Source organism: Calypte anna, chromosome 25 (assembly GCF_003957555.1).
Source record: "Calypte anna isolate BGI_N300 chromosome 25, bCalAnn1_v1.p, whole genome shotgun sequence".
NCBI classification, from domain to species: domain Eukaryota; kingdom Metazoa; phylum Chordata; class Aves; order Apodiformes; family Trochilidae; genus Calypte; species Calypte anna.
Genome location: NC_044270.1, coordinates 916,179 through 1,039,327, shown reverse-complemented (window position 1 = coordinate 1,039,327; position 123,149 = coordinate 916,179). Strand labels below are relative to the sequence as shown.

General features: G+C 45.1%; 20 protein-coding genes across 20 annotated transcripts; 9 read left to right on the top strand and 11 right to left on the bottom strand.

Moving 5' to 3' along the window:
- Nucleotides 1–42,242: 42,242 nt before the first annotated feature.
- Nucleotides 42,243–42,572, bottom strand: LOC103534336 (scale keratin). The gene has a single exon (XM_008500280.1). It carries the CDS (start codon nucleotides 42,570–42,572, stop codon nucleotides 42,243–42,245), a length of 330 nt encoding a protein of 109 aa, XP_008498502.1.
- A 2,715-nt stretch (nucleotides 42,573–45,287) lies between these two features.
- LOC103534337 (feather keratin 4) lies at nucleotides 45,288–45,620 on the top strand. Its single transcript, XM_008500281.1, has one exon. The coding sequence runs from the start codon at nucleotides 45,288–45,290 to the stop codon at nucleotides 45,618–45,620; it is 333 nt and encodes a 110-aa protein (XP_008498503.1).
- Nucleotides 45,621–51,046: 5,426 nt separating this feature from the next.
- On the top strand, nucleotides 51,047–51,403 carry LOC103534327 (feather keratin 4-like). The gene has a single exon (XM_008500272.1). The coding sequence runs from the start codon at nucleotides 51,047–51,049 to the stop codon at nucleotides 51,401–51,403; it is 357 nt and encodes a 118-aa protein (XP_008498494.1).
- Nucleotides 51,404–55,465: 4,062 nt separating this feature from the next.
- Nucleotides 55,466–56,049, bottom strand: LOC103534328 (scale keratin). Its single transcript, XM_008500273.2, has one exon. The coding sequence runs from the start codon at nucleotides 56,044–56,046 to the stop codon at nucleotides 55,651–55,653; it is 396 nt and encodes a 131-aa protein (XP_008498495.2). The 5' UTR covers nucleotides 56,047–56,049; the 3' UTR covers nucleotides 55,466–55,650.
- A 6,605-nt stretch (nucleotides 56,050–62,654) lies between these two features.
- Nucleotides 62,655–63,104, bottom strand: LOC103534329 (scale keratin). Its single transcript, XM_008500274.2, has one exon. The coding sequence runs from the start codon at nucleotides 63,102–63,104 to the stop codon at nucleotides 62,655–62,657; it is 450 nt and encodes a 149-aa protein (XP_008498496.2).
- A 4,931-nt stretch (nucleotides 63,105–68,035) lies between these two features.
- Nucleotides 68,036–68,476, top strand: LOC103534330 (scale keratin-like). The gene has a single exon (XM_008500275.2). The coding sequence runs from the start codon at nucleotides 68,036–68,038 to the stop codon at nucleotides 68,474–68,476; it is 441 nt and encodes a 146-aa protein (XP_008498497.2).
- Nucleotides 68,477–70,490: 2,014 nt separating this feature from the next.
- On the bottom strand, nucleotides 70,491–70,982 carry LOC115599669 (scale keratin-like). The gene has a single exon (XM_030465154.1). The coding sequence runs from the start codon at nucleotides 70,980–70,982 to the stop codon at nucleotides 70,491–70,493; it is 492 nt and encodes a 163-aa protein (XP_030321014.1).
- A 4,674-nt stretch (nucleotides 70,983–75,656) lies between these two features.
- Nucleotides 75,657–76,109, top strand: LOC103534331 (scale keratin). The gene has a single exon (XM_008500276.1). The coding sequence runs from the start codon at nucleotides 75,657–75,659 to the stop codon at nucleotides 76,107–76,109; it is 453 nt and encodes a 150-aa protein (XP_008498498.1).
- Nucleotides 76,110–79,799: 3,690 nt separating this feature from the next.
- Nucleotides 79,800–80,630, bottom strand: LOC115599670 (scale keratin-like). The gene is made up of 2 exons (XM_030465158.1): nucleotides 80,563–80,630; nucleotides 79,800–80,184 (listed from the first exon to the last, which is right to left on the bottom strand). The coding sequence occupies exon 2, from the start codon at nucleotides 80,163–80,165 to the stop codon at nucleotides 79,800–79,802; it is 366 nt and encodes a 121-aa protein (XP_030321018.1). The 5' UTR covers nucleotides 80,166–80,184; nucleotides 80,563–80,630.
- A 1,079-nt stretch (nucleotides 80,631–81,709) lies between these two features.
- Nucleotides 81,710–82,079, top strand: LOC115599637 (scale keratin-like). Its single transcript, XM_030464957.1, is given in 3 exon segments — nucleotides 81,710–81,755; nucleotides 81,758–81,958; nucleotides 81,961–82,079. Coding segments are annotated over 3 exon segments (360 nt in total). The 5' UTR covers nucleotides 81,710–81,715.
- Nucleotides 82,080–84,293: 2,214 nt separating this feature from the next.
- LOC115599652 (scale keratin-like) lies at nucleotides 84,294–84,665 on the bottom strand. The gene has a single exon (XM_030465050.1). The coding sequence runs from the start codon at nucleotides 84,657–84,659 to the stop codon at nucleotides 84,294–84,296; it is 366 nt and encodes a 121-aa protein (XP_030320910.1). The 5' UTR covers nucleotides 84,660–84,665.
- A 272-nt stretch (nucleotides 84,666–84,937) lies between these two features.
- On the top strand, nucleotides 84,938–86,583 carry LOC115599636 (scale keratin-like). The gene is given in 4 exon segments (XM_030464956.1): nucleotides 84,938–84,964; nucleotides 85,616–85,818; nucleotides 86,200–86,312; nucleotides 86,315–86,583. Coding segments are annotated over 4 exon segments (612 nt in total).
- Nucleotides 86,584–88,778: 2,195 nt separating this feature from the next.
- Nucleotides 88,779–89,150, bottom strand: LOC115599653 (scale keratin-like). The gene has a single exon (XM_030465051.1). The coding sequence runs from the start codon at nucleotides 89,142–89,144 to the stop codon at nucleotides 88,779–88,781; it is 366 nt and encodes a 121-aa protein (XP_030320911.1). The 5' UTR covers nucleotides 89,145–89,150.
- A 1,090-nt stretch (nucleotides 89,151–90,240) lies between these two features.
- On the top strand, nucleotides 90,241–91,071 carry LOC115599651 (scale keratin-like). The gene is given in 3 exon segments (XM_030465049.1): nucleotides 90,241–90,308; nucleotides 90,686–90,842; nucleotides 90,844–91,071. Coding segments are annotated over 2 exon segments (366 nt in total). The 5' UTR covers nucleotides 90,241–90,308; nucleotides 90,686–90,704.
- Nucleotides 91,072–95,273: 4,202 nt separating this feature from the next.
- On the top strand, nucleotides 95,274–95,641 carry LOC103536398 (scale keratin). Its single transcript, XM_008502556.2, is given in 2 exon segments — nucleotides 95,274–95,481; nucleotides 95,484–95,641. Coding segments are annotated over 2 exon segments (363 nt in total). The 5' UTR covers nucleotides 95,274–95,276.
- A 1,180-nt stretch (nucleotides 95,642–96,821) lies between these two features.
- On the bottom strand, nucleotides 96,822–97,775 carry LOC115599635 (scale keratin-like). The gene is made up of 3 exons (XM_030464955.1): nucleotides 97,538–97,775; nucleotides 97,079–97,384; nucleotides 96,822–96,997 (listed from the first exon to the last, which is right to left on the bottom strand). Exons 1-3 carry the CDS (start codon nucleotides 97,773–97,775, stop codon nucleotides 96,822–96,824), a joined length of 720 nt encoding a protein of 239 aa, XP_030320815.1.
- A 3,333-nt stretch (nucleotides 97,776–101,108) lies between these two features.
- Nucleotides 101,109–102,061, top strand: LOC103536413 (scale keratin). Its single transcript, XM_030464954.1, has 3 exons — nucleotides 101,109–101,323; nucleotides 101,680–101,804; nucleotides 101,886–102,061. The coding sequence occupies exons 1-3, from the start codon at nucleotides 101,109–101,111 to the stop codon at nucleotides 102,059–102,061; spliced, it is 516 nt and encodes a 171-aa protein (XP_030320814.1).
- Nucleotides 102,062–110,235: 8,174 nt separating this feature from the next.
- Nucleotides 110,236–110,586, bottom strand: LOC103536414 (feather keratin 4). The gene has a single exon (XM_008502577.2). It carries the CDS (start codon nucleotides 110,584–110,586, stop codon nucleotides 110,236–110,238), a length of 351 nt encoding a protein of 116 aa, XP_008500799.2.
- A 6,031-nt stretch (nucleotides 110,587–116,617) lies between these two features.
- LOC103536415 (feather beta keratin) lies at nucleotides 116,618–116,953 on the bottom strand. The gene has a single exon (XM_008502579.1). It carries the CDS (start codon nucleotides 116,951–116,953, stop codon nucleotides 116,618–116,620), a length of 336 nt encoding a protein of 111 aa, XP_008500801.1.
- Nucleotides 116,954–122,082: 5,129 nt separating this feature from the next.
- LOC103536416 (feather keratin 4) lies at nucleotides 122,083–122,448 on the bottom strand. Its single transcript, XM_008502580.2, has one exon. The coding sequence runs from the start codon at nucleotides 122,431–122,433 to the stop codon at nucleotides 122,083–122,085; it is 351 nt and encodes a 116-aa protein (XP_008500802.1). The 5' UTR covers nucleotides 122,434–122,448.
- Nucleotides 122,449–123,149: the final 701 nt, after the last annotated feature.

Below are 123,149 nucleotides of genomic sequence, written 5' to 3'. Positions count from 1 at the left end.
AAAGAAATGTTACAAGAGTAGAATTGTTACTGAACTCAGGAATGGCTGATTCTGTAGCCCAGAGGCAGGCAGAGCATTCGTGTTGATAATAAAAGGCACTTCAGGTTACAAGCTCTGCAGCAAAGTCCCACTTGCAACTTCTGAAGAAGTTCACTCCCTTCTGAAGAAGTTCACTCCCTCCTGAAGAAGTTCATTAATCACTCTCTGAGGAAGGACACAGTATAAGGCTAACAAAAATTTAAGGTGAGAAACCACCACCTGAAATTGCTATTGATAGAAGATGAGGTGTAACAAGGAATAAAGAGGTGTGGGCCCAGGGTTTCAGAGCTCCATTATTCATTAAATTATGGCCACTTATTGCAAAATTATTGCTGAGCCACTTGAATCCTCACAAGTCTATGGGACCAGATGGGATCCACCCCAAGGTGACAAGGGAGGTGGCAGAAGAGCTTTCCAAGCCACTCTCCATCATTTACCAACAGTCCTGGATCACTGGGAAGGTCCCAGATGATGGGAAGTTGGTGAATGTCACACCAATCCACAAAAAAAGGAGGAAAGGAGGACCCAGGAAACTCCAGGCCTGCCAGCCTGACCTCCTTTTATGATCAGGTGACCCACCTGGTGGATGAGGGGCAGGCTGTGGATGGAGACAGACTGGAGAGTTGGGTTGATTCCAATGGGATGAGGTTCAACATTCCAAGAGTTGTGTCCTGGACTTCAGCCACAAAACCCCCCTGGGGAGCTCCAGACTGGGCACAGAGTGGCAGAAAGGGACCTGGGAGTCTGGATTGACAGAAGCTGAACAGGAGCCAGCAGTGTGCCCAGGTGGCCAAGAAGGACAATGGCATCCTGGGCTGGCTCAGGAACAGCGTGGCCAGCAGGTCCAGGGAAGGGATTCTGCCCCTGTGCTCAGCTTGAATCCTGGATCCAGTTCTGGGCCCCTCAGTTCAGGAAGGAGATTGAGGTGCTGGAGCAGGTCCAGAGAAGAGAAATGAGGATGATGAAGGGATTCCAGCACAAGCCCTGTGAGGAAGGGCTGAGGGAGCTGGGGGTGTTGAGGCTGGAGAAGAGGAGGCTCAGGGGAGACCTCATCACTCTCTACAACTCCCTGGAAGAAGGTTGGAGCCAGGGGGGAGTCGGGCTCTTCTCCCAAGTAGCTCTCAGTAAGACAAGAGGACATGGGCTTAAGCTCTGCCAAGGGGAGGTTGAGGTTGGATATTGGGGAAAAATTCTTTCCAGAGAGGTTGATCAGGCATTGGAATGGGCTGCTCAGGGAGGGGGTGGATTCTCTGTCCTGGAGGTTTTTAAGAAGAGATTGAATGTAGCACTCTGTCTCAGTGGATCAAGGGTTGGACTTGATGATCTCAGAGGTCCTTTCCAACCTGGATGATTCTGTGATTCTGTGAAAAAGATGCTCTTCTAAGCCTTGCCATTGTTTTCATTTCAGCTCAGAATTAGTGATCCATCCACAGCCCTACTTTGACTGACAGGTGTCAAACATCCAGCAATTGCCTTTTGTCTCAAACTAAATGGACAAAAATCTTTTTAGCATCGTTTAACTGAAGGAGGAGTTAATCTCTCTTTACTTCTCCTTAATGTCTTTAAAAAGAGTGGCTTCCTGATATGTCAAGCCCACAGTTTATTTGTAAGCCTTAGATTTTGGGATAATACCTCCCAAATGGGAGAGTCCAACCCCACCTGTATCTATTGACCCAAATACAGCACCATGACAGAATCAGGCCTCACTCAGTGCCATAGTCTAGTGACTGTGGTGGTAGTTGATCAAGGGTTGGACTCGATGATCTCTGAGGTCCCTTCCAACCCAGCCTATTCTATGATTCTATGATTCTATGAAATTATTCTTGAGCACTGGCCAGGACAGGGCCCAACAGAAAGTCTTTAAAAACACAGATAAATGGCACTGAAGTGACACGTGACATCTCCTTCGAACCCTGAGCTTTCTGAGTGTTTCTACCCAAATATGTATCAAAATTCCCTTTGGGATGCTACCCTTAGAGCCTTGCCATGTGGTTGCCAGTGGGACCACAAGGGTATACCCAAGATTATCAGGTCTTTTTATTCCAAGGTGGATGTCCAACTTAGAAGTGAGGTTGAACTTCAAAGTTAACTCAAGTTGATTAACACTGGGGTAAGGCCAGTCCTGAGAGCAGACTTTGAGGGCTGATGTTTCTGAGGGTCTCTTCTTGGTAAATCATTATAAAAAATAGTAGCTGAGGGTCAAAGAGTTTCCATTGTAAATCCAGTGTAGTCAGCAGAATGAGATTGCATAAGAATTTGGCTGTAAAATTTCAACACAATAGGAAGCCCAACTTTATTTTATGAGATTTATATTGTATAGGTCTATGGATAATTTATTAATTTGAAACTAAGAAAATAATTACAGGCATCAGAGGAGTCATCCGGAAAAGAAAACTCATGGTTTGGTATGTGCTGGAGATTTTATGTGATGCTTCACATCCCCTGAGTTGCCTGCAAAAAGGTATAAAAGCAGAAGCATCTCAGGAGTATCCCAAAAACTTCTCCTGACATCTCCTGTCTTGCTGCTCTAGGTGAGTTTGATCTGAATTCTTGGGTTTGTATCTATGATGTCTCTGTAGTGGTAGTTTTTAGATGAGGACTCTTTCCTGTGTCTATTTTCTGGTTTTAGCAATGAGATAAAATGTCACAGTGAAATCTTACTTTTCAGAGGACACTCACTGTGGTAACTTATAGACAGTGGTAAGAATCAATTTTGCATTTAAAGATAGAATTCTAAGAGTTATTTTATTTTTTTTTTCTTATGCCTTTCAAAACTTGAGACACAGATGTAAAGCTAAACCCTACCAAACTAAGTCCCAGGCATCCTCCCCAGGGGCAAGAGGGGAGGGGAAAAAAGGGAGCAGAGAACAAGAGGATTTGAGGGAGGGATAGGAAGCACAAACAAGGGTCTGACCTCATTGCTATCAAATATGGGGGTGGGCACCCAGCAGGATCTGACTGATGCTTTACTGACCACACGTTTTCTTTCCCAGCTTCACCTCAAACCTTGAAAACAACATGAGCTCCCAGAGTTTGTCCCCCTGTGAAGTGACGTGCCCAGAGCCATGTGTCTGCAGCAGAAACCTTGGGCCCTGTGTGATATCCTGTGGGGACTCCACAGCCGTGGTGTACCCCCCACCAGTTGCCCTCACATTCCCAGGTCCAGTTCTCAGCAGCTGCCCCCAGAACAGCTACGTGGGATCATCACTTCCTGAGCCCCTTGGTGCTTCGCCCTCCGGCTCTGGCATGGGGGGTCCTTCTGGGGGCATGTCAGGGATGGGAGGTTCTTCTCGTTTGGGGGGCATGTCAGGAATGGGAGGTTCCTTTGGGTCTGGGGGTATGTCAGGGATGGGAGGTTCCCATGGGTCTGGGGGCATGTCAGGGATGGGAGGTTCTTATGGGTCTAGGGGCATGTCGGGGATGGGGGGTTGTTCTGGAGGCTCCTCAGGGATGGGAGGTTCTTATGGGTCTAGGGGCATGTCAGGGATGGGGGGTTGTTCTGGAGGCTCCTCAGGGATGGGAGACAGTTCCAACAAGAAGTCCAGCAGCAGAAGCTCTGGCTCCCGCCGTGGAAACTGTGGCTCATATTAAGGCAACCCAAACACCTACAGACCAGGCGATGACTTAGGAGACAAAAAGGCAAGATCCAGATCCCCAGCTGGGACTGACTCTCAGAGATGGTGAAAGCCCATTGCATCAACGGGAGCCACCCTTGCTGGGTACCTCTGAAACCTTGGCCCACACCTCTTGCATTTTTCACTTTGTCTATTATTAATGACAGCGTCTGTTAATCACCTTACAATGCTAGATCCTTATTTTCATTGTGCCAGTTTAAGGGGGGAAAATATAGTTTGAAAGGCCTGACACAGGGGTTGTCACTAGAACTGTGACAGAATAACAACTGGTGGAAAATGGACTATTTCAATGCTGTATCTTTGCCTGGAACTGAGAAAGTCTATGCTTTGTCTTGTGTGCCACCTCATTCTACAGTGTATCTCCATTCTTCTTGGTATTAAAATCCTCCTGCATCATCAAATTTTGTTCAGTTGTTCTTTATCCGCAAGATTTTTTTGGTGCTGTCCTTTCCACTAGCTCCTTAAAGCTTCCTAGAGCTTGTTACATAGCCCACAAGCAACAATTATGTGTTTTTATGGTAATATTATAGTAATTGCTTAGGTAATAAAGGTGTTGTGAAAGGGTGGTTGAAGGAAACATTTGAAACTGAAACACACAGAACAGTTCAGCATTGCTTCTCTGGAGGGCACAGAGGTTTCTGAAGCTGATGTCTCAATTTTCTGTGGTGGAATAAGAGCAGAGAGCAAACAGAATTCTCCTGCCACAGACAACCCTCGGATGAAGCATTTTATATCAGGGCAGCTGTTTCATATCATGTTAAATGAGGGATGAGATTTAAAATGCCACATGTAAAAGACCTTTTCAGAAGAGATCAGGCTGCTTAATATTATCTCTCCCTACTCTATGTGGAAAAGGGGGAAAAAATGTGTAAGACATGAAACATAAAATCATAGAATTTTCAGGGTTGGAAGGGACCTTTAAGATCATCCAGGTCCAACATCCCTGCCATGGGCAGGGACACCTCCCACTAGCTCAGGTTGCTCAGAGCCCTGTCCAGCCTGGCCTTAAAAACTTCCAGGGATGGATGGGGCTTCCACCACCTCTCTGGGCAACCTGTGCCAGTGTCTCACCACCCTCATGGGGAAGAACTTCTTCCTAACATCTCATCTAAACACATCCATACATAAATACAGACATACGCCGGGGTTCTGGGGTAGAGCTGGGGGAAGCAAGAGAGAAGGAAAAAAGGAGGTGAGTGGTTGGGGAACCCACGGATGCTTCCTGGGGTCCCCTCTGTGGGGACCGGCACCAGGGGGGAGGAGGTGGCAGCCACGACTTTTGGGTGTGTGGCACCAGCAGCCAAAGTCACTGAGTCAGAGAATTTTCAGGGTTGGAAGGGACATTTAAGATCATCCAGGTCCAGTCCTGGATGACACCTCCCACCAGCTCAGGTTGCTCAGAGCCTCGTCCAGCCTGGCCTTAAAAACTTCCAGGGATGGATGAGGCTTCCACCACCTCTCTGGGCAACCTGTGCCAGTGTCTCACCACCCTCATGGGGAAGAACTTCTTAATAACATCTAGTTTAAATCTCCCCTCCTCTATTTTGAATCCATTCCCCCATGTTCTATCACTCCCTGACGTGCTAACAAGTCCCTCGCCAGCTTTCTTGTGGCCCTTCTCTGGACACTCTTCAGCACCTCCATGTCTTTCTTGTAGAATGGACTCCTGAACAGGACAGAGGACTCCAAGTGTGGTCATGGTCAGCTGAAGACTGGAAATTCATAATTTTTTTTTTTTTTTTAGATTCTTAGATTTAGATGATTTGTTTTTAATTTTAGATAGCCCAGCTCTTCTCTTCTGAAAGAATCTGCTTATTCATCCATTCTGTCCCAATGTTTAATTTAAAAACACTTCATAGGAATTGTCATGGTTCCCTGGATTTGTGTGAAGCTTAGGCAACTTAAATTAAGAGTGCCCAAAGAATGCAAACCATTATAAAATGCATTTATATGGGGACTGTGAATGATACCTAAAGAAAATCGGCAACCTAACTTGATTTCTGAGATCTGTCACCATGAACTTTTAATGTTAAATGCCTCCAGACATTTAGGGATCTCTTTTGACTCTGGCCTCATCAAAGGGCTGGATTTATATGACAGCATAATGTGCTTTCACATCACAGAGATGTGCAAGAGAGACTTTCATAAGGGATGGGTGACATGGGACAAGAACTAACACCTCATGTTGTTGTTTTCTGTAGCTATTACTGGGAGGAGTGGTGCAAAGAGACCTGTGGGTGAGTCTCCAAGGAAAGGCTATGGAATGTTAAAGATGTGTTAAAAACTGTCTCTACTCCATTTAATGTAACTCGGAAAACACCTGTGGGAGATCAGGAATCAGAGAAAGATTTTTTTAATTTTTTTTTTTAATACTTCATGTTGAAGTACAGAATTTCTCATGTTTGGAAAGTCAAGAAGGATGAACTGAACCACGGGGAATATTAGCAGAGCCAGAACACAGAATATCCCCTTCATACATTCCAAATATGACTTGGAAAATCTACCTTTTGTTAAAACGAAGGTGAAAATGTCCATAACAGAAACTGTAACCAACAGCTTTTGTGGACATAATAAAAGCATAATTTGGAGGATAATCCCACTGTTAAACCATTGCTTAAATTTCCCAGGATTATAGAAGTTAAGTAATTTTAATCTGATTTATCTAATGATTGCAGACAATAACCTCATCAGCTCTGATTAAAACATTAATATGACTGAGGAAACTGTCTTGATTTTAACATAATGAGATAATTTTATTGCAATCATTAAGTAGATCTGCAGCTAGGAGGTAAGATTATCACACATCGTCAGGAAGCAGAGTTCTCCTTCACCAGCACTGATCCTAAAGAGGATTACAGCCTGCATTTTCCACTGCTCCAAATTCCTGCTGTCAGCTAAAGGGGCCTGAAAGTCTCTTGAGGACATAGGACAGGAAGTTTTCAGCTCTCAGCTGGCTTCATTGCAATGGGTTTCAAAAGAACATGGATTACAGGTAAAGAGGAGGAAAAAGGAAACACGAAGCAAAGATACTGATGCAACAGAGTTTTAATGTCAGGGAAGCAAAGGGTACATTTGGTGAAATTGGGAATGCAGAGCACAAAGGATGTTTCCTGGGGATTTGGGAAGTGATGCAGCTCCACAGGTGCCAGCAAAGTCCAGTCACTTGGCCATCACCGGGTTGCAGCTTCCACTTTTGAGGCCGGCACAGCCCAGGGTGGCTGGAGCAGGTGTTGTCTCTTCAGAAAAAACAGCTTCCTTCCCCAGACCTCCGGCAACCCCCAGAGCTGCCCCCAAAGCTCATGCCACTGCCCCCACCAAAGGACCTACCCCCTCCAAAGGAGCCCCCACCAAAGGATCTTCCCCCTCCACAGGAGCCCCCAATGCCTCCACCAGAGGAACTGGAGCCGAAGGATCTCCTGCCTCCAAAGGAGCCTCCAAAAGACCTGCTGCCCCCAGAGCTACCCCCTCCATAGGATCCCCCTATTCCCATGGTACTTCCCCCACCATATGAGCCTCCCATTCCCATGGAAGCACCTCCACCATATGAGCCTCCCATTCCCATGGAACTGCCGCCTCCATAGGAGCCTCCAATTCCCATGGAACTGCCCCCACCAAATGAACCCATTGATCCACCAGAGCCCATTGATCCTGAGGACCCTCCAATCGGGGATGGGAACGCTGAGCCCACAAAGCTCTCCTGAGGGCAGGTGGTGAGGATGGGGCCTGGGAAAGTGATGACCACGGGTGGTGGATAGACCACAGCACGGGAGTCCCCACAGGAGGTGACACAGGGCTCATTGCAGGCATCCACACATGGCTCTGGGCAGGTCACCTCGCAGGGTGGTAAGCATCTGCTGCTCAACATCTGTCCTCCCGAAGACATTTTTTAGTTGGAGATAAATCTGCAGAGGGAGATAAAGCATAAGTGAAATGCCCAAATGCCAGGAGAGAAAAGCTTGCTCTGATGTCTTTCACAACCATGAAAAAAGGGTGGAAGAAGAGTATTTAGGAAGATTCAGGTGAATCGCTTCTCTCTTACAAGTTTTGTTGAACATGTGTGCACCTGCACCTGACTCTTCCTAAATCAATTTCTGCTGCTCTGGACATGGTGGTAATTGTGAAGAGCAAAACCAAACTCCAGGTGTCTTTAGGAGTACCTCAACTTCAAGATTTTGATGGATTCAAGATTTTGCTGACTAACTGACAGCACTGAATTGATCCAAGTGCCTGTGAAAACAGTCTTATAATTCATCATTTGTACCTAAAAAAGGTACATTTAAATTGCTAGAAAAATGGAAGTATGACAGAAGGGAAAGCATCACGCTTTCTGCAAAGACCAAGTCCTTGAAAATAGTGCCCTAATGGTTCATAGAGAGAATGAAAGAGATTCAACTCACCAGGTCTGAAGTGATGAAGAGCTGTTGCTGATGAAAGTGAGGTGTTCAGATCACTCTTATATACCTCTCCAGACCCCCAGCGGGATGTGAGCCATGCTTTGTGCAAGAGCTTCCTACGTGTTGCCAAACTAGGTTGTGCTGCATGGATTATTTATTTAATTGTTCTAATTGTTCTCTTAAGTGATGCGATAACTTTATTCTTAATTCTCAGTCACGTTACAAGCATTGCACACCTTGTGTGCAACTTTACACTCCAACCCTGACAAAGTCACCTAGCAGCTGATGTTGTCCCTTGGCCTCACTAGAGATAAAACTGGAAGGAGTGTAGATGCATGTGAGAGTTCTATCAAGCTGATAAACAGATTTTGTACAATATTACTTTTTTTGTTTTGTTTTGTTCTTCAAAATCTGGATTTCAAATAGTTGGGTGGTTAACAGAAGTTCAACTGCTTGCCAGTGTTGTAACAGAAGCAGGGCCCAGAGTTCCTCATGTAAATTGATATTTCTCAACACAGCCATTGGAAAACACGGCATTGGTATAAACTCAGGAGTTAACAAAGAAGTGCTGACTAGCAAACCTGTCAAATCAAGGGCTGCTCACTGATGCCTGACAAAACTCGTTCACACTCTGATGCAAGATCTCAGCTGTATAAGCTTCCTGCGCTCTATTTTCTAATGGAGCATGAAAACACCAGAAATATATAAACATTAATCAGAAACGTAATAATGATGTAAATATTAATCAAAGGATGATAAGTGGAACAGACTGGTTAGATTCCAGTGGGCTGTTTTCCTCCCTCACCTATGACTGAGAATCAAAATCCAGAATTACTTTAGTTTTTGCTTAGATTTAGAAAGAAAACATTCAAGTGGGGTGTTTGGTCTTGCTGGCATTAATCCACATTGCTTTTGTCTGTTATACCCACACAAAAGTACTGATGGCATATAATGTTCTCACTATGTTTCTGGTTATTGATAAAGGAAATTTTACTTCCTATTTAATTTTGTTTCCTATTTATGCACTTGTGTACCTGTCCCCTTATATATGAGACTGTTAAGTACTAGTCCAGTAGTGCTGCTGTGGCTTTCTTGAATAAAATAGTCCTTGTCTACCTTAAGATACTTGATTTTAGGTTAAATGGATTTTATATACTCTTCATGCACTCTTTCCATATCCAAAAGGAATGTCTCTTTTTCTCCACTGAATCCTGCTGGACAACACCACCATGTCTTGCTTTAAATTTGTTTCTGAACAAAAGCAGAAGGTTGATAACAAAATTATCCTATGTTCTAACATGGGGCTTCCTTGCAGTTACTTGGATGGAAGAAGCTGATTAAGCACTTCTGTAAGCAGTCACTTGTGTGCATGTTAAACAAGCAGAAAATACGACCCCTTCCTACCTAAGGAGATATTAAGATTAAATTTGCAGTTTTCCTGACTCTTTTTTTTTTTTATTAGAATAAAATCTTCTACAAAACAGAAAACATTTTTCCTGACGAAGCCAAACTGAAAGATTAAATACCTTGCTAAGCAAAGGGGCCTCAATCCTCTACCACTGTCATTCAAATGAGGTCAGGAGATGGCACTAGTCATAAAATGAATAGAAAAACTATTTAAGGATTAAAATAAGACAAAGGGTGTGTTGAGCATCTTATGATGTGGAGCTGATTTACTAATCATTATTGTTACCAAAACAATTATTACAATTAGAAGTAGCTTATACAGCAAAATGTTTTGCTGGCTAACTATTATGCCCCAAGTCCAAAAGTATTGCACATCCCAGCGGCAGGCTAAAAAAGTGTATAAAAGCACCACATTTCCTCCAGGTTCACCACCAACTTCTCCTCATTTTGATTTCCTCTGTGAGCCTGGTAAGTACTCTTTATTTCAGCTCCTTTACATTAACTAGAATGATGCTATCGGTGCTTGACTTGGGCTTGATTTCTATGTCAGTACTTAGGGATGGTCAGCAATATAAGATTTGCTTTATTTCTTGAGTAGGAAAGGGTTTTTTGGTAGTCATTCATCAGGAACCATTTGTAGATGCAGGCCTTAAAATGTGAAGCTGTGTTCTTCCATACCACAAAGGGAAAGTGTAAGTTAAATCCTCTTGATAAACAGGATACAAATTAACAACTTACTGCTTGGCATTTATTAAAATTTGTGTGCACACACACACATATAAATGGCAAGAACCACTGTTGATTTCTGTTTATAAATTACAGGGACTGTCAAACCTGTTTCCAAAAGAGCCCAGTAGCTGAAATGCATAAATTAGAGATTTGTCCTTAACAGAATTAGAGGTCAGGGGTGAAAAACAGTAAGTTATGCTCTCAGAAAAAAGGTTAAAGATGCTTCTGGAAAGTTTATTCCTTCCTGGCAGCTACAATGGAATAAGAAGCTATTAAGAAGAGAAGCTATGTTTGTGTCTGTAGCATTTAGTTTTAACCACATTTCACCACATTAAAGAATGATATTTCAGACTGGAGCCAAGTTAGATATCTCCAAAAAATAACTCTCCTATTTAGAATAAAATAATTCCTTCTGTTCCAAAGGACACACAGCTTGTGTAACCTCAGTGGTTGTGTAAAGGAGCTCATCTGTGCCTACATTTTATTTTATTCCTTAACCTGTGCTGCAGGTTTAGCTCCATCTCAAAAGATGTCTGCAGGACAGCTCGTGAGCAGCAGATGCTTACCACCCTGCGAGGTGACCTGCCCAGAGCCATGCGTGGATGCCTGCAATGAGCCCTGTGTCACCTCCTGTGGGGACTCCCGTGCTGTGGTCTACCCACCACCCGTGGTCATCACCTTCCCAGGCCCCATCCTCACCACCTGCCCTCAGGAGAGCTTTGTGGGCTCAACGCTCCCATCCCCCCTTGGAGGGTCCTCAGGGCCAATGGGCTCTGGTGGATCAAGGGGCTCCTTTGGTGGGGGTGCTTCCATGGGAATGGGAGGCTCATTTGGTGGCGGTGCTTCCATGGGAATGGGAGGCTCATTTGGTGGGGGAAGTACCATGGGAATGGGAGGCTCATATGGAGGGGGTAGCTCTGGGAGCAGAGGCTCCTTTGGAGGCAGGAGATCCTTCGGCTCCAGTTCCTCTGGTGGAGGCATGGGGGGCTCCTGTGGAGGGGGCAGGTCCAATGGTGGGGGCTCCTGTGGAGGAGGTCAAGCTTTTGGTGGGGGCAGTGGCATGAGCTTTGGGGGTTGCCGGAGGTCTGGGGAAGGAAGCTGTTTTTTCTGAAGAGACAACACCTGCTCCAGTCACCCTGGGCTGTGCCGGCATCATAGAGGAAGCTGCAACCTGGTGATGGCCAAGTGACTGGACTTTGCTGGCATCTGTGGAGCTGCATCACTTCCCAAATCCCCAGGAAACATCCTTTGTGCTCTGCATTCCCAATTTCACCAAATGTACCCTTTGCTTCCCTGACATTAAAGCTATGCTTCATTCAAACTCAACCCTCAATGTTTTCCTTTCCTTGTTATGTGTTTTTAGGAAATCTTTTATGTGATTCAGCAATATCCTTTTAGAACTCTCTGAGTGTCCTCGAGGAGAAGCAGGTCCCTTAATTACAGCATGGCATTTTGTTTTATGGGGGGGAAAATTGTCACACCAAATCCTTTAGGATTTGCTAGTAGCGTCACCTGGCGTAGAACCAATCAGGTAAATCAGCTGATGCCTTCCTAGAAATATGACCTAGTGGCAGAGAAGCTTCTCTTGAAGCAGAATAATGCAACACCAGTTTCAATTAATACAAGAGAATATTTTTTTTCACACAAAGGGCTCTGTTTGGGATTTTTTTCTTAAAGAAACACTGAATATAGATATTTCTGTGCACACCTTTCCTTCAGCTCTCTTTTGACTTAGTGCTCCCTGCTCCTCTTAAGTGGTATGAAGACACTTTCCCTGTAGCAACGTGACTCATCCCTAGGGATCTGGTTGGACTACTCTGCTGACTAACCTGAGGCACATGAATGTGAACAAGACCTAAATGTGAAGAAAAGACAAAATAACCAGAGGCATAAATATAATAAACAGGACTTTTTTCTGCTGTCTCTTCCATGCCTCTGAGGGTCTGGAAAGGCAATGGAGAGAAAAACAAGGAAAGTCATCACAGATTTTACCTGAGTGAATGCACCAGAGGCAAGAACGTGACTCACAGATCTCTACCCAGATTTTAAGATCATGGAAAGAAAGTCTTTTGATGCCAAAGTAGCTACATTAGCCAACTCAAAGCTAGGTCTACTAGCTTTAGACACAATTCTAATGTCAATATATACATAATCATCCAGTTTCTTACATAATTGTACAGCCTCAATTGTTGTTTTTTCATTGTTTTTTTTTTTCTTAATCAGAAATCTTCCGACACCCCTTTTTCTCCTGGTTTCTTACTTTTATTTTTGCTATTCTATCAATAGGAATTAGATCATAAAAGTGACAGACTTAGGTACTGGGTGCTGGTGTCATATTGTACCTCAATTCACAAAAGATTTTTTATGTTCTTATGCCTGTTGGTTTCTTGGGCAGGAAGGATCTTCTGGACAATACAACCAGAATATACCACCACCCAGTACTTTCTCTTAGTTCCATAATTTCTCTTAAAACTATCATACACCATTTGACTAAATACCACTTTTGGTACAGTCAGTAAGAATCACTCATCTCTACTAAATTATTCCACTGGTTAATTATAGCTGTATTTAAATGCTTAGATCTTCTTCTTTCTCTAATTATAGTGTTGCCTAATTAGAGAAATTTTTCCCCTTGGAGTTACTTGCATTTGTTTAAGCCTCCTCTTGGTCTTATTTCATAGAAATTATCCAGCACTTTTGATCCATTTATTTTATAGAGGTTCCTAAGGTGGGATATAAAATAGCAAAGCATTAGTTGAAGGAGAAAGGCAACAAAATCCCGTTTTATTCAGTGGAAAACCACACAATGAAGTAATCAGCTTATATTACAACAAAGAAGACTGAGATTAGTCTTAAGGGAAAGAAGAAAATGCTAATTGCAGAAGTCAGGTACTGACAGATTTGCAAGTGAATGGAATCGCAGCACTGGAACATATTTTAAAAAACACTTTTTTTTTTTTTTTTTTAAAGACAAATCTTTTCCAGGAAGTATTCATGGAAGATTATGAGCTGGGTAACCTCACCAGTTCTCTTCCACGATGATTTACTATGATTAATTTTTTCCTAAATTTTTCTATTTTTCTTTGAGCCCTGGGCCTTGCTCAGCATTGGATGTGAAGAGTGTTCACCTTCTCCAGCAATTCACAGTAATTTTTTTACAATTCTTTCCTCATAATTGGTTTTACACATGTAAATAAATAAACATCTGGAAGAGAATAAATGTGCATGGATGTGAAGGTTGGGCTTGCTCCAAAGCTCCCTCTGGAGCTGCTGTGGGTAAGTGAGCTCAGGCTGGGAGGGTGAGAGCAGCTCTTCCCACAGCCCTGTTCTTGCCATGGGGCTTTCTGGGCAATGCCTCTGAGTCAGAAACATGGCAAAGGACAATGGAGCTGAAGCTGGAAGCTCCTATTAGACAGCCAAATCCAGGGCAAAAACTAGGGGAGGATACAAGCAGGAGGAGTCATGGCAAACCTTGCCTGGCACTGCTGGAAGGAGTTGGGATGGATGCCAAGCACCCCACAGTTTTCCAAAGCTGCCAGAGGTTGATGCGTTGGGCTGTGCCTGTAAGAACAGCACCTGACAGATACCATCCAAATCCTCTCTCAGTGATGTCTCATCTTCCATGCATTGCTCTAGAAAAGCAGGGAAACGTTAGGTGTGTAGCTCTGGCTGGGTAGCAGTTCTGGTTGTCACCATGATCTGGGGACCTGCCAGCTCTAACAAAGTGGACATGAACACAGTGAGCAGCTTCTGATTTCATTTCCCCTCCCTTTTTTCCATACATACACAGTATTTTCCATACCTTGGGTATACACACAGTTTGTGGATGTCCCCTCCCTGGAAGGGCCTTGGGGCACCCTGGTCTACTGGGAGTTTTTCATGCCCATGGCAGGGGATTGGAACCAGATTATTTTTATGTCCCTTCCCCCCCAATGATTTTTGCTTATTATTTTTGCAGCTTTTGCACTACCCCAGCAGTTTTCTCATGGAAGCAGAGTGATTTTGGAGGATCCTCTAGGTGAGAACACTTACTGGAAATGTTGTGAGGAAATGCTTTCAGATACACCCACTAATGTTTTATACATGCAAAGTATTGTGGTGTTACGATGTTAATAACAGGCTGCCAGTATGAAACACCACAGTACTGAATCATAGCGTCACTTTAAAATAAATATGTCAGGGCCACCCCTGTGATTTTCTGAATCAGACAATGATAAACACCTTGGGAATTTGGATCCCTTTGTTTTTGGTGGAGTTTGTTTGTTTGTTTGTTTGTTTTTGTTTTGTTTTGTTTTAAAAGCCTACACTATGCATTTGGTATCTTAATCACACTATTTAAAGAAAGTTGGCCCAAAAGTTCACCTTTCCGAATCAGGGCATATTTTCTGATTTAAGTAGTATTATATAATCTGAAGGGGGCTGGGTCTGTGCTTCAAGTAGGCCGTGAAACAAGTCTTTTCACCACAGCAGGTCAGGTTGGGCACAAGCCAGTACAACTGGGCACAGCTCTCAGTCCTCTTTATCATAGAATCATAGAATGTTTTGGTTGGAAGGAAGACCTTAAGATCTTAAAAGTCTTAAAAGAAGACCTTAAAGATCAACTAACCAACCTTTGTATGGGCAGGAACACCTCCCACAAGACCAAACGCCCTCCTTAGCATTTATTCTTAAATAAATTGGTTGCTCCTTTTTCCTTGGCCCACCTGGGTGTTATCTGGGGAATAACCATCTTTATTTGCTTTGCCAGAGCATTGCTCACTCCCCCAGAGTTTCCTCTTCACACTTAGAAGCATTTTTCTCATGGAGAGAACAAAACCATCAGAAAAGGTACTGAGGTTAGAGTGATTTATTCCAAACCAGGCCAAACAATTCCCAACTCCCTCTCACCATCTCACTTCAACCAAATGAGCTTTCTCCCTTCGTGTTTCTTCCCAGGCTTGACCAGGAATTGTATTTCAGAGGAGGAGACCTTCTCATCTGTGGCTGTGGCTGCCATACCAAGCTTTTGCATTGGGTTATACTCTTGCTTTGGAAGAGATTTCAGCACCAAACGAGGAGCCAGACCCCCATGGGCCATGCTAAGCTCTGACACTGCAGTCATGCAGTGACTACTGGTTCTGTAAACACATCCTAACGAGCTTTCAACTAGCAAGCACACTTCCTACTAATGCCAGGTTAGGCTCTTATGCATTCTTGGAGGTCAGGATGTTAAGCAAGGAAAACAAATTCCTGTCTTCTAAGGAGCTGCTTGGGTGAGTCTTGCAGAGCCTCGGACCAGCTGCAGCACCGTGGGAGCCGGAGCCCCATCCTGTCGACTGTAGGCACGCTCTCAGGGATGCAAGAATAGGTTTGGTGCTTAAAAAGTGGGAAATTAAAGGAATCCAGGAATGGGACTGTGACGGTCACCTGCTGGTGAGAATAGGATAATCAACACAAACAGTAAGCAAAACAATTACTGTAATTACACATCAAATTTTGTTTGGGGAGTAATGGAACCTAATGTACAAATATGACGTTACTTTCTTGCATCAGCCTGGTGGTCCAGGAAGGTATATAAAACCATTCATGATTCAGAAGACTTCCAGCAGGTTCTCTTGTCTTCTCCTCGGTGAACTGAGTAAGTCGGTTTCTGATAATTTCTTTTGTCTAAAAAACAAACAAACAAAAAAACCATTTTTGGAAATCTTTATATTTACTTCAAGGATGATTTTTTCCCTTAATATTCTGCAATTCTGTACAATATTCAGTATTTTATTTTAACAAAAGAGTTGTTTGCTAAGTATTCATTCAGAGGCACTAGTGGCTTGAGATTTTAAATACACCTTTTAAATCTAGATAATATTGATTACTTATCCTTTACTTTTTTGTAAATCTAATACATGTAGCCTTTGAATAGCCTTAAAATATTTTAGCCAGCAGTATACATCTGGCAGTGTTGTTCTGACCTTGTGGTTTCTGATTTTTATTGCATTTTGGACAGAAGTATCATGTGTAAATATTGATATAGCCTATATGTATTTATAGTGAGATTGTGGCATAGTTTCAGTCACCTTTCAGACCAGATGCCAGATGCTAGGACACAGCCCTGGTCCTGGTCTGACTTTGGAGGGTCTCTACCTAGGACCTTCTTGGAAATTCACTGTCAGTCTGAATGGCAGAGGCTTTAGTAAAGCATTTGTCAGTGCAGCCAGACAGAAGAAATGGGAACCCAGAAAATGTCTGCTTAACATGTATACTCCTTGGGAAGTTGCTTTGGGTGTTTTTGTTCTGGTTATGCAAAGCAGTGGTCTTATACAAAGCATTCAACAGGCTCTGTAAGAATATATTATCCAGTAAAATGTTTTTTTGCTGTAGACATAGGTGTTCAGGTCTGGTTTTCAGCTTTCCATTTGCTCTGCTTTGCTTTCTGCTGAGCGATTTGCAGGTCAAGTCAGGAACATAGAATTTATAGAAGTAGCAGCATGAAAGGACTGGAACCACTGAATATAGTGTCTGGATTGGAGTTAAAGGTCAGGAGAAGTTTAGGGTATTTTGGGTATTTTGACATTTTTCATTTAAAAGAAAAAACCAAAAAAACCCCAAAAACTTGTTTGAATCAAACTGAGACTCATCCAAGCTTTTCTAATCTGCAGCTCTGTGAGACAAAAATAAGTAATTGCCTTGTCTGAAATAAAAATATTCAATTTAAACTAAAAAAACCACTTTAGCTAGCTCCTTGCTGCCTGGAACTTGGATAAGTGTGAAATGACTTCCTGAAACCTAATTTTTAAGACATTATTCAGACAACGCTTTGATTTATTTCAAAAGGAAGAAAGGAGGTGCATCCTCCAGTTCAAGCTTGTGAACAGTTGTGCTACATCTGAAATTCAAATTCAGAAGACCTGCTTTCAGGCTTTTGCTGTGCTTCAGCTTTTTCCTTGTGATCTTGCAAAAGGCTCTCATTTGCTTAATTTTCCAAGTGAGCTTGATACTAAATCTTCTGTATTAAAGGCACCTCTTACAAACTAACTGCACTAAAACAGTACCTGATATCCTTATGGGATTGACTTCCTCATGTGCAACATAGGGATTAAATACCTGTTGCTGAGTTTTGTCTGCTTAGCCCATATAATATGTAAATTTGGGACAGTAAAACCTCTCCCGTGTTTTCCATTTGGGCAATGCCTAATGCTGAATCACCTGATTTTACTGAATTCCACCTTTAGAGTCCAAAATACATAGAAGAAAGCAGATGTTGTTTAAGGAGCAACCTCAAAGAGGTTGTGTGATGTCTGCAGGAAGGAATCAGTCTCTGAAAGGCCACAAAGGCAAAGGAAAGTAAAACCAGATGGGTCTCAACCTGTCCACCAACTTGTGTCTCTACAGAGCTCCCAACAGCTTAGCTCAAACCTTGATCATGTCCTTCATTCAGCTTTATATTTGCTCCTTCCTTACCTTGCAGGTCTCCAGCAAAGCTAAAAGATGTCCTGTGAGAAAACCGTGTGCACTGAGCAATGCTCTGTGCCCTGCAACTCAAAATGCCCTGAGCCCCGTGCAGCTGCCTGCAACGAGCCCTGCATCATCGCCTGCCCGGACTCCCGAGTGATCATATTCCCACCTCCAGTGGTCGTCACCTTCCCAGGACCCATCCTCACCACCTACCCACAGGAAACTGTTGTGGGCTCCACGGAGTCAGCTGAGCTGTCGGGTGCCTTGGAGTCAGGGGTTCCCATCAGTTCAGGCCAGAAAGGCGTCGAGTGTTTGGAGCCCTGCATCATCCCCCAGCTTGGCACCAAGTGTGAGCCCCCGTGTGTTACCAAGTGTGCTCCACAGTGTGCACCCCCCTGTGCTCCGTGCCCTGCCCCCTGTGCTGCTCCCTGTGCCACCAAGTGTGCTGCGCAGTGCGCTCCCTCGTGCCCTGCCCCGTGTCCTCCTCCGTGTGCTACCCCGTGTGTTACCAAGTGTGTCCCAGAGTGCTCCTACACCTATTCCACCCGCTGGAAGCATCCTTGCCAGAGAGGCTTCTGTAAGAAGGTCTAATCAGTGGTAAAACAAAGAATAGTCACAGGAAAAGAAGCAAAGAAATGAAAGAACAAGGGATGTGATTGACAGGCATGGCAACCGGAGAGGAAAACACCACTGGAAACCAGGACCCTACATTTAATTCTGATATAGAGCTTTAGCTTAGATTAGTGCTTTCTTTATTCTTGTGGCTTCGCATCTTCTGTCTGCACTTAACTTTCTCTACCCAGTTTGACAGGGATGGTGGTTTTAAAACAAAACATTTGTAGGGATTTGAATGTTGGGTTCAGAGGAGTGAGGAAAGTGAATGGCTCAATGAAATGTGTCACACTGGAATAGGTAGCTGGTTTTAGCTTTTCTTGTCTCTAGAAATATCCTCTTTCTAGTCTGCATTATGCTTTCTGCAAATGTTTAACTCCACTTTGCATTTACATTAAAATGCTGCTGCATCCAACCATTGGCCTTCTGAATCTCCTTTTTCCTCTGCTACTCATTTGCAATGCTCTCTGGGTGACACTCAGTCTTGGCTAGAAGAACAGAAGTGGTCCTGGAGAGTCTTCCAAGATCACTTAAGACTTGCTGACCAGGTAAAATGAAGGATTTTGTTCTGCTCTACAGGCCCCTGTGTGAAAATAGGATGTCAGTGTTATAGCCCAGGTTGCAGCTTGGGAGCCAGAGAGCAGAAGCATAGAGAAACATGGTTCTGTGTTTTCTAAGTAGACACCTCTAGGTTACTGCAAAATGTGTCCTGATCTATCTCATAACCAGTCCTACCTGGAGCCCTACAAGACAAACTGAGCCAGATTAATGATATTCTTCACATTTCTGCATCAAAACTTTTCCAGCTTGTTTTTGCAAAGAACTTTTTTCACATGTAAGCGTTAACAGTCATGTGTGGACCTGATGCACCAGTTTCTTACTTACTCCTGGATGTCCTGGTCAAAGGCCCAGACACCTATGTCTGCCCAGCTGGTGCCAGCAGAGGATCCCTCTAGGCAGACGCCGTTTAGGACACCAGGTGTGTCCTGCTCAAGCCAAGCAATTTCAGATGTTGTTTTTATACTAAAGATTATGTTAATTTCATTCTTCCATAATGGCCACGTACATGTGTTTGCTTATTTAAGCCATGGTCTTTTGGTGCCTTGGAAATACCATGTCATTCTTGTAATTATACCCACCCAGAAATATCCCAAGACTTCCACAGAACAAAGGGAGTTGCTTCACGAACCCACACTGATGTATTACACATGTAAAGCGGAATGTTAATATAATGTTAATAGTATATGACTTGGGTGACATTCCCCAAGACTCTGTAATAACTGATTTGGAAAAAAAGGTCATGGTCTCCCACACGTTTAACTTCATATATTCTCAGGGTTTTCTTTTTCTAGTAAAGTGATTATTTTCACTATAAAGTTGCTTTTCTTTTGTTGTATGATGATGACTTTCAAGTCAACGACCAAGACATTCAAGAGAGGGTCTCATGACTACCTTTAGACTTTGGTAGTTCCCAAAGTGCAAGTTCACTCACCAGGTGACCACATTTTAAACGAGCTGGGTTTTTTAAAACGTTAAAAAAACAACCACCAACCCCCAAAAACCCTTAACAAACAAACACATAAAAAATATCCCTATGATTTTATCAGAAAAACCACTCAATAACAGCCCTGTCAAGCCCCAAGCTATTAGGGTAGAAAAATTTAATGCTGCTTATTCACAGCTAGCAACATTGTCCCCCACAAACCCAGAGAGTCATTGAGGTTAACAAGAATAAACCAGCTCTGGATAAACCATGGCTGGTAAGGTCTGAGGACACAATTAATAAATATCTCCAGCAGAGGGCTTGGGGGTTCATCTTAATTCTCAGCCCCGTTTTCAGCCTGGGGGGTTATGCCCCGGGGCAGGCTGCTCTCTCCTGGGGGAACAGGAGGATGCTGAGGGACCTGCAGGTCCCAGCTAGGATGCAAGTCTGGTCACCCAGTACCATGCTGGGGCTGCTGCCCTCCTGTGGAAAGACTCTTCAGCTCTCCTCGAGCTGACTCAGCCCATGATGCAAAGGCAACTAAGCAGGGACTGCAAAACCTACTTAAAAATCTAGGTATGTGCTCCAGGCAAGAGTCATCATGAACCAGGCATGGAAGTGTCCTGTGCTGGTGTCCAGAGTCCTTGTTGCCAATGCATACCCAGGACAGCTGCTGATATGCCCCAACCTCTTATGTCTGCTTATGAAGATCACCCCTGTGATAAAACCTGCACCAGATCCTTCCCTTAATAACTTTTTTTGTTTACACCATAAGACAGCTCCAAGTCTGTTGCCAATCACTTTCCCAGTTGTTTTTGGTTTTTTGTCACTTTTTCCATAGCTAATGTTTTATGGAAATAAGGTAGTTATTATGTCACTTTTTATAGAAAATGTAATTGCTGCCCTAAAGCTAAATTACTTGCTTCAATGGGAAGCTTGGATTAAACTGAGCTGTCGCTATCTTTTGAAACATCTAACATAAATTATACTATTGCCTAAACACCACAGCTAAGTGTTCATGTTTGGCTGCCCTGCTAGGAATGAAATAACAGACAGTTCTGCCCTGGCATCAAGAGAACAAGCAGGCAAGGAAAAAAAAGTATTGGGAGAAGAACTGCTTCACATTTGCAGTGGAGGGAGGGACACTTGGGAAGTGGCAAGCTTTCAAAACAGCTTATTGAATGTGAAACCTTCAGAAATTCTTGGTTCTGTGTAGAATCCCACAAAATCCCATGAGGTGAGTGTAGAATCCTTCACCTTTCTGTCACTCCTCTTCAGGGTTACCTGCACCTGTGATTATTCCTTAGAACAGTTCTGATGAAACACAAGGCAAAGGCAACTGTGAAGGTATTCAGTGGCACGTATCAGCAATTGTGCCATCTGGAGCAAGCACCATTTTCAAAGTAGCAAGAGGTGTTTCTCCACGAAGTGTTCACAGTGCTGAATCCCTCAGTAAGATTTCATCTTTGCACGTGAATCAGCCCTGAAAATCTTTGAGGCTCTTTAGTTTCCAAAACTTGAGTCACTAAAACATGGTAATGAACCAAAAGATATTCTTTTGCCAAGATAAAGCAGAAGAGGTAGATCCTCCCATGACTCAAGTTGCTGTCCCCTGCCTGTAACAATTCTCTGCCAGCCTACGATAGCCAATAACCAGGCTCTAAAGTGACATAAGCCATGGACGTGTACCAAACAAGAAAGCTAGAGAGACCAAAATGGAAAATAATAATTCAAACGTGCAAATCTGTAGTTGAACACCATCCATGATTGTAATTACATGCACACCAAAGCTGGTTTGAGAACATGGTGCAATTCATGTGGAGAAGACATGACGGTTACAAAGTTCACCATGATGGTGGCTGCACTTCATTGGAGAAGGTTAAGAGAGGGCTCTGTGCCCTGGAATTACTCATCAGTCCTTGCCATAAAGAATATTTGTGTTTCTGCCCTTCTGCTCGTGTTTTTCTTTGTTGACCAGTTTGCTGCCTGTGTGTCAAAATAATCTCTAGGTTATGGTGAGTCACTAAGGAGATCCCAGGAGCAACAGCCTGGGAAAGCCTTGGGCTTGCTCAGAACAGGTATGTCAGGAGACTTAACTATGATGGTTCTCTGACTGCAGTGATTTACTACCCGTCTGATAATTGCTGGAGTAAGACGCCCCAATGTTGACTAATCACTTCTCTCTAAAATATAATACTGGTGAAATTTCTCCAAGGAGGTTATGGCTGAAAGCCCTAGAACTGATGGGCATGTTGTTAGTTAAATCAAAACTGTTGGACTTAGTTTTATGGGCTTTTTTTTCAACTCCATGGGCCAAACCCCCACCTAGACCTGTAGCTGAGAGCATGGCCATGGCCAAGAGTCAGCGTTGGGGTGGAAGATGCTGCATTGAATGGAGCTTTTGCATGGAGGATGCTCTGACTTTGCCTTTGTCCAGCACTTGTGGAAGTGTTGTGTCAGGGTGTTTGCTGCTCTGACACTGCAGTGTTCCTAAAGCTGGGTTGGGAAGCCCATTTATCTTCCTGGGAATGAGTTGAGGAATGGAAAAGAACTGCAAGACTGTCAGAGCCTGAAGGCTCCCCATAAGGAGAGTTTGGGATCCATCCCCATAGTGAGTCCATTTGGTTCTTACTGATAGGGGTTTGGAAGATAAAAAATGTGATCATACAGTTCATCTATTCTGGCTTTTGGGCTTTCTTTGGAAGCTTTTGATTCCACTCACAGTTGCAGGGTTCTCCCAGGGTCCTGAGCCAGGGGCTGTGCACCAGTGTACCCATCCTGCACTTCCCAGGTCAGGGAGGGGGACCCAGCTTGATCTGATCTAGAATGACAATGTGCATGTTCCCCAGTATAAAGCAAACTTCAGTTTCCTCTTGCAGCTGTTAGCAAACCTTCATCACAGCAACTCATCCCTAGAATTGTATTTTCATGCTACAAATTATTCACTAATTACTGCTGAGTCCTAAATATTAGAGACCAAAAGGCTGATTGGAGGAAGTGGGACTGTTAAAGGTGTCAGGAAAATCACTGCTAGTGCTTTTAAAGTCAGCTTTAAAAGGATTAGCATGAGCATTGTTTCTTAACAGCTGTTCTTGCACCTATAAAATGTTAACTATTAAATATCACTGCTAGCTGCATAAATTTGGGTCCTACAGTTTTGCATGCTGTTATTTTCTGCTTATACAGCAAGCCCCTCAGGAAAGGCAAATGCCTCGTGACCTGCATCTGTGCAGCATCCACTGCTTCAGGGTGTCAAATATAACTGGAGCATCCAACACTTCCTAAAATGTACAGGCTTTGTAATGAGTTAACAAGCCCATAAGTGTTAATCTGAATTTTCTGCTGATTCCCCACAAGGGGTCAAGTGTGTCAGAGAGATGTCAGAAATTCACTCACTCCTGTCCATTATTTTTACTGATTTATCATTAGAGTTCCTTGCTGTTTGTTTCAGAGACCCAACTTTCCATCCCCCCTAGAAAGTCTTTCTATGTGAAGTGAGACAAAATGAAGAAGGAATTAACTTTAGGAACATAATTTAGAGTTATGCCAGCCATATAGGCACCTGTAGTCTACAAAGGGAGTTTAGGGATCTCCAAAATCTGGGTGCTTTTCTGAGTTTTTGAAGGAATGTCCCACTCTCTCCACTGGCTCCAATGGTCAATTTCTAACAAGCTTGGCAGGTTTTAGGTCAACATGTCACAGGCCTATACAAGCTTCTGCCTTCACAAAGATCTCTTCGCCTGTTGTGATAGGTGATTTGGATCCTTCTCTTTTAACTTCTTAGTTGGTCACCATAGGAATGAGCCCAGGGCAGTAGCTGGTCCTCTTAGATGCTTGTAATTGGTGATGTTAACATACTCCTGGCACAGCTCATGCTGCTTCACTATCCTGATCTATTTTGAGGCTGCCTGAAAGCAGCATCCATCCCCACGACGTAAAGATGAAGGGTGATAACAAGCACATAGTTATCTTGGTTTGCAAAAATGACAGATGCTTACAGAGACTTTGGTCGTGATAACCATGGTTATAAAGGGCTTGGCAGAGACCTTCCATTCTCCAAAAGAATGGAAACTCTCTTGTCTTTTAAAATCTCCTGACCTTAGACCATCACCATGGTGGCTGTGAGCTGCACTGCTGACCTTGAGGAGTGGGATACGAGAGCTGAGTTGGAATTTTACCTTTTGATTTCATGAGATGAAACAGAAATCCTCGTGTCTAGGCTGGGCAGCAGAAACATGCCTGGCTGCAATTCATTCCTCTCTCATGCTTGTTTACACCCTTGGCAATTTAAGCTGTATCCTTTAATGTATAGATTATGCTTTAATTACATGGGATGGTTATGAGAAATCTCTAGACAACACTTATCTGGGTTGTTCTGATTTTTTCCACAGACTAAAGGACTTCAAAGCACCGGCATGTGATTAACGTGCTGTAGATTTAGATTTCTACTGTAATAAAACTAATGATATGTTGCTGCAGTTCTAGGTCTTGCTAATGAGTAATAGTTTCACTTTAAAACGTGATCTTATCATTCCTCTTAAGTAGACACTTTGTAGCTCTGCAGGTCAAGGTTATTTTCTTTGTCTTAAATTGCTGAACCCTCTGGTCTTTACATGGTGTAAGTTTGCTCTAAGGATTGGAAAGATCCCCAAGATCGTTACTCTACAAAAAATTCTGGGCTTGTGTTGTTTAAAAAAAAGATGGAAAATCAGTTTTGTAGTGTGTTAAATTGAGCTCTCCTAATCGAACATATATAATAGAAATCATACAAATCAGTGATAACTTTGCTAGCTATTTCATTGCATAAAGAAGTTGTCATTCTGCATAGAAGAGGGGAGAGTTCAGAGATTTATTTAATCTCTAGCTCTGCTCCCAGCTAGGGGATCTGGATTTCTTCAACACATCGAACAAGGAACGCCAGCCAAATTTTTCCAAACCCTAGTAGGAATTTTGCACATTTTCTTTAAAAATAAAACGTTTTTTATTGTCTGCTCCAACTAGTGAGACTGAAAAACCCCAAGCCAGTTGGCAGCCGGGGGTCTGACCCGGTGTGGGGCTCAGCACTAACAACAAATCCTAAGGAAGATAATTACAGCAGTTGAAGGAACCATCTAAGCAATATCTGATTTGCAAGTAAATGAGGTAATCACCAACAAATAGGTCTTCTAGCCTCCAGGCAGATGGAAGAATTGTATAAAAGCACTTGCAGCTCAAGGCTGTTTACCTGCTTCTCCTTAACTTTCTTCAAAGGATCAAGTAAGTCTGATTTTCCTTATTCTTTTGACTGCTGCATCTTCAGTTGTCTCTTTGGTGTTAAGCCTTGTTGCTCTCAGAACTGCTATTAAAAAGCGGCTGTTGTGGGTTTTGACAGATGAGGATTTGGGGAGGAAATGTGGGACTTAGAGACCCACATGGGGTTTAGACTCTTCCAGTTGAGTACGTGGGTCTCCTCAGCTTTCTGGAGTAGAAATACTATAGAAATACTTTTATTCTGGAGCTTATTTTCTAGCATGGTTATTTCAGCAGCTTCTTGTCTAATCAATTGTTCATTCTTTCATATGCAGCTACCAAACTTTAATATTTTATCCCATTTATTTTTTTCATTTATTTATTTTTTTTCATCCCATTTATCCTTTTTCAGGATAGGGCACGATTTTATCCTAGAAAAAAGAATTCCACAATTGAGTGCACCAGCACTGATTGTTTTGTGCAGAGAATAAAAGAAGCAAGAATATCTGTGAGAAAACAGTAGGCTGAGCCCTACTGGATCTCAAACCACAGCACTCCCCTTCTTTATAGAAGCGTTTTCACTCCACACCCTACCTGATGCCATTTACCATTGTGTGTCCTGTAGTAGCCACCTTGCCTGCAAATATTTCTGTGAAAGAAGTTTCTTGGTCTGTATTAAATCTATCCCTTGAGGCTAGAAGGTGCCCTCAGGGATGAAAGAACTCACCTAATAAACATAGAACATCCCGTCACAGAGCTCCTGAGGGCAAACTCCTGCTTCTGCATCAGCTCCACCAAAATATCACACAGCTGACTTTAGTGTTTCTACCGAGCTCTGAAGCAGCCAGAGATCCTAACAGTATTTGGGAACAGAAAGAATCAGGTCTAGCTTTTAACTGGGATGAAACTTTGTGGGTTTTTTTGGTTGAGTGTTACAGAAAACAACCTAATCCTAAATCTAGCAATCTAATCCTAGATCTAATCCAAGCACCCGGCTACCCTCCACGTTACTGTGACACTCCTGTCATATGTGAGTGACAGCCTTCACTGTAAGGACCTGTGCACCCGTTGCAAGAGATCATAGAACGGTTTGGGTTGAAAGGGACCTTCAAAGCTCATCTAGTTCCAACCCTCTGCCATGGGTGGGGACACTTTCCACTAGATCAGGTTTCCCCAAGCCCCATCCAGCCTTGCATGGAACTCTTCCAGGGAGGGGAGCTGGTGTTACTCTTATCTCCTCCCTGTCTTTCAGACTTACCCACTTGCCAGGACGATGTCTTACAGCGGAGATTTGTGCGTACCCTACGGCAACCCCTGCGAGGTGACCTGCCCCCAGCCCTTTGCCAATGCCTCCAATGAGCTGTGTGTGACATCCTGTGATGAATCCAGAGCTGTCATCTACCCACCACCTGTTGTCCTGACTTTCCCAGGACCAATTCTCAGCTCTTGCCCCCAGGAAAGCATCGTGGGCAGCTGTGGAGCATTCGGCGTTGGCCGCCCGTATGGTTCTGGGGGCTACGGAAATGGTTTTGGCTTAAGGGGCTCCATTCTTTTTGGAGGGTCAAATGGTCACTGGGGTGGATGCAATTCCAGTAGGTCTTACAATCTGGGATACTCCTCACTGGGGAGGGGGAATTGGAGCCCGTACTCCTACCGTCACTACAGCACCTACAGCAGAGGAAGGTGTGGGCCATGCTAAGTACTTCTTGGAAGTTCACTGTGTGGAGGAATCATGATGTGAAGAATATGGGAGGAAAAAAATGGATGGGAAACTGAGTCCCAGTGGAGCTGAGAGCTCAAGGCTCTGACTGAAGACAGCAGGAGCTCTGAGCTCTCAGCAGCACCCAGAAAAACAGGCTTATAGCTAGAGCTGTGCAAACTGTATAACTACTCATACGTGCAGACTTGGGGGGGTTAGGGGGTGGGGAGAGGAAAGAAAAAAAGAATCCTTGTTAAGGAAGAAGGAAAAAATCCATCAGAAAAACAATTTGTCCTAAAATTTCAACTTGAAAATTTAAAAGCTAGGACTAAAACTAATTATTCTCAGAGAAACATCGAAGCTAGATGGTTCAAAATGGTTTTAACTGCTTGTTTTAAAACAAATCTTTTTTTTTCCCCATTTAGATTACTTTAACTGAATTTAACTGATTTTTTTCCTTGCCCTAAAGCTTCATCTTGGAGCTATTTAATAGGAAAAATAAAGATTAGAAAAAACCAGCTCAACCTATAAGCATATTTTTCATTTTTCAGTTCAGGCTTTTGGCATCTTCTGTTTACTTTCTCACCTCTTCACTTACAGTGCTGTTTCTGGATGTACAAAAAAGATCTGTGCATTTCAAGAATTGAAATGTCCTCAATACCCTTGAAGTTAAACAATGTTCAGTTTAATGTGCTGTAGGAATTTGTACATGGATTTGTGGCCTTCCACAGCACAAAAGTAATGGAAACCTCATTTGCTTTAGTACATCTGCTTTAAAATCTGCTTTTATATTGTAAAGGGATGAAATTAAGACATATAACTCAAATTATACAGATGTAACAAGGAAATTCTTGTACCAAATGCATGGCTTAATATCAAATTTTGTGATATAAGGTGTCCTGTCTTTTTTTCCCTGTGTTATTGTGTCTGTTAGCTCTGCTTTTGGTGCCCATTAAAAGCCATATTGCACAGCTGACCTGGTCTTCATACCACCTCAGTTTTCCACTTACCTATTTAATTTAAAGTCTTCTTTCTGGGCCTCGTTATTCCCTCTTCCAGATGAATCAATAGGTTTCCATCAGTCACCAAAAGGCAGTTTCTTCCAGTCACAAGTGCACAGTTACTTTAGAAATAGGATTTTTTCCCCTCTTTTTAGTTTTGGCAAATAGGGAATGCTCTTAATAGCCAGAGAAAATCATAGAAGATCCAGACCCACAGCCTAACATCCACCACTGCTTCTGCACTGTGTGGCTCCAGCTCCATGCAGAAGCTGAAGCCAGGGCTTTACCAGGATAGGATGCTGGCATTTGCAATCAGCAGAAGGCTTTAAGCAGCAAATTCTCTTTTTTCAAAAGCAGTATTTCAAAAGCAGAAGGTACCAAAGGCAACTCCTTTCTCTTTGGAGGCTACTGGGAAGATGAAGATAACTTCTGATCCAATAACCTCACCCCTTTTGCCACTAATGCCTAAAAAAAGATTTGAGAGGTGCCCACTTGTGGGTCAGTGAGCAATGTACACAATATCCAGAACACCTTATCCTTTGCTGTTGATTAACACCTATAGGACGTGGTCCTCAAGTGAGGAATTACTCGAGCACCATTTTCCAAATGTTTTAAGCTGAGGAGAAAAGGAAAACCAAAGGGCAAATGTTGTGATGCAAGATAATCTTTAATTGAAACAGGGTAAGGGCTTCATTGCAGCAGAACATAAAGATCCAGGGAACATAGAATACATTTGCAGGGTTTGCTGGGGATGGATGTGGTTGTCATCTTTGGGGGCTGCAGTCTGTAAGATGATCTTCTGTCTTTGTTGCATTTGCAGGATTTGATAGTCAAGCTGAATTTTCATTTGGCTGGATTTATTTATTTTTCAGGCCCAGACTATGTTAAACAGGGGAGATCTCAGAAATGAACCAGAGCTTCGAGAAGTTTTTCCACTGGACCTCAAAAGCCATAAAGCATCAGTCCGTATAAAAGGCCAGAAAAAACAGCATCAAATTTGCACCAAGGTTTTAGTCTTCCCAAAACCACTTGAATTTAAACTAAGGTCTTCTATTCTCAAGCAAAGAGCCTCCCAAACACTGAGTTAGGATCCAATTAACAGATACCTAACCCAGCAGGAAGGGAAACTCAGTGTGTGGGATTGTTTCTCAGGGTATCTGAGCACACCCAGCTCTTGAGGACCCCCTCTCATCCCATACTGCCTGTCTGGAAGCCACATCCTTTTGCTCACTCACCAACTGGGACTTTGCTTGGGTCCCTGCTGGGTTCTGCTGCCTGGGGAACTCCTGTGGGGTTTAGCAGAACGCACGGCTGTCCGTGGTTCACCTGTGGGAAGGGAAGTTTTGCTGCCCCACTGGAAGCCACGTTCCTCTGCTCACTCAAAATTTGCAGGGTCGCTCTTGTTCCCTCTGGACCCTGCCACATGAAGAAACCCTGGAGGACCTAGCAGAAGAACCTACCCCACCACTGGAGGGGTAGGAGGACCTACCACCACCACCCAGGTGGGAGCCAGACCCAAAGGAGCCTCTGGCAGAGCTCCCATTGGCAGAGGAGCTGCCCATCTCCATTGGGGCTGAGCTGCCCACGATGCTCTCCTGAGGGCAGGTGCTGAGGATGGGGCCTGGGAAGGTGATGACCACGGGGGGTGGGTAGATCACAGCACGGGAGTCCCCACAGCAGGTGACACAGGGCTGGTTACAAGCGCTGACACATGGCTGGGGGCAGCAGGGTGAGCATCTGTCCACGTTGCTCATCTGTCCACAGGAAGACATCTTTCTGGCTGGAGGGAAGTCTGAAACACATGGGTTAGGGAGGACAAGTCCAGGGCATTTGCAAAGAGAGGCTTCATTTAATTAATCCACACATTATTCAGCAAGTTACTCTTCTAGAACTAAGGCTAAAGTGTGGTTGCATTTCATATGCAGAAACAACAGAGGTTAGATAACCTGTGGGAAGTCAGCAAAACTTCATTCAAGACAGGTGAGGATTAACAGAGAGATATTTTTTTCAAATTGTTCCTGAAACTATTGTCTTCATTTGCAAAATGCTCCCAGACATAGATACAATCATTAAACATTCTTTTTCTAAAAAATTCAAGGAGCTCTTGAAACTCCATGCTCTCCATATCAAACCCATATCCACCAAAGCTGCCAATCTGAGTCTTTTTTTTTCATGAAAATAACGTGACTCCAATAATAGTCAAAAAGATATTAAATCCCAAGAAATAAATACATAAAAACTCATCCTAAGGTGGCTTTGAAACTCATAGTACAGATTCAAATGAATTCAGACTTACTCTGTTCACCAGCAAGAAGTCAAGAAGGGTGGTTTGAAGAGATCCGAGCTGCAGGCACTTTTAAATGGTTCCTTAGCTCAGCTGCAGGGTCTGAGCCATACTTTGGGCATGTGGTCCTTCCTAGTTACAAAACTTTCCTGCATTTCTCATGCCAGCGGGTGGAGGAATCTTTGCATACTGTTTGCTGTTAAGCAATTATTAGTTAAATGATATGTCATCTGTATTACAGCCTACGGAAATCTTTCATCTCGGAATCGGGGCAGTATTCACCCTTCGTTTCTTTCTGCTCACTGCAGAAATTCATTTCCTTCTTCCACTTGCCCAAGTTTTGGAGGACATAACTGAGATCAGTAAAAGAGAAGACTGAAGATTTGACAAAACAGCCTTTTTAAAGCAAAAATTATGACTGATTTTGTCATGTGTGGTGGAAAGATTTTCAGATATTTTTGTTGCAAAAGCAGATGAAATGTTGAGAGCTTTATAATAGCTTAGGCTAGCTAGATACCACCCCACTCTCTTTTATCCCCTTTTTCTTTTACATTAATAGGCGAAAAATATCTATAGACTACAAAAGCACCCTTGGGTTCTTCAGTTATGGTGATCATCCTTTTCATGGCTACAGAGAAGAAGCTCTGGGGTATAAGGGCCTTTCTGATGGTAAAAGCAAGTTTCTACAGCCTACACGGAAAGGGCTGTGGAAGAAGTATGAGACTTAGACTTTGCAGAAGTCTTCTTTTCCCACTCCATTCTTGGTGGATATTATTATGTATTGCCCTAGTTAAAATCATTTTTAAAAGGTTAAAAAGGACAAGGAAACCCTTGATTAAAAATGCTGGTAGAGAATTAGGCTCATACAAAATTTACTCCAAAGTGTACCAGAGAAAAACATTTATTACTGGGAAAAGGTACCCAGACTATCAAAAGGAAAGGTCAAATGCTACCTACATTTAAGTTTGATGGTCTTAAGGGATGTACAGGTCAAAAATACTGCTTACAGTGTTTAGTTACTGGAGAGTAGAATTAGATTTTCCACTAGGATTTTCTCCTGACAGCAATATTCATTTTAAGGAACCATGTCCTCTCCTACTGGGAGCTGTGATCTGTTGTGGGTTTATCAGGCAGGATGGAAATGCTCCCTTGGTTTTTATTATAAACAGAGACATCACCCTGCTCTTGCTCCTGAAGCTACAGCCCGGGAAAGAGAAAATAGCAAGTCTAGACTCAGGTCAAGATAAAGATGTCCCAGTTCAGACACAGTGGTCTGGAGCAGATTTGAAGTATAACCTTTGAAAAGAATTTGAGGAGAGGTTTTTTAGATGCCCTTACTCTTCTGAGACCATTGGGGACAGGACACCAGAGCAGGAGATTCTCTCCAGCAGGGATAGTCATTCCTCCTTTCACCATACCTACAACTAATTGGTTTCATTTATTGACTCCTCACAGCAGTGACTGGCTGAGCTCTCTGTTTTCATTGTATCTGGGTGCTGACATAATTTACATAAGCTAAGAGATAATAGAACGATAATTATAAATAATAACACTAACAAGTACAAGACATGCCCAAGATCTCCTCCCAGAGGCTCACTTAATTGCTAAGAGATATTTGTTAAATTATTTGGCCTCTGTCTTAATCATTTCTTCTAGAGATACTCATTTTACGTGGGTGTTACACAGGCTGGCACAGAGCAGTCTTTTACCTGCTGGGAAAAATTCTTAATATAGCACAAAACTGCTAGAGGGAAAGGTTAATTTGGAGGCAGAAGAAATCAGATGAAAAATTGGGTTGTGATGTGTACCCAATGGATGCAGTGACCATGAGCTCAGTTTACACAAAATGAGTTTCCAAACCCCCAGGATATGGCAGATGTGAAAGGCAGTGCTGGGGGGTCCTCACACTGGACTCTTCAAGTCTTGCAACACATTCTCCTTGGTCATGTGAAAAACCTCTGCAATTAAATCCTTAAAAAGCCAGATGGATGATAGTTAAGGTTGCTGATGCAACACTAATGGGCTTATGGCTCAGCTAAGGTCTTGTCAGTGTTAGCTTAATGGTTGGACTCAATGATCTTGAAGATCTCTCCTAACCAAGGTAGTTCTGTGAGTTAGGGCATCCTCTCAAATGGGGTGGTAAAGGTGAATCTGGGCATCTACAGTTACATTTCTGTCTTTACAAAGTGGATACTACCCTATGGAAAGGACTCTGAAAATCAACCTCATGCAGGTTTTTAAGACACTACATGCCCATAATGTCCTGACGTCTGTCTGAGGAACATCCAAGGCCAAGTCACACAGGGCTCCTGCTGCCAGAGGGAGAACAGTAGAGTGGCAGAGCAGTGGGGCATGGGAAATAAAAACCTGTGTTTTAGGGTTTCTAGCACGTCTTGCAGGCTCAGCATCTTTAGGAGGCCATGTATAGACTAGGGAGAGGTCTCCTGAGTGACGAGTTGCCCTTCTAAATGGAAAGCGATGACCAGATGGTTCCTGACACTTCTGAATCATTATCTTCATCATCATTATCCATTAGTCTTCTTCCTCCTCAGGCTCTGGAAATGCTCTTGATCTATAGAGCCCTTTTTAATCACTTCCCTGGAAGTCACACTTGCTTTGTGTTCATGCCGGTTTAGTTGCTGCCCATTTTAATACTCTCATCCTTATTTCTCAATCTTAATCTTTTCCTTTTATGTCTGAAGAGAATGCGAAATCCCTGAGGTTTTTTTAGTGCTTTATAGTCAGCCACTCATTTGTACAACACCCAAATGAATTGAGTAATTTTTATTGTTGATTTCTTGATGGGATTATTAAAAGACTAAGCCTAAACAGTACACTCAGCCACACTTGTTGATTCAGTGGGACAGCTGGGAGGAGCACTCAGCACATTAAGTTCTTCTCTTTTATCTCCCACTCTATGATACCAAGTCAAAGACCACAGTTTGGAGAACTGTAAAATACAAAATAGGAGACTCCTATTTTGTCAGCTCCAAGACACTGACAAACTAAATACATATCTCTAAGACATACTGGGAGGAAAAATTCCTGTCTACACAACACCAAATAAAAGCTCAGAATTTACAGGAAATTAAGGCTGTACAATCAGTAACTTGGAACACAACTGGCAGACATTCTGGCATGTCTCTGTCCAGAAAAATAAGGGAAAAGGTGGCTAGCACAGGCTGCTGATATTTACTCATATTGTTTCTACACTTCTGCTTCCAAACACAGCAGGTAATGCACATTGATGTATGAAATAAAAGATATTCCCTTAGTCAAGGCTGATCATCATGACTCTGTTTCTACCTAGTTCTCAGCCCAGTCACATTAGAAATGGATATTAATTTCTGTGACTCATATGTAAAATTAAGACCTGTCATTACACAGGATACAACCTAATACCTTGTTTTGCAGGCTCAATTCTGGGCATCACAAAAACATTTCCCATTATGGCAATTTGTAGCTAACAGTCATGACTTTGAATTTAAGGTCCAGCACATGCTGGTCATGTGCTATGATTTGAAGTCCAGAATTTGAATTTATAAAAGAAGGATTTACAGTTACTGCTTCCAAAACTCACATTTTCTTTCTCTGTAAATAAAGTGCTAGGATAATCAAAAAAGTTAAGCTGAAATAGTAATATAATAATAATACAAGTATCAAACAGACTACTATGGCTTTGGAAAAAGGCCTGAGACCTTGATCTCCAGCTCTGACTTAGTATTTATAACAATATGAAAAACAAGCAATCACCAATATATGGCCACCACATATAAAGATATTGGTTAACTTATAAGACAGCAACATGAAAAAGTAATTTTCAGAGTCATAGAAGAGCAAATCTTGATCTCCCTTGGCCTCTAATAAAGTCAACAGAGTTATAATAAAGATGCAAATTGTCCCCTCTATTTGGCATTCAAGAAGTCGGAAGTCTATGATGTAGATGTGAAACCATCTGAGGTGGAGTTTCTTAGGAGAAACAATAGGCAAAATAATTGCTCTGATTGAGTGACATATGTCAGAAAGGGTATTTGTAGGACAATGAGTACAAAGGAGCACATGAATGGGTCACTTCCTCCAGGGCCAGCTGAGAAACTGTATAAAAGCATCTGCAGCCCAGGAACTTGAAAGCACTTCTCAATTCTCACTTCTCTTCTGCTCTTGGACCAAGTAAGTCATCTTCTTTGTGGGGCAGGGGAGTGTTTGAGCTCACATGTCAATTTATGTCAATGTTTGAGCTCACATGTCAGGTTCATTTACGTCTAAGAAATTCAGATAAGGAATGCATGAGGTAGGATTTCAAGATGTGAAACAGAGTAATAGAAAATGGAGTAAATAGTGTAAAATGAATTTTGTCTTCCTCAACTTTAATTTTAAGCAGCTGTGATTGCCCTCTGAATGTGTTCCCTGACTGTTGGTGGTTTGAATAAATGCAAATGCCCTCGACCTGTCCTCCCTGACCTGTGCTTTCCAACCTGATGTGTTTCAGACTTCCCTCCAGCCAGAAAGATGACTTCCTGTGGACAGACGAGCAACGCGGACAGATGCTCACCCTGCTGCCCCCCACCGTGTGTCAGTGCCTGTAACCAGCCCTGTGTCACCTGCTGTGGGGACTCCCGTGCTGTGATCTACCCACCCCCCGTGGTCATCACCTTCCCAGGCCCCATCCTCAGCACCTGCCCTCAGGAGAGCATCGTGGGCAGCTCAGCCCCAATGGGGATGGGCAGCTCCTCTGCCAATGGGAGCTCTGCCAGAGGCTCCTTTGGGTCTGGCTCCCACCAGGGTGGTGGTGGTAGGTCCTCCTACCCCTCCAGTGGTGGGGTAGGTTCTTCTGCTAGGTCCTCCAGGGTTTCTTCATGTGGCAGGGTCCAGAGGGAACAAGAGCGACCCTGCAAATTTTGAGTGAGCAGAGGAGCGTGGCTTCCAGTGGGGCAGCAAAACTCCTCAGAAGCCAGCCGTGCTCATCCACCCTAAGAAACAAGCCCGGACACTTCATTTCCCACTTCTGCCAGATCTTTGCTTGCAATGTTCTGGCTCTGTGAAGAATCCCTTTTTATTTTGTTGTTGTGTAAATTTAACTTATTTCCTCTGTGTTGTTCTCTGTAGTATTGCAGTGATGTGTTGAATCCCATTTCTCTGTTCCAATAAAATCCTTTCTGCAGCATAAATATCATGTTTTCAGCTTTTATTTGTATGGCCTCTGAAACTGTAGCCTAAAATAATGCTAAAATAATCCCTGAGGGCTTCTCTCTTAATTAAAGCTTTAGAAGGAATTCTAAGACCTTGATGTAGATCCTAAATGTTTCACAGCCAGACAGTGACACAAATGCTGTTTTTTCCTGTGTTTGACAGCCTTGGAATCAAAAAAGAAAACCTGGTGTGGGCACATACATGACAATCACAACCTCAACACCCAATTTCCAGTGTTCTGATGGGTGAAAATCCATCTGTACTTGTGAGCATGGTGAACCTCAATATCTCACAAGCCACTGAGACACATGTGGAGCCCTTGCCCAGCCCTCTTGGGAACAACTATGCCCAAGCCACCATACCATTTCTCTTAACATCTCCCAGGAAGACACTTGAAAGGAAAGGAAATGAGGGTCAGGTACAGCTACTGAAATAAGCACAGGGGGTCCTGCAAGGCAGGGGCACACTTGAGGATTCACTGGACAGCAGAATCATTAGTCACTCCTTGCCACAAGCCCACTGAAGCTTTTCCCCCTGAACAGAGAAATAAAAACATCCTGAGCAATAAGCTTGATGAGCATCACTACCTTCTTCCTCTCCCAAAATGACAGTCAAAACCTCTGAGGGTCTGACTTGTGTGGTCTTGAAAAGGCTCAGTTTTCCACACACTGAAGTACCCAAACTCCCAGCATGGCTGTGCTGACTTAACCCCATTGCTTCCCTGCTCATCAAGACAAAAGTTGCAAGCTGGAGTGGGCTGCAGCTTTGTTTTAAGGGCTCAGCACACGACACAGCCTTGGAGACCCAACCAGCAGTGCTGAGTGTAATGCACTGCACAGCCCATGGAGGCAGTGACAGAATTCCAGCACCTTCTCAACCAGAGGATTGTCAGACCTGTTGTTCCCTCTACATCCTACCCCATGTAGGTGTTTGTCCAGCTCCTAATACTCCTGGACTACACAGGGCCAAAAACACACCTAGGGAGGTATCCCAGGCCACACATCACCCACAGGTGATGGGTGGCAAAATACAAGCCAGGGGGACACAGATCTGTGTCTTTTGGACACCAGCCATGGAGTGCATCCCACTGGGAAGAGCTCCGAGCTTTGAGCCTGGAGTCGCCAGGACCTCACCCTGCACAGAGCTGGCTGTGGGGCGAGGGCAGGTGTGGCTTCCCCCAGCCCCAGACTCCACAGATAGGAATGTGGCATTTGCACAACATCCTCACAGCCTTGGTGGTTGTTACAGGAAAGGCAATTGGGACATCCCGACAAAGCCTTTGGGTTTCCATCAGTTTTCGGAAGGAAAATACAGCTCTGTCTTTTCCTGCTGTCTTGAACAGAATTTTGGTGGGTTTTATATTCAGCAGCAGGTCCTGCCCTCCCAAGAAGAAAATCTGTCTAAATACAGAAATAAAAAAAACCAAAAAAACAACCATGGGAGGAAAACCAGCCTGTCATGTACAGAAGGATCACAAAGGGCGAGGAGATGCTACTGATGCAGCCAAGCACTGCATGCACCAGGCCCCACTCACAGGAGATGATTTGTTACCATTAAGCCCACAAAGGTCAATTAAAAGAGAAATTCTTTCAAGATGAAGGCTGAAGTAAGAAAAGAGCAAAGAAGGCCATTTGAAATCCCAGCAATCTGTGCCTCCATCACTCTCTTGCCTACGGCTAATTCTGTTTTGTTGGGTTTTTTTCTTGTTCTTCTCTATTGGTTTTTCCAGCCTGGATTTCCTTCAAACAGGTGGATGGAATCAGTGAAAGAGATAAATACATTGTGACTAAGAAAAATAAACAGAGAATATGTGATATATGTGCAGGGATATGTTTTTCTCCTGCCAGGCCATAAAAACACAGCTCAGCAGAGGGCAAGGGCAGGACTGTGGCTACTGACTCCCTGCCTACATTTACTCAGTGCTGCTGAGCCACTCTGGAGGTGGAAATATTTCCTGCTATGTAATCTTTAGCCATCCATGAAACTTCCGGAGTAATACTGCTTAGATGCACATTTTGATACAGTTTTCCTTGTTCATCTCCCAGCATCAGCTCAAAGTCTGTCAGTGGAGCTGCTCCAGGTCTATAGCACGGGTCAGAAATCTCAACTCATATTTTCTTTTTCCCCCAGACCAATGGTTACAAACTGCCTGTGCCCACCTAATACCCCAATTTGCCACTGATTCTTCTGTCCCCTGTACCAGTTTTCAATTAAAGATTAAATAAAAATTCCATAGTGTTTTTTTGGTTTCTCAGAATGACTGAGATCCTTCTTCAAACCATTGATTTTGTCACTCTGAGACACTTTGAAGAAATTCTGATTCCCTCTCAGAGATTACTCTGTGCCACTGGCACAGAAAACAAGAGTGCCTGTGGCCAAGAACACAGATATTGTCCAGTTCTGAAAAATATTGAGTCATGGAGTGAAGATATGCATGGGGGAGAGAAGTAGATAAAAAATTGGAGTTGAAGGGCTTTAGGGAAGCATTGCTGAAATCATCAGAGAGGGCACAGTTTAAAGTGAGACCAGCTGAAGTCAGTGGACTCACTATCATTGGGAGCAGATAAGGGTCTGATACCTAAGTCTGGGAATAAGCTTGTCCTAGAGTACACAGAGCTAAAAAAGAAATATGAAGGAGGGGATTAAACAGCAGTGCTTAGCAAAATCTGAGCAAAGCCTCACTTCAGACCATAAATTACCCTTTGCTCTAGCTGTTGGAGTGTCAAAATCTGTACAAGAAGTGTACACAGGTCTGGAGTGCAATTCAAAGTCAGCAGTGTTTCTACTGTACATTACCTAAGGGTTCATTTTATTTTCTGCTCTAACAGGGAATTGCACAGATTTGTTGGCTTGGCTGTGCCAGCATCTCAGACCTGGCTGAGCATCAGGGACTTGAAGCAGGCAAAATAAGCAGACTTCCACCCAGGAACTTCAAGGTTAATATTTACAGCCTGTCTCCACTTCCCAAGTGTATTTGCAAATAGAAAAGACATAAAACACAACACAGCTGTCAACCAGATGGTTTTGTCTTAACAGAACTCTCTCTCATTACTGCAAAAGGGTAAAGCCTGGGGATTGTTTCAAAGAAACTGAAATCTGATTAATCTGAACCTGACCAAAAAGTCTATAGAGGGGTGGCAGAGTAAAGCACAAAGAGAAGCTGGGAATTGCCTAATAACTGCAAAGGGTGAGCAAATGATTATATGTTGTGAGGCATTACGTGTAATCGTTTCTGTTTTGAATCTAATCAAACTTCATGTGTAAAGGATGTCTCAGACCCTCCAGGCAAGTTGAACAGCAGTATAAAAGCCCACACTGCTCCCATCTCCCCAAACAGCTCCTCCTGACTTCTCCTCTGAGACTCAAGTAAGTTTTTAATTCTTTGTGCCTTTTCTTTTTTAAATGCTAACTGTACCAGAATCCTACTGAAATGTCTGCCACAGCACTGCTGAAACTTGCTTCTCTGTAAAAGCAGCTTCACTGACCCTGCAGAGAGCTGGGACTGGCATTATTTGGCTTCTGGAGAGAACTCTGCAGTCCTTGCTAAATGCTTCAAGGATGTGTGACTTTTAGTTCCTCAAGCTAGTAGAGAAATGAGCTGAAGCTTTATCTTGGTTTTAGGTGATGGTGAAGCTCAGTTTTAAAGCCTGTGTAGTCTTATAAGTCCTATCCTACAGGCTAACTAATAAGAAAAAGGGGATGGGTGAGCTCCATTGGTCTCCCGAGGTTCAGAAATGCTTGAGCTGTTTACAATGTGAAGAGAGCACTGCTCACAACACAGCCCTTTGGGGTATATTCTGCCACACTGTGTATAGATCTGTCAAAAGTGTAGGTTAGGAAGAGCTGAGAGTCAGATAGATAAATGTCACTCAACCAATGTGACTAAAAGATGGTCCTAAAGCCAGGACCTATGAATTCACATCATCTCTGTTGAGGGAGTCTCTCAAGCGGGCAGCTTCCTCATCAAACTTACTCGAGTGAACATAAATCTCTGACCTACCCCTGAACTGCTTTACAGAGTCTTCTGTCTTGTCTTTCAGACCCATCTCCACCTACCAATGTCCTCCTACAAGCAGCTGTGCAGCTACCAGTGCCCCACACCTTGTGGGGTCACCTGTCCTCAGCCCATCACCAGTGCCTGGAACCAGCCCTGCATCACATCATGCGGTGACTCCAGGGCAGTTGTCTACCCACCCCCAGTTGTCATCACTTTCCCTGGGCCAATTCTCAGCTCCTGTCCTCAGGAAAGTGTGGTGGGATCCTCAGCACCAGCTGCCATTGGGACCTCATTTGGCTATGGGGGATCTTATGGCTACAGAAGCTCTCGTGCTTATGGGGGGTCACAGGAAAGCAAATTTTCATACTCTTATTATCCTCAGAGGGTCAGGGGATATCGCTCTAGGAGGTGTGAGCCCTTCCAAACCCAGGAGGGGTTTACTTGCACCAAGAGCAGTCAGGATACTGAGTGCCAGATCCAAGCCCAAGAGTAAGATGGGTTTTTTTAAGATGCCGACACAAAAAGGCTGATTCTCCCTAGCACTTTGTTCAATTTGTGCTTGTACCTGCTTATATCCTTCTCCTTTCTTGGCTCTGAATGTGTTCTTATGGTCCAAATTTTCAAACGCTTTGATACTTCTGCATGCAACCTAATAACATTATACCAAAAAAAAAAAAACAAACAAAAAAACCCAAACAAACCACATAATGGACAAGTTTGTACAATGCAATTTCTCCCCCTGGACTCTGGCTGATGTCAATCAAAAGTTATGTCACCAGATGGAAACGGGACTGCATCATCAACTTATAAAGCTGAAAGAAGACAAAACCCCTGTGCCTGAAACAGAGCTTCCTGCAACAAGAAACCACATTTGTAAAAACCTCAGATTCCTCATTTTCTTTATGATCACGTTTTGTTTCTGTAAACTTTCCTCCTTTATCATCCATTAAAATAAAAAATCCTGCTGCATCATCATTTTAGCATTCTGGTTTCACTTTCTGTTTTTATGAAATGACACAATTGAGGGAATACATTGGTACTTCCACCCTAGTTAAGCCCTTAAGTAAGAGGGAAGTGAAGACCTTAAGGGATCAAAACCATCCAGTGCTCAGCAAGGAGTTATCCCATTTCATTCACCTGCTTTAGATCTCATCCTGCACCAGTTTGCACTGCTGGAAGATTACTGGAGACAGAAAGCACCACAGGGAATGGAAACAAGGCTGATCATTATTTTCAGTCCCAGACACATGCATGCATGGAGGAAAACAAGGAGGAAACAGCATATGCAGGAAAACTGCTGGAACATCACAATGCACCAAGAATCCAGCACAGGTGACTTCTGGCTGTCCACAAAAGACACAGTTGGGTGTATCCTCGTTGCACATACAATCTTCTTGTTTTCTTCATGCTTAAAATGCTGTTTGACAGCCCCCACAGGAACTGCAAGGAGGTGCTGGAAGGAATGGCTAGGGGCTGGGCAGTGTTCTACTAAATAGGGTTAATGGAAGAGGCAGCAGCAGCTGAGGGGCTCTTCTCTGATTGCTGGATTTACCTCCCAGCAAATTCTTCATTACTTCCATCTGCTTCATGAGCACTTCTGGGTCACTGCATCCTATTTCTTGACCAGTTTCTGTGTCTACTTTCCATTATTCCAGTGTTCTTCTGGTCACCTAAATTTCTCTTTGAAATGGGACTCTGCTGACCTTAAGTTCCAATCTTCTGCTTCTCTGTTTCTCAGGATTCAGCGAGGAGGCTCCTTCACCTTGCACAGTAATAAGAAGTTAAACTACCAAAAGCTCTCTGCTTTTGGGCATTTGTGATCCCAGCTGAGGCAGTTTCATAATCTCAGAAGGCTAGATATGAAAGTACAGAGAAAGGAGATGGATTTAAGTTTCCTGTATCTCAGACTGGGGTTTTGTCACTAGCTTTCTGTCTCTGGGAAGAGAATTCAGAATTAGTGCTGTGTGCTAATATTCTCTCTTTCCTTCTCTATATGACACATAATTCTAACATCACGTAATATCATAGACTCATAGAATGGGTTGGGTTGGAGGAGACTTTAAAGATCTTTTAAGTTCCAGCCACCTTGAATAGGCAGGGACACCTCCCTCTAGATCACATTGCTCAAAGCCCCATCTAACCTGGCACTGAACTCTTACAGGGAACACAATATTCCCCTTTTATTTTTTTATTTTTTTTATGGTGTATGGAACTGCAGTAGTTCTAGTAAAAACCCATGGAAAGGCTGGTGAAGTAAGGATGAGCTACTAAAATATTTTTGGAGTGGCTGTTTGGTACTTCACACTGGTCTTGAAAATTTTATGTAAGGGCTGGGCAGTTCTCTCACACCTGAATCCTTATAAAGATCAAATCAGGCACATAAGCAAGCTCTGCATGTTGTAAGCAGAGCTTCCTGATGAATAAATCCATAGGCATTATAAACACTGTCTGTAAGAGCATAACATGCATTTACAGATCTCAAAGATAAGGGGGTGGATTGTTCCATTCATTTGCAGAAGCTGTATTACCCCAAAACGGAGAAGAAAGAAAGCAGATGAATGTTATTTGGATGCAATCTTGTTTATTGGGAGAAAAAGGTGTACATTTTAAGCAAAGTCAAGGCAAAATACAAGACAGACTTCAGAGTCTTGAAAAAAAAGCCAACATAAACTCCATCAGTGATTCCTTTTCCACACATAGTTCTTCTGTCTTGGTTCAAAATTCAAATTAACTGGACAAATCTCAGTGTGAGGTAACATCTGTGGATCCTTCCTATTAGACATCTAGGTATCAAAGAAAAAAGTCTAGGATCCCAACCAACTGAAAACATGCATGGACCACTTTCCAGAGCTACTAGTGCTTTTGTGCTTCAACAGTGAGAAACAGAACAGAAAATGACATAATCATTAAAGGAAAAGACACATTTGGAGAAAACTGACATTAAAAGCAAATACAGAGTAAGAAGGGGAAGCAGAAAAGCAGTTCTCATGGGCACTGTGAAGCACCCATAGGTTTCCACTGCTCCAGAGAGCTGTGTTCCTCGGCTCAGCTGTATCTCCAGGTCTGGCTGTCAGTTCCTCCAGGCTTTTCCTGCCATCCACACCTTCTGCCATGCTTAGCATGGGCCACAGCCCCCGTAGCGCTTGCTCCAGGGCTGCCCAGAAGAGTAGGAAGAAAAATAACCCCCATAGACACGGGAGCCCTGCAAGCCTTGGGGGAAGCCCATCCCCACTGGGGCTGAGCTGCCCACGATGCTCTCCTGAGGGCAGGTGCTGAGGATGGGGCCTGGGAAGGTGATGACCACGGGTGGGGGCTGGACCACGGCACGGGAGTCCCCGCAGGAGGTGACGCAGGGCTGGTTCCAGGAGTCGGCAAGGGGCTGCGGGCAGCTCACCTCGCAGGGGGCGAAGCAGCGGGAGCTGAGCTGTTGGCTGGAGAAGGACATTGTGCAGGCAAGGAGGGGGACCTGCAACAAACACAGAGGGGTGGGAGGCAGAGTCAACCCATTGCCCAAGAGCCACCATGCAGCCCCTCCTCTTCTGCCTTGGCAGCAGCAGGCAGGGCTCAGGAGGGATCCTGCGGAGCTGCTCAGCTAAAACTCGGATGCTTCTTCTCCCTTTCTTTTCCTTGCCCTCCTCTCTCCCTTCCTCCCTTTCTCCCTTCAGACACTTCCTCTGTCTTCTCCCAAGCTTCTCCAAGAGCAGCCAAGCTGGACAACCCTAAAATAACCTGTGGCAAAAAGGCTGGAGATCACCCATCACCAAGTTTTGTAGCAAGCCCCACTCCACCTACCAGAGCTGCTAGGAGAGCATCTTCATGGGTAAAAAAAAAAGGCATAAGCAAGGCAGGCAGATAATTTCTGAAAGATTCAATTAAACCTACTCAAGCATGAAGCTTCAGAAAGATTAATTGGAGCCAAACTTACTCAAGATGCCAGAGGAGAAGTGAAGAGCAGTCGTCTGAGGTGCTCAGTCCTGGGAGCCCTTTTTATACCGTTTCTCGGGCTCCCGCTGATCTATGACACCTCGTGAGTGAGATCTTAATTACCTCCCAAACACAGAGATGACACGCCACACCTCAGCTCCTTATCCATGCAGATAGTTTCCTCCCTGTTAGCAAGTATTACTCAGCCCAGGTTTTCCTCAGTATCTCTGAGGTTCTTCCTTCTTAGAAATCACGCAGCCCATTTTCCTACGTTTGCAATATGTCTTTCTTTATTATTTTTTTTTCTTACAAGTACCAAGGCTTCTGTTTCCAAAGTATTTTTTATACTCTGTGTTCATTATAATATTTTAACTCTAGGTACAATGTTACCTTCTTGGTGACTGTTATTACATTTTCTCTGAAAATGCCAAGGAATATGCAAGGCCTGCCTTTCCTATCCTGGTGCAGGTTGGTTTTGGGACACTGAATCTCTGAGAACACTGCCATCACCTAAATGAAGTGCAGCATTGCAACCATCTCCTGTAGGAGTAAGGAATTTCATATTCAGGTTACCCTGCTTTCAGCCACCACATCTGCTCATGCAGTAGGGGCTCTCTTTGGGGACAAAAGGAAGGACAGCCTGACCTTGGGTGTCCTGGGAATACATCCCATTCTTTTATGTGGTTTTTAAGGATTGGTGCTCTATTCTATTTGCATCCAACTAAAAATAAAAGCCAAACCTCACAATTTGAACACTTAATAAAGGTTTTCCTTACATTAGACACAGATTATATTGCCTCAGGTAGGATGTGCTGGCGTGGATAAATCAGGGCAGTGGTGCAAAGGCTTCAGAGGGGCACAAGAGGGAATGGTGGATATGGTTTTCTGTTTGGGAGGAAAACAAAGCAAAGACTATCTGAGACTTCATGAAACAAATCACCTCTGTGCTTCAGTGTGCTGTATCAGACCTACGGTGTGTAGCTAGGATGGGGAACAAAGGAGATGGAATAAATCCTCCATTTTTATTCCAGGTATAAGCCCTACAGTGCTTCAGCTAAATATCAGCAGAGATACAGAAAGAAAAATCAATCCTCAATGCATTGTATTACTTGTGAGACTGAGGAGGACTTGAAAAATACTGATTCTGTGGAGCAACTAAATGAATAAAGTAGTTTTGCAATATTTTTTCATATTATTAAAATCAGCAAAATGCTGAAGGAAGTGAAACTGCTCCAAAAGGTTCAAGGAAGAAACAAGAGGGTGTTAGAAGAAACTGATAATCATCGGAAGATGAATAAAACAATTATAGAAGCCTTCGGGTGTGACGTGCATTGATTTTGTAACAAAAAAAACCTGAACCACAGAAGATGTCTCAACCCCCCCAGGCAATGCAAGAAAAGGTTTATAAGGGCTTCTGGCTCAGAAGTCCTCAGATCACAGGTCCTTGTTTCTCCTCTTCGGTTATCTGAGTAAGTCAAATCTCTCCATTATCTTTTCTCTTTTTTTTTTTACCTTTAGGTACGGTGGGTTTGTTCTGCTATTAACCAGCTCTGGCCCATACGGTCTGAACACAAGAGTACCAGAAGGTAGCTTGGCATGAAGACATTTTTATCCTCACTGGCAAACAGGGCAGCTGCAAATCTGTCCCCATGGATCTGCAGCTGCTACAACAGGTCAGAGGAGCTCAGCCAAGATGGGCCTTGGTCCAGGTGTTTGACTCTAGATCTGGGAAGGGGGGACACTGGCCTGGACCAGGCTTCTCAGGTAGTTGGAGCAGTGCTGGGCATGTGGAGAGCTTGGGAGAAGACAGAGGAACTGTCTTCCTATCTGCCTGTCTTGCTTATGTCTTTTTTTTTTTTTACCCATGAAGATGCTCTCCTACCAGCTCTGGTAGGTGGAGTGGGGCTTGCTACAAAACTTGGTGATGGGTGATCTCCAGCCTTTTTGCCACAGGTTATTTTAGGGTTGTCCAGCTTGGTGCTCTTGGAGAAGCTTGGGAGAAGACAGAGGAAGTGTCTGGAGGGAGAAAAGGAGGAAGGGAGGGAGGAGGGCAAGGAAAAGAAAGGGAGAAGAAGCATCCGAGCTTTAGCTGAGCAGCTCCACAGGATCCCTCCTGAGCCCTGCCTGCTGCTGCCAAGGCAGAAGAGGAGGGGCTGCATGGTGGCTCTTGGGCAATGGGTTGACTCTGCCTCCCACCCCTCTGTGTTTGTTGCAGGTCCCCCTCCTTGCCTGCACAATGTCCTTCTCCAGCCAACAGCTCAGCTCCCGCTGCTTCGCCCCCTGCGAGGTGAGCTGCCCGCAGCCCCTTGCCGACTCCTGGAACCAGCCCTGCGTCACCTCCTGCGGGGACTCCCGTGCCGTGGTCCAGCCCCCACCCGTGGTCATCACCTTCCCAGGCCCCATCCTCAGCACCTGCCCTCAGGAGAGCATCGTGGGCAGCTCAGCCCCAGTGGGGATGGGCTTCCCCCAAGGCTTGCAGGGCTCCCTTGTCTATGGGGGTTATTTGTCTTCTTCCTACTCCTCCGGGCAGCCCTGGAGCAAGCGCTACGGGGGCTGTGGCCCATGCTAAGCATGGCAGAAGGTATGGATGGCAGGAAGAGCCTGGAGGAACTGACAGCCAGACCTGGAGGTACAGCTGAGCTGAGAAGTTCTGCAGAGCTCTGGGCACCCACAGCTTCCAGCTAATCCATGGATCAGCACTCACGGGAACTCATTCTTCTTGTGCTCTTTTTGCTTGTGATGTTGCTGTATATTTGCACTGATTTCTCAAAAGGTGTCTTTTCAATTCTGCAATGAGAGATGGGGTCATTTTTACTTTAGCTTCTCTGTTAACACATCAACTCATTTTCTGTTTAAGTTTCAACCTAGAAGATGCAAGTGTGCAATTTGTATCAGGGAAGCTTCTTTGCTGTCCTCTGTGTCACACTTTTGTTCTGAGCAAAACCTTCCTGCATGCTGTAAAGCAGAACCTGATGTGCAAAGTTAGATTTGTCACAGGGAAGGGTGAGCATCTTGAGTCAAACATTTCCAGTTGACAAACTGCTTCTAAACAGGTCTGAGAAGCATTCTTCCAATTCCTTTGGTTTGTTATAAGTGTAAATGCAATTTCTTTTCTTGTTCTTAATAAAAATCTTGCAGCATCCAATCACAGAATTCTCTTTTTGTTTTGTTCCAGCCTTTCTTTATACCTTTTCCCCTTACATCCCTTTATTAGCTGATAATTAAAATGCACCTACATGCATAGGGCCAAGTTACATCCCATGAAATTCCTAATTCCTCCTTCCCAGGAGCTGAAACCAGAATCAGCATCTTACATGGTTAATGCCACCATCAAAATACCTTGGCACTGGGAAGTGTGTGTATGCTTCAGGACTCAACCAGAGAATACAGATGCAGAGCCTTGTTATTAGGGCCAATGTTTAGCCCAGAAATATTTTATAATGAAATAAAATTATCCACTTTTGTTCTCACTTGCATCTGGCTGAACCTTACACACTGTGTTTTGAATAAAATACCAAAATCCTGTCTTTGGGACATATATAGCCTAGAAGTACTCTAGTAGCTGACTGCATTAAGATGGCATTCTGTGCTTGATTAGGCTTTTAGGGTTATATTCCACTTCTATCAGACATAAGAGTCAGTTTTTACACAGTTACATCATCAGAATTACACACACAGCTCTGTTACTTAAGAAAGATTTTTTAAAAAATGAAAGCCTCCCAGAAAGAAATTCTGGAAACTAGAGAGCCTCTCTGCTCCCAAGGAAGCAGGGGACAACCTGGTATCATCTCTGGAAAAAACCACCCCCACCCCCAAAATACATTTTCATCTTGACAGCAATGTTATCTAAGGAGGTCCCAGTTAGGCATCAGCAATTCTGATCTGGAAATGACACCACAGTTTGCAAGACAAGTTGAGGCAAATACTTGAGCTCAGAGACATGAATTCACCTTGTCTGCCTTGCCTAGAGGTGTCTGAGATAACAATTCTACTGAACTTGAGTCATGCTACCAGCTAAGCCACAAGAGTGCAGTGCTGAGTCTTGAATATTTATTTTGTGGTCCCATACGTGGTTTTTTGTGGCTATTCTGAGAGTCAAAAGTGCCCTCATTAACAGCACTCATGCCTCTTGGCTTGGAGTGTAGACAGAGGGAGGCATAAATACCATTAACAACTTGGAAATACCGTTCCTCAAACAGAAAGTGCCACTCAGCCCCTCCTTGTGGGCAGTTCCTCCTTTTGCATTGCATCCTCTGGTGGCTCATCCACTCGTGTCCTGTTATTTGACTCCTCCTAGGGTGTAGTAGACATGGCAGTACAACCTGGGTGTGCTACCTTCCCGGATCAGACAAATTCCACCCACGCTTTTGGAGTTGCACTCTTGGATGGATAATCCAAAATCATCCACTGTGAACTTGGAAGAATGGCACAGAAATGCCTGGGCACCCTGAATAGAGTTAAGATTTCAATTGCAAACTGAAATGAAGGATGTCCCTGTGCCATTCTTGACTATGATGTTCATCCACGCTATCCAGGAAGAGTTTTGAGTCAAGCTGATACAGAAATAATCCAAACTCATGGATGTTTTTGCAAATACATTTGGATGCCTTTTTAGATGGTGTTACAACAAACTTATGGGCTTGATACAGATAAAAATATTTTATGCTGACTTAGTAAATGTGTCTGATGATTGTTCGCATTCAGTGCTGTGCCACAGCAATTTGTCATGCAAGGAATCATGCAAACGTGGTTCATGTCTCATGTTAACTTTGCTTTTCCCAGAGTTGTTTGTCTCCAAATATTTTACTCTACAGTGTTTTCACTGGCAAAAAAAGTCTGTGAATGGTTGAAGCTCATGGAAATCACTTTGTCTGTGAAAAAAACCCTAGGACACTGGTTTGTGGGTCTGTAAAATTCTAAACTGAAGCACATGGCTGTAACCGTGACCATTCTGAGTCAAGAGAAGCAATTTGGGGAGTCAGCAGTATTGATATGAGGATGTATCTTCCTTTGCCCTTTCAGGAGGGCAGGATAGTTAGATGAGGGTTGCAATTCTGAGAATTATGTCATGAATCTGTTGGTATCTGTAGGAACATGTCACCACTGTCATCACAGACAGTGAAACCAGGTGTGGTTGGGTCAAGAGGAGCAGATAGGGTGGGTTGCTTCCCCAGAAATTCTTCTTCCCTTTGTTTCTATTCCTGCTTCTTGTTTATGTGAGTTGTCTATCATAAACTATGAGTAGTTTCAAGTGTTTGTCCCCAAGCATTGCTAGGAAACGGCACTCAGGGAAATCCCAAAGCCATCTCAGAGTAGAAGCTTCTTTAACCTCCTTGATAGGTCACCCGTCAGAATTGCACTGCAGTCTTGGTAACATTTATCAAATACCTGTGGTCAAAAGGGAATAAAATGAACATTTTAGAACGGAAGTCTCAAGGTTGCTCAAAACCAGACATTCAACCTTAAATTCTCTAGGACGGGATGGATTTTAGAAAGCAAGGATTCATCTTCTTGAGGTTAAAAAAGCATTTATAAATTACGTCAGTATAGATATATAAAATGGAGAGTCAGACTTCAGTGAAAATACTTTTATCAGCAAATTACTGATCAACCAAAGGCTGGATCTGAGGAAGGCATCTGCTGAAGTAAGCAGTCAATCTTCTGCATCAGCTGAAACTGCATTTTAAGATTCCAGCCCAATTTTTTTCCTAGGGTGATGCATGGCTGACTCCCTGCCCTGTTTCATCCCAAACCATGAATCGTTCATCACTCAGGAGCTCTGAGATCTTCAGCAATGATCCCATGGAGTCCCTGACTATGTAAGCTGGACATGAACTTCTTGTTGTCTGAGCCTTCTGTCCACCATGTCAAGAGGGGGATAACAGCAGCTCCCTATTTGCACGTTACTCCACTTCTACTTTTAAACTTGAAGTGGGACATGTGCTTTGTGTTTCATTTTTTGATCAAATGGATGGGAACAAACCTCTATTTCCTTCCATTTCCAAACCTCTAACTCAACAGGAAGGTGTCTGTGGAGTCTAATGTGCTGCATATCAGAGTCACAGGAATTAACGTGCGTGGGTCTGATGGGATAAATTGCACAACACCCCCTAAAATGGAACATGACTTGGAAAAGTGGGGCAGGATCCCAGGTATGTCAGCATATTGTGCTTATGGGTAAACCTCTGAGCAATCTTTGCTCCATGAGGCAATCAGAGAAATTGGAAAAAGCAATAAAAGAAAAAAAAATAATTACTCTGCCAGAGCAATGTCAGGAACACAATAGTAATTGTCACTGCTGAGCAAAATAATTGCATTATTTGGGGCATGTACAGGTGGAGTGAATTTTTCTTTGATAATGCATTTGAGCATCATACCTGAAGAATGTTTCATAGCCTCCTGATTGCCTAAGAAAAGATATAAAAGCACTCACAGTTCTGGGCTGCTCTAACCATTCCTCCTGACCTGCTCTTTGCTGTGAAGGGTAAGTCTGAGTCTGCTACTGCTGCTAAGGTATTGCTGGAACAATGCAAGATTTTAACTGAAAAAACCCTGTGAATCTTAGAAATATTTGGTGCTTTGTCTCAGAAAGCTGTTTCCTACTTAGTGACAGGCTATAAAAAGGTAGGAAAGGCTTTTCAGAGCAGTTCAAATTTGGGCTGTGCAAACTTATTGGTGATAAGAGTAGTGATGGATTGTGATAGATTTAGTGAATTCCTGTTTTCTCTAGCCTGACCATTTTGCTTTCATGAACCTGCCTTACTTTGTTCACATGGACTTAGTGGTGAGTGCCAAGGAAAGTTAACTCTAGGTTTTAGATTGAACTAGAAAGGCATTGTTAGCAATAATGTTTTATCCTGGTCTTAGCAATTATTTCTGAATTAATTTGAAGCCTATCATACATTATATTCTTGTGCTTGTTATCACTGGAAATTTATTCCTTTCCTTTAGAGCCATTAATATTAAGGTTGGAATATTAATATTAATATTAAGGTTGGAAAAGACCTCTAAGATCATCACATCCAACCATCAATGAGATTTTAATTTTATGGGCTTTGGTAGGGCAGGACAAAGATCAAGAGGAGCTACAAATAAGTTTCCTTAGTGATCAAGACATCTTCTGATTTAAGAAAAGGGGTCTACAAAATTACACAAAATTCCTACTTCTGCCAGTCATCTGTCACCTTGGTCATCTTTAGCAGGTTAGCTGGGACCACAGGAGTCCTAATAATCCTGAAAATTTCTCTGATATTGCATTGCCTTTAGGAGCTCTTCAGTGTGACTGCTGCTCATTTTATCTTTGCACAGAACATGCAGAGAAGCCCCATGGTGTACCATTTGAAGGACTGGGGATTGACACTGTCATTAGCAACCAGGCTTGCTTGAATGTTGACTCCTGTCTCTCCTGTTACCTTGCCAAATGGCTCTGGGCAATGCATTCACTCCTCAGCCTCAGTGACCTCTTCCCCAAAGCTGGAATAACAAGGACTTGCCTCACGCAGCTGTAATTATTACAGTGGTGTAGGATTAGCAAAGGTTGTTACTGAATGAGCCTTAGCCCGTGTTTCTGCTCTTTTCTGCAGTTATTTAGAAAAGAAATTAATTGAGATTAATTAATATGATTATGGATAAATGAAAATAAATAAAAAATAAGGGTCACAGTTGGATTCAAAAAGGAAAAGTGGAAAGGAGAAATGGTAAAGGAGAAAGGGATAGCTTAAGTTCAAATACACAATTTGATTGTTAATGAATTATTTATGTATCAAATTGGGTCTGTAATTAGGAGCCAAGAGAAATGGATCTTGTTCTGAGAGGGAGGAGATAGTCATGAGAAGACGAGACATGGCTCCTGAGACAAAACTGAAGCCTTTATCCTCTTTCTGTCCTGCTCGCTATCTCATTCTCTCCCTTCCAAGCACAATCTACTGATGTCTGAGCTTCCAGCCTTGTGATGCCTTGGTGTTGTGTGTTTCAGATCATTTCCATTCCCAGAAGATGTCTTCCTACAGACAGATGATCAGCTCTAATTGTCTTGCACCCTGCGAGGTGACCTGCCCACAGCCACTTGCAAATGTCTGGAGCCAGCCCTGTGTGACATCCTGTGGAGATTCAAGAGCTGTGATTTACCCACCACCCGTGGTCATGACCTTCCCAGGACCCATTCTCAGCTCCTGCCCTCAGGAGAGCATCGTGGGCAGCTCAGCACCATCCAGCACTGGGAGCTTGTTTGGATCCATGAGCTCTCTGGGTCCCGGTGGCTCCTATGGCTCTAGGAGCCTGTACAATTATGGGAGGTCATATTCTTCCTATGGATCCACTGGTTATGGATTTGGGAGCTGCAGACCATGTTAAATTTGCAATGAATAAGGAATGATCACCCAGCCTGGAGGAAGATGTGTCTCCACAAAGCCTGGTGTTGGCATTGCTTCCCTGGAGTGTGGAGCAGCTCTGATAATCACACTTAATTTTCAAGCTAACAACTTAATTTAGTTTCCTGACTATTCTTTCCTGATGATAATGGTCTTGAATCAGTTATATCAATGCTCTTTGGCTGGCTGAAAGTGAGACAATATTGTGTAGTCTTTCCAGGACATGAAAGAGTCATGAGTGCAGAGTACATAGCCCTGGAGCAGTTCTTTGCTTGCAGTCTTTAAGGAGACCTCAGCAAACTTTCCCTTGTGTTTTTCATTCTCAATAAGATCTTTGGCTTCTTATTTTTTTCAATAAATTACTGTGCATCAAAATTCTGACCTTTCTTGACCATTTTTCCCCCGTTTTTGTTTTGTTGTTGTTGTTGTTGTTTTTTAATAATACCATCTGACCATCTGAGTGAATATCATCTCTGTAGTAAAACACAGCAGTCCTTGCTTTCTTTCACTACCTCGGGTTGGAAGGTGGATCTTTTGCTTCTTATTTTCTCAATAAATTATTGTGCATCAAAATTCTGAGTTTCCTTGACCATTTCCCCCCCCCTCCTTTTTTTTTTTTTTTTTTTTAATAATACCATCTGACCATCAGAGTGAACGTTATCTCTGTAGTGAAACACAACAGTCCTTGCTTTCTTTCACTACCCCGGGTTGGAAGGTGCCCAGGACCTTTAAGCAAGAGCAAGCACAATGTCTGCCTTCTGCACTGAAGTAATTTCATGCTTGATAAACATGTTTTATAACCATTGCAACTAAGTTTGAAATTGCTTCCAGGAGGGGTGTGGTTACAACCTGTATTTGCTATGTGTTAACAAAGAAAGTTAAACACACAATTAACTTTGAAAAGCTTTCCCCGTATCTCACTAGGTGCCAGAGGCTCCTACTTACTGACATCTCAATCCGTGACTTTTGTGGTATTTTTCATTGTTTAAAAATAGCATGGAATGATCTGTGGGTAGAACTTTTCCTTTGAAGACTCAGCAGGAATTTCAACTGAATCATAAATCTTTGCTGAAGTTCTGTGAGTTCTTTAAACTTTCCCATCAATACCTTTACATTTTTTTGCAATCCCAGTTAAAATAAATAAAAGAATAATCCTTGCATCTTCCCCAGAGAGAGACAATTATCATTCAGGCCAAATATTATTCTATTCTGCGGCACCATGTAAGAAACTTTACACCCCAATTCCAGGCTGTTCAGGGATGACTGTGGATACCGGGCATGTCCCACACTTCCCTTTGTTCAACAACAACGTGGTTTCAGGCTGTCAGTAAGGTCTGGGGTTTTTTTTTAGAACTGTTTTTCTAGTGATGCAATTTGCATACAATTAGTACAGCAGTTAAGAGGCATTCAACCTGTCAGATGCTGGCAGGTCTCTGATGGATGGCAGAGTCTGCTCAGCACTTCAGCTCTTCCCTGTGTGAAGCTGCTCTTCCCAGGAAAAAAAAACAATTCCCCTAGAATCTTCACTGCATGAGCAACCTAATTCCAGGAAAACCGCAGTCTCACACTGCAGAAATTTGTTTGGACAACATAAAGGATGTGGTAATAACTTCAAAGGGTTTGGAGGCATGACTTTGCTTGTAAAACTAACAGAAACAAGATGAGGCTGCAATGAGGTAGCCAGGGAACACCTCTTTCTTGTTGGGATGTGTCTGAAGGTTTTGTTTTGTTTTCGTGTTCCCTCCCAGTGCACTGGAAGATTGCTCTCCGGGTCACTAGAATGCTGTGAAAACCCCCACTACTTATTTGTGCCTCTGTACAGAGCACTAGAGCAGCCAGATCAGGTATTTTCACTTTCAGGTAAGTGTAATCATGCATGAATGTAGTAGAAGATAAGAGGAGTGACTGTGCTGGCAGACCCAGCACATCTCAGGTCACACCACATGCAGACACAAAGCAGGAATCCAGCTCCTGTTCATCGGGACATCTGGAGGCAGTGCTGAGAGTGGCAATCTGCCGGCCCCAGCAACAGGAGGACCACATCTGGACCACATCTGGCTCCAAAGTCTTCAGCAGTTCTTCTGCAGCCAGGGGAAGTCTAAGCTGTTGATGGCACCAGCAGCTCAGGCTCCTGTTCCTCCTGTCAGTGAAATAATTATCAAGAACAGGAAGCAAAAATAAATAAAATCACACTGTCTCATCTCGGACTATAGAGGTCACTACACCCTTGTCTCGTCTACATGTGCTCTGAGCATGTGTTTATGTACTGGAATAAGGTAACACTCCTGTCAAATGAGATCCAATCAGAAGTTGATTCATAAAGATGTTGTAAAAACAGCCTGAAGTGCCTCTCCTCCCTGTGCAGTAAATTACCACCCAAGACAGATATCTGAGGGAGTTAAGCCTTTCATGATTGATCTGAGTAGGTGGATTCACTAAATATTTAGTCGCTTCTAGAGCCTAATGGTTTTTTTATGCTGTTCAGACTCACACCACTGGTAAATAGCCTGCAGGCACCATGGCTCAATGTGACTGAACCTGAAATATGCCCTGCTGAATCCCAGCTTCCTGCCAGGGTTTGATTTTGGATTAGCAAAACTCATTGCAATCTACCTTTTCTCAGTTTTGTAACTGAAGGAGCTCCACCAGAGAAACCTGAAGAAAGGAATCTTAGCCTTGGCCCATTCTCCCCTTTTTATTTAGAAAAGAAATGCTAATAAGTCATGCTATGAATCCTTAGGTCACTCTTTTTTGGAAGTGTTCAAGGACAGATTAGATGGGGCTTTCAGCAACATGATGTAGTGAAAGATGTCCTTGCCTCTGGCAGGGGATTAGACTAGATGATCTTTAAAAGTCCTTTCCAACCTAAACAATTCCATGGTTCTATGATCATAGTTCCAATTTTCTATGTCTTTTACACTGGAAACAGAAACTGGATGTCAATTGTTAGATGAGGATATTGGAGACAGGAATTCAGCTCTTGGCTTTAACAAAAGATTCTTTTTGTCACCTGGGGAAAAAAGTTACTAATGTTTTTATCAGTGTGGAAGACATGGCCATTAATCTCTGTATAAAATAGACCTGCCAAAAAGGGAAAAGAGCAATGACTCTCATGCCTTGCTTGCCTTTCTTGTTGACTCTGGTAGCACCTGAGGGCAGGGATTGGCTTTATTCTGTGTTTGCACAGCACTGCATTGGCAGCTTGGTTAGGATTTGAATTGACAGTATTACCAGAAGCTTAGAAGCTGAGTCTCTGCTGCTACTGAGACTTGCTGTACTACAGTTATTTCTGAGAGGGAACAAGGATTATTCCCTCTTGACTGGCCTGGAAATGCTGAGGATTGCAAGGAGGCACAAAAGCAATTCAGTAGCTGCTTGGGATGTCCGGAGTACTGCTGAGCAATGTCAGTGCTGGAGGTTGAGCATCAGATCTGTGAATTCAAAGACTCAAATTTACATTTGGAAAGTACTCTGGTGGGCATCACCTTGGTGGCATTTTGGTCATGCTGACCTCAAGTGTCTGCATAGAAACCCATAATTCTCTCTTTGGATGGTCATGGAAAGGCCCCTTTGAACTCATGTTTAAATAGCAGGAGTTACAATATCATATTATCTTAAACTTTAGAGGGTGGAAAGGTGCTACTCAGGGGTGTCATTAAGGAAACATATGACACTGTAAATCCACTCTGTGCTAAAGGTTTCTGCAGCACTACTGTTTCATTAGCAGCTTGGTCCTGCCCACAGGAAGGTATTGCCCAGGGCAGGCTGTGGAGGAAGTGAGGAAAGGAAACCAGAAGTTTGCTGTGTGATGCAATGAAATTTTAATGAGCAAGAAATGCTTGTGTTTGCAAAGTGAGAAATCAGACAGTGTGAGATATCTCTTTCCAGCCAATTTTGTTCAACAGATGTTCAGAGATATTGCTGTCCTCAGTTGGTTTTCTTCTTGTTCAGCTACTGGTGAGGATGACTTGACATTATAAATGATGTCCATATGGAACAAGTTGCCCCACGATGGTTAAAACAAAATGGGAAAGCTAGAACAGGCAACAAGAGCAAACAACAAACTAGAAACTGAAGGGTAAGCAAAAAATAGAAAAAAGATCAGAAATGCTAAGTGGCAGTAGCTCCATTGCAGGGCTGTGGGAATGCTGGACCTCGTTGCTGTGGGTTTGGGTCTTCATTTGTGGATCTTCTGAGGCCATCCCTCTGCTGGGTCTGCACTGTCCTCCCTTAGCAGGGTCCACAGCTGCCACGGAGGAGCCGGCTGTACCGGCGGGAGGAGTAGGGGCCCCAGTAGCCATTCCCCAGTGTGGAGAGGGCTGAGCTCCCGTATCCATACTGAGCCCCATAGCCCAGAGAGCTCCCAGCACCGTAGAGGTTTCCAGAGCCATAAAGTCCCCCCAACCCCAGGGAGCCCCCAAAGGCGGGTGCTCCGGAGGAGCCCACCACGGCTTGCTGGGGGAAGGAGCTGAGGATGGGGCCGGGGAAGGTGACAACGACTGGAGGTGGCTGGATCAGGGCTGTGGAGTCAGGGCACTGGCGGACACAGGGCTCGTTGCAGCTGTTAGCCAGGGGCTGGGGGACAGCGATGCCATTGGTGGTGGGGCAGAGGTCGTAGCAGGACATTTCTTTGCAGGGATGGAGTGGATCCTGAAAGAGAGAGCACAGAGCTGTGTGAAAACCAAGCGCAAGCTCTCTGGGAGCAAAAGGTCGAGGTTTGGTGCTGGGTTGTTGGGAAGAGGCAGAGTGATTGCCAGAGACATCAGCAGAACGGGTAACACTTCAGGTGACACTTCATAAATTTTCCTCTCATCAGCGTTGCTCTGATCTTCAACACCCAGTAATCCCTGCACTTGTCATATTCACCAAGCCTACTGAAATTTCTGCTGCTTTTTTTTTTTTTTTTTTTCTTTTTTGCTGACCTTCTCATTACACCAACTGGGACAGAAACAGGTTTTGTCTTGGGAGCAATGAGATGAAGAACCCAGCACTGCTTTAACCACACATTTCCTCCTCCTTTCCTTCTCCCTGTTTCTTTTTAAGCTCTTTGGGGTAATACACATTTAGCTGCTCCCTTTTAGCTCTACTTTCTTTAAAAGCCCCCAACTATCTGAGCCTGAGGATAGATACACTTGCTGTAATAAGCAAATATACCCTATAAAATATTTCTAGCCAAAAATCTCTTGGCACAGCAGTGTAATTTCATGAAGAGTTGTTAAAATATAGGGTGCCAACTTCCTTCATCAAATAAAAATAGAGTTTACAAACTACCACTCCAGCTAAATATCTAGTTACAAAAGCTGGTAGCTTAGCTCTTTTTCCAGTAAAAAAAAAAAAAAAAAAAAAAGTAATATTTTTCATGAAGTGGCCCTGGAATGCAGAGAATCAGATTATTGAACTCAAAGTGTCTGAAGAGCTAATCTGGATCTGGATTTACAGACAGGCATATGACAAACACACTGGATCAGATCACTGGACCACTTCCCTTATTGCTGTCTGGGGTGAAAATAACTAGGGTTTAAAATAAGAAGGACTTAGATTTTACCTATCAATAAAGACTAAATACAAGCTAGGACTATTCTGCAATAAAATCTCCATGTAGATAATGGTCTTTCTTCAGATGGGTCAGTAAACAGTCATAGCTCTCTGATATCACTTAACTGAAATGGTATAGGAGAATTCAGCATTTTAAGCTTTGTGCCATCCTCTTTTTTCAATGTGTTAACAGTACAGAACTGCTCAAATCTGATTTTCAATGAAAAAAAATGCCAGGCTCTGGTCTCAACCCTTAAAGCTTATCAGCAATACAACGCACCGACATACTTTAAAAAAAAAAAAAGAGAATAAAAAAATAGCTGTAAAAACTCTAGCCCAAGTGTAGTGAACAGCATTCAAAGCTCCAGTGAAAAGGCATTCTGGAACTTAGTAAAAAAAGAAATGGCATCAGACTTACCTGATGTAGAGAAGAGTGTGCAGGAGAGGGTGATGGAGTAGGTCTGTGGACCTCCTCCTTTTATACAGAGCCCAAGATTGCCTGGGGGGCTGAGGCACGCTGCACCCATGAAGTCATAATCACCAAGCAGCCCAAATTTGAAGCACATTTAATTTTCCAAAGTGATGAAACTGTTTTTGCTTGCTGTTTGCAAAATCACCCTAAATCTCTGAAGAGCATGATATGCACATTCCAGCTTCCAGTTCTCTTTCATCTTGAAGCCTAATTGACCAGCTTCATTGCTGCTATCATTCCACCCTGCTCACTGGCATTTAAGAAGGAATTAAACTGGTTCTATTTATTTAGCACTTCTTTCATTATCTTCCCCTGATGATTTTAATCAGAGATAGAACTTGCTGTCATATACATGTTTGCAATAAAGTGCTTTAGATGTCAGCTGTAATCTAATCTACTCGTGTGTTTTGCAATGAAACGTTCAGTCAGGTGGAAGACACCTTCTCATCCTTTTCTCACCCACAGCCACAAAACCTGAGTGAGGTCCTCTACCTGCCAGATTCATGGGCATTCTCTACTGGGCTTTGATTTAGAAGTTCTGGTTTTTTCCTTGTGGTTTGGCAAGACCAGGAGAAAAGAGTATTTTAATACCTGAAACAGGGTGCAAACCAAAGGTTAAAATGTTCTTGGATTTTTTCCCTTGTTTTCCTTATTTTTTTCCCTTATTTTACACCTGGACTTGGCAAAGGCTCACAGAGATTATCTCACAGATTCAGCAATGTCGAATGGCTGCCAAGACAATAGGATTAAAAGTTCCTAGATGGACACTTCACAGCTCTGAAGGGTATAACACAAGTCAGTGGCAAAGCAGGTGAAAATTTCTCAGGTTCTTTGTGAAATTTTGTGTTTCTGTGTTCCACTGCATTCACTCAGTCTGTATCTTCTCTTTGTTCATATGATGAAGTATATTTTGCCCTTAGCTCTGCTGCTTCACATTACAAAGGAACTGAAGTAAAGTTGCACTAGAGGATATCACAGAAAAATTGCTTATTTCCCAGATTTTCTTGGCAACTGGCAGTAAAAGCAATGGATTTATCTAATTGGTTATTGCAACAATGGATTGCATATTTTTTCTCTTCTTTCCTGACTATCAGGGCATCACCTGCAGACTCTGTGTTGTTGCAGAGCCCGATTTTGACTGACAAGATTCCAGCTGACTTGTTACTTGGAATTACTCAGCCTTCCCCAATACTTAGTGGGGTGGGACAAGAATTTCTGCAAGATATTTCATCCCATCTCAGATGCTTACCTTAACAGAATTGGTATGACCAGGAAAACATAACAATTTGAATTTTGTTGTGTATGCAGATAGACAGCAAGCTCAACTGAAACACCCAGCTTTTAAACAGGGAAGGTTTGATGAGATGTGTCCCACCCATATTACCAAAGTCTGAAATTCTCTGTAATAAACTGCCTGGTCCAGCCTCAGAAATCCTCATTTGCCCACGGATGGGTTGCTTGGTAAACAATAAGTAGTGCAACATTTGTACCAGAAGTGCTGCTTAAATTAAAAATGGTTTTTTTTTTTCAGACTTTGAAGTGGCCTTAGGGGATAACAAGAGCAATAATATGCTCAGGGGTGGTACATTTTTTTTTCTAGGCGTTTTTCAGATTTTCCCAAACCCTCCTTAATAGTTTATGCATGAAGAGAGGAGTCATTATTGTAATCTAACTACATAGTTGGACTCAAGCATTTTGAAAGGTATTTATTAAATTGTACTTGTCAAGAGCATTCTTTCTGTTTCCTTCACCAGCTCCTGATTTCTAACCTTAGGATTTCAGATAATTTTCTTTTACTATTTAAGTTTTCATTTATTCATTTAAGTCTGTGTAGTATCCTTCAAAGCTGATATTATATTAATATCCAGCCCCTTCAGTGTCTGTAGCACAAAGATCTGCAGCATCTCTCTTGGTCCTCATGTTTTAAAAGCTTTTCCTAGGACTTTCCCAGTCTAACTATGGGTGATCAGCCTTTCTTCTGTGCCTTAAAGTTATGCTCAGCCTCCTAAATGTATATATATCTAAAAGGTTGTGTGTATTCTGCCTAAGAAGTTTGTTAGATGTTTATCACTGTTGGTTGTGACCAATGAATTTACCTCTAGGATGTGAAGAAACCATACAGCTGGGTAGTCTGGGAGACAAGGCTTGGATCCGGAGGAGTTTTAAAAAGTGCTTTGCAGTGGATCTTCTGATTTTTCCCCTGAATCATCCCATGCAAATCTTCATTCCAACTTCATATGAGGATTGCTGACTTCACAAGAAAGGCACCGTGTTTTATATCAATTACACTTTATCTAGCATGGGTAAGGAAGGATGGAGAGAAAACCTGCATATGAAAGCAGATGGCAATTATGATTAGCATTTGAGCCACCATCATTATGTCACCCATAAAAGAAGAGGTAAAGAAAAGGAGCCAGCATAATTCTCCTGTCATTCTACTGTATTTAAAGGAACGTTACGGGGAATGAATCTTGCCAATTAAGTGCTAAGATGAAAGAAATATTTGTTTTGTAATGTACATTTCATGTGGCGTGAGAATTTGAATCAACTAATAAACATAAATATTGAGCAAAACTCTTTCATCATTTTGAGGTGAACCATGTGTGATAAATATGAGCTGGTGTTAATGGGAGTCTCAGGTACCTCAGGCAGGTTGAGGAACTTATAAAAAGCCCCTCCTCAAAACCACCTTTTGTTTATTTCTCTTCCTGCCTTCTTCGAAGAGCCAGGCACTTTCTAGATATCAAACTGTTCTTTTTCTGTAAATTAAAATTTGTCCTCTCATTTATGAAGAGACAATTTGAATGCAGATTTTAAGGGCTAAGATGGTATTTCTTTTTTCAAGATGGTATTTTTAGTGTCCTTGCCCATACAAGGAGGTGGAACTAGAGGATTTTTAAGGTCCCATCCACAGATGAAACCATTCTATGATCTTCCACATTGGATTGTATAGGAGTTGCCAGCTCTTCACCAGCTCAGTTTGGAGCCTTACAATCTGCTAAACAGATATCAAAACCTTAGACTAAAGTTCTACAAACTGCTCTGTATTCCTGCCCCACAAAGGCTTCAGACACTGCTGTGTTTCATAGAGGATTTGTCCTCCTTATAGTTAATTGTCTGGCCTTCCAGTTGCTGCTTCAAATTAGTTTGTATGTGAAAAAAGCCAAAGCTTGAAAAGGATATAAGCAAAACTTCCTTAATTACAGGAAAGAGTGCCCAGGTGCCAGGTGAGGCTTAGGCACTTCATCCAATAACACAAAGCAGCAGGATTTTTACACCAATTTTCAGATAATGTGGAACTGACATTTATCAGTAAGGAATAGGATAAAACCAGCCATCTCTCTGAGAAAGCATGTGGCTTTCTATATTCCACTAAGAAACTGTTAACTATCACTTAAAAATCCTTTAATTACAGGGCTTATACAAACTTGAGGAATTTCATCCACAGCAGCAAGTAGCTCTTGGTGGGTTAACTAAAATTAGGTGGGATGGATCTGGGTCTAGATTAGGGTTTCAGAGGATCCAAACTGCTCTGCCTTTCCCACTTCCACAAGAGCTAAGCTGTTTTTCCTGCTGCAGGGGAATTTGTGCTGTGTTCTGCTTACACTTAGTCATGCTTCCAGTTGGCCAAGTCATGTCCAGCACCAATAGCTGCAAGGAGCTGATCTCAGGGCGGTGGCTCAACCACCACTCATTGTCCTCACCTTGCCAGCTCTGATACTTAGTTCCTTCCTTCAGGACAGCTTAGCAGGATCCCTGTCAGCACCCAAACTAAAAGGCTCCTTTTGTTACGGGAGCTTTTGTGACGGTAGTCTTGACCACAACAGATTTTCTTACAGATTTTCAAGTCCCAGCAGCAAGCAGAACATCCCTTCTGGCTGTTGTAGAAGCTGTGGTGTCTTCTCAATGGAAGAGCTATTTAATTCATCATGTAGAAAGTAGATTTCCAGCTGACTTTTTAGGTGATGAGTATTGAGAGGATACAGAGCATGGATGTGGGTATGTGCAGCAGCTCTTGCCTTTCCTCTTATTCTGCCCTCAGTTTGAGGTTGGATGTTCTCTGAACACTGTTACATTATGTTCAGCCATATTTCTTCCTGCAATAAAATAATGTAGCCTAAGATCTTTTGGCATGCAAACCACATGAAGAAAACTATACTGTGAGATAAGCATCTGCTTGAATCCGGAGATGGTTACATGTGTTACTGATAACATGAAAAGATACACCAGGTACAGTGCAGTATTTTTGTTCAGTTTTAGGCTACCTGTATAATATTTACTCAAATTCTATTTGTATTTAATCTGTACATAATTTGAACAGAACCAAAACAGTCCCAAATCCAAGGATTCAATCAGATATCCGATGAAATTATGCACAGGGTCCTTATTGTGGTTTTGAAGAAGTGTCATATGCACACAGCCAGAATTTTGGAGAGCAAGAGAACTTCGTAGCATGGATCTATGTGCTAGAGAACCACAGAATCTGAGATTCATTAAATATCATTCACCAGTCTTCCATTAAGAGTTATGGAGGTGTAATTGTTTGTGTTATATTGGATTAGAAATCTGCAGGGGAATAAGCAAGAGCTTGATTTTCAGAGTGTAAATTCTCACTTGTAGTGCAAAGAATCATCTCACTCAAGAGTGAGGAGTCTAATAAAGCAATGTGTAGAAAGAAGGTTCCTGTTCATCTATGGCCAGCATGTTGTGACCATGTTGATGTAATTCAGTGGTAAAACATGCCTAGCAAGGGCTCCTCATGGAGACTTTCACTATGTGGGAACAGTTTGCACAATATTATTGCAGCCAGTTGTACAACCATCAGCTTTACCCAGAAAAGTTGGCAAATTTCAGACACAAACACAAAACCACAACACACTTATTTTAAAAGATGCAACAGAATTTTAATGAGAATGAAAAGAACAAAAATATATTGCAGTATCAAGAACGTATATCCGAGATGTCAAAACCAAATGCATTTTGGAAGTTGCTGTTAATGTCTTGCTGCATTCAGTCACAAGTTTGATAAAGTAGAACATAGCAGGGAATTGAATCCATGAAGATATCAGGGAAGAAAGCAAAGGATATAAAGCAGTTGCAGAGGGTGCAGGAGGCATTCCACTGAACAGGATTTCTGAGTGCTTTCACAAAGCCATCACTCATCTGCTCACTGGCAAACCTACATTTTGGTTTTCACTTGTACATTATTCAGGTTTTCCAGGTGTGTTTAGCAGGGCCCGCAGCTGCCACGGCTGTACCTGTTGTACCAGTAGGAGTGAGGGCTGTAATAGCCAGACCCATAGGGTCTACCATAGCCATACAGACCCCTGGAGCCCAGATAGCTCCCATAGCCCCCCAGACCCCCATAGCCCAGAGAGCCATAGCCCCCATAGCCCCCATATCCATACAGACCCCCATAGCCCAAGGAGCCGTAGCCCCCATAGCCCCCATAGCCCCCATAGCCCCCAAGGACGGGAGCTCCAGAGGATCCCACTACGGAATCCTGGGGGAAGGAGCTGAGGATGGGGCCAGGGAAGGTGACAACGACTGGAGGTGGCTGGATCAGAGTGGTGGAGTCAGGGCACTGACGGACACAGGGCTCGTTGCAGCTGTCAGCCAGGGGCTGGGGGCGGAAGACGCCGCAGGCAGAGGTGGAGCACAGGTCGTAGCAAGACATCTTGCAGGGGTGGAGGCAAGCTGCAGCAGACACTGAGGAGGAAATAAAAGTCACAAATTTAAAATGAAAAAATCGTATGAAAGCTGGACATATGAACCGTTAACTTTCAGGTCTCCTTTTTTTGCAAAAATATTATTCAGCACTTTACTTTGCAAATTGCTTCCACTGTGCTTTGCAGCCACTTTTACAATATCTGTGTCTAAAAGGTCATTTCCAGTTTTTTTTTTACTAGCAAAACTATACTAACAGTATAACCTGATAACCAGCAAGATTCATAAGGCAAATTAATGGTTGCATGGAAGAATAACTCTAGAATATTGACTTGTAATGTATTTTAAGAAGGAGTAACGAAAAATTATGCTTGCAATATGCTGAACTTGCTATAAACCTGGGTTAAACAAGGCATTCCCTGCCCTGAAATACTTGTAAAGGAGATTGAGAGTTACAGGATGTGTGAAAAGATTATTTGCCTGATTTTCCAGATGGGAAACTGGGATGCTCAGATAACTACACCTAGGTTTCTACTGCAGATGGTTATGCTGAGATCGGAGATCTTCAGAAAGGATGTCACTGTAAGTTCTCATCCAACCTAAAAGAAGACCCATGGAAGGACTAGGAATCAGTATTTTCCATGTACCATTTTTTTCCATACTAGAACCAATAAAATATTGTATTAGAAGAGACTTGTGGAGATCAACTGCCTGCTGAAAGCAAGGGCAATATAAAGACTATGCTAGGATTTCCTAGTTTCATCTCTATTTTCCTATAGTTCTTCAGATGATACTTCCATATTCTTCTTGATCAGGCCTGTCCCCTCAACAAATACATACATAAACATAGACACACATCAAAAAGTTACCCGTAAAATCCTAAAAAAAATTCCTAGTAAACGGATAATTCCAATCTCAATTGAAACAGGTAGAAAAGAGATACTCAAATTTTAGGAAAGAGATCAGATAGAATGACACTTACCTTTTTCACAGAGGTGAATAAAGCAAGGAAGGTAGAATGAAGAGCACTGAGCTGGGAAAGCTTTTATACCATTCCCTAGATCATGGGGATCACCCAAGGCATAATTTGTGCATGTGCATAATTGGGGCAAACCCAAAAGTAATATGACACATAGGTCCTCAAAGTTTTGCTGACTATTTGTTTATTTGTTGGTTCAAGGTCTCATGAAATTTGATAGGTTCATTTCATCACAGAAGGCTCTTTCATCTCACCTGGTTACATGTCATATTCATTCCTGTTATCATTCCATTCACATCCTTGGTGTTACAACAGGAATTATACTAATGATCTTAGCTTCTTCGTTATTAATGGCAAAACATGGCTGCTCACAGCCTGACCTGATGTGTTCATTAGAACAACTTTGGGGTCCTCATCTTCATAGAATCATAGAATTGGCTGGGTTGGAAGGGACCTCAGAGATCATCGAGTCCAACCCTTGGTCTTTATCATTTGAACTTTGAGCTATTTAATGTGAGACCAACTCTGCACCCAAGGGAGTCATAGAGAACATCCTGTGGTCCATAAATGTTTTCCTGTTGTTTGACTTTTGCTCCTGAGGACCACACTGGCTTCATCTAATGAATGAGTGACTTGGGGAAATGCCTCTTGTTTTCTTCATTGTGCATTCAGCCCTGAATTATTCCTCCTGTCCTTTGCTCAAACATTGGCAACTCCTCTGGACCATTTAAAGCAGAAGGCAGAGACAAAACATCCTTTTAAACTACTTTGATTTCCCTAACAGATTTCTCTCACTCTATTTCAGCCTAGGCTGGAATCTAGAGACAAGCTAATCCTTACCCTTTTGGTTCTTGAGATTGCAAGGCAATGTGGGGCATTTCTCACCCACATTATCTGTCTTCTGATACAAAATCTTTCAGGGATTTATCTTTAGTCCCATCTTCAGATCAAGAAATATTGAAGACAACTGAGAAAAGAAATGAAATTGGACAGAACTAGCAGCAGCTTGCTAAAGCTATCTGGAGACACACCACGACAGAGAAAACATCTGCATGGAAAAAGGCTGATAATTGATAGAATTGTAACATCTCAAGTAAATAATTAAATCCTCTGCTTCGGTGGTCTGATTGCAACCGAAAATGAGAAAGCTACACCAAGTATTTTATTTCAAAGTTTATCTTTCATTCTATACCGAAAGCAACTGGAGATAAACAAATCCCCAGTATTTAGTCATGAACTGATTATACCAAGGACACAAATACCTTGACTTACATATTTTAATGTGTTTTCATTTCGTAATTGTTAGGCACCTAAATCCAGGTACATGGCTTTAATCTAATTTTAAGAATGCATTCTCAAACCATTAGTGGGTAGTTTGTGCTGTTTGAAAAGATTTGCTCTCTGGAAGCTTGAAATGTTTTATTGTCCAGAAAAAAACTTCCAACCACCTCAAAGGCTGGGAAACCCACCTCATAATTTAGAGATAATCTATGTCACAGAGTCAGTAATATTAAATAATACATCTATAAAGAAGGGACGTACCAGCTTTTGTTTTGCATGGTGCATTGCAAGTTCAGCATTGTTCCCCACTCACAAAAACTGCCAGCTCAGCCCTGACTTTGGGCTTGCAGGAACATCAGTGTATTACAGGAGGTCATGAATTCCTGAGAATCAAAGTCAAGAATTCAAAGTCCTTCTGTCACATTTCAATTTTTATACCAGTGCATCCATTTGTACTGAAAAACCTTGGGTTTCCTCAGCCCTATTAGATATTTTCAAGAACCATCTTTATACTGACAACAAGCCAACAATATCTGGAAAAAATCCATTTGGGATCTCAAATCCCTTTGTAGCTTTAGTTAACCAGAAACTCGTTCCTAGTTCATCTCTCAAAAAGCAAAAGCAAATCCCAGGAAGATGAAGTTCTCCTCCACATCTCCTGTGTGAAATTCTTCAGATGCAGCCCTATGCATTTTTGTAAGAGAATAAAACCTTGAGTGAGTGACTGATTGATGGACTGATGGATGGATGGATGGAGAAATTGGTTCAGCTCATATCTGCATGAAAAGAGTTCCTAGCACTACAAAATGAAGGATTTCACCATTTTTTCTGCCTAAGGTTAAATTTCAATTTCTACATAAGCCCTAATAAGAGACTGAAGCACACATTGCAGGTCCCCAGAGGAGCCTAATTGTTCCCACTTTACCATCAGCTCCCAAGGGTGCTGTGTCCTTCAGCTGTGGGTGGGGAAGTTAAACATGCAGAAACCATCCCAAACTTTCTGCATAGCACATTGACAGTCTTTAACTTCTGTCCTGGCAGGTTGTAATGTGAATTACATATACTTAAACAAAAATCTTGCCCATGACAGCATCTTGTAATTCTGATAAATCCACACTCTGCGTGTGTTAATACAAGATTAATAGTTAATGGTTTAGTAATTTGTGTGGTAGTTCCAAAGAAGTGACTGGAATAGTTCCAGGTATTAATTTTCCCCAAGACGTCACAAGATGAAATAATTCTCTATAATCTAAAGTAATGTTTAGGTTCTTATTACAAATAAATTTGAAAGGACTCATAAACTCCAATAATGAACACTGCAATTTCATCATCTCAACAGGTTACACATGTTTGGAATTGGAGCGGGCAACCAATGTTGATCTTGGACCTCTGATATAAAAGCTCTTCTCTCTCACTGCTCTTCCAAACACTTCCCTTGACTTCTTAGTGACTTGGGTAAGTCTGATTCTTCTCTGTTGCTATCAGTGTAACTTTTTATTTCTGATTTTAACCTCAGTTGGACGTCTACTGTTCATACTGTTAAGTGTATCTGCATTGGGACAGAGATGCTAATGCTGGCTTTGGGGTGGCAGATCAACCTATTTGGTGTGTGGCCTTGTCTGTGTCAGAAATACTTGACCCTGGAGTGACTTGATGATGTCCTTAGGAATTTGGTTTAGTTTCATGAACTACTGTGAGGAACAGGGAGTTAGACTCTACTTCCTACTTGAGAAACTCTGTTTCTCAGTTTGTAAATGAGGTTCAGTGTTCAATAAATGCATCATCACTGCAGGCAACCCGAAATGAGTGATGTATCTGAGAAGGTTGTCTGTATTATCCTGGTACTGCAAATCTTCTGGATCTCCTTTACTTTCTTGCTTTCTTTTTCCTCCTCAGAACCCTGCTAAGGACATGTGCAACATAGTGAGTGGAGTAGAGTAAAAGAGTAAAATCACCCTTGGAGAAAAGATTGAAGTTTAGAGAGAATATAGGGTGAATTCTTGCTAGGAGCCCTGGTTTATCCTGGAAATAATAACTGGAAATAAGTTTTCTGGAAGACATTAGGAGCTAAAACACTACTTATATTGAAGTTGCCCAGGCTGTATGCATTCAGAGGAAGCATAGGTGAGAACTGGGGTAATGATGCTATCATCTTTCTTTTATTGTCTTGTCAAATGGCTTTCTGAGCAATCCAGGCAATGACAGTCCTATAATCTGTTGTTTCTACAACTCTCAGCAAAATTGGGATGAGTGGGAAGAAGAAGCTACTGTAATTAAATTACATATAAACTGCATCTCATGTAAACTTACTGAAATTTTTTCTACTGACTCATCAAATGAACTTGAACAAAGTCATTTTGGTCTCTCAGTTTTTGCTTCTCAGTTTTCAGTTTAAGGTGTAGAAATATATCTCAGTGCCTGCAGCATATTCATGAGGGACAACGCTTTCAGAGCTGAGCAGAACATCTCCCTTTGCTTCTGTATGCATAGACATCTTCTAGACATTTTTTGCAATTCTGCTTATAGAAAAGAGAGGATTACAATGGCAAAGTGCAATTTATTTCCTCAAAACCCCGCATTTGAACATATTAATGCAAACTGTTGAATTTTGAAGTCTTTTTGAAGTCTTCTATTTATTCTAATCATCAGTGTCTGCTGCAGCTTGCCTCCATCCCTGCAAGATGTCTTGCTACGACCTGTGCTCCACCTCTGCCTGCGGCGTCTTCCGCCCCCAGCCCCTGGCTGACAGCTGCAACGAGCCCTGTGTCCGTCAGTGCCCTGACTCCACCACTCTGATCCAGCCACCTCCAGTCGTTGTCACCTTCCCTGGCCCCATCCTCAGCTCCTTCCCCCAGGATTCCGTAGTGGGATCCTCTGGAGCTCCCATCCTTGGGGGCTATGGGGGCTATGGGGGCTACGGCTCCCTGGGCTATGGGGGTCTGTATGGATATGGGGGCTACGGGGGCTATGGCTCTCTGGGCTATGAGGGCCTGGGCGGCTATGGAGGCTATCTGGGCTCCAGGGGTCTGTATAGCTATGGTAGATCCTATGGGTCTGGCTATTACAGCCCTTACTCCTACTGGTACAACAGGTACGGCCGTGGCAGCTGCGGGCCCTGCTAAACCTGACAGAAATATCCTTTGAGTAAGGAATAATTGGCAACTGCGAGATACCACCTGGATTCACAGCACTGGTCCCAAAGGAGATGTCATGAAGTCCTCATCCCTGCCACCCCACTGCAGTGGAGCTGGGAACACATTGCATGTCCTTAAGTTCTTCGTTGTCTCTACTCATAGTCTTTGAGGATTGTTTCCTTCTGTGTGTATAATGGGCAGCATAAAACATTTAATTTATATTCTTATAAAATGGCATTTCACTGTCCAGTAAAAGAAGAACAATTATAGGAGGAAATGCCTCTGCTGCATATTCTTCATATTTTACAAAGTTTTTCTCTGAATCTTTATTTCTCATTAAAATCTACTCTGCATTTAAAAAAAAATACAGCTTTTTGTTTTAATTTCTTCTGCTATGGATAAAATCTTTCCTTCCATTTCTGTAAGGAAAACATCCTTACAGGGGATGAGGATCAGACTGAAAACCACAGGTGAAATCACTCATCTCAGTCACCCTTTGTTGCACTCTGTGCACACCTCTGGGAGCAGGAATCCTCCCTTCCCAGCTGACCTGGGTTACAATAATTCCATTATGGTTAGAAAGAAAACACATTAACCTTCCATTCCATAATGAGCCACTAGAAGGTCTTTTTTGACCACAGCAGGATCAGAGCCGGTGGCTCAGCTGAAGCTGGATTAAAACAGATTATGGGGAAAAGGAGGACAGATGAAGCCCTCAGGTGTGAGGGATGCTCCTGAGTCAGAAGGGATTTAGGGAGGTGGGAAGGGTGTGTCGAAGTGTATTAACATGGAGCTCTGTGAGAGAGAGTGTTGGAGGAGCTGCAAAAAGGAAAAAGCCTTCAGAGGTGGTGTCTCTAGTGGACCTTTTAGATAAGAAACATCATTGGAGAGCCTGAAAATCAGAGCTGCTAGAAATGGAAGTTTCTGTTGGGAGAACTTCGCATGCAGAAGAAATTGGGAAACACAACAACAATGCTGAGGTAATGAGTTTGTCTACATTTGAAGCTTCCAGGCACCATAACTCTGTTCTATCTGTTCCAGCTTTTCTTGCTAATGTAGTTGAATGAAGGGTAGCTGTGTGGAGTAGGTGTTTTTCCATCAGAAAATATATCTAAAGCCTTAGACTTCATGATTAAACAGAAAGATGATTACCCACACTTCAGATTTAAGTTCTACTGTCTGGCCCAGGAAACTTTCCTTAAGGATTTGACAGTAAATTAAATCAAATCAACTTTCTGCAGAAACTATTAGTGGGGACAGAGTTTAAGTATTTGAGAGCCCGAAGTTCAAAGAGATTGATCAAAGATTTACCTGAAAGAAACTTCTACTGAAGTCTAATGTTTTCAGGAAAAAGTTTAAAATTACTTTTCTTTCTCTACCACTATTAACCTGTAACTGGTGGGTGTACAACCAAGAAGCCAGATTGATCTAAAAATTTCTATAATCTTCAAATGAAAAATGAGAAGGGCAGGACAGTAGTTCCTTCTGAGCTGAGGGCTTCACACTGCTTTTGTCCATTTGAGATCCATGATTTTGGGGGCAGGATATTCACCTACACAGTTTAGACTTCTCCCAAAACAAATAACAAGGGTAAAAACATGAGAAAAAGCCCACCAGACCATGGCAACTTCAATGCAATAAACTTTTAATGACAGTGAGAAAAGAAATACATTTTCACAGCCTTCAAGATGTACATGGCTGTTTAAAAGCCAAGGAAGCATTCACATGGGATTGACTATCTGTCTTCTTAGCTGTTCAGTTGAATCAATGGGAACAATTTAAAGCAACTTTGTCACGTGTTTACTCCAGAAAATAAGAAAATGTGAAGGGAGGAAGGTTGAGGCAGAAACTGAAAGTACAAATTTGGAGAACTTCAAAAGGGGCTGAAGAGATACAGCTCTGCGATCTTAGAACAGAGCAGCGGAGGTTCAGACCTCTTCAGCTATGAAACCATCATGTTTCATTTGTCAGCTGTACCTCACTTGGGATTTTAATTTGGGATTTAGCAGGGACCACAGCTGCCACGGCGATTCCTGCTGTATCGGTAGGAGTAAGGGCTGCAAGAACCAGAACTATAAGATCTCCCATAGCCATAGTGGCCCCCATAGCCCAGAGAAGATCCCCCATAGTTGAGGGAGGAGCCTCCATAGCCATACAGACCTCCATAGCCCAAGGAGGAGCCCCCATAGCCCCCAAGACCTCCATAGCCCCCCAGACCACCATAACCCCCCAGGCCCCCATAGCCCAGGGAAGATCCATAACTCCCCAGACCCCCATAGCCCCCAAGGATGGGAGCTCCAGAGGATCCCACAACAGAATCTTGGGGGAAGGAGCTGAGGATGGGGCCAGGGAAGGTGACAACGACTGGAGGTGGCTGGATCAGAGTGGTGGAGTCAGGGCACTGGCGGACGCAGGGCTCATTCCCGCTGTTAGCCAGGGGCTGGGGGCGGAAGACGCCGCAGGCAGAGGTGGTGGCCAGGTCGTAGCAAGACATCTTGCAGGGATGGAGGGAAGTTAGTCTGTAAAACATGGTCATTTATGTTAACAATAAAGAAATTCGAAGCATGAGGATGGGCTGAAGCAGTCCAAGAGGGTATCAGCAATAAATCTGGGAAGGAAACATTTTCTATTGCTATTATTTCTAGCACTGCAATCGGGAAGATTGTTTTGACTTCAGTAAGATAAATTCATGCACTTCTCAATTGTACCTTTGTTTCCAGATGCATTAAATTTTCATAATGCTACACTGTAATTAGTTGATGGTTTCTGCTTAATAAGTTTGATCTTCTCTGTTAAAAAAACCCATCAGAACTGTGTTAAATGTAGCCATAGACAACCATGTACATGAAAATACTCTTTATCTGCTAAAATAATCAAGGAATTCTTTGAAGTTTTAAAATGTTACAAGTTTAAGATTCAAACTATCCCTTTTGTAGAGCCTATCTTTACAGGGCCTGGTAACAAATGAGGAACCAACCCTTTTATTTCTAGCTGCAAACAATCTACCCATCACTGGCAGTAACTGAAGAGGACTTGGGTCCTAAGTTAAATATCAAAGAGTTCTTGACAGCAAGTTAAGTTTAGCAAAGTTTAAGCAAAATCCAACCTACCTGCTTCACAAAGGCGAGTAAGGTGAGAGAAGTGGATAAGAAAGACCTGATGCAGAGAGCTTTTATACAGCTCTGATGATTGCCTGGAGGACATTAGGCATCCGATACCTGACTTCGTAATTGGGTACCAACCCCAAATTGTAGGACACGTGGTTTCTCAAAGTGCTGAAATTGTTTTTACTTAATGCATGTGCATTGCAGGCACTTCAAACCCACACACAGTGTGACATGCACACATCACCAACAACCTCTGTATTGTCTCCAGGCTGTATGCGTGGGATTGGTTTTTGTTATTCCACTGCTCTCTTTAACATTAGGGGAGGAAATAAGCTGACTCGATTCATTGAAGTCTTGGATTATTAGGATCACAGGAAGACATCCATTTCTTTTGTCCAGCAACAGATCTTTTGGTGTAATCAACAAACAAAATTGAGTAACAAGGATAAAAACACCTTTCTGCAAGCTTAGCACTTTTGCCTCCAACTACTCAATGCAAGGCAAGCACAGTAATCAAAAGCATCTTTTAAAGGCTTTTGGATGGTCCTGTACTAAGTTGTCTTTCAGTCCCAGAAGCAGAGAAATATTTCAGCTGGCATTCACAAGTGTATGGAAGCTGATTTTTCATGGCTCTTTGTTTTCCTTTATATTTTTATTGTGCTTTCTCCTCCTATTGTTAAGTGTTAAAGAGACAGGAGCATAAGACCAAGTGAAGGAAGTAGATCAGGTAATGAGACACAACTACTGAAAGGCATTCCAGCCTTGACACAATGAAAACAGACCTCATTGTAACCTGGTTTGGGGTTTTTTTGTTTTGTTTTTGCTGATAGTTCAGTTAAAATGAGCAGATTTCTGTTTCTGGACCAACGTACTCTTTAATAAAAGAGTCGATGAATTTATTTTGTTTTAAATCAAAGAAAGGAAGGTCAAGAAAATGTTATAAACAACAAACTGACTATGAGAAAGATCCAGGTAATCTTAACTCACCTATTTTAATGTGATAATCTCATAATAGTGGGGTGTGTGCAACAAGGCACACTTTTTATATAATTATGACACAGTAATGGGTGTTCATGAGGCACTTGAAAATCCCTTGGAATGTTCTTGTAAAATTTTGAGATGTTTTTTTTTTCATTACAGCTCAGGAAATCTCCGCACATATCTCCAGGTTTGGAAAAGCTTATAATTGAGAAATAATATGTGGTTTGAAGATAACCACGTTGATGATTATGATAAATGCTAATGATATAGTATTACAATAATGGCATAGACAAAGAAAGAAACCTCAGCAAAAGTCAGCATTAGCCTTGCCCAGTGAATTTCCATCTTACAATTGCTCTGTACAGAAAGATGCCACCAGTGATGGGGTTAGCTGCAAGATAAGTTGTAGACCAGGATCAAGGACTCCTGAGGAGCAAGCTAAAAATTAAGGGAAAATTCAAGAAAATGTACCCTCTCTAACTTGTGGATCAAACCAAGCTGAAAGTTTTGGGTGTCTCTGACTGCTTAGGATTTCAGATATGCACTGATGTCACTTTGATGACACTTCAATATCTAAAAGGTGTATTTTATTTCCTGTATATGCAAGTGAAATAGGAGTTGTAGGAATCTTTTAACACCTGAGAATGGACTTTGATTTAAGCAGGAGGTCTCAGCAGTTTTGAACAGCCAAGAGGTATCAGCAGACATGCCTGAAGAAGGGCAGAAATAAAACCTACAAGACAAGCAAATGGCTCTTATTCCAGCAAGAATTGCATATTCTGGGATAGATCCACTGAGCTGTTAATGCTATTAGACTGTGACTTGGTCTGTTGCTCTGAAATCCCACTTCTCAGCTCTCTTCTTCCTTTCAAAGAAGAAAGATGTTTGGTTTTTGGTTGGTTGGTTGGGTTTTTTTCCTAATACAGTTAAATTCAGGGCTTCTTATATATTATCATGGCTTGGCTTCCCAAATGAAGATTTAAGAAGGGGTCTCCCCACTCTTGCTGCAAGTGTGCTGGTGGCTGAAAAGGCCAATACACAGCAGAAAGTCTCCTGTGATGGGACAGCCAAGGTACAGTTCCTTCTGTGCTGTCTTTTCTCCTTGAGACTGATTCTATGTGTCACGGAGTCAGTCCAGTGGATGTTTAGGATTGTACAGAGGCAGCAGTGATAGCAGCATTCAAGGAGTCACAGGTTGTGGTGGTAGATGACCCATGATTCAGACTCATACCTTTTACAAAAAGACACAGCTAGCTCACTAAATCACAAAATTAGATATTAATTCAGCATAGACTTTGATTATTTTAGGGTTTTCTTTGTGAGTATTAAAAACACAGATATCTTGGGGAACTAAATTCAGCTTTAATCTGATTCTGAGGGTCAGAGAAAAACTAAGCCTGTTTTGGATGTCTGCCATACTGTGCCTGGGAATGCTCACAATATAATTTGATTCAGAGAGTACTGAGAATCCTCCATGGATTCCATCTCAGAAATAAACCTCAACACACAAAAAATATTGCCCATCTTCCTGAGGCTTTTATCTTTAAGAGATATTATATTTTAAGAGAACTTACATAAAGGACTTTGAAAGAAACCCCACACAACAGGCTGTTTCTGATAAACGTTCGAATATGATTGTCATAAAAGACAGCAAAAGAAGAATATTTAGGTATAAGTAGCTTACTACATGGGGCAACTCAGGAGAGAAAAACTGATACTAATTTCAGCTATCACTTTTTTAGATGAAAGAACCCGGTGTGATGTAATATGTGTGTTACGTTACATGATAATTGAAATCAAGTAATAAACAAAAGCACAATGAAACAATTTCATCACTTTGCAGAGCTATCAATACAAAAAATGTGCCGTGTCAACTACTTAGATCCACATTCATGAAACCAGCCTCTCATCCCTCAGGCACTCTGAACTGTATAAAAGCTCTCTCTACTCAGGGTTCTTCCAATCTTTCCTTCACTCACTCTTCTCACCTAATTGGGTAAGTCTGAATCTTCTCTTTACAACTATAGGAATAGCTCTTTGCAATACAATTTAATCAAGGATGGTCTCTTCTATTAGGAACTAGTGAGTAAAATACACTGAAAAGATAAAGCTTGCAAAACTGACTAAATGTGTTACGGGCCGTTGTTCTCTGCATTCAGGGTTGGCATTTAATTTCAAAGCAACTGAAAAACTTTGTGATATGGCAGCAAATTAAGTTCATTGTTAGTTCTCTTCCAACAGCTGAAGAAATGATGCAACTCTTTCAAAATGGTTTCCTCTTTGTTTATATGGGTAACAGGAAATTATTTGAAAAACTTAAATCTTCCTGGTTCAGAGTAACGCCAAGCTTAGAAGCAGAGTTTCCATTATCTCCAGTTTATTCTATTACAGATCACTCAAAGTGTTTTTACATTAACTGGAACAGAGATCAGGCACTGGCTTAGTAGACTGGGACACAGAAGAACTGAGAGCTACTGAAAATGCTCTGTAAGAGATTTATTTAATCAAGAGAAAGACATGTTGTGGAGGGAATGTAAGGAACCAACAAAGGAAACAATGGGTTTTTCATATCAATGGGGTCAAGTCTTTTTGGGTTGAGATTTTTGCAAAAGATTTCAGAGCCCAGAATCAAACCACTGTGGTGTTAAGCTAGTTGTAAATATCTTTTTGCCTTGAATGTTTGGAAATTTGGGATAATAGTTTTTTGCAATACCCTGGTAATGGTCCCATCAAACAAGTCACTGAGAAAATTTGAATAGATAATGACTTATAATCCTTGTTCTCACAAAGCTCAGCATAAAGGAGATCAGTGGGAATGAAGACTTAAGAGTAATGAAATCATGCATAACAACATACCCTATGCTTGGAGACCTTATCTTTGCTGATCCACTGACTCACAAAAGCATCTGAGCAAATAATTTTGCTGTTCTGCTTCAATTTTTCATTTGTATCTGACATGGGTAAATTGATGTACTTCAAAGCATTCTTGTCAGTAAACTCTATAGCACTTTTAATGCATGTAAATAATACCTTGTACTTGGTAAAATCACCTCTTGCAGATTGACCTCCATCCCTGCAAGATGTCTTGCTACGACCTGTCCATCAGCCGCCCCCAGCCCCTTGCTGACAGTGGGAATGAACCATGTGTCCGTCAGTGCCCTGACTCCACAACTGTGATCCAGCCCCCTCCAGTTGTTGTTACCTTCCCTGGTCCCATCCTCAGCTCCTTCCCTCAGGATTCAGTTATAGGATCCTCTGGAGCACCTGTCTTTGGGGGTTATGGGGGGTCCCTGGGCTACGGGGGTCTGTATGGATCTGGGGGTTCTTCTCTGGGCTATGGGGGACTGGGGGGATATGGAGGCTCCTCCCTGGGCTATGGAGGTCTTGGGGGATATGGGGGCTGGGGCTCTGGGGGATCTTCCCTGGGTTACAGGGGCCTGTACGGCTATGGTAGATCCTATGGTTCTGGCTCCTGGAGCCCTCTGTCCTCCCAGTACAGCAAGAACCGCCGTGGCAGCTGTGGGCCCTGCTAAATCCTACTGAGATATCCCTTGATGAAAGAAGATCTGGAAAATGCATCTTGATCCTCAGCTGAGGGTCCTGAATTAAGAGGCAGAGCATTGAAGTCTTCCACTTGATACAGTGGAGTGAGAACAGCTTTATAAATTACACTTTTCATTTCCTTCCCTATTTGTTTCTTCATACCCTTGCCCCTGTCGGTGGCCAAATTTGTAAGTTCACCACCATCAGAGGACCCTTTCTTCCCCTTGAAACTTCCACCACCTGGGAGAAAACTGAAGAAACAGCCCTCTTGAAGCCCGAAGGGACAAGCCTCTTCCATTCTGTGTCTTCCTCCACTGCCTTCTCTCCTGCACTGCAATAAAACAATTCTGCATCCAACTCCTGTCTGTCCATTTGTCCTTTCAAGGCCCAGCAATGGGGTCTGCACCTGCCCCCCACCAGCTGGGCCAGGGCAGTTTCTCAGCCCTAGCAGACACCAGCTGAGCTGCCTTTGGGCACACACACAGTCCTGCAGCTACGAAACTTCTCTTCCCATTCTTGCATTGCTACTGGTCTGAAATTATCCCTGCCTACACTGATTATTCTTGTTAGGAGAGAGGAGAGGGAAGAAAGACGGGGATCTACTGGAAAGAGTCCAACAGAGAGCTGTGAGGATGATTAAGGGACTTGAGCATCTCTCCTATGAAGAAATACTGAGACAACTGGGGCTCTTCAGCCTTGAGATGATTAAGAGGGGATCTTATTAATATCTATAAATATCTGAGGGGTGAGTATCAAGAGGAAGGGGAAAATATCTTTTAATTAGTGCCCAGGAACAAGGAATAATGGATTTTAGCTAGAACACAGGAAGTTCTTCAACATGAGGAGAAACTTGTTTTCTGGGAGCACTGGACCAGGCTTCTCAGAAAGGTTGTGGAGTCTCCTTCTCCGGAGACTTTCCAAACCCACCTGGATGTGTTCCTATGTGGCCTGCCCTGGATTATCCTGCTGTGGAAGGGGGGTTAGACTAGATGATCTCTAGAGATCTCTTACAACCCCTAGTATTCTATGATTATATGATATCTGTAGTTAGTCCATTTTTTTTTTAATTCTAGTTAATTAAGGGCTAAAATTCTTTTTGATTTTACATATTCCCAAATGATGTATTAGAAAACATCAAACTGTGTTCAAAGACAAAGTAAAAAGATGTGGCCTGAAGTTCTGTCAAGGCATATTCTGAAAAGGAACAGTAGGTAGTAGGCAGCAGGTAAACAATGGGAAATGATTTTTAAGATTGGTATCTGATGAACAAAGGTCAAACACTACCTCTCCTTTTTTTTTGTTTTTCACTGCTGTGACAACAGTCGCCTCAGGGAAGTTTTGGCTGAATCTAAGTCATCTGGGAGAAGTAAGAAGAATACAAACAATTGCATTGCAGAAGATTTACCTCTCTGTCTGAGAGTGTCTCAAAGAAAAGCTCCCTGCGTGAATGTACGTCTTGTTCTCAAGCCTCTGTCAGTACCATGGGTTAGCAAGTCTGAGTTTAACAGGTAATTTCAGTGTTCCTTCCAACCTTAAATGTAACTGGATAGGTCAGACAGTTGTGTGCCATAAATAGCAGCAGACTGAAATGAAATTTAGTCTATGATACTCACAAATCTTGCTTTTATTTTAAGAAAATACTATTTTATTTTTACTCATTAACAAATACTCACTGAGAATATTTTAGCCAAAAAAAGCCCTTGACTGAACGGTTCTCCATTCTCTCCATCTTCTCTGCCCTGACACTGTCTGCCCTCTTGGTTCTGGGAGAGGTCTGGAGGGGTCTAGGAAAGTACTGGAGCTTGCAGAGCCCAGACCTTGCCCCTGAGTGCCTGGGATGTGTGAGGAGCTGAAGCAGATGAGGTGGAGGAGAAAGGCTCCTTCCTACCTTTTGGGCACAGGGAAACTGGTCTCTGTCCCTGCTGCTGCTCTCCACCCTCACATAGCTTGAGGCAATGAATCCACAACCAAATTCCTGGCCTGTGTCACACCAGCCTTGCATCTGTTTGGCTCAGGCACCTCTCTTGTGCTGAGAAAAGTCCTCTTTGCCCCCAGCCTGAGGTAGATCCTGGGTCAACTTTCCAACACGTGGGTGCCTGGTTTCTTCTCCATTTCCCTTCTGCTCAACACCAGGGTCTTTGCAGTCAATGTCAGTCCTTAAGGGGCTTCAATGAGGTCATACATGATCACAACTGAACTCCTAATCTCCAGCTACCAAATTTCCCCTGCTTCTCACACCCAGCAGTGTCAGGCAGGTACCCAGCAGCACGCCATTAGACGTCTATTGTGTCAGACAGCAAGTGCCTAGCCCAAGATAACAAGATTGATGAGAGCTCTTAACAACTAGGTAACAAGATTACGTACTTTCCATCTGGGCTAGGTGCCTGTTCAGGGTGTGCTCATGTGTGATTGCAAGATAGTTCATAGACATACCCTTTCCACTGGTGTCTACTGTTATACAGGAGTTAAAGGAATGGAGGGAGAACATTACATAGGTTACTCAAGGATCTGTCACTGAAAACCTCTAATTATTTCTTTACATGAATGGTATTGGCACATAATCTAGAACCACTTGCTACTATTTGCTGATAACAAAAGCTGAGTGGCTCCAGTGGCAGGACCAGAGGCAACAGGCACCAGCTGAAACACAGGAGGCTCTGCCTCCAAACTGCCAAGACATGGCTGTGGCAGCTGGCTCTGAGTGACCCTGCTTGAGCTGGCAGCATGACAAAATGCCCTGCAGAAGCTCTTGCCAAAGGGAGCAGGCTGTGCTTTCTGAAGGCAGGGGTGTGTGAGTGGGTGTGAGTGTGTGCGTGTGTGAGTGTGTCAGAGAAATGAGGAGCACCGAGTAATAGAGCACGGGTGCTGAGAAGCAGAAAGGGAAGTAAAAGGGGAAGAGATGGGTGAAAAGGGGGGGATGGAGAAAAGGGAAAGAGCGAGAAAAGAAAGTGGAATTGGTAGAAGGAGAGGATAGGGAAGGAGAAAAGAGCAAGGGAAGTGGCCCTTCTAAAGAGCAAGGGCTCTTTTCCCTTTCCCTCTCAAGGGAAACCTTGCCGGCCTCCCGCAGAGCTGTGGAGGTACAAAGGGGCTGGGAGCATGGCACCCATCGCTCCGGATTGGCTCCAAGGCCAGGGGACGGCCCGGCTCATGGCCAGGGAGGCTGGAGGTCTGCAAAGGCCCTGCAGGGAGGGGAGCCGCCTGCCTTCCGGCAGCGAGGGTCCCTGGAGCTCTGGTGCAGCAGCGTGTGGGGCTGGTGCTGCCAGGGCAGCGGGCTCTGCCCAAAGGCAGCTCAGCCGGGCTCTGCTGCCAGGGCTGAGAGACTGTCCCGGCCCGGCTGGCGGGGGCAGGTGCAGGCAGAGGGAGCCCTGCAGCCCCCGCTGGGCCGTGGAAGGACAAACGGAGAGGCAGGAGTTGGCTGCAGGACTGTTTTATTGCAGTGCAGGGGAGCAGGCAGTGGAGGAAGACAGAGAATGGGAGAGGCAGGAGGCTTGTCCCCTGGGGCTGCAAGGGGGCTGTTCCTTCAGGCTTCTGGTATGTGGTGGCTTTTCCCGAGACAAGCAAGTGCCCTGTGGGAGGAGGGTGGAATCTTGCATGTGGGCACGGGCAGAGTGGAGAGAGGGGAAGGAGAGGAGGTGTGAGGCTGAGTCAAAGCAGGAGCTCTGGGGTTCTCGGGGCTGGACCTAGCAGGGCCCATAGGTGTCCCAGATCTTCTTGCTGTAGCGGGGCAGGACGTAAGGGCTGAGGGCGGGAGAAGCGTAGGGTCTGCCAAAGGTGCAGAGGCCCCCCGAGGCCTGGGTGGCCCCGGCGCCGTAGAGGCCCCCCAGCCCCAGGGAGCCCCCAAAGGCGGGTGCTCCGGAGGAGCCCACCACGGCTTGCTGGGGGAAGGAGCTGAGGATGGGGCCGGGGAAGGTGACGACGACTGGGGGCGGCTGGATGAAGGCCGAGGAGTCGGGGCACTGGCGGGCGCACAGCTCGTTGCAGCTCTCAGCGATGGGCTGGGGGACGGCAACGCTGGTCTTTGGTGGGCACAGGTCGTAGCAAGACATCTTGCTTGGCGTGAGAGAGCTGAGCCTGGAAGAGATGGCCCCAAAATCAGGTGTCAAGAGGCAGGAGCTGGAGGGAGGGTCCAGAGTCACCTCCTTGCCCGCACTGCCCGCCGCTTGCCCTTTGCCCAGCCAGCCCCACTGGGCGCCCTGCTCTCCACAGCCCTGCCCTCGCCCTCTCTGCACACACAGAGGCCACCCCAGCCCTCCGCGAGAGCCCTTGCAGGGCCTGGCTCCGAGCGTCATGGCCACGGGGCTCCTTCCTCCTCCAGCAGTGGCTCAGCCCACCCTGGCCGTCCCAGGATGTTGCCAACTCGCCCGCTGCCCTCAGGGCTCTCCTGCCCAGGGAGGGAGGCCCCACGCTGGCCCCTGCCACATGGAGGCACAGACCCACTGGCACCCACCTACCCTTTTCCTGAGCAGAGCGAGGCAGGAGTGGCGGATGCCAGCGCTCACCCAGGGCCGCGCTTTTATGCCGGGCTGGCGAGGCGGGGAGGAGCAGGCGGCGCAGGGGACACGTGGGGCACGGCGGCCGAGCCCCTGCCTCCTCCCTGCCTGGCACGGGTCTCTTTTGCTGACGCCGTTGCCTCCACAGCCCCAACGCGCTCTATCAGCCCCTGCAATTAATTACCCCTTGGGTGCTTGCCAGCTGCCGCCTCATGGGCCAAATTGGCCCCGCTGTCTTTTCATTATCTCGGGCTGGAAGCGGGCACGGCCAGTGACAAAGGCTGACTGCAAGTGCCCTGCGTGCCACAGCTCTTTGCCAAGGGCTTGGTCTCGGGGCGGCCACGTGCCTTCTCTAGAGAGCCCCGGGGATGACCAGGGTCCCGCTGCTGGCCTTGCAAGTGATGACGTACACCGTGTGGCCATTCTCTCCAGAGGTGCGAGGTTACGAAATGCCAAATCAAAGGCACTCCTCTCAGCACTGCCTGCTCAGCACATGCATCACTTGCCAGCCCAACGCAGCCGGCCTCCAGCTGCCTCCAGGAGCTGGCCAGCAACCCCTGCCAGTCTGGGGGCACAGGGAGCCCTCCCTCGTGCTGTTCCCCAGGTGTATAGCGCAAGGAGCACAGACCCCACCTGGGACCACGCACCCTGGGCCCTGCCCCAGCTCCCGTGCTCCCTTGCAGGTGTCCCCGGTGCCCGGCGTCCTGGGGAGATTGCTGCTGGGCTTGAGCCCACCGGGCAGAAAGGGGAGGAAAGCAGGGAAGCGGCATGTGCTGGTGTGGCAAAGGGACGCTGACTCACGGAGGGGCAGGAGCCACACAACCCCATGATGGTGGCTGACGGATGGCAGGAGGGAGTGCCGCCTCTGCAGATTGGCCCAGGTGGTGCTGAGCAATGCCGGGGCTGCTATAAAAGCTCTGCCTCTGCCGGGCTCTGCCATCCACTGCTCTGGCTGCCTTCTCCTCAGGGAACAGGGTAAGTCGCTGAGCGCTTCTCCTCCTTGCCCGCTGGCAGGCCACAGCACTTCTGCCTCGGGTGCTCCCCCCTGCTGCTGTCTTGCTGCAACCTCTACCCTCTTGCAGAGCACCCTCCCATCTCACGCCAAGATGTCTTGCTACGACCTGTGCCCACCAAAGACCAGCGTTGCCGTCCCCAGCCCATCGCTGAGAGCTGCAACGAGCTGTGCGCCCGCCAGTGCCCCGACTCCTCGGCCTTCATCCAGCCGCCCCCAGTCGTCGTCACCTTCCCCGGCCCCATCCTCAGCTCCTTCCCCCAGCAAGCCGTGGTGGGCTCCTCCGGAGCACCCGCCTTTGGGGGCTCCCTGGGGCTGGGGGGCCTCTACGGCGCCGGGGCACCCAGGCCTCGGGGGGCCTCTGCACCTTTGGCAGACCCTACGCTTCTCCGCCCCCAGCCCTTACGTCCTGCCCCGCTACAAGCAAGAAGATCTGGGACACCTGTGGGAGCTGCTAGGTCCAGCCCAGAAGCCCAGGCTGCTTTGATCGCCTCAATCCCATCCTGCCCTTCTCCACTCTGCCAGCCACACATGCGGATTCCACCTCCTCAGGCACAGGGCACTTGCTGTCTCGGAAAAGCCACCCACTCCAGAGCCTGAAGGAACAGCCTCCCCTTGCAGCGGGGCCGGAGGGAAAGCCTCCTGGCCTCTGCCATTCCTGTCTTCTCCAACTGCCTCTGCCTGACCAGCACCCTTGCACTCTGCCTCTACAATAACAGTTCCTGCAGCAATCCTGCCTCTCCGTCTTGTCCTTCCACGGCTCCAGGCGGGGGCTGCAGGGCTCCCTCTGCCTGCACCTGGCCCCCGCCAGCCGGGCCGGGACAGTCTCTCAGCCCTGGCAGCAGAGCCCGGCTGAGCTGCCTTTGGGCAGAGCCCGCTGCCCTGGCAGCACCAGCCCCACACGCTGCTGCACCAGAGCTCCAGGGACCCTCGCTGCCGGAAGGCAGGCGGCTCCCCTCCCTGCAGGGCCTTTGCAGACCTCCAGCCTCCCTGGCCATGAGCCGGGCCGTCCCCTGGCCTTGGAGCCAATCCGGAGCGATGGGTGCCATGCTCCCAGCCCCTTTGTACCTCCACAGCTCTGCGGGAGGCCGGCAAGGTTTCCCTTGAGAGGGAAAGGGAAAAGAGCCCTTGCTCTTTAGAAGGGCCACTTCCCTTGCTCTTTTCTCCTTCCCTATCCTCTCCTTCTACCAATTCCACTTTCTTTTCTCGCTCTTTCCCTTTTCTCCATCCCCCCTTTTCACCCATCTCTTCCCCTTTTACTTCCCTTTCTGCTTCTCAGCACCCGTGCTCTACTACTCGGTGCTCCTCATTTCTCTGACACACTCACACACACCCGCACACACTCACACCCACTCACACACCCCTGCCTTCAGAAAGCACAGCCTGCTCCCTTTGGCAAGAGCTTCTGCAGGGCATTTTGTCATGCTGCCAGCTCAAGCAGGGTCACCCAGAGCCAGCTGCCACAGCCGTGTCTTGGCAGTTTGGAGGCAGAGCCTCCTGTGTTTCAGCTGGTGCCTTTTGCCTCTGGTCGTGCCCCTGGAGCCCTCTGAAAGGAGCCTGGCTCCAACCTCATTACACCTTAACGTCAGGGCTGTGTGCTCATCGATGAGAGCCCCCTGAGCCTCCTGGGCACCAGCAGCAGCAGTAGTCCCAGCTGCATCAGGCTTGCATCAGAGGACACAGGCTCCCCGCTCTCCCAGCAGCTGCATGTGGCTCTTTGCTGGAGCCCCGCGGCTCTCCTGTGCTGGGGAGCCTGGCAGGGGACACAGCAATGGTGGGCTGGCCTCAGCAGGGCCGTGTGGAAGGCAAGGATGCCCTCCTTCCACCCTCCAGACACGCTCTTCCGCATGCAGCCCAGGGCAGCCCTGGGCACCTTTGGCCCAAGGCACGTTGGCAGGTGATGCTCACCTTGGTATCCCCTGGCACTGCCAGGGCCTTTGCTGACAAGCTGCTCTCCAGTCACCCATTGGCATTTCCCAGGCACGGGCTTCAACGCTGGCTCTGCTCCATCCTCCTGTGCAGGGGACCTGGCCTGGAGATGCTGCCGTGCTGCTGTGGAGCTGAGGGAGCTGGCGGAACTGGTGCCACTGTTGGGCTGAGAAGGGCAGGCAAAGGTGTACTGCCAGCGCCTGTCCTGCTCTCTGCCTTCTGCCCTTTCCCCAGCTCCTTTGGGTGCAAGCCCACCCAAAGGCTCTGGCTCCCGTGCCTGCAGCCTCCCTCTCCCAACAGCACCCACTCTCACTTCCTCCAGGCACCTCAAGACCACACCTGCCAGGCACCCAGGTTCATCTCCGACGCGGGACAAGGAGGGAGCGGAGGGAACCGGACTTGGATGCAGGAAATCTTATTGTGGCCCAGAGGGGCAGGAGGCAATGTCAGAGAGATGGTTGGCTGGGTCAGACCCAGAGAGGCTGCTTGGTCATGTGCTGCGGCTGGCAGAGGGATTCTCCAGAGCATCGTCTCTCCCTCCGCACGTTCCCCTCGGTGCAGGGAAGGGTGGAGGTTGTGGCGTTGGCACTGGCAGCTGGCCCCAGGCGTTGGGCTGTAGGCTGACTACAACTCCTCAGTGCCCCTGCTGCCTGCCAGCTCAACCGGCCAGGGGTGCTGCTGGCTGACACTGCTGGAATTGGCATTTGGGCCGAGGAGAGCACCTGGGCTTCTGGGGGCTGGACCTAGCAGCTCCCACAGGTGTCCCAGATCTTCTTGCTGTAGCGGGGCAGGACGTAAGGGCTGGGGGCGGGAGAAGCGTAGGGTCTGCCAAAGGTGCAGAGGCCCCCCGAGGCCTGGGTGGCCCCGGCGCCGTAGAGGCCCCCCAGCCCCAGGGAGCCCCCAAAGGCGGGTGCTCCGGAGGAGCCCACCACGGCTTGCTGGGGGAAGGAGCTGAGGATGGGGCCGGGGAAGGTGACGACGACTGGGGGCGGCTGGATGAAGGCCGAGGAGTCGGGGCACTGGCGGGCGCACAGCTCGTTGCAGCTCTCAGCGATGGGCTGGGGGACGGCAACGCTGGTCTTTGGTGGGCACAGGTCGTAGCAAGACATCTTGGCGTGAGATGGGAGGGTGCTCTGCAAGAGGGTAGAGGTTGCAGCAAGACAGCAGCAGGGGGGAGCACCCGAGGCAGAAGTGCTGTGGCCTGCCAGCGGGCAAGGAGGAGAAGCGCTCAGCGACTTACCCTGTTCCCTGAGGAGAAGGCAGCCAGAGCAGTGGATGGCAGAGCCCGGCAGAGGCAGAGCTTTTATAGCAGCCCCGGCATTGCTCAGCACCACCTGGGCCAATCTGCAGAGGCGGCACTCCCTCCTGCCATCCGTCAGCCACCATCATGGGGCTGTGTGGCTCCTGCCCCTCCGTGAGTCAGCGTCCCTTTGCCACACCAGCACATGCCGCTTCCCTGCTTTCCTCCCCTTTCCGCCCGGTGGGCTCAAGCCCAGCAGCAATCTCCCCAGGACGCCGGGCACCGGGGACACCTGCAAGGGAGCACGGGAGCTGGGGCAGGGCTGCCACGAGCCTGTGGTGCGTGGTCCCAGGTGGGGTCTGTGCTCCTTGCGCTATACACCTGGGGAACAGCACGAGGGAGGGCTCCCTGTGCCCCCAGACTGGCAGGGGTTGCTGGCCAGCTCCTGGAGGCAGCTGGAGGCCGGCTGCGTTGGGCTGGCAAGTGATGCATGTGCTGGGCAGGCAGTGCTGAGAGGAGTGCCTTTGATTTGGCATTTCGTAACCTCGCACCTCTGGAGAGAATGGCCACACGGTGTACGTCATCACTTGCAAGGCCAGCAGCGGGACCCTGGTCATCCCCGGGGCTCTCTAGAGAAGGCACGTGGCCGCCCCGAGACCAAGCCCTTGGCAAAGAGCTGTGGCACGCAGGGCACTTGCAGTCAGCCTTTGTCACTGGCCGTGCCCGCTTCCAGCCCGAGATAATGAAAAGACAGCGGGGCCAATTTGGCCCATGAGGCGGCAGCTGGCAAGCACCCAAGGGGTAATTAATTGCAGGGGCTGATAGAGCGCGTTGGGGCTGTGGAGGCAACGGCGTCAGCAAAAGAGACCCGTGCCAGGCAGGGAGGAGGCAGGGGCTCGGCCGCCGTGCCCCACGTGTCCCCTGCGCCGCCTGCTCCTCCCCGCCTCTCCAGCCCGGCATAAAAGCGCGGCCCTGGGTGAGCACTGGCATCCGCCACTCCTGCCTCGCTCTGCTCAGGAAAAGGGTAGGTGGGTGCCAGTGGGTCTGTGCCTCCATGTGGCAGGGGCCAGCGTGGGGCCTCCCTCCCTGGGCAGGAGAGCCCTGAGGGCAGCGGGCGAGTTGGCAACATCCTGGGACGGCCAGGGTGGGCTGAGCCACTGCTGGAGGAGGAAGGAGCCCCGTGGCCATGACGCTCGGAGCCAGGCCCTGCAAGGGCTCTCGCGGAGGGCTGGGGTGGCCTCTGTGTGTGCAGAGAGGGCGAGGGCAGGGCTGTGGAGAGCAGGGCGCCCAGTGGGGCTGGCTGGGCAAAGGGCAAGCGGCGGGCAGTGCGGGCAAGGAGGTGACTCTGGACCCTCCCTCCAGCTCCTGCTCTTGACACCTGATTTTGGGGCCATCTCTTCCAGGCTCAGCTCTCTCACGCCAAGCAAGATGTCTTGCTACGACCTGTGCCCACCAAAGACCAGCGTTGCCGTCCCCCAGCCCATCGCTGAGAGCTGCAACGAGCTGTGCGCCCGCCAGTGCCCGACTCCTCGGCCTTCATCCAGCCGCCCCCAGTCGTCGTCACCTTCCCCGGCCCCATCCTCAGCTCCTTCCCCCAGCAAGCCGTGGTGGGCTCCTCCGGAGCACCCGCCTTTGGGGGCTCCCTGGGGCTGGGGGGCCTCTACGGCGCCGGGGCCACCCAGGCCTCGGGGGGCCTCTGCACCTTTGGCAGACCCTACGCTTCTCCCGCCCTCAGCCCTTACGTCCTGCCCCGCTACAGCAAGAAGATCTGGGACACCTATGGGCCCTGCTAGGTCCAGCCCCGAGAACCCCAGAGCTCCTGCTTTGACTCAGCCTCACACCTCCTCTCCTTCCCCTCTCTCCACTCTGCCCGTGCCCACATGCAAGATTCCACCCTCCTCCCACAGGGCACTTGCTTGTCTCGGGAAAAGCCACCACATACCAGAAGCCTGAAGGAACAGCCCCCTTGCAGCCCCAGGGGACAAGCCTCCTGCCTCTCCCATTCTCTGTCTTCCTCCACTGCCTGCTCCCCTGCACTGCAATAAAACAGTCCTGCAGCCAACTCCTGCCTCTCCGTTTGTCCTTCCACGGCCCAGCGGGGGCTGCAGGGCTCCCTCTGCCTGCACCTGGCCCCCGCCAGCCGGGCCGGGACAGTCTCTCAGCCCTGGCAGCAGAGCCCGGCTGAGCTGCCTTTGGGCAGAGCCCGCTGCCCTGGCAGCACCAGCCCCACACGCTGCTGCACCAGAGCTCCAGGGACCCTCGCTGCCGGAAGGCAGGCGGCTCCCCTCCCTGCAGGGCCTTTGCAGACCTCCAGCCTCCCTGGCCATGAGCCGGGCCGTCCCCTGGCCTTGGAGCCAATCCGGAGCGATGGGTGCCATGCTCCCAGCCCCTTTGTACCTCCACAGCTCTGCGGGAGGCCGGCAAGGTTTCCCTTGAGAGGGAAAGGGAAAAGAGCCCTTGCTCTTTAGAAGGGCCACTTCCCTTGCTCTTTTCTCCTTCCCTATCCTCTCCTTCTACCAATTCCACTTTCTTTTCTCGCTCTTTCCCTTTTCTCCATCCCCCCCTTTTCACCCATCTCTTCCCCTTTTACTTCCCTTTCTGCTTCTCAGCACCCGTGCTCTACTACTCGGTGCTCCTCATTTCTCTGACACACTCACACACACTCGCACACACTCACACCCACTCACACACCCCTGCCTTCAGAAAGCACAGCCTGCTCCCTTTGGCAAGAGCTTCTGCAGGGCATTTTGTCATGCTGCCAGCTCAAGCAGGGTCACCCAGAGCCAGCTGCCACAGCCGTGTCTTGGCAGTTTGGAGGCAGAGCCTCCTGTGTTTCAGCTGGTGCCTTTTGCCTCTGGTCGTGCCACTGGAGCCCTCTGAAAGGAGCCTGGCTCCAACCTCATTACACCTTAACGTCAGGGCTGTGTGCTCATCGATGAGAGCCCCCTGAGCCTCCTGGGCACCAGCAGCAGCAGTAGTCCCAGCTGCATCAGGCTTGCATCAGAGGACACAGGCTCCCCGCTCTCCCAGCAGCTGCATGTGGCTCTTTGCTGGAGCCCCGCGGCTCTCCTGTGCTGGGGAGCCTGGCAGGGGACACAGCAATGGTGGGCTGGCCTCAGCAGGGCCGTGTGGAAGGCAAGGATGCCCTCCTTCCACCCTCCAGACACGCTCTTCCGCATGCAGCCCAGGGCAGCCCTGGGCACCTTTGGCCCAAGGCACGTTGGCAGGTGATGCTCACCTTGGTATCCCCTGGCACTGCCAGGGCCTTTGCTGACAAGCTGCTCTCCAGTCACCCATTGGCATTTCCCAGGCACGGGCTTCAACGCTGGCTCTGCTCCATCCTCCTGTGCAGGGACCTGGCCTGGAGATGCTGCCGTGCTGCTGTGGAGCTGAGGGAGCTGGCGGAACTGGTGCCACTGTTGGGCTGAGAAGGGCAGGCAAAGGTGTACTGCCAGCGCCTGTCCTGCTCTCTGCCTTCTGCCCTTTCCCCAGCTCCTTTGGGTGCAAGCCCACCCAAAGGCTCTGGCTCCCGTGCCTGCAGCCTCCCTCTCCCAACAGCACCCACTCTCACTTCCTCCAGGCACCTCAAGACCACACCTGTCAGGCACCCAGGTCATCCCGAGCGGGGACAAGGAGGGAGGGAGACAGGACTTGGATGCAGGAAATCTTTATTGTGCCCAGAGGGGCAGGAGGCATTGTCAGAGAGATGGTGCTGGGTCAGACCCAGAGAGGCTGCTTGTCACGTGCTGCGGCTGGCAGAGGGATCTTCTCCAGAGCATCGTCTCTCCCTCCGCACGTCCCCTCGGTGCAGGGAAGGGTGGAGGGTGTGCGTTGGCACTGGCAGCTGCCCAGGCGTTGGCTGTGGCTGCCTAGCACTCCTCAGTGCCCTGTGCCTGCCAGCTCAGACCGGCATGGGTGCTGCTGGCTTTGACACTGCTGGAATTGGCATTTGGGCCGAGGAGAGCACCTGGGCTTCTGGGGGCTGGACCTAGCAGCTCCCACAGGTGTCCCAGATCTTCTTGCTGTAGCGGGGCAGGACGTAAGGGCTGGGGGCGGGAGAAGCGTAGGGTCTGCCAAAGGTGCAGAGGCCCCCCGAGGCCTGGGTGGCCCCGGCGCCGTAGAGGCCCCCCAGCCCCAGGGAGCCCCCAAAGGCGGGTGCTCCGGAGGAGCCCACCACGGCTTGCTGGGGGAAGGAGCTGAGGATGGGGCCGGGGAAGGTGACGACGACTGGGGGCGGCTGGATGAAGGCCGAGGAGTCGGGGCACTGGCGGGCGCACAGCTCGTTGCAGCTCTCAGCGATGGGCTGGGGGACGGCAACGCTGGTCTTTGGTGGGCACGGTTCGTAGCAAGACATCTTGGCGTGAGATGGGAGGGTGCTCTGCAAGAGGGTAGAGGTTGCAGCAAGACAGCAGCAGGGGGGAGCACCCGAGGCAGAAGTGCTGTGGCCTGCCAGCGGGCAAGGAGGAGAAGCGCTCAGCGACTTACCCTGTTCCCTGAGGAGAAGGCAGCCAGAGCAGTGGATGGCAGAGCCCGGCAGAGGCAGAGCTTTTATAGCAGCCCCGGCATTGCTCAGCACCACCTGGGCCAATCTGCAGAGGCGGCACTCCCTCCTGCCATCCATCAGCCACCATCATGGGGCTGTGTGGCTCCTGCCCCTCCGTGAGTCAGCGTCCCTTTGCCACACCAGCACATGCCGCTTCCCTGCTTTCCTCCCCTTTCTGCCCGGTGGGCTCAAGCCCAGCAGCAATCTCCCCAGGACGCCGGGCACCGGGGACACCTGCAAGGGAGCACGGGAGCTGGGGCAGGGCTGCCACGAGCCTGTGGTGCGTGGTCCCAGGTGGGGTCTGTGCTCCTTGCGCTATACACCTGGGGAACAGCACGAGGGAGGGCTCCCTGTGCCCCCAGACTGGCAGGGGTTGCTGGCCAGCTCCTGGAGGCAGCTGGAGGCTGGCTGCGTTGGGCTGGCAAGTGATGCATGTGCTGAGCAGGCAGTGCTGAGAGGAGTGCCTTTGATTTGGCATTTCGTAACCTCGCACCTCTGGAGGGAATGGCCACACGGTGTACGTCATCACTTGCAAGGCCAGCAGCGGGACCCTGGTCATCCCCGGGGCTCTCTAGAGAAGGCACGTGGCCGCCCCGAGACCAAGTCCTTGGCAAAGAGCTGTGGCACGCAGGGCACTTGCAGTCAGCCTTTGTCACTGGCCGTGCCCGCTTCCAGCCCGAGATAATGAAAAGACAGCGGGGCCAATTTGGCCCATGAGGCGGCAGCTGGCAAGCACCCAAGGGGTAATTAATTGCAGGGGCTGATAGAGCGCGTTGGGGCTGTGGAGGCAACGGCGTCAGCAAAAGAGACCCGTGCCAGGCAGGGAGGAGGCAGGGGCTCGGCCCGCCGTGCCCCACGTGTCCCCTGCGCCGCCTGCTCCTCCCCGCCTCGCCAGCCCGGCATAAAAGCGCGGCCCTGGGTGAGCGCTGGCATCCGCCACTCCTGCCTCGCTCTGCTCAGGAAAAGGGTAGGTGGGTGCCAGTGGGTCTGTGCCTCCATGTGGCAGGGGCCAGCGTGGGGCCTCCCTCCCTGGGCAGGAGAGCCCTGAGGGCAGCGGGCGAGTTGGCAACATCCTGGGACGGCCAGGGTGGGCTGAGCCACTGCTGGAGGAGGAAGGAGCCCCGTGGCCATGACGCTCGGAGCCAGGCCCTGCAAGGGCTCTCGCGGAGGGCTGGGGTGGCCTCTGTGTGTGCAGAGAGGGCGAGGGCAGGGCTGTGGAGAGCAGGGCGCCCAGTGGGGCTGGCTGGGCAAAGGGCAAGCGGCGGGCAGTGCGGGCAAGGAGGTGACTCTGGACCCTCCTCCAGCTCCTGCCTCTTGACACCTGATTTTGGGGCCATCTCTTCCAGGCTCAGCTCTCTCACGCCAAGCAAGATGTCTTGCTACGACCTGTGCCCACCAAAGACCAGCGTTGCCGTCCCCCAGCCCATCGCTGAGAGCTGCAACGAGCTGTGCGCCCGCCAGTGCCCCGACTCCTCGGCCTTCATCCAGCCGCCCCCAGTCGTCGTCACCCTTCCCCGGCCCCATCCTCAGCTCCTTCCCCCAGCAAGCCGTGGTGGGCTCCTCCGGAGCACCCGCCTTTGGGGGCTCCCTGGGGCTGGGGGGCCTCTACGGCGCCGGGGCCACCCAGGCCTCGGGGGGCCTCTGCACCTTTGGCAGACCCTACGCTTCTCCCGCCCTCAGCCCTTACGTCCTGCCCCGCTACAGCAAGAAGATCTGGGACACCTATGGGCCCTGCTAGGTCCAGCCCCGAGAACCCCAGAGCTCCTGCTTTGACTCAGCCTCACACCTCCTCTCCTTCCCCTCTCTCCACTCTGCCCGTGCCCACATGCAAGATTCCACCCTCCTCCCACAGGGCACTTGCTTGTCTCGGGAAAAGCCACCACATACCAGAAGCCTGAAAGGAACAGCCCCCTTGCAGCCCCAGGGGACAAGCCTCCTGCCTCTCCCATTCTCTGTCTTCCTCCACTGCCTGCTCCCCTGCACTGCAATAAAACAGTCCTGCAGCCAACTCCTGCCTCTCCGTTTGTCCTTCCACGGCCCAGCGGGGGCTGCAGGGCTCCCTCCTGCCTGCACCTGGCCCCCGCCAGCCGGGCCGGGACAGTCTCTCAGCCCTGGCAGCAGAGCCCGGCTGAGCTGCCTTTGGGCAGAGCCCGCTGCCCTGGCAGCACCAGCCCCACACGCTGCTGCACCAGAGCTCCAGGGACCCTCGCTGCCGGAAGGCAGGCCGGCTCCCCTCCCTGCAGGGCCTTTGCAGACCTCCAGCCTCCCTGGCCATGAGCCGGGCCGTCCCCTGGCCTTGGAGCCAATCCGGAGCGATGGGTGCCATGCTCCCAGCCCCTTTGTACCTCCACAGCTCTGCGGGAGGCCGGCAAGGTTTCCCTTGAGAGGGAAAGGGAAAAGAGCCCTTGCTCTTTAGAAGGGCCACTTCCCTTGCTCTTTTCTCCTTCCCTATCCTCTCCTTCTACCAATTCCACTTTCTTTTCTCGCTCTTTCCCTTTTCTCCATCCCCCCCTTTTCACCCATCTCTTCCCCTTTTACTTCCCTTTCTGCTTCTCAGCACCCGTGCTCTACTACTCGGTGCTCCTCATTTCTCTGACACACTCACACACACTCACACCCACTCACACACCCCTGCCTTCAGAAAGCACAGCCTGCTCCCTTTGGCAAGAGCTTCTGCAGGGCATTTTGTCATGCTGCCAGCTCAAGCAGGGTCACTCAGAGCCAGCTGCCACAGCCGTGTCTTGGCAGTTTGGAGAGAAAGGTTTTTTGTAAGAAAATAATAGACCTCCAGTGAAGTAAAATATTCTTGTTTCTCAATTAAAATCCAGAAATTTTATTTTTTTTTAAATATCACCTTTTATACTCTTTTATCTCATGCCTTTCACATCCAGCTTTTCAACTTCACCCTTTCTGGTTGCATTATATTCTAGAGTGACACTGGAAAGAATAGCAAGTTCTTATCACCAGGTTCGCGTTGAAGATGAGTGAAGACACTGCAGAGAGGAGCAGATGACTCTGGATGACACAAAAGGGAAAGTAGGGCAGAGACAGAAGTGGCCAAGCCCAGCAGCTCCGAAACACAGCCTGATCAGGGCAGTGATCTGGCTGACAGTGTCTCCCTGTTTAGATTGATGCTATTAGTCAGCACTGGGACATGCAAGTCATATTAGAACAACAAAACAACCTGCACAAGTCATTAGTCAGTGTTTCTAAAGTGCTTTGGTATCTTTTGTCCTAAGAGGCTGGAGTAAATCTGCAATGTACACTTTTTTTTTCCCACGGGAACTCCCCAAAAAGATTTGCTAAGTCGGAGAGCATTTGAATCACAGTGCTATTAAATATGAAGTTGTTTTATCAAGTGGAGAGAGCAAAGAGAGGACTTTGATGTTGAGAGGGTTGATTGCCCTGAGACAGAGTCATGGGCCCTAACTTGCTCTGACTTGCACACTTGGTTGAAAAACGTAAATATAGGCACAGAAGAGATGTGGATTGCAGTCATTCTTTTTTTACACCTGGGTAGTGCTTTCTGTCTTCTCCTGCAATGAATAAAGGCAGGACAGTTTTTCCTAGGGAAACAGTCACTTATCTCCTTCTTCCACTTTCTTCCTCAGCCGCAATTCTTCCCGAACTGCAACAACACATTCAAAAAACCCCAACCAACCAACCAACCAAAAAAACAAACAAAAAAAGCAAACAAAAAACCCCCCCACAGAACAAAACAAAAAAGCCCCAACAAAACCCCAAAAAACCCTAAACACTGAAAAAAAAACCAAAACCAAAACATAGCAAAACAAAAAACAAAACAAAACCATCTAAACACAATTCTGTCACCTGAAGAGCAAAGGAAAATATCAGAATGAAGCTGTATCACAGCAAGAAATACTTCACTTCAGCATTGCCCAGGAATTAAGACCAGATATTCCAGCTCTTTTGGGGGATCTTTTCTAGGATGGCAATTAGAAGGATTTGTAAAATGCCTTGAACATGGGCAAAACCCTAGAAGCTTGAAGAAAAATACTGACTCTCCCCTAGAACAAAACAGAAAAGGGGTAAATAATTACAAATATATGCAGGGTTTTTTTAAAGTATAGTTTGAAATAACAGCATATTTTCACCATATATACAGCAAACGTGACATCTTAGAGGGAAAAGGGGATTTGAAAGGATTTTTTTAGTGAAAGAAAAGCTGCATCACTAACCCATGACTTCCAATAGCACAAATCAGGATTTAATTAAAATAATGGCACACATTACTTTGTTTCCTGTACATTAAAGTAAATGTGATTGTGTAACACTGAAGCATCTAAATCACTCACATAATTTCATCCATTAACACCAAACATTAGCTGGGTTGAACAACAACTAATGAGTGTTTGTGAAATCATTACAAAGTACATTTTTATCAAGTTCCAGAATGTATTTGGCAAGAGTTAATAACCACAAGATCTTAAAAAAAACTTGGATTTTTCTGCAGACTTCTTTTGATGTCTCATGGTCAGGGGTGGGACTTCAGACACTTCTGGATGGTGATTACTTTCACTTCCTAGCTCAAAATCACTGTCAGCAGAACCATGGGCAGCAGAACCAGTTATAAAGGGTTAAAACTGAATTTCAGTTTCCACTAAAACTCTTACAGTAAACCAAAATTATTTTTACTTAGCATTGGGTTGTCATCACAAATGGAAAGCTGTTGGGGATGATCTTAGCTGGTATTCATGACCACTTGAATACCATCTTAGTTCTACTCAGGTTAACATGGAAAAGACAAATTCCTGAATAGTCTTCAGATAATTAAAGTACTCCAAATATTGTACCAGGTACATTTAAAGGAAAAGTGTCCATGTCAGCCAAAGATAAGTCTTACAAAATCTCTGAGCAGATAGGATTATGACAGCTTTGTAAGGTGAGAAGTAACATGTAGAGTCAGCTCAATGCACATGATTATTCCAGTGAGGTCACTCTAATGATGCTAGGAATTACACGAGCCAATTAAGACCCAAGATTAAAGAAATCAAGATGGTGTAACACATACATCACATGATATGAGAATCTGAATATAATCATAACCACAATAAACACAAAACTTTCATCATTCAAAACTTTAAACAATTTCTATTAGGCAGCCAAATGCAACCCTCAGCACCAAGTGAGTGCTGAAAAAATGTATATAAAGTCCAGTCCCTGAGTTCATCCAGACATTTCTGCTGGCTTATTTACCTTGCTGAGCTTTGGTGAGCATGATTTTTTTCATTTCTTTCTATATACACAATCAGAACCTATATCAGAGCAGATGTAGGAGATTCCTATAGGTATGCTCAGATTCTGAGCAGCTTTAGGTCATTTCTGTCTGTAGCTACTCTTGGTGAGAGCAGAGTAAATGCAGAACTTGAGAGACTGGATGTGAGTATAAAAACTCAGAAACAACTTGGAGTGTTCTTGAGCTGATTAGAAGCTGATCAGAAATGTTATTTCAGACAACTTTTTTAATGTTATTTTTTCAAATTTAAGCTAAATGTATAAGATGACCACCTTCTAGGCTGTGTACACTGACATTCTGAGAGAAATAACTTTCTTTATTACAAGGAAAACCACATCTTACTTAGGGCTACTTAAAATGATGTAGAACTATGTGGTGGATGAGACTTAGGACCTTGTCTTTCAGAGGGTGAGTTTGCAGGAAATGTAAACTGGCCCATCTGAGACAAAAGAAAAATATGTTCTGCAGGGTATGGTCATTCTTGGTCTGGACTTCATATATTCAGAAACTTTGGATTAAGTTGATGAACATTATCTGAATAAGTTGATCAAGGGCACAGATAGAACATATAGCATAGGAAGGACAACATAGCAATTTCACTCATATCAGCATTTTGAAATTTATTTCCTAGATCTTCTGCCTCTTGTCTTTTTTTCTGCTGCAAACTGATCTGCAGTCCCACAGAGATGTCTTGCTACGACCTGTGCCCACCAAAGACCAGCGTTGCCGTCCCCCAGCCCATCGCTGAGAGCTGCAACGAGCTGTGCGCCCGCCAGTGCCCCGACTCCTCGGCCTTCATCCAGCCGCCCCCAGTCGTCGTCACCTTCCCCGGCCCCATCCTCAGCTCCTTCCCCCAGCAAGCCGTGGTGGGCTCCTCCGGAGCACCCGCCTTTGGGGCTCCCTGGGGCTGGGGGGCCTCTACGGCGCCGGGGCCACCCAGGCCTCGGGGGGCCTCTGCACCTTTGGCAGACCCTACGCTTCTCCCGCCCCCAGCCCTTACGTCCTGCCCCGCTACAGCAAGAAGATCTGGGACACCTGTGGGAGCTGCTAGGTCCAGCCCCCAGAAGCCCAGGTGCTCTCCTCGGCCCAAATGCCAATTCCAGCAGTGTCAAAGCCAGCAGCACCCATGCCGGTCTGAGCTGGCAGGCACAGGGCACTGAGGAGTGCTAGGCAGCCACAGCCAACGCCTGGGCAGCTGCCAGTGCCAACGCACACCCTCCACCCTTCCCTGCACCGAGGGGACGTGCGGAGGGAGAGACGATGCTCTGGAGAAGATCCCTCTGCCAGCCGCAGCACATGACAAGCAGCCTCTCTGGGTCTGACCCAGCACCATCTCTCTGACAATGCCTCCTGCCCCTCTGGGCACAATAAAGATTTCCTGCATCCAAGTCCTGTCTCCCTCCCTCCTTGTCCCCGCTCGGGATGACCTGGGTGCCTGGTAATTGTGTGGGAGGGATTTATCATCTGCATTTATCATCATCATTTATACAGATTTATCATCTGCATTCATTTAAAGTGGGGATTTTTGACTAAGGAGCTTTCATTCTTTTTAAAGTTCTGCTGCATAAAATGATCAGGTTTCTACAATCCCTCACACCACCACCTGCCCTTTTAAGTGTCACTTTCTTTTCTATGCTGTGAATTACAGCTTTTCGTATCACATTTCCCCCTCCAGTAGACAAAGGCTCTTAATCCCTTTAGCAATCCCACCCCTAACCTTTCATGGGATATACCCTTGGTACCATTGGATACTGTGGGGCTTTTGTTCATTGTTTTGTTTTGGTTTTTTTTGGGGGGGGGGTTTGTTTGTTTATTTGTTTGTATGGGTTTTGCTTGTATTGCTAGAAGAAGAGGAATGACAGAAAACCAGAGAGGCTCTTGTGCAACATGATGGGGTTTTAATGTGTAAGAGAAGCAGAACAGGCAGTTACAGCAAATCAAGGCCATACAACTGGAAACACATGATGCAGGTATCGGATTTGATTCCAATGTCCCTGCCCAGGACCCAGGGGACAGGCGAGGTGGTGGAGGGATGCAGGGGATGCCAAGGCTCAGGCCTGCAGTCAGGGTGGCACAGGGCAAGGGGTTGCTGGGCACAGGCAGCCTCCTCCTGTCCCCATGCCAGGCCAGCTGATGCGTGCTGCTGCTCCCCAGGACTCGTGTTCCATGGCCTCATGCCGTGGTCCTTGCTTCAGGGCTGTTGCTGGTTCTGGGCATCATGCTGGAGAGCTTTAGAAAGCCCCACAGCTCCCACGGCGGGACCTGCTCCACCTCTGGACACCAGGGAGGAAATACCCCGTGCCATAGGAGGAGAAGCCAGAGTTGTAAGACCTCCCACAACTGCCAAAGCCACCAAGCCCCTGTTGGCCACCATAACCCAGGGAGCCCTCATAGCCATCTCCATAACCTGAGGAACAGCCATACCCAAGTGAGCCCTCAGAACCTCCTGAGCCTCCCAAGCCAGAGGAGCCCCCATAGCCCCCCAGACCAAAGGAGCTTCCATAGCCAGAGGAGCCCCCCAGCCCCAGGGAGCCCCCATAGCCTCCCAAACCTGAGGAGTTCCCATAGCCCCTGAAGCCCCTATAGCCAGAGGAGCCCCCATAGCCCCCCAGACCAAAGGAGCTTCCATAGCCACAGGAGCCCCCCAGACCCAGGGAGCTTCCATAGCCTCCCAAACCAAAGGAGTTCCCATAGCCCCGGGAGCCCCCATAGCCAGAGGAGGACCCCAAGCCCAAGGAGCTCCCATAGCCAGAGTAGCCCCCAGAGCCCCCCAAGCCCAGGGAGCCCCCATAGCCTCCCAAACCAAAGGAGCCCCCAGAGCCCCTGAAGCCCCTATAGCCAGAGGAGCCCCCCAAGCCCAGGGAGCCCCCATAGCCCCTCAAACCAGAGGAGCCCCAAAAGCCCCGTGACCCCCCAGAGCCCCCCAAGCCCAAGGAACCCCCGTAGCCCTGGGAGCTTCGGGAACTGAAGGAATTCCCCAGCGAGGCTGGGCCTGATGATCCCACAATGCTCTCCTGAGGAAAAGAGCTGAGGATGGTGCCAGGGAATGTCACCACAGCTGGTGGGGGGAAGATGAGAGCTGTGGAGTCGGGGCATTGCTGCACACAGGGCTCGTTGTGGCTCTCGGCAATTGGCTGAGGGCAGCTCACCCCGGAGGGTCTGAGAGGCTCGTTGTAGCAAGACATCTTTCTTCTGATGGCTGGGAGTCTGAAATGCACAGCATTGAGAAGTTTCAAAATAAATTAAAAACTGCCAGAGCTAGGCTAGGACGAGATCAACCAAGATTATTCAATAATCGATCTGTGTCTGAAATAACAGAAGTTAACAGGGAAACAGATAGATTTGTACCTGCTAACAAATAGAACTCATTCTTGTATCAAGTCAACCTTTCTTTCAATTCATTATAATCAGCTAGGTGATAATTTGATGTGAAACAGAAATACAGTGATGGACAAATTCAGCTTACAGATCTCTGTCTCTAGCAACTTGGACTACTAAGGATACACTCACTAAGAGTTAAAGAAAAACAAAACAAAACAAACAAATAACCAATAAAACCAAACCAAACCAAAACACAACATGTATTAATTCAGACTTTATGATATGGAAGTCACCTCAAGCATTTTTGTAACTAAAAGTCCTGCTTCATATACTAAGACTGTGATTCCTGCTGCAGCATCTAGACGAAGACACATTTTCAGAAGAGAATAAAGGATAGAAGTCTGTACAAACACACTCAGGAATCACCTCCATGACAGAAAAAAAATGTCAAAGTACAAGCTAATAGTAGCAGAAAGAACAAGTAGCACCACACTTACCTTGTTCACTGCAGAGACTGAGACAAGAGAAGTGGATGGAAAGGCTGTGGGTGACAGGAACTTTTATATGCTTCTTCAAGCCACCCTTTGTGCCTTTGGTCCAAAGTTGTTACAAAACAAACCTGATAGTAGGAGCTTTAATTTTGCCACCTCAGCACTGTCCCTCCCAAATGTTAGTGTGGGTGTGATACAACTGCTGATGACAATCAGTTATCTATGATTGTCATTTTAGGGGATTTGGGGAACTCGCAGGTGAAGGATTGCCATAGAGTCAACAATTGAAAGCCAGAACAGCACATCACATTAGTTGCATTTTATTAATATTAAATACAATGCCAGCAGAGCTATCATAAGGCCACTGAAACTACTCCCAGCATCCTTGCCTCAAGTCTTCTGAGACAATTCAGATGATGCTAGGATCACAGGGGATGGCTGGGCTAAGTGACACCTCCAAAGAGGCAGGAAAGGCTTTACTGATAGATCCAGAACTGTTGACAGAGTCTCTGTCTAAAGCTAATACCAAATATGTCAGATTTTCAGTTGAAATCTCCATTTCTGGAAGTTCAGTTAGAAGTACATTTAAAAACAATTCTAATTTCCTTTTTCACCTCCTCTGAAGTAATGACCATGTAAGAAAAGGAGGGAAATGATTAAAATAGTGCTAAAAGGATATATTTTAATGGGATAACTTGGTGTTAAATCTGTTGTTTTCTAATTTTATAGTATTGCAAAAGATAGGCTCTAAATTGTCTGTAAATTGTAAGATAGTTTTGCCTTTGAAGTGTCATCAGAATTTACTCATGATAATTTGAGGCACCTGGAAGATAATGACTTTAAGCCGTTTCACAAATACTCCTTAATACTTAGTGCCTGCAATTTCTATTATCATATAAAATAAAGAAGGGCAGGATTTAGGAGCTCCCTTGTTATGAAACAGCATCACTTAAAAATATGCCAATCAAAGTTGCTCCTTTTGATTCCCCAACCAGACTGTGATTTATAACTTCAATTCTTGCAATTATTTGGTTTTCATTCATCATATCCTGTTCTTTATTTTACTAACAATTAATATTTGGGGGGAGATCATGACATGTCCATACCATGGACTACATATAGTGGCTTCATACCCCTTTAAGAGCCACTGTTTTGCTAAAATGCCTGAAATGTCTATTGCCCTGAATTCTGGTGGTGGTGAGAGAGCCCCATGAAAAATTACCTGAATTTTCAGGTTTAATTGGCTTTCTGTTCACGTTCAGAAAAACAAGGGGTCTCAAACCAGTGTCCTAAAATCTCTGCTCTTGGCCCCTCCAGATCATTTGCTTCCACATCTGAATGACTCCCTCTCTTGTGCATAGAGCTGCACCTTATGACACAAAGCACAAGAACTGGTGCTCTTGCACAAGGATTACATGTCAATAGTTGCGTGACTGTGTATAACAATGGTACAACACATCAAATATGAATTTGTAGTGGGTGTCTATACAGCTGCTTATTATTCCTGTGTGCATTTGAAATATTGCTGAAGTGTCATTGCCTCAATGAGATTCCAAAGGCAGCAGTAAATGTAGCAATGGAATTAACCTTATAATTCATGAGTGATTAATGCTATTTGACCTCCAAATATAGATGTTAAAAAAACATGTTTCTGAAACATAGGTAGGTACCTGAAATTCTCTTCTTTTTATCCAGTTTGCAAATGTTTTTGTGGTGTTCACTTCACTTTCAAGTTCACTGTGCTTAAAAGACTGATAACTTTAATTGATCCTTACTCCTCTACCCTAAAACCAGCAGATGCCCCGATTATGATCATGGGTATTAGGTGCCTGAAAGATCTTGTCAGTCACCAGACCAATGCCCACAAGTTGGTCTTGACATTATATCACACCTGTTTGTAAAGAAGGGGAGTGGTTGGGCAAAACTAGCAAAATTGAAAGCCTCCAATCCGGATGCTGTTTTGATACCGTGTAGGACCTGAGGCACAAAGGGTGTTTCATATCTGTAAACAGTTTGAGAAATGTATAAAAGCTCTCTCACTCCTAGCCTCTCTATCCACATCTTCTGTCATCTTGTCCTCGGTGGAAAGGGTAAGTATGATTTGGCTCAACCTCTGTCCTGTCAAGCTTTATTCTTTTGGTGTTAAGTTCTGTGTGATGCTTCGGATTGGTAGGTTAGAGAACTATGGGCATCAGAAGGTGTTATCCTTAGGAAAAAAGGTTTTACTGTGCTACTTAGAATAACCATTTCCCAGGCATATTAGTTCCGATATAGGATCTTCTGTCATCATAAAATTAAGAAATATCAGAGTGATTAAAACCATAGTATTTGCCCCATAAAGGCAAATATTCATGTTTGAAATATGAGCAATATTGGAGAAGCAATATTGAACTACAGAAACAGAGAGCTACATCTGACACTTCTTTACTTCCTCTTCTCATTACCTTCTCTTTTCAATCACTCTTCCCATTTATTCTTAAAAAAAAAAAAAAAAAAAAAAAAAAAGCAATATGAAGGGTGGGATTTACGATCGGTGACACCAGATGTCTGTATCTATGCACAACATCCAGGGTATATTGACAATAAACAGACTCTAGAATGTGATTTAAGAGGACAGCACAGAAATCCCAGCTCAGGTAAAATAAGTTCTCCATCACAGATATGCTAATTTTTGTGCATTTCAGACTCCCAGCCATCAGAAGAAAGATGTCTTGCTACAACGAGCCTCTCAGACCCTCCGGGGTGAGCTGCCCTCAGCCAATTGCCGAGAGCCACAACGAGCCCTGTGTGCAGCAATGCCCCGACTCCACAGCTCTCATCTTCCCCCCACCAGCTGTGGTGACATTCCCTGGCACCATCCTCAGCTCTTTTCCTCAGGAGAGCATTGTGGGATCATCAGGCCCAGCCTCGCTGGGGAATTCCTTCAGTTCCCGAAGCTCCCAGGGCTACGGGGGTTCCTTGGGCTTGGGGGGCTCTGGGGGGTCACGGGGCTTTTGGGGCTCCTCTGGTTTGAGGGGCTATGGGGGCTCCCTGGGCTTGGGGGGCTCCTCTGGCTATAGGGGCTTCAGGGGCTCTGGGGGCTCCTTTGGTTTGGGAGGCTATGGGGGCTCCCTGGGCTTGGGGGGCTCTGGGGGCTACTCTGGCTATGGGAGCTCCTTGGGCTTGGGGTCCTCCTCCGGCTATGGGGGCTCCCGGGGCTATGGGAACTCCTTTGGTTTGGGAGGCTATGGAAGCTCCCTGGGTCTGGGGGGCTCCTGTGGCTATGGAAGCTCCTTTGGTCTGGGGGCTATGGGGGCTCCTCTGGCTATAGGGGCTTCAGGGGCTATGGGAACTCCTCAGGTTTGGGAGGCTATGGGGGCTCCCTGGGGCTGGGGGGCTCCTCTGGCTATGGAAGCTCCTTTGGTCTGGGGGGCTATGGGGGCTCCTCTGGCTTGGGAGGCTCAGGAGGTTCTGGGGGCTCACTTGGGTATGGCTGTTCCTCAGGTTATGGAGATGGCTATGAGGGCTCCCTGGGTTATGGTGGCCAACAGGGGCTTGGTGGCTTTGGCAGTTGTGGGAGGTCTTACAACTCTGGCTTCTCCTCCTATGGCACGGGGTATTTCCTCCCTGGTGTCCAGAGGTGGAGCAGGTCCCGCCGTGGGAGCTGTGGGGCTTTCTAAAGCTCTCCAGCATGATGCCCAGAACCAGCAACAGCCCTGAAGCAAGAACCACAGCATGAGGCCATGGAACACGAGTCCTGGGGAGCAGCAGCACGCATCAGCTGGCCTGGCATGGGGACAGAAGGAGGCTGCCTGTGCCCAGCAACCCCTTGCCCTGTGCCACCCTGACTGCAGGCCTGAGCCTTGGCATCCCCTGCATCTGTCCACCACCTCGCCTGTCCCCTGGGTCCTGGGCAGGGACATTGGAATCAAAATCCGATACCTGCATCATGTGTTTCCACTTGTATGGCCTTGATTTGCTGTAACTGCCTGTTCTGCTTCTCTTACACATTAAAACCCCGTTGTGTTGCACAAGAGCCTCTCTGGTTTTCTGTCATCCTTTAGCCACCTCTGCTAGTAAAACTCCCTGTTGTGCCGAGTTAACTTATCAAACCATCTGCCCTCTTCAATCTTGTGTTAAAAGGGGGGAACGAAAGTTTAATTAGGATTCTTACAACTTCAGCAGCATTATGGTAATGAATGTTTTTTTAGCAATTTAGCAGTCATTATCTTCCTCAACGTTCAGAATGAGCAGCCTAATTGTTATTGCTCTGAGGATTTCTGGTGACACCCCAGCGGTCCCCAAATCACCACATAATTTAGCAACCAATTACCACCTAATTGCAGCGTTCCTAACCTAGTAAACCCAAAAAGGAAGAATAAAACTTGATTAATTTGTTGATTTTTAAGCATTCTTCTTGATATTTACTGCCATTCTTTGTTAAGGGAAATATCTCTTTCAAAATCTAAGAAGTGGTTATGAAAATAATACCAGAGGGTGATCAGGTTTTATGAACTCCAAGGAACTGGAATACCAAGAAATTAGATTATTTATTGCCTGCGAGGCAGGGTTAGTTTTCCAACCTCTTTCCCCCCCCTTTGATAGTCAGAAATTATTATTTCATATTATATTTAAAAATTGTGACTCAGGGAAAATACACCCTACTATAAAGGCGTATTACTCATTGCTTACATTTACCTTTGTTTACTTCTTGCTAATTAGTATGGTATTATTTACATGAAGATCTGCCTGGCACTGACAATTTATTCGCAGGCAAATTTCTCCCAGAGAAGGCTCCAAAGAGGAAGAGTAAAAAGAACATTGCAAGACACGTAGCATGATGCGTCATAAATTTAATGAATGAGAAGTAGAAAATTTTAAAACAAACCAACCAAACAAAACTGCACAAAAAAACTAACACCGTAAGAAAGCAGCAGGGTTATATAGGGATCAAACTAATAATCCATTTCAAGGCAACGCTTTACAGCTGGACACCCAACTTCTACATGCAACAATAAAAGTTACATTTAACAGAGAAAGGCATTAAATCAGCAATGCCAAGCTCCTGCAGTCCCATTAGCTCAGGGAAAAGCTGAGGGTGGTCAGCAAGCACATGGCCATGGTTATGAACTCAGTCCTACATCCAGATCACGCCTTTAAGCCTCTGGTTGTTCCTCTAGGGTTTTCCCCCAAGGTTTTATCATGGCCCACACCGGTTGTAACGGCGGTAGGACCTCCCATAAAGGCCACCTAGACCTGAATATCCAAGGCTCCCGAGTCCCAAGGAGCTGCCAGAGGAAATAGGGACACCCCCAGCACTTAGAGCATCCCCTACAGCTGCAGAAGCTGAGGATCCCACTGTGGTATTTTGTGGAAAGGAGCTGAGGATGGGTCCAGGCAGGGTGACCACCACAGGAGAAGGTTGGATCACGTATGTCGAGTCCTGGCACTGCCTGACACAGGGCTCGTTGCAGCTGTTGGCCAATGGGGTTGGGCCACAGGAGGTGGGAGGACACGGGTCATAGCAGGACATGTCTGCAGGATGGATCTAAGTCTGAAACAGAGGGAAGGAAGTAAATACAAAAAAGTTTTAATTACAGTCACGTTATTAAGCTGTGAATATGATGTTCAAGAGACTAACTAGAGATGAAGTGGAGAATGTTCAGCTAGAGGCTTCATGGAGACTATCTATATTCAACCCATTCCTGGTGAACCTGTTCTGGCAAGGTGGTTGAACTAGATGATCTCCAGAGGTTCCTTCCAAACACTCACATCCTGTGTGTGATTCTGCTCCTGGACCTCTGTATGTGTAATGGAAGAATAAATTGTTGAAAGGAGACTTCAGTGAAATTCAGAACAGCTCAAGGAGTAGCTCTGCCTGCTCCCGAGTACTCTTTGAGAGCTCATGTCCCACAACACTCTTCCAGGATGTGTGCAGCCCTCCAATAGGGGTGGGGGAAACAAGGGATAAGGTTTGTCACCTGTTTTACATAGGAGAAACTTCTCCCCACATCAGAAGGAAGAAGAAAAAAATCTGTCAGCAGGTGAAAGTGAGATGCATGACCTGGTGATTTGACACTCACCCTTGAAAGGGAACTGCTGTCCTCCCCACCGATGAGCTTGCTGCTTAAAGGACAAAAGAGCAATAATTCTGCCTAATTCTTATTTAATCACCCCCTTTTCTTTGTGCTTGTTTCCTCTTACATCAGTCTGACAGAGAAAGCAACTTTCTGCCTGGATCTGAAGGGAGAGGAGTTGGATATTGACCAGGTCCAAAATCATGTGATAAGCAAACAGAACAGGTAGAAGTTTTACTATTGCTGTTCCAGCTAAGGGTTACTGAAGTGCCCAATGCAAAAGTAGTGTCCAAGTATTCAGAGCATTTTAGAATGAGGTAATTCAAATAGTTCTGGTCCCAAAATACTTAGAAACGGAGAAAGATTGTCTTCATAGTGCAAAGAGATATATACTTTCAATATTGCTCAGGGCACTTTTGGAAATTTGAGCTCACTTGTCTATCTACAGAAAAAGCTCCAAGAAAGCCAAAGATCTCTGTACAGATCCTCCACAAACATTTCTATCTGCTGAACAATTCACTTGCAGAAATCCGAATCTCTTGGAACTCAATGAGCAAGTGACACAAATGAAAAATAAGTCTAAAGTTCTGCATCTATCAATTGCCAGCTCTGAAAGAGCAGGTGTCCTCCTCTAGAGAAAGAGCTACTTGCAGGTCTCCCACCACACACTGATAAAGTACAGAAACCTTAGACTGGGATAGACAGTGTAAAAATAAAATGCAGTAACAGCAAGAATTCTGGACCCTGGAAGGTAGTAAGAAGAATCAGACTTACCCTTTGCACCAAGGAGAACAAAGCAGAAGTGGATGACAGCAGCTTTCCCTCTCCTGGTTTTTATACTGTGTCTTAGAATGCCTGAGGACCTGCACTTGGTGCATGTAGCTATTTACCAGCCAATTGCTACAGACTTCTCGTATGCAAAATATTCCCAGCTGATGATTTACATTTTCCTCACTGTTTGTATTTATTGTCTTGATTTCATTTCCTCACCCATAATGTATGCATTCCACTATAGAGCTTTCTTTTATCTTAAGATCTTAGAAGACAAATTTATTCCTGGTCAGATCAACTGATTCAGCTGAGTTACTTAAGAAATTATTTTGCATCCTAAGGAAAATATATGCTATGTATATCATTTGACTCAAATATGAGGAAAGGCTCATGTGAACTCCCCTGTGAAATCTCCCTTTCCTCTGCGTGGAGAGTGTAAATTTTGGCACATCTCCCCCTGAAAAACCAGAAGTTCCTATTTCTGACTCTGAACTGACCTGCAAGTTTGCCAAATCCCTCCCAAAAAGCCAGACAGCAGCACAAATGCAGATAATAAAATTGTTACAGAAAGCACTTAGCAGAGGTGGTAACACTCAGAGATACTCAGTGAAAAATACTTTATTTCTGAGAAAATATTGTTTTACTTTCTTGACTCAGGAGACAGAATGAAAGAGTATCATCAGTCCGATCTATTATTTAATATCAAACTTTTACACTTCCATGAAGGAATTTCAGACACAACTCTTCAATCTGGGATCTGAGTGTCAAAGTCCTGAGTCTAAGGAGTCTGCAGTTTTAGCTTTCTTCCTATATCAAACTCCAGGAAAACAATTCCAATCAAATTGAGGATGTGTGTGAATTTTAGGCTAGTCAGACACTGGCATTCAAAGTCCTGCACAAGCTTTCCTATGGGGTCATTAGAGACGCCAAACTACTTTACATTTGACATTAAATTATTGTTTTCCCCTGCTGTGTCTTTCACTATTATACAAAATTATGCTCCAAATTAATGGCAGCTACTTAAAGAAGTTTATAATCTTGCCCTTTTTTCCTCTTTTGAAAGCAAATAATGTTGCCTTCATTTTGCATGGTCTTAAAGAACATTGCAATGTGCAACAATTCTATTTCTTTTTCAAAGACAATTTCTAGATTAAAAAGTAATTGCATGCCTTGCATAAGCAGACTCTAGGGCAAAGATCAGTATTCTAATCTCTCCTCTCCTAATGTTTAAATCACTTAGCTAGAGACATGCAAATTTTCTCTGGGCTGTGAGTGTCTTCATAAAGATCTCCTGGGAAATAAATAGTGGCTGTACACTTTTGAAGAACAAAGGTCTTCAAAGCTTGCAACACATTTTCATCAATGGCTCAGACATGCAAATAATGCATTATCAGAAAATGTGACACTAAGTGAATATCTTCAGTGATTACTAATGAATTTCACAAAGTTCCTCATATTATGCAGTGTCACAGGATGGAGTTCTTCCATTTTTTAACTTAACATAGAAATAAGTCTTTGCACAAAATCACATGTTAAAAATCCCATTCCAGTCATCAGTCCCTGGATGTCCTCAGGTGTGTGGTGACCTCCATCAGTGACATCACTGATTGAAGTTCTCCTATTTCCCAGACTTGCCCCAAAGCTCTTCCCAATGCACTCATACAGGCACACTACTATGGTATCCAAGAGTTAAACCCCATATTTCTTCACCCTATTAGTTTTCTGTTGATAGAGAAGCCTGCAGTTTTGAAAACCAACTCATCAAAAAAGGGCAGTGATGATAAAAAGAATCACAAGTCCTCTCCTGAAGAGTATCATGTATTGAGTTAGCCTTGCTGGCTCCATCCCTCATCCCAAAAGCCAAAGCTCATTGGAATATTACACAGAGAAATGATAATAAATCTCCCAGTCACTTATCAGGGATGAAACTGCACACTCCGGATTTAAATTAAAAACTCTTGCTATGCCAGCAGGTGGTTCTCCCATGGGGCAGTGTGACCAAAATGCTAAAGAGCAGACAAAATTCCTAACCAAATTGAATTTTTGATGCAGCCACAGTTTGGGAAGGTGGAGTCGATGTAATGGAGCCTGGAATATTTAGTGGATGCAAAGCAGAAAGATGAAAGAGACACCGCGGATTGTGGTTTTTATCCAACGCCAGGATAAGTCCAGGCAATAAACATAGTAAACAAAACAATTTCACTAGTGGGAACACAGCCATATGCAAAAAAAAAAAATAATTCAGTAATGAATGCAGGAACTGGTTAGCGAATGTGCAAGAGTGTCTGAGGTTCCCCAGGCAGCCTGAGAAAACTATAAAAGTTCCTCAGAGCCCTCCTGCCCCTTCCCTAACCCCTGTATGCACAACAGATGCTACACTCCTGGTTTCAGCTTTACAAGATTTGGTATCAAAATATGTTTTCACTGACAGCAGCAGCAAATACTTAATGTCCTGAAAAAACAAGTTCATGTTATTCTTTTTTTCTCTGGGACCAACTTGTACCATGATAACTCTGCAGCAGTGAATAAGACACTTTCTGGTTAACTACAAAACCAAACAGATAAACCTTTCAGTTTGAGGCTGTGCTTGTTATGACAAAGAAGGCAGTTTCAGACAGGAATGTAGTGGCAAGATGCTGCTGGAGGACTGGTTTCACTTTTTGTTTTGATGAACTGAGCTGCTAGACCTTTCTGCTACAATTTCTGAATGCTCGACAGAAAGATCTCAGCTTTGGAAAATGTGTACCTGCACAGGGGATTGGGGCAGCTCATTAGGAGAAATCTTAACAGAAAACTGCAGAAGGGGATAGCAGGCATAGGAAAATGGACTTTATCATGGGAAACATCATTATCTGGCCCCCTGGATATGTTAAAGAAACCTTCACTGTAATCTGAGCCTCAGCTCTTTCCAGCCATATCAATAACTGTGGAACTGTAACTTCTCTGTTGTGGTAGATACAGGCATTGAACTCCATCAGAGAAAGTTGTTTTGCAACAACTGCAAATGAATAATGACTTCTTTGGAATGCATCCTCTTTAATCAAGCAATAGCTTCAGTTGAAATGGCAAAAAAATATATATTACACATATAGTTCAGACCAACCAGCTGCTGCATTATAATATTGAAACTGCTAACTTTCCATTCTGTGTTGGTTATTAAGAAAACCTATCCCTTAAAATTAATAATTCTTTCATGGAACAAATGTACCTCCTTTAATTTAGCTTCACTAATGACTAGTCAATATAACTTTGTCAACATCTTTCCCTGCCTTTAATTACAGTTCACCATCAGTCTGTACAGACACAGACACAGACTCCAAGCAAAAAAATTTCACAGATATCAGGCTCTGAGTCATCCGGGCTGGCAGGACATTGAATCATCCAGAGCCTCCAGGTGGAGCTTTTCAAACCTTCTTGCCTTAGGGACCAAAGCTCTCTGTCTCTAAACACTACCTTAATTTCAACACAGATCAAGCTAGAACAAAGCAAGGCTTGATGATGTTCACATTTACTGGGCACACCAGGTAGGAGCCAGTTTAGAGAGACACAATGAGAAAGGGTTAGAACTTAAAATCTTTCAAGCTCTTTTTCCCAGACCTGCTTTCCTGGACAGCAAATTTTAAAAACCAACTCCCTTGCAAAAACACCTCAAGGCTTTTCTTCCTCCCCCCTGAGACTCACCAGGGTGTGATCTCAGCTGCCATCAGAGCTGTACCCATCAGAAAGCTCTAAGCTTCAGCAAAATGGCTGCACCATCTTCCTGCCCCCTCCCACCACCTCTGCCCTCAGTTATGCTCAAGAAAAGCATCATCTCTGTTTTCTTTTAAAGGGAACTTCCCTGCTCACAGGTAGGGGGAAAAAAGGCACAATCTTCTTCCAGGTTGCCCAGGTAATAGCATATACATCCTGTATGTGAACAAACTCATCCACAGGTGAGTGGAGATACAGCTTCAGAGAAAGGTTTATCCCTATAATTTCTGGTGTTCCCCATGCCCCTGTGGATTTTCCTGCTGCATCTCTTTTTTCCTTAGACACTCTTGAAATAAGGTTGCACTCAGCAAGCTTTGCTGTGAAATTAGGTTATTCCACTTCTTATTGAAGGGGAACTAATCCCCCTTTTCAAATTAGCTCATTGCTCTGGTCTCATCCCTCTTCAAAGCCATCGGTCTCAAACAAATATTTTCTCATAAAAGAGGAAAATCTCCCTGGTACAGCAAGTAAAGGGTCTTTAAAGAGTAAACAGAAGCAGGTCCCTTACTTGTAAGAGCTCCTGCTAATGCAGTAAAGGAGACACACCCATGGCAGGTAAACATCATCTCTTTGAGAAACTGTCTTGGGCTGTATTTACCATGTACAGACAAAAGAAAAAACTTTTTTCTGCAACTGAAATCTAACCCCATCTCTTCTTATGATTGGCATGAAGTTATCTGCACACTGTTATCTGGAACTGATGGCTTACGAAGGGACCTGTTTCACCACAGGCAAGTTGGAAAAGGTTCTTGAAGAGGAAAGAAGCACAGACAGACTCGGAGTGTGATGCAGCACAAATTTAATGAGGCTGAGGAATGGAAGGCAGCAATGTAAAGTGTAAGGAACACATTTCCACGGTCTGCTAAGGACATTTCCCACTCATCCCTCTCACAATGACACACTCAGCAAAACGAGATCGTCCTTCTTCATTAAGTGGACTGTCCCAACTCAGTCATGCAGAACAATTCCCAATAATTCCATATTTTATCTAAACATTGTCAAGTATAAAAAACAAAACAAAACAAAACAAAGCATAAGAGAACGAGACGTGATCAGAAATACAAAGGAAAGCATAAAATAAGTAAGACAAGCAAAGGCCTGATTTTAGGAGATGCCAGCTTCCCACAGCTCCATTGACCTCAGGTGGGGTTGTAGGCATCTAACATCACTTCTGAAAACCACGGCCATGAGCTCAGTCCTGTCTTGGGTTTTGCTTCAGTGGTCCTGCTCATTTCTTCCTGCTTCCTCCTCACACCTTAGCATGGCCCGTAGAAGCCACTGCGGTAGGTGTTGTAGCGGCGGTAGGGCCGGCTGTAGCTGCTTCCCAGACCTGGATAACCAAAGCTCCCAAATCCCAAGGAGCTGCCGGAGGAGATGGGGACTCCCCCAGCACTGAGTGCACTCCCAACAGCAGCAGATGCGGAAGATCCCACAGCGGTGTTCTGGGGGAAGGAGCTGAGGATGGGTCCGGGCAGGGTGACCACCACAGGAGAAGGTTGGATCACCACTGTGGAGTCCTGGCACTGCCTGACACAGGGCTCATTGCAGCTGTTGGCCAGCGGGGTTGGGCCACAGGAGGTGGGAGGACACAGGTCATAGCAGGACATGGCTGTGGGGTGGAGGTCAGTCTGAAATACCATAAAAACAAAACAAAACCAAAACAAAACAAACAAACAAAAAAAAAAAAAACAAAAAGCAAGAGAAGAATTTAAACAAAACGCCATTTGTACAGCTGAAATTCTCTGCTAAAGGGAGTGTATTGATCCCATGAGGACATTTTTCACCATAATGAGAGGAACTGCTCTGAAAACAGGGTTGAGTTTCTCTTTAAGGAGAGCACTAGAGACTGTAGAACTCTGGCTCTGGCACATTTCAGTTTGTAACTTACCCTGAAGCCTCCATAGTTGGTCAGCTCTCCCAGGAACCAGGGCACATGCTGGTGCTGGAAGGTTCTTCATTCACATTGCAGGGTGCCCTAGCCACACTACCCTAGGTAAAATGCTTCCAACCCTTCCTCTTGCAGTTGTGGCTGCACTATTAGGGCTCTGTGTATCCTAGAGAAGTGGAGGTTGACTCTGTAGCCTGCAGATGAAGGTGTTCTGCTGGAATGGGTCAGACTCAGCTCGTTATTCCTGACCCAAGGCTTGCCTCTTTGCTAAACAGTCAGTGCTGACAAACATCCTGCCTAGTGCTAGAAGGGAAAAGCACCTTTCCCATTTCATTCCTATCACTTCTTCTCTTTCACATTCCACCTTGGAGGTCCTTTCTGCCACTTTAAAAAGTGGAAAACAGAAACCCTTCGATTTTTGTGTCTTGTTACAACATTAAAATCATCAGCAGGTCTTTGAACATTCAGAATAAATCTGTCCAGAATTGTTTGGAAGCTGGAGAAGGAACAACTGATTAGAGATCACTCCTTGTCTGTGGAAGAACTACAAACTGGGTTTCAAAGTTCTGGGTTCCAGTACTGGCCAGTATTCCCATGGTCCTCTGATCTTCTGGTCCTAGCTGAATTTTCCACAGACCAGCATGCTGCTCTGAACAGCCCCAAGAATGTACCACAGCTGTAGGACCTGAAAACTTGTTTAAGATCCCAAATAGACCTCCATTACCTAACTTGTGACCCATTGCCCCTTCAATGCTTTTTTATAACTCACCAACAAGAGAAAACTTCCTCTTTCATATGAAAACTCCTTCTTCATGGAAAAGAAAAGCTTAATGTACTTCAATATTAGTGAGGAAAAGCTCCAAAATCATCAAATCATTCAACACACCCAGAGAGAATAAAAGGGTTCAGACTCACCTTATTCACCAAGGCAAAGGCAGCAAGAGAAATGGATGGAAGAGCCTTGAGTTGCTCAGGTTTTTATACCAAGTCCCACATTGCCCAACAGCTTGGGACACCCTTTAAGCATGAAGTTATTTATGAGCCACTGCTGATTACACAGGGTTTTGCCTCAGTGTTTGTGTTTATTATGCTTTACTTCCTTATCTTGTGGCATGTATATCTGACCACAAGTTTCTTTCATCTTAAAATATTCTGGGCCAAGTTAATTTCTGGGAACACTAGAATGATTAATTCAGGTGAATTTATTCTGCCTTCAGAACGCTTTTGGATCTGCCTGGTGTCATTAAAGGAGATTAAGCAAGATTTACATAATGCAGTCCCTTGTACCCTCCTCTGCAAGGTAAATAATGCTGGAAATCACGAAGAATTTCAGCTCTTGGAAGTCTACCCAGGAAGGAGCACTTGGAGTCTGGAGATTCAAGGAAAAGAGGAGAGATGTTTTGGTGGGTTGTTTTTCAGAAACCCCCCAGGAACACACACACAATATTTACCCAATTTCAGCCCCAAAGTGAGAGGAGGAGCAGAACTTTTGGAAGGGAAGGACACTGAAGAACCCTGTGAGAGTCAGGAGGAACTGGAAGTGTTATGGCTGTGTAAAAAGGCTGAGGTATATGTAGAAAAATATTTAAGAGACTGTTTCTTTGACATAGAAGAAAAAATAAAAAATGGCACTCAAAGTCCAGCCTAGCAAGCTAATTTCAAATGACAGTATTAGTGTAGATGAGTTTGAAGGATAAATCATATAAATATAGGAACATTCATTGATGCACCTGATTCTGGGCATGATCTCTTTAGAGTTCTTTATATAAGTAACCCGCAAACCCATTTTTTAGTCTTATCTCAGACATCAAAAACCCAGCAACTGTTTTCTGGGTGAACTTCTACATGCATCAGTATCTTGCATTGCTTGGTCACCTTTGTTCTCAAGGAAGAGTTCTGCAAAAGACAAGGCTTTGCCAAAAGATAAGGCTTTGCTGTGGAGGCAGAAGAAGTTGGGTACAAGAATTTTTCTCTTCTTACTGCATTTTTCCAGCTGCCCCTGCACTGTCTGGTCTTTGCACCAAGGGTAACCAGCTGGTCAAAAGTAAATAAAGTATCAATAATGTAATAGAATCACAGAATCATCAGGGATGGAGAAAACCTTCAAGATCCTTCAGACCAACCTTTCTTCACTTGAAGTCAATTTTTCTGTCACTTGATACCAGTGTTTGGACTGCACAATGAAACTGAGCCTCTTCTATAGGGTGGGCTTGCAGGAGAAATAACAAAGGGGTAAAATACATAAGCAATCCCCAGACACAGAGATTAGCACTGAGGTTTTTGCTCTCCCAGAACTTTGACTACTGAGACATGTAAATCAGCTCTAAATTAGGAGTGTCTTTGTGAAGATGCCCTGGGAAAAGAAACTTGTTTGGCTTGGTCATAGGTTCCTGAGAACTTCAAAGTTTATCAGAGGCTTTTATTAAAGTGCAAAGCATGCAAAGTACCATATTATGCACAAATTTAAGATACATGACCCATATTTGAATTCTCATATCACTTCTGTAATAATATATTATTAAGATTTGGGAGTGCAGGTCAGTCATAGGATTCTAAAATCTATGTCATTGTTCCTGGCTGCAGGAATTACAACTACTTTACTTTTAATTAAAAAAAATAGCTCAAAGTTTGGTTTAAGCATCTCATATTTCAAGGAGATTCTCAAATAAATTTTCTAAGTCATTTTGTTTTTCACCAGCCCTGTCCATCCCTCTCTACTTCTCCATATTCTAAGGGTACAGCAGGCTTTTTCACAATAATTTCCTCTATAGCAGCTTGTATCTAGCTGCTATTTGAGGAATTAATTTGCATAACAGAATCCATAGATTATTTCAATCTCTTTCGTTTTAACCTTTCCTTCATTCTTCTTGGAAAACACAAAATACCTTTAAAATCAAACTCGAGTTTTAAAAGAGAAACTAGCAACATTTTCAGAGATGTCTATAGCCTTCCTTGAAAATAATTACAATAAGTTTTCTTCTAACTTCAGCCACTTTATTGTACACTCAGAATTACTTAGTGGCCTGATCTTTTAAATTAATTTTCAAGGAAGGCTCAAGTGAGTCAATCAGAAGTTCACAGCTTTTTTTGTTTGTTTTGGTTTTGTTTTTTGCTTATAATCAAGGACAGACTTACATACTCAGATTATAATTAAAACTTCTTGCATAATGTGAGAACATTCTCTTGAGACACCTGTGAGTGACTAAATCTCTGGGAAAAAAAAAAAAATTAATCAAAGTGAAATTGGAAGCTTACTCACAAGAATCCCCACATAATGCATCCAAACAAAAAGGTGACCTCAAAAATCTGTGCATGAAGCAACAGACACTCAGAAAATGGAAGTTTCCCTGGGAAGAAGAGTGCCATCTGCAAGAAATTCTGACTTGGAGTTAATTAGCTCATCATAAAGAAACAGATGCCTCAGTCTTTGTGCAGTTGAACAAATCTGTGAAAGTTCCTGCAACTCAGAGCCCTCCCCTACCATTCCCTTCTCTCCCCATTCAAAGAGCTCTGATAGCTTTGGCTTTTATCTCAGCCCTCATTCTTCACTAATTGCACTAAAATAGGGGTTTATTGGCAGCATTAGCAGCAGGCTGCTTATCTCCCACAGCCATCCTGATATTAGCAATTTCTGGTGTGTTGCTTCAAGCAGAAGCTGTTCCTACAGCTCAAGGTTGTTTAGCTCAGGCAGACTGGCTGCCTCTGCCTGGGATTGCTGTTTTACTGCAACCCACCCCTCATTATTTGGGGTAGTGACTTGTTTGACCCAGGCAGCCCGTGTCACCTGAGTCATCTGAGTTGCCTTATGGTGTAGGCAGAGCCTGCAACTGGAGCTTCACCATTGCAGCTTCTGCTGCTCAAACAGTTCCCCTGAAGGCAAAGCTGTCCAAATATAGGTAGACATGTAGTCCCTAACATAGCTATTTTCATGCTTAATGTTATTCAAATCCTGTTATGAAGACCTTTAAAATGACTGAAGTTAAGATTTGGGTTTGCATCTCACTGTGGTCTAATAAGCTTAAACCATCTATGTTGCAATTTCCCTTTTTATCAAAAAAAAATAAATGTGACTGGCTAGTGCATATGGATTTGTGGAGTATTTTTGCAAAGAGCCAGGTGTAGTGTTGTTGTCATGCTGGAATCAGCAGTTAATGGGGAAGCATAGAAGAAAACAGCAACAAAAATTAATTTACGCCACAGGGAAGAAATTATTTGCTCACCAAAAAATCTGCAAAACACCACGCCCAAAACTGGTGGGCTTTAGATATTTTTCAAATACATTTGAATAAATTTTCAGATGCAGATTTTAATTCTATTTCAAATTGCAAGAGTGCAATTAGTTCTTCTTTACCCAAGGCCCTTTGTGTCAGATCCACTTGCTTTTGCAGAACTATGTCTTGGTGCCACCAAGGCTGGTGCATATGCATTTGTGAGCAAGGGTTTGCTGATATTCATTGCTATAAAACCCTTTTTGCATTGGTTCTTTCTGCCAATGGTTACTATCACTCACCTGCATCTTACTGCAGCTACATGTCAGGTCCCTGGTATTCCATTAATCATTGAGGAAGGAAAAGATCACAGCTCACTTGTTTGGAGCTGGAGACCCAGAATCAACACGTATTCATTTAAAAGCTTCCCATCCCAGTAAGAAGAAAAGGGTTTTCATACTAAATACACTTTGAAATTACAGAATTTTGCCTGAGGTGAAAATTCAGCCCATCATTTAGCTCCACTGGTGCCTGCAACCAGGGAGCATCCACAAGTGCCTCTGCCAAACCCAGATGTCTCAATACCAGCCCAGGACAATGCACACAGAAGCACCAGGAGCTCAGTTTCCTGCACAAGTTACAAATCCAGGTTTCAGTAGCCTTCAGTAAGTTGGCATTAATTACAGAAAATACCCAATTTAAGTGGCAGGGAGAGCAGATTTCCTCTTCGAGCATTTCCTCCAATGGACGTTTCTCTTTCAGCTCCCACTTTGCTCAGACCCAGACCACCAGAAACACTTTCTGATGAACAAGATAAATCAGATAAGCAGTTTAAGTGCATGGTCTGACTCCGGATCTGGCAGAGTTCAGGAGAGAAAGGTAGCAAATCTAGAGTATAAAGGATTTATTCTGTACATTGTATGCAATTTAGGTCCAAAACTCTTCCCTCTGCTCTGTTACAAAGTATCTCCCCTGTATATAGAATCTTCTCAGTGTTTCTTGGCTGTAGAATGTTTTATTGACAGAAAAAGACATCAGCCAAATCCTTATATCTACTCATCAGGAAGTTTTCGGTCCAAAAAAGGGTAAGAAATTTTCCAGAAAGTGAGCTGTTAAAAGATTTTTCCAACAAACATGAGGAGGAGACTTGGACTGTGATGCAGCATAACTTTAATGAGAGTGAGAAGCATAATAAAAAGGTAAAAAGTGTAAGTATATATGTCTAGGCTTCAATAAGACAACAGCTAGTTTGTCTTTTCATCCTGGGTTTCTTTTCTCAGTGTTGCTGTGAACTGAGACCACAAAGTCCCATCTACACCCAAAGGAAAAAAAAAAAAGTTTCAACAGAAGTATGAATTATTCAAAGAATAAGACAAGCAAAGGTCTGATTCTAGGAGATGCCAGCTTCCCACAGCTCCATTGACCTTAGGTGGAGTTGTGGGCATCAAACATTACTTCTGAAAACCATGGCCATGAGCTCAGTCCTGTGTTGGGTTTTGCTTCAGCATTCCTGCTCATTTCTTCCTGGTTGCTCCTCACGCTTTAACAGGGCTGACCACAGACACTGCTGTAGGTGCTGTAGCCACGGTAGGGTCGGCTGTAGCTGCTTCCAAAGCTCCCAAATCCCAAGGAGCCCCCGGAGTTGATGGGCACTCCTTCAGCACTCAGGATGCTGCCAACAGCAGCAGAGGTGGTGGATCCCACAGCGGTGTTCTGGGGGAAGGAGCTGAGGATGGGTCCAGGCAGGGTGACCACCACAGGAGGGGGTTGGATCACATAGGTGGATTCCTGGCACTGCCTGACACAGGGCTCATTGCAGCTGTTGGCCAGTGGGGTTGGGCCACAGGAGGTGGGAGGACAGAGGTCATAGCAGGACATGGCTGTAGGAGAAAGGGAAGTCTGAAACACCAGGAAGAGAGTAAATGTGATATAAAAGCCACAGCAAGTTTCTAAAAGTCAGGTAAGAGGATGACATCAGCCTGGAGAAGAGGAGGCTCAGGGGAGACCTCATCACTCTCTACAACTCCCTGAAAGGAGGTTGGAGCCAGGGGGGGGTTGAGCTCTTTTCCCAGGCAACTCTCAGCAAGACAAGAGGGCAGGGTCTCAAGTTGTGCCAGGGGAGGTTTAGGTTGGAGATTAGAAAGAATTTCTTTACAGAGAGGGTGATCAGGCATTGGAATGGGCTGCCCAGGGAAGTAGTGGATTCTCCGTGTCTGGAGATATTTAAAAAGAGCCTGGATGTGGCACTGAGTGGGCTGGGAACCACGGGGGGAGTGGATCAAGGGTTGGACTTGATGATCTCTGAGGTCCCTTCCAACCCAGCCCATTCCATGATTCTATGATTCTATGACATTTGTGAGAGTACCTAGAGATGGTGGTCAGAGAGGTAACCATTTGTTAGACAAAAATCCATAGTGAACAGTCAGAAAACAGCATAGAGGTTTCTCTTGTTTTATATGAGGTTGCTTGATGATCATAGAATCATAGAATCATAGAACCATCATCACTGGAAAGGAACTCCAAGATCATCAAGTGCAACCATCAGTCTTACACCACCGTAGCCACTAAATCATCAAGATTTAAGCCAATGACCCTGCTCTGTGGCTGCCCCCTGAACTGTGCCACCAGTCACAGTAAAGTTTACTCCAACTCTTTGCAACAAAAGCATCTCTCATTCTTTGGTAATTTCCCTTTGTGGTATCTCACTGGAGAAGGCACAATCGAGGCTGCACCAGGTGATGGAGAACTTGGAGCTCTTATCAGGCACAGAAAGTTCTGAGGTGGACCCTGACAACTAACTGGGTTTGGTGCCTTGATGCTAGAGATTTGTGACTGCTACTCAGTCCGTGGAATTTGCAGAACTATAGAAAAGTGTTTGAGAAGCAGCTTTTGCTCCCAAATGTCCCATGCCCATAATAGGCATAATAGGTTCTTAGAGTGTGAAGAAGGGATTATTTTCCCAAACTGAAGTTTCTGTCTCGGTCTGAATTCACTGGGTTTGAGTCTGCTTGGATCCCTACTCCTCTGCCTGTCGAAAACAGGACTTGGGGATAGATCTTGGAACTCAGCAGAAATTTTGTTTTGCTTTTAAAAATTATTTGATTCTGGGGGGTGTTGGAGTTTGATTTGTTTTTAACTAATCCCAGTTTCTTAAAATGAGACTGTATTTCCAACCAAATTCTTGACTAGCTGCTCCCTTAGCACTGGTCTCTAAAATATAGCATGAAGTTGCTTGTTTTGAGAGCTAATATTGCCAGGATCCTCTAAATCCCATCTCATTACACCCTGCTTTGCAATAAATACAGCCTTTCTTTTTGATAGAAGTAAACCTTTCTAATTTTCTTTCCCAAAAGGAAAAATCCAGCAATATTTATAAAGAACTAACAACAACAACAAAATAAAATAAGCAGTCATCAAAGTAGCAGTTTAGCATTTAAAAAGACACTGGGAAGATTCAGACTTACCTGTTCACCTGGGTGAATAAGGCAAAGAAGTGGATGGAAAACTCTAGTGTTGTATAGGCTTTTATACCATTTTCCAGACTGCCTGCAGCCTAGAGACATACATAATCCATAAAATTATCTAACGATCCACATTTTTGCATGCAAAATCCACCAAACTGATCAACCCTGTTTCTTTTTCCCTTCTTTCCAAATCTCTTTTAGCATCACTGGTTTTTCTCTCTCTCCCCTTATTACAGTCACATTCCAGTATAGCCAAAGCTTTCATGTTCACCAGTGTGTATCCACTTAATTGTCTGGAAGACTGTGGTGACTCGTTTGTGTTGCAGAAGTAATTATGTTGCCTCCTAAGGCCAATGTACATTTTATGTTTCATTTTAGTCATCAAGACACTGCTTAAGGGGAATATATGGGATGCAGAGTCTGTATTCAAGACTTCACTCCTTTAGGTGGATAATAATGTGGGGACCTGGGCTCGATTCACAAGTATTTCCATTTTGAGGACTCAGCTTGACCACAAGACAAGCTGTCCAATAGGAATTCTCTATTTTTGCACTTCTGCACTATTTCAATTCCAAACAAACATATGGCCTAGAAGAGCACCAAATTTCCATGAAGATTGCAAAGGTTAAAGAAAATTAAGACCAGTGAGAATTGCTGACCAGATAAAACAAAACACGTTCTAAAACTGCTTGGGCTAAGCCACAGTTTTCCAGTTTGTATGTGTACAGCTAATAAAAACACCTTTAAGACTGCAATTCTTTAGGCAGTCATAAATTCTAACATCATTTCCCATGCCAAAGTCAAATAATCACACTTTTAATGAAAGAGTTTACCTGATCTAATTACTTTGTGACATTTATTAACTGCCTTTAATTCTCGACATGATTTCTCTGCAGTCTCCTGTCTGAGGAATCACCAGTATTCTTACCTGAAATCCCAGTAAGTCACAAGGATGCTCAGCAATTTGCACTTCAAAATAAATAGGAATTTGTGTCTTAAAGATTGTTTTCAGGTCCTGGTTCAAGTGCCAGTGCTCTGCCTCAGCCAAACTACGGCATTAATAGAAGTTACACCCAGAAGTTCTCTCTAAATGGAGATAAACATCATTTGCATTTATCATTACATGATTTGCTTCAGCTATGCAGCCTGCAGTGGCCTGACATGGCTGGACTCCAACTTCCTGGAAATACTTCCACAGATTGAAAGTCTGCAAAAAGCAGAGATCAGGTCACTCCTTTTAGCACCAGCATCCCTCAGCAAAAAGATATGGATGAACTCTAAATGAAGCTGTAGGTTGGTCTTGGTCTTCAGAAGAACAAAGGGTTTCAAAGTTCAAAACAGCTTCTCACTAATGGCTCAAATATGCAAAGTCTCATCCTCCTTAATGTTCAAGTTACATGACAAGATCTCAGCATCACCTGGCTAATGGTCCAATTTCAGAGTGTGAGTCAAAATCACTCAAGGAACTCAAGGTAAACACCTTCAGAAACTTCAATTATTTTAATAAAAATGTTCATGATTTATTTTAAAAAATAAAACAAAGTAATCTGTAAAACCATGCAATATTCTGCAAAAAACTCTGCATATTTTAATGATTTTCCACAAGAAAATTCTCCTTTCCTTTTCTATAAAAGGAGAGGTTTTTTTCTTCCTTTTTATCAAAATTTCTACTATTCAACATATTACTTTTTATATAGTTTTAAAAATTATTTCCTTATAGAAGGTGGAAGTTGCTGTTCACCTGGAGAATGCATAAAATGAGATAGCCAAGGAGCATTTACTTTCCTTTATTCTTTCCTTTATGGTCATAAACACTTTTTCTTGGAGGGTATACAACATTTTACAAACAGACTCATTAATAGCCTGGAAATGTTCTCAGGGCTATTCTGTCAGTTTAGTCGAATTAGCACCAAGAATTCACCCAAAAGCCTTTGGATTTTTTGGCTTTTTTGGGATAACAGCTCTCCCTTATGGATCAATAATGGAGTTTCACATTCGACCTTCACCTTGTGTGACCAGAGTGCTCCCATGCCAGACTCGTGAGCCATCACATTGTCAAAAAGCTGAGAAATTCCTTACATGAATTGAAATTTGTATCATCTTTATGTTAACTTCAGAGGCCTGAATGCATTCAAATGATCCCCAGGTCCTTAGGGTAAAAGAAGCTTTGAGGAAGCATCTGCTGCCAGGGTGAGACTGGTGCATAAGCCACAAACTACTCAGCTACCAGGAACAATTTAACTATTGGGGACAATTTCACCAGCTGCAATAGAATTTAAATATCTGGAATTACCTGAATGCTTCAAACCTTCCCAACATAAAAATATCTTTTTTTTTCCCCCATTTTTAGATAATTTTCTAGTAGCATCTGCAAATCAAATTTGACTTAAATTACATGTCCTGACTTTTAGCAAAACCAATTTACTTCAGAGGATTTCTGAAGGTTTTAATTTATCCTGTATGTACTTTATGTGAGCATGTTTTGGTGACATTAGCTTTTTTGGTTGTAATTCTCTGGGGCTTCAGCCAGGACAGTAGAGACAGCCAGATTTCTAAGGAGGCATAAAATACCCAGTACTTATGCAGGAAAGAGCAAGTAAATAGATCAAACAGGCTTGATCTCTGTTACAAAATATATGTGTATTTCTCCTCTGACACATCTGCTACCATTCATGCTTTACTTCACAAATCCAAGCATTCAGGCAGTGATCTGATGGTAAAACAATGTAAATTTAGCTGCACCCTGCAGCCCCAGGTCAGAGCTATCAAGAGGGTGAATCACAACAGGATTCTCTAAAATAAATATCATTATATCCCAGATTTAATACCTTGCCATTCTCTTAGATCATAAAATGCTTCCAGCCTTGAAAGTAATTTCTTGGCAGCGATGCAGAAAGTCAAGTATTATGGTGAGTCATGGAATCAACATTCATTTCAGCTGCAAAATTAAACATTTTCTTCATCTTGTGCTCTACACATATGTTCTCCTCTGATTAGTGGCCCCAGTAGTTTTCATGTCTCTGCCTGGTAGTGATGATCAATGCAGTGACTAATTTCACCCCAGAAAAAGTTTCAAAAGAAGGTAGCAGGGAAAGGAAAAAATAACAGAAGACTGGAGCTCTGTTAAAAGCACAACTTTAATAATACCAAAGAGTGAATGAAAACACTGCAAAGCAACAGGTGTCGGTATGGGAAGAATGGCACATCTCATGATGATGTATTCCACAGACAGCTCTTCTGTCAGTGTAGCATCTCACCTGGACAAACAAGCCCCATCTAATGTCTAAATTATATGTTTTACACCAGGTAATATCAAACACAGTGATGCACAGTAGAACTACATACTTGATTAGAAATAGAAAGTAGTACAACAAGAGTAGGGGCCTCATTTTAGGGAATGACTAACACCCTGCAGCTCCATTGACCTCAGGTGGGGTTGTAAGCATCTAACATCACTTCTGAAAACCACGGCCATGAGCTCAGTCCTGTCTTGGGTTTTGCTTCAGTGGTCCTGCTCATTTCTTCCTGCTTCCTCCTCACACCTTAGCATGGCCCGTAGAAGCCACTGCGGTAGGTGTTGTAGCGGCGGTAGGGCCGGCTGTAGCTGCTTCCCAGACCTGGATAACCAAAGCTCCCAAATCCCAAGGAGCTGCCGGAGGAGATGGGGACTCCCTCAGCACCGAGCACACTCCCGACAGCTGCAGATGCTGAAGATCCCACAGTGGTGTTCTGGGGGAAGGAGCTGAGGATGGGTCCGGGCAGGGTGACCACCACAGGAGAAGGTTGTATCACCACTGTGGAGTCCTGGCACTGCCTGACACAGGGCTCGTTGCAGCTGTTGGCCAGCGGGGTTGGGCCACAGGAGGTGGGAGGACACCGCTCGTAGCAGGACATGGCTGTGGGGTGAAGCTGAAGTCTGAAATATAGGACCAGAAGTCAATGCAAAGCAGGAGTTCTGTCGCACTTACTCAGCTCAGGTGTCAAGAAAACAATTGCTTCCCACTGATCCTTTTCACAGCTGAAGGAGAAGGGACTTGAAAAGGAAAATGAATTCTTATATGCTACAAGACGGAGCCTGAAATAATCCTCTCTCAGTTGGTGGTGGTCCAGCAGAACAACTGGCAGTAGAACAAAAGAACAGATACCTGTATCATTAATTTAGTGTTTTGATTGGGTGTATGTCTGGAACGACACTATTGAGATCCCACTCCAAGTGCTCCGAGCATTGTAGACATATTAATTATGAGTAATAGCTAACCAGGAATGTACTTATGGATAGAGTCCAACAGACAGCTGGAAAGTGAAATGAGCTATTATTTTCCAGGTTCCAACTTTGCCTACAAAGAGGTACAAATTTCAATATAATTAAGCATACTGGAAGCTGAGGTCTTTGGAAATCTTTCCCTGAAAGCTCATCCACAGATGTGCCATTCATGAGAAAGTTAGGAGACCCTGCAAGACTCCCTCTGTCTGGTGCCAACACACCCACAAACACATTTTGCTGATCTCTCTACTTCCCCAGTCCCTGAAACAACTTCTCTAACCTTGCAGGAGACATCATTGCACCATGATTTCAAAACTTGGCAATTTTAAGAGAGGAAGAAGAACTT

Bases quoted from the DNA above. Each gene is read 5' to 3' on its own strand.
- LOC103536414 (XM_008502577.2), bottom strand. From the start codon at position 110,586: ATGTCCTGCTATGACCTGTGTCCTCCCACCTCCTGTGGCCCAACCCCG.
- LOC103534330 (XM_008500275.2), top strand. From the start codon at position 68,036: ATGTCTTGCTACGACCTGTGCTCCACCTCTGCCTGCGGCGTCTTCCGC.
- LOC115599635 (XM_030464955.1), bottom strand. From the start codon at position 97,775: ATGTCTTGCTACAACGAGCCTCTCAGACCCTCCGGGGTGAGCTGCCCT. The intron at 97,385-97,537 runs GCTACGGGGGTT...TTGGTTTGGGAG, and splicing joins CAGTTCCCGAAGCTCCCAGG to GCTATGGGGGCTCCCTGGGC. The intron at 96,998-97,078 runs GTCTGGGGGGCT...GCTGTTCCTCAG, and splicing joins TGGCTATGGAAGCTCCTTTG to GTTATGGAGATGGCTATGAG.
- LOC103536415 (XM_008502579.1), bottom strand. From the start codon at position 116,953: ATGTCCTGCTATGACCTCTGTCCTCCCACCTCCTGTGGCCCAACCCCA.
- LOC103534327 (XM_008500272.1), top strand. From the start codon at position 51,047: ATGTCTTCCTACAGACAGATGATCAGCTCTAATTGTCTTGCACCCTGC.
- LOC103534336 (XM_008500280.1), bottom strand. From the start codon at position 42,572: ATGTCCTTCTCCAGCCAACAGCTCAGCTCCCGCTGCTTCGCCCCCTGC.
- LOC115599652 (XM_030465050.1), bottom strand. From the start codon at position 84,659: ATGTCTTGCTACGACCTGTGCCCACCAAAGACCAGCGTTGCCGTCCCC.
- LOC103536416 (XM_008502580.2), bottom strand. From the start codon at position 122,433: ATGTCCTGCTACGAGCGGTGTCCTCCCACCTCCTGTGGCCCAACCCCG.
- LOC115599653 (XM_030465051.1), bottom strand. From the start codon at position 89,144: ATGTCTTGCTACGAACCGTGCCCACCAAAGACCAGCGTTGCCGTCCCC.
- LOC115599670 (XM_030465158.1), bottom strand. From the start codon at position 80,165: ATGTCTTGCTACGACCTGTGCCCACCAAAGACCAGCGTTGCCGTCCCC.
- LOC103534328 (XM_008500273.2), bottom strand. From the start codon at position 56,046: ATGTCCTGCTACGACCTCTGCCCCACCACCAATGGCATCGCTGTCCCC.
- LOC115599669 (XM_030465154.1), bottom strand. From the start codon at position 70,982: ATGTCTTGCTACGACCTGGCCACCACCTCTGCCTGCGGCGTCTTCCGC.
- LOC103534337 (XM_008500281.1), top strand. From the start codon at position 45,288: ATGTCCTTCTCCAGCCAACAGCTCAGCTCCCGCTGCTTCGCCCCCTGC.
- LOC103534331 (XM_008500276.1), top strand. From the start codon at position 75,657: ATGTCTTGCTACGACCTGTCCATCAGCCGCCCCCAGCCCCTTGCTGAC.
- LOC103536413 (XM_030464954.1), top strand. From the start codon at position 101,109: ATGTCTTGCTACAACGAGCCTCTCAGACCCTCCGGGGTGAGCTGCCCT. The intron at 101,324-101,679 runs CTTCAGTTCCCG...GAAGCTCCTTTG, and splicing joins CCAGCCTCGCTGGGGAATTC to GTCTGGGGGCTATGGGGGCT. The intron at 101,805-101,885 runs GTCTGGGGGGCT...GCTGTTCCTCAG, and splicing joins TGGCTATGGAAGCTCCTTTG to GTTATGGAGATGGCTATGAG.
- LOC103534329 (XM_008500274.2), bottom strand. From the start codon at position 63,104: ATGTCTTGCTACGACCTGTGCTCCACCTCTGCCTGCGGCGTCTTCCGC.